Source organism: Scomber japonicus, chromosome 3, assembly GCF_027409825.1.
Source record: "Scomber japonicus isolate fScoJap1 chromosome 3, fScoJap1.pri, whole genome shotgun sequence".
In the NCBI taxonomy this organism is placed as follows: domain Eukaryota; kingdom Metazoa; phylum Chordata; class Actinopteri; order Scombriformes; family Scombridae; genus Scomber; species Scomber japonicus.
The window spans coordinates 24,356,133-24,500,311 of record NC_070580.1 but is presented as its reverse complement, the minus strand read 5'-3'; the positions used below and the strand labels follow the sequence as shown (position 1 = coordinate 24,500,311).

Sequence of the window (144,179 nt, the reverse complement as noted above, 5' to 3'; positions counted from 1 at the left end):
AATTCAACACATAATTATACAATCTAAAAAGCTTAAAATAGTGATTGTCTCTTCACCTTCAGCCTTTTTAAAGACAGGCTCCTGTACTCTTTATTAGACTTTAACTGAAGTACTATCATACAAAGATTCCAAAAGAGTCCTCATTTTAAATTGTATAAAAGATTGAAGTCTACATAACAAGTATGAAGCCACAGATATATCATTTCTGGGATTTTTCCAAAATTAACTTTCAACTATTCTACAGTTTTTACAGTTGACGGTGCAAGATGGGCTCCTCCTCAGTATCCGATCATCCCCAGAGGCAGAGTAATAAGTTAAAGGCTTCATAATACATTGACTTGATGAGTCACATGCCTACACAAACAGTTAGATGCTGGAACAACCACAGGGCAGTAAACAGGCAGAAGGACATGTACTGGTCACATTCAGAGATGTCAGACAGTCTTTGTGTTTCATGTAAAAATTATTGTTGTTAAATACTTGGACACTTAATTTATTGAGGAAGAGGCGACCAAAGTTTTATGATATACATGTAGGGCAAACAATCAAGGCTTCAAGGTTATCACATTTCATTTCAGGGCGGTTTAATGCTCTTGGCATTTTATGCTGATAAGACAGTTGGTGAGGACAGGGTGGTTTATGGATGGTTGTGATTGAGAGACACAATTGAGTGGTTTTGGCAAAGCAGTTGAAGTGGTGGTTATGGCACCAGATAATTTGTCAAAGTGGCAGCGGAGAGACTTTAGAGTGGACCACATGTTGGATTCTGTAGATGCTTGTGTCGTTCCCCTGCATAACAGAACCTCGTTTTTAAAAAAGTTGAAACAGACAAATTGTGTGTAGATAAATATGTGTATTTAAAACATTTTCCCCACCCGTTTGTCACAAAAAACGTTTTGATTTCAAGTTATACAGAAGTTAGCTAAATATTCTTATGTCTGAGAATCTGAAACTTTAGTTGAGGTGAGGAGAGATATTGAGTCCAAATATCTTTGGATAAAACAACGAAACAGTGAAGCATCTCCCTGAACCATGTAGTGCAAAATATAAGATAAATGTGGTAATAAAATAGAATATAATAGAATAAATAGTTTATCAGGAATACAATAAATATTGAAAATAATAGGGCCTAGGCTATTTACACACACAGTCAACCGTAATAGTTTACAGAGCAAATTATTTTGGGTGCAAAGCAACACATGTAGTATAAACATGATTCAGTGTTCAGTTCTTCTCTGGGGTAGAGTAGGAGGTTAGTAGGGGTTGGGGAGTACAGTAAGAGTTTTGTTTAGCATCCTGATTGCTTGAGGAAAACACTGTTCATCATTCTGGTAGTTCTTGCTCAGATATGAGATGTACAAAGCCAGCGTGAAGTTAGTGTATTTTTTATATGCCCTTGTTTCACCTACAAAGCACATTTTACATGCACAGAGCAATGACAGGCTAGAAATGGCCCCGATTACATGAAATAAAACTGCTTTACTACTATTAACTGACAGCTGACACAGTTTCCTGGATGAAGAAAAGAACATTCCTGAATATTTTATATGCATCCAATACCAATTTTCACCCTCTAGCAGTGATTTATTGGTTGCTATGGCAACTCTTGTCTTAATCAGGGAGCTAATCAGTGCTGTGTTATCTATGCTGACTGTCTTGTCGAAAAATTGAAGCTGTTACTGTTGTATAAAAGCTATAATATGCCTGACAGCATTTACTGTTTGTGGATAATTAATGAGGGAAAGTGTCTGCACTTTAAACTTATTGATCACTGTCTGGAGGACATGATGAATTGTTGATGGAAGTTACCAGAGAGCAATGATTTGGGGGCACATAAACGGGGTTATTTGTGATGACATTTTGTGTAGTTGATATTTAGCAGCGAATCAAAAAGATCACAGGTGATTTTGAGGATTGTGTTTTTACATGTGATGTTTGGAGGCTAAACCCTGAATATAACCAGGATTCTGCAATGTTGTAAGGGCCAGCAGTGAGTGATTTTGTATTGCTCTCACTCCAACAGAGTGAGCTGATAATGCAAAAGTAATGACCACTTCTCCCTCTTCTTTTTTTCAAGGCATTAAAAACAATAGCTTCTAAAAACTGTAGCATCTTGAGAGTGTCTTAACAGTCAACAGTCAGGCTGGCAACTGTGAGACACTACTTTGGAACAGCTGTGCTTTGAAGTGAAGTGTTAATTTCATCATGCTAACATGCTGATGTTTAGCAGGTATAGTATTTAACATGGTCCTCATCTAATTTTAATTTGCAAATTTCATCAAAATCCATCCAAAAGCTGTTGAGACATTTGTCAACAACTGTAAAATACAGTATTGAAGTTCTTTGAGAAATGAATAATGTAGCAGGCCTACAGCACAATAAGCTAGCAAAACTTTGACCTGCTGGTAGCACGAAGCAAAAGTCACAGAATAACCAAAATCATTGGGATTTGTCCTCTGGAGGCCATGAATGTCTAAACATATGTCCATGGCAGTGTAGTTGTTGAAATAAAAGTCTGGACCAGAGGGCTGGATCCTCCCATCCACCAACAGACTGACATATCGTCATCAATAGAGCCATGCCGCTAGCATGGATAAAATCTTGCTACCTTGAATTAATAAACAATATTAATGCAAGGGTTACATTTGTAAACGTTTAAAATTGAACAAAATGTAATTATTGGATGGCTTTCATGAAAAAAACAACATGCATAGTATACAGCATTGCATTTTCCAATATTAATGAACAGAGTACTGGTGCTGTGCAGTTTCCCTACTGATCTAGGACCCTCAACCCCTAAAACGCAGTGTGTTGAACTCCACACTGCAGAAAGCCTGCAGGTTTAACTGGGTTATTGACGGTCTTAAATGTCCTGCTGTGAGGCTCTTCTCTACAAGCAGATGCTGAGGTAACCGCTAACTGGCCGCTTAGATGAACATGTGTGCTAGGCAGACTCTAAAGCACCGCACTGATATCATAACACCACCTGTTCTCTCCAGATCCTAAAGAAGCAGAGTGAGCGTGTTTGTCATACCCTCTCTCACCTCTCTGACTCACTCACACTCCTTCACTCTTCCCACTCCAACCTTTGCAACTCACCACTTTCCTTTCTGTACTCAAAGGGAAACTGTTATTTTTTGACCTGGACTCTATTTTCTTGTTATTGTGTGTCTAAGTGACTAATGGGGACAGCAATTCTTGAAATCGGTCCAGTATTGAATCAGAGCATTGCAGCCAGCAGCCACAAACGTCCACTTAAAATGCTTGTTATTCCATTGAAAACATTATTGAAATGACCCTAGAGAAATACCTTCAAAAAAACTTTTTCAAATATTCTTCTCCGATGTGTGACAGCCCAGTCTCATTCCCAGGGAGTCCAATACCGATGCTTTGTCACGCACATACTGATACTGATGCACAAGGTAATTTTTGGTGTCTTTATGAGGCAAAACAGGCTTTAACTAACTCCAATGTAAAGCCACCTGCATCATTAATAGACACTATGAAACCAATGACGTAAATATAAAAAAAGTGGACCCTGCTGCAGGAGACCACTGTTCATCTCCCACTTCTAACCATGAGTGTCATGTTTCCAAATGCGTCACAGGACAGTTTTTGTGTCATTGCCTTTACTGTTGACATGATGACGTTTCAGGTGATCATTTTAACCCAAACATGCAACGTGCATATACCTAACCAAACCAAACCAGCTCTGAGCAGCAAATGATCGAGATTGGATTTAGTTGAAAAGCTGGTGCTCATGCAGAGGCCAACACAAGGCTCCTCTTGTCTTGGTATCAGACACCAAAGATTGTTGACAAAGCATCAGTATTTAATGACCAGGGATGAGAATGTGCTAAAAACAACATATAAAGATGTTGGCTTAAATAATAAGGAGGAAGAGAAGATAATAGCTCTCCATTTGTGTAATAAGTAAGTCTCCCTAAATGATTGCTGTTTGGTCTCTTCTGAAGGGGCCAAATGCTAGTTTCTTCTCTGTACTGGTTTAATGATTGGCAGCTTTCTAAATGGCAATAGCTTGGTTTCCATCCAAAAATAGAGCAAAATCTTAACTGAATTTTCTAGAAAATCTAAAGAAAATCTTGCCATTATGAGAATTTAAGGAGCTGGGTCATTGAGATAAACCACTGGTGACACTATTTTAAGAGACGGGGGCTATAAACCACTAGAAGAAAAGGACGCAACAAGATGACATAATTAAAAGTAACAGTGAAAACCTGTGTATGTAGAAAACATCATGGAAACATAGCATTTATATTGGTAATGTATTTATTTGAGGAGACTTACAGTCTCATCATTACTCCACAAAGAGTTGATATTTTTATCTGCTGCTATTTTTCGTGTCTTCAGTGGAACGCAGGCTTCAGAGGATGTTTTAGTCACATGCTTCATTACTATCATGATTTAATTGCATGATTTATTTGGCTGTTTCCACTGCACTTACACAATACAACTTTTTTTTTTACCTAAAAATGTCATTTCCACACAGATTTTTATGTGCAAATAAAAATGAAAAAAAAAACAGGTGGGAAAATGGAAATGCACCCACTCAGAAAAAGACCAACATGAACACAACCCAAAATCATAGTACCCTCATGTGGAGGAGCAATTGCAGCTGCCAGATGAGACCTGATACAATGAAGGCCTAGTCCATACATACATATATACATACAATGTATAATATTGACAAGAAGATTAGACACTTGCACACTTTTAAACACACTTTGACTTTGCACCACTTAGATAAACATTTCAAATATTCACTTTTTTGTATGTATTAGGTAAGCGTGTTAACTGTAAGCTTCTGCTTTAACTTTCTGTGATATTTAAGTGTGAATTTTAAAGAAAAAACAGAAAGGGGCACATATTAAAAAGTTTCACAGTGCACAGATATATTGTAGAGGTGGTATTGAAGTCACAAGGTGTTGTGGAAACTTGGGCTAATTAGGAATAAGTACCTGGAGTTTTACAGCCAACCATACTTTGGAGGTGCTGCACTGCTTTTCATACAGCTTTGATGTTACAGATTATCCAGGATGTATCTGTAAATCAGATGTTATCTTTGACCTCCTTCAACAGATTGTATTTCTTCTTTTAATACCAAAAAGATGACAGGATGCTAAATGTCTAAACTAGTACTAATTAGTGTGTGAAATTACATATTTAACTTAAAGATTAATATCCTCCAGCCTTACTGTTTGTTTGTTTTTTGTCTTTTTAAAAATGATGCCATTTTTCTGAGAGCTAGTTATTGCTCTGTGATGGTCTCGTGATTGAAACTGCTTGCATCCATTATGCACAATAGAGAAGAAACACTATTGTTATTTATTGGAGAATCTCCACATGCGCATTTTCAGTAGAAAGTAATAGCAAAGATGCTAAAAGAGGCTGGGAAAAAAAGTAATCAAAGAATGATTATGATGCACTGATGTACAGTATGATATTGTGGAGCTGCAGCATTGTTCATGCCAACTGATCCAAATGCCAAACATAGTTTTTTCTCTGTTGTTTACTGCTGTGTGAAAGGGATATTGAAGGTCACTGCATAAAATCTGGCACAATGTCTATGAACAGAACCTTAACGTTGTTTTTTTGTTTTTTGTTATGGTGTGAATTCCACTTAAAAGCTTTATGACCTTTGCTACTTGCAGATATTGTGTTGTGCAAATACAACAAAGACAGGAGCAAGCTCAGTCATTTATATTTACATATAGAATAGTGGTAATATAATTAAGTAGGTATGGTATTGCAGGAAAATTATGAGACAGAGCAGTCCTATTTAATATGACACAGGATATCAACCTGATGTCTTTTTCATTATGGTTCAAATGTGGCTGGTGAAAGTCTATCTTCCTCTTGCACAGTATGCATATCTGTGTTTATTTGTGTGGCAGCAACAATGACTAGTCAGCGATAGGGTGACAGATGGGAGTGTGCCCATCTGCGTTTTTTGTAAATGCACAGATGTGTGTGTATTTGTCTGAAGCAGTGCAGTGAAGTGCTAGGTGACCTTTCGGGTGGTGTAGAGGTGGCATCAGTGTGACAGTGTGACAGAGCGGGCCTCAGCCTTTCTGTAATGGATGAGCACTCTCAAGGTGAACACCTCTCCTTCCTCTCTTTTCTCTTCCCCCTTCATCCCACGTGTCCTCTTTTCCACTGAGACTGTGTGTGGCCCATCTCCTTTGGTTGTTTTTGACCCAGTGAAAGTGAGTTATTGTCTCCCCTTTCTTGGTTTTAGCTGTTATGGAGCGTGTTATTTTCAGAAATCATCAGGTAACTTTTTAAAATAAAGAAATGACTCAAAGTCTTTACTGTCTGACAAAAAACATTCATAGAGAATGAAAAAGAAGGTTCACACTTGGTGACTACTTCATTATCAGTTACACTCAACTAATACCTATCCTGTTATATCCCATTGTGCTCATCCTGTCAATTGAATTTCTGTAGTTCCAACAGTCTAGCTGACACTGCCCTTTCAAAGAGGGGATATATGATAATGATGTTGAAAAGGCACACACTAATCCCTCAGAGAGTGGAGGTGGGGATGGGGGTTTGAAGGGTGTACAATCTGTTCGTGTTATTGATCTGAGCAGAGGGGACACGCATGGCGGGTCACAGCAACATACTTGCATGATATTGATGGGTGGGCAAGCAGCCGGCCACCCACATCTCTGAGAGATGGACCCTGCTGTTCGTCCTTTAGAACCAACAGACTGCAGGGGACAGTATTCCTCTAGAGTGGAAACACAGGCAATGGGAGTGGGCAGTTGTGTTAAAAGGTATGATGACCGACAGTATGGCCTGACCTACCTCACACCTCAAAAAACCCTAAACCATGTTTCACCAAGCCCACCTACTTTGTAGCTTAAATGTTTCTAGTAAGTTTACTGCAGACAAGGTCAACAATCACACTATCAAAACTTTTTCAGTCAAGTCCAAGTCAAATACAAAAAAGTGTGCATTCTCTCATCAATGCTTAAAAGCATGTGTCCTTAAATATGTATACAAGTATACAATACTTCATCACAGGATATCTGCTTATACCAAACCAGAAATCCAGAAGTTTACAAATCTGTATACCTCTCGACACTCTTTTTTAAAAATGTAAAGTAACATGAGGCTTTGAGCATAGCATTAGTATACTGTACAGCCTGCACTGAATGAACAGACTGTATTGAATGTGGATCTGTCTCATCACCCAATCTGCTTGATAAAATCAGAATCAGCACTGATACTTATATGGCGGATTGTATCAGTGCATCCTTAGTTTAAACATGGGCATGATTTGGAGAAGCATTTGCCTGGCATAGATGCAGTACATATACTTTCATTTGCCTCAATAGTTGCAGTCCCAGGTGTAAAATAAAATATGCTTAAAGAAAAGAATTCCACTATTCCAGTAAATGACTAGATTCACTGGACTCATAAATCAGCCCGTAGAACTATAGTCCATACTGTATGTGAAACATCTCTTCCTGTCAATCTACAGTGCCTTTGACAGAAATCTGGTATTTTTACACTGCAAAATAACCAGAGATTTTAGTATCAATTGTGCTGCAAAGGTTAGAAGAAAATGTATCACTCCATCTCCATTTGACCATCAAGGCATTTTTGACTGAACTGATTTTGTTATTTGCTAGTGAGTTCACTCAGGCTGTGCTGTTCAGCACAAAATGACCATCATATAAGCTTTATGTCACTTCAGCTCCACAGCTACAGCACATCACTCAAAGGTAATTGAATATGCAGTGGCTTTGCCTTAATTGTCCAATATGTTACTGTAAACAAGTCTAACGAGATTAACATTTACACACACTGATATGAGAAATTTGTTATACATGTGCTCTGTAGTCATTGAGTTAATTGTTAGATCATTAAACGTTAATGACATGATTAGGGCAATGCTGTAGCTGGTTCAGCACAGCACATAAGCCCTTGGCCTGAACTGGGAAACAGCAGAGCGATTCAAAGAAGATTGCATTTGTGACAAACACCATTCCCGACTCATCCATCATGCTTGCCAAACTTAGACATTCATTATAAAGTTTGCCGATGGATGCAGCCCGTTCTGCTCGGCCATTCATTTTTAGACCCCCTCACTTTCTCTTTCCCCTCTTTCCATCTCCATCTTTTTACCTCTCACTCTCTTTTTTGCACTTTCTGTGCACAAGTTTATATTTACAACACTGTGTGAATGAGTTTCTCTTGTTCCTTGTTTCCTACTGCGGACTGAAAGACACTGAGCAGTAGTGTAACAAAGGAGGTAGTGTATTAATTAAATACAGCAATTTGCTTTCCTCTCCTTTTTGTGTTGTGGACAGCGCCACTAAGATTGATGAGGCACTGTCTGATACACAAGAGGCCCACTACATCTATATCTGAGGCTGATTGTGATGGAACACCCATTAAATGGCCTGTATGTATTAAGATGTCAACTTTTATATTATAAACTGTGTTGGTCCGTTAATTCATATTTTATTTTATTTATGAATCTCCTTTTTTTACTTTTGCATGTAAGCATCTTTGTTTGCCTAGCAGCAGTCACACTAACAGTAGCTTTGCAAGAAGAGCAACAGATCAAGTGTTGGCAGAGCAAGATCAAAAGGTGGGGTGAATGAGAGGGAGACAGACGAGAGAAATAAGAAATCAGTTAGAGATGCTTCAGTGAAAATACAACTAAAATGTCAGCTTGTGTGATGTGCATCTTCTCTGCCTCATTTCTTTGTTCTTCGAATCTTATGATTCAGTTTTGCAAATGCACAGATGCAGAAGTACAGTATGTTTTAAGTCTAAGCTGGGAGGAAAAGAGTAGAAAGGGAGTAAAGAACAAAGGAAAGGAGAACTGGTGTTCAAGTGCTAAGAACTGCCACTCAGGAGAAAAAGCAGCCCTTCAGGGTTCTCTAATTATCATACAACCCTGTACAGATTTCACATTGCAGGGTCATAATAACCATTTAACGAAGGGTTTCATTTGCCAAATTCACATCAATTACAGCATATTATTAAATGTTTCTGTTTCTGGTAGATGAGTTCATAGGCACAGAGGTAATGTACAAAGTCAACTCAATGTCCAAGAGTCTGGTGTCTGCCTAATACTGCGGTTTCTGAGGCTACTACTAGGCATGGGCCGGTATGAGATTCTGGTGGTATGATAACCATAAGAAAAAAATATCACGGTTTCACGGTATGGCGGTATTGCCATTACAGCTCTAAAATGTTCCTAAAAGGAAGAAAAATAAAGACAGACATGTTAATTTAACCTGAATATACACTGTAATGACAGTGTGAGGGGTCGTGATACTCTACGCTGCAGCTGCACCACCTGAGGGATTTCTGACCAGCACTTTCTGTCTTTGACCAGACAAAAAACAGCTCATACCTTAGCAACGGTAGGACAGAAAATTTGGCGGTTTCGGTTATCGTGGCTTTTCAAATCGCGGTATACCTTGAACACGGTTTTCATCCCATGCCTACTACTACCAATATTAATATTTGTTATGGTTGTTATTATTTGTTAGTTGATATTTTTAAAGAAGTTCGATAATGACAGAAATAAAGAAAAACTACTTTTTTATGCCCTCTATAGAGGACAAACAACACAATGCTGACAATGTTTCTAAACTAAATAAAACTCTACCTCATACATACATATATATACAAACATACATGTCATTTCTCTACTGAAACAACTGTATTGACTTTAAGCTAATATCTGCACATGTATTGGCCTGGATGATTCATCAGTCAGACTTGAACACTGACTTTATTTATAATACATAATAATGCAACAGAAGTGATTTTATGTATGATTCTAATAACTTGCAAGTGAATGTAGATCATAGTTTAATTATCATTTGTGCAGCTACACTGCCATTTTATACCATCATCCAAGTTACTGAAGCAACACTTTAATTCCAGTGTAGTTATCCGAGAGCTCTACTGAACAGCAGTGCTGTGCCGTGTCCCTTCATTCCCTCATTGTATTTCTCTTCTGTCCATCTCTCACCTCTGCCCTCCCCTTGGTGCCGCAGCCTCCTGCCTCTTCACTCTAATTGATATGAGCAGACTTAGTTAAGATGTCACCTGAACACATCCACAGCCCTCAGACATGGCGACAGCCCACCATTGACAGCCCACCCCATGCCACACATGGACTAACTGATGCTTAAATTGGTGTTGTAGGAGGGTCAGGAGTGCCTGCGGCCCTCAGGGAACATTTGACCCTTCCTGTCACACACTCACAAACTCGTGCACTCTCTCCACACTTGAGCTGGTGAAACTTAAGTGCTGCAATCCATTGACTCACACAGTAGCTCAATTAATACATACAGCTCAGCCATAAAGAAATGTAGGTACTGCAGGCTTTGAAGAATGCATGTAATTACACACATGCACATGCACACATGGTCCACTAGCAGCATGCATTGTGATTGGTAATTGCTTGCCTAGTTCTGACCCAGCTGTCATGATCAATGGGTGTGAACAGGTGATTAGACAAGACAAGCACCCAAAGTCATTGATTAGAGACATCCATTCCATAGGATATAGATTTATGAGCCCCTTCACTGCACAATGAGTCAACCCAATGGGATTTCTTGTGTAAAGGTTACAAAAGGGTAAAGAATCTTCTCCTAAAGGATTTTCATTTCTAACAGGATAGAAGTGACCTTTTCAAGAAACTTTGTCAGAATAGTGAGGGATGGAGTAATTGCAGAGAATGCGTCTTTAAAATTCAGAATATGGATTTCCTTGTTTTGACAGAGGGGTTGCACATACATTTTGTCTTGATCGACAATCAAGTGATTTTTCCTTTTTCTCTGATGACAAATGATCCTAAGTTGGCATAGCGTTATCTTTTATCGCTCTGATATACTGTATGACCACAGGAATATAAAATCAAACCATGAAGGTCCCACAACTGTGTCAATTTCAATTTTTTAAAACTTATAAATGTTATAGTAGAAAAATAAAACATTTCAATAACTTGATATTAGAGTTTGTTAAGTCATGATAATCCTGTTAATGTCTGTAATAAATACTCACAAAGCTCAACTGTTTGGAAAAGATGATTTTAAAGCATTTTCAGATCTTGTAATTGTCATTTCAAATAATGTATAGCTGAATTAGGTGAGATCAATACTCTACAGTTGTTATTGTTGCATGGGGCAAATCAATAGACTGTAATAGAATTGTTTTTTGTTGTGTGTGTAGATAATATTGTAGCTAGAGGTTCATTAAAATCTGTCTGTGTGAGTGTGTGTGAGTGTGTGTGTAGGTACGTACAATATACAGTACAGTAGAGAAACACTCAATAGGACCTGAATGCCAAATGAATGTAATTTTATTACTTTTTGAGTAGCCAGAGGACAAATTCATAAACATAAAAGTTGCAAGGTTGTATTTTTTAAAGAATGTCTAGCCTTCCAATAGCTTAATACTCAATAAGCTAAAACATGCACACGCACTTAAAGATCAACTTCCAAAGGATTAGCTTTTTTATGTATCCAACTTTTATATACAGGTTACTGCATATATTAACAAGGACGTCTAAAAAACACCATACAATATTAAATGTTCTCTCCCGATTATTTATTTACAATACAGACTTTTCAGTTTTGTTCACTACTCTATTGGGAGTTTATGTGGCAAGTTGGGATAAATTATATTTTAGAGTTGAAAACAACTCTGAGCTCAACTTATGCTTTGGGAGAAAAAAAATGCTCCCACTGTGCCTTGTGCACCCTGAAGCATTTCACTTGTGAAATAACTTCGATGAGACATGAAGCATTAACCCTATTCCCAAGGAGGATAGGCAAATTAAGAAAATAGAAAGCAAAGAAATAAAAGGTATTAAAATTTGGTTTATAGTTCTGGGGAAAGAGGTGTGGGTATTCCAATTTATCTCTTCTGAAGATCCACATTTCAAGCAATACGTTTGTGGGTAAAAGCTGGCCACAAGCCTGGCCTGTTGCGCCAGTGTAAACAACAAAAAGGAGACTTAGCATCTTCTCGCCTGCTGTTCACCTGGTGATCAGCAAAAGTGTATCTCCTGAAACTCGCTGTCAGGCAGAATGGATTGTACTTAATTTCCAATAAGGTGCTTAAGAGCGATCCCTAATCATGCCTTTAATTAGAATCCCTTGGTCATTAAGGGGAGATAATTCAGTGAAAAATACCTCTGCTCTCTGTGGGAGCAGCAAAGCAGCAGACGGGCTAACGGTCTACTCTGTACACGGGCCAATTCCTCTCCTCTGAGCAGAAAATGTCATAGAGACCCTATTTACAGAGGTGAAAAATCAGGTTTCATGTGTCTTTTGTAAGCTATTCAGCCAAAAATAATATTCTATTGAGCAAGGAGATGTTTTACAGATGTTACCTCTATAACCAACCACAAATAGTACTACCAGCAAATAAAAAAAGCAATAACCAGGAAATGGCTGAACAAAAAGTCACCAACAATCGATCCAAACAATGGATAGAAAAAGTTCAAGGAATTTTTGTTAAGGAATAACTGAGATTTTCTCTGAGGCATGCCATTGAAAAATATAAAAAATATAAAAAAAGAAATACTGGAAACAATGGATGTTATATTTCAATCAGAAGTGAGTTCTTTGCTATGTGTTTTTGTTTGGAGACCATGTTTAATTTATTTTTGTGGTAGAGTCGACAGGATGGACTTTAGATTGTAACTGAAGCGAAGATAGTACCTTCATCAAAAATATTTTAGCTTCATCTTCAGTCCAAGTCATAATTACCTTTATTACTTTAAAGGACAATCATGGGAAAGACCTACAGACCTTGACTCTGCAATATAACACATTTACTTTTCATTGGGTACCATTGTGGTAAGCATTTCACTTTACTGTACCAATGCTGACCCTGTGATGAGTCTGTTCTGTCTTTGTCAAAATAATAATAGGTAAAATAAAGTATAAAAAAGAAAAAAATCCAACTTTGACCTTCCTCTTATTGATATTGCCAACAGAAACCCTTCATTTAGAAATCATAGCAACCTTATAAAATATGCTGGGAGGAAGAGGTTTTCAACTGCAACAGAATACACTTCTGGATACACTCAGCCACACACATTCATCCAAAATTAGTGGAAAAATGTTCCTCTGTTAACATCATTTGTCTGTTTACTACTTACATATTTAATTGTTTTAGTAACCTGTTGAGCTGCAGTAGGAAGGTCCTGTAACAAACACACATTTTCTTGCATGGTATGAAAAACAGATCGTAGTGTAGCAAATGTATAACTTCCCCTCTATTGGTCTTGAAGAACATCTAGAATGATTGTGGGAGTCAGTGTGTGCTGTCGCTGTTATTTTTGTATTATCTTTATCGCTCGTGTGTCACTTGGTTGCTCTGTTTCATTGTACGTGTTTGTCTTGTTTTCTGTTTGTGTACATCTAAGATTCAGGCTGTGCCCACGTGTGTATGTGTGTGTGTGGACATAGTGGCGTTTGGTTAATAATCTCTTGACCATTTCATTACAGTAATCAGGGCTGGGATCGGCAGCGGTGGCAGGATGACTTAGAGCTCGGGGCCTCGCCTCATTAACTCTCTGTGACCAATGAGCAACACCCTCGCGACAAATTGGAATTGCCTCGGCTGCCCGACTCAGACTCTTCAGGCTCTTCTGCAGTGAGTCCAGTGAAAGTAAAGATTATATCCCCTCCCTTATAATCATTTCTCTCATGATCATACCTGCAATCATGTCCCAAATAGCTGCTTTTCCATCGCTTCCTGTTCTGCAAGTGGTACATGAAACCATTTCTACCTGGTGGCAACAAAAATAGGACTGATGTGCTTCATTAAAATTAAGTTTTCTCATATTTATTAAAAGTGTGCATACAGTGATATGCAGTCCATTCCCTACCACTGTACTTTTTATTATTACATATGTGCTTAGCATTTGAAACGAACCCCTTTCATTTCATCTGTAATCCTTTTTCACATTGTTAAGCCAAAGTTCACTTTTACTTTGTCTCTGCTCCTCTACTCAATGTTTTTAATTAATCTTCTCTAGTGTCAAGCACTAAATATATTATCTCCTTTAACGTGAATGGTCACCTGCCTCCAATGCTTTGCAGGTAGTTATTTTAAATAGAAAACAAGACAAATATAAGTGTAAATAAAAAACATAGCTGGTAATAACACTATGTAGCTGCTGGAAATCAGGCTTCCAGTTGAGTGCATTTTCAAACTCATTAGGCATCATTAACAACCACTTGTACATGTGAAGTGAGCAGCTTTTCAAAGGTTGACCCATGGTGACTGCAAATTCAAAGAGTAGACTAAGAGTAGGATGCAGTGAGAGTGTCACTGTATATTTTCTTTCCTGAATATGAGATATTTGTGGACATGTGTTGGACATGATCTAGTGTGATATTTATGTGTGTTTGGCCACATGGTTTCAAATTCACACATTTTAAACAATGAGTGCCTGAGGTTTAAACCTGACCTGACCTGCTGTCATGTCCATGTCTTTTGAATCCTCCTCTGTATCAGCCTCTATCCATGTGCAGTCATACAATTACTTTGCTGCCCATCAATGTTTTTATTAAAACTAATCAAAAATATCCCTCCTACACTCTGGTCAGATCAAGATGTTCATTTCATTTTGCTTTAGTGAAACCAGTAGATTCATTTTTAGTAAACACAAAAAGTGAATACAAAAAGAAAGATTTTTTTTTAATATAATTTAAGATTTGTGTCATCATCAAAGCTGGAATCCTGGAAGCATCCAGAGTCTACAAAGCAGGGGGCCTCTTAACCCCGACAGTTCAATGTTAAGATCCCAGCTCTGCATCCCCCTGTTGGAGTTAAATAACCTCCATATTTCCCTGTGTGGCTGACACTAATGGGAACCACGCTGTGTCGCACAACTCACTGTGCTGTCTGCATGTGCTCACTGATGCTCAACCTACTGATTGGGTTGGTGACTGAGGTCATCTTTTTCTGCGCTGACCACAAGTTGTGGAGCATAACTTCAATAACCTGCTGGGCTAATGCAATTAGTAGCCAACAACCATATTACTTACACAAGCAATGAGTGCTGCCCAGAGGGAACAGACGCTGTTCCGGTCTGTGCATGATGAACAACAGGGTCTTCACAAAAGGGGAAAAGGAAGCGGACGAGGGGAGGGGGGGGGGTAATATCATGATGCAGCCTCAGTGTTATCAAGTCATCAGTGTGAGGTTAGGGTAAGAGAGAGGAAGAAAGGTGAACAGTGTGCTATCAAAATAGGATAGGATGCTATCTCACCAGATTTTCGTCAGTTTTGCACTCAGTATCATTGCTCTCTATCTGATGAACACTGCATGTTATGAAGTGTTCACATTGCCAGAGATATGGAACCAGTAAAAGTGTTTTTCCTGCCATGCAAGCATACCAATGTAGATAAAAAAGCACAAAACTCTTTTTTTAGAAATAATTTTATATATTTAATATTTCTGTTGCACAGATATTTCACCCCAAGCTGCATTGTATGTTGTTTTGCATAATTAATTGGTTACAGATACCAAAAATCTGTGCAAATGTGTAAGCCTTCAAAAGATAGTAACTATAATACTGATTACTTACTGTATATATTTAATAGTAAACTGTTTGTTTATACAGTTCTGAATATGATATTTTCCAAAAGTTATCTGTATCTTGACATGGTGTATTGATGGTAATCAGCACCAGGAAAGAAATGTATCAGTATTATACGTATATTTTGGATTTTTGAAGAGTGATACAAGCTAGTTATCCTGAATCACAACACAGTGGTGGATATGATAAGTGCTTTATTACTGAAAATCTCCAAAACCAACTCTTTACAAAATAATTAAAAAAAAAAAAAAAACATTTTTGGGGTAAACCCAAAAAACTTTGACAACCACATCTTTAAAAGCATCATTTAGGTTGTATACTTTTGATCTCTAGTTGTAGTTTGACCTGATCACAATCAGCGCCTGATGTAATTAATGAGGTGATTAATTGCTGCATCGATCCAATGATCAATCAAAAGGCTCTCAGGTGGAAATTGGAATCCTAAACCCAGCGTAATTACTGGGAATATTAGAATTTTAATTGGATGCTAGGATCAATTTTTGATGAAATTGTGTTTTTAAAATATAGTATGTATGAACCTTTTGAGTACATGATTTTAGAATAAAAGTAATAGTACCAACAATTAAAGCAACTGCAGAGTAAATAAAATCTTAAAACATTAGAAAGCATGTACATTTTATTATTCTAAAAATTGGGAGTACGATGATGACAAAGGAAAAGAACGAGAGAAAGAGAGAGAGAAACAGAGCGCAAGAGAGTGAGAGTTAAGGGGTGAAAGGAGGTGGTGTTAGTGAATGCTCGTAGCTGGGGAAGGTGACCCTGAGATACGGGCAGGGTTGTGCATTTAGACAGGCAGAGAGCACAGCAGTGACAGCCAGCACCAGAGTGGTGCTGGACCCCTGGAGAGAGGCACCGTAGCAGATGGAATAAGAGAATTTAGATTAAACAATCCCACACCACACATTGTCGCCATGTTGGTGCTGTGCTCCTATTAGAGGTGATGTCAGCTCTGGTGCCTGAAGGATTTGGCAGGAAAGTGTTCAATTCAACTGATATGCAAACTTACGAAGAAAAGAACAGTATGTTTCATTACAGCTGCAATTAATGCTCATTTCCAATAATGTTCTCTTTATAGATTATCATTATTTCAGTACATAAAATATTAGAAAATGGTATCATACATGTATAAATATATATATGTATATTCAGAGTTTATGATGCCTAAATTGCTTGTTTTGTGCAACCAAATCAAAATTCAAATATATATAATATATAATGACATAAAACAGAAAATGCATTTTAGATGCTATTTGTAGTTTTTTTCTGATTAAAGTTGGAATATAATACTTTATTTGTGAATTTTGTTTACAAATGCTAGCTCGTCACAAACTTTGTGTGCCGTTGGGTAGTAGTGAAGGACAGTTAGTGTACAGTGGGGTTTTATTATGTGTTCGGACAGAATGTGAAGCAAATTTTAGAGGCAGCATGATTGCACGTGAAGGTGCAGACGAGACAAAATGATGTGAAGATGTGTAAAGGCGAGATGAAAATATTTTAATTTGAGTGAAATATTCATGCATATCAGGTTCTCCTTCATAGCTGAACAGAGATGGGAAAGAAGAGAAACTGGAGAGGAATAATACAAAGAACAGGATTATCTGGTTCACACACAAACACAATTCCACTGAGATGGTCAGTTGCTAGCTTATCATACAGCTAATGTAAAAATTGGCCAGTGCTCAAACTTTTGCAAATGATATGAGAGAATTCACTTTGCTTTCTGTCTGAACACACCATCACAGTCCCCCCCCCCCCTTGAAAACAACACTGTGAGTGAGTGAGAATGAACCAAAACTGTGAAGCTGCGGAGAGAACAGTGAGTCAAGAGAAACTAAACACTAAAACTGCAGAAATGCACACTTTTCAGATGCTTCTAATGATGTTGTTCATCTAAATATATTGACTATAGCCATTTTAAAGAATCTACAGCATGCAAACTTTAAGTCTCATGTACCGCACTGGCCGTTTGGGCGGTTATAGTGCAGGCCTTGAAGACTTTCCAAATGTTAGAGGACCAAGTGGATCAAATACTAAGATAAGCAATTTCCCAGGGATTGTGGGACACTCAAAACAATAGCTATGACCAAATCCTGGTGGGCCAGTGGACCATCAAAAAATATGTGTTTGGGCTGGTGGATCATGAAAACCTATTTGTTTTTACCAGCCCTCTCTGATCGACTGTCATTTAGGGTGCACATGAGAGCGTGCTGCATGCCTGTGTCAGGCAGTCACAGCTAAACGCCCCCCTTTACTCTCACTGCCAGAAGGGGGAGACAAAAATTCCAAACATTTCAGCCATTTCAGATGTTCAACTGTGAAGGCATACAGGCCTTAATGACCCCATGTGGAATCCAATTTGACCATAAAGAAAAAGGTGAAGTAAGAAAAAAAAAGAGTGACATCAGATTGGGTACAGACAGGGTTGGCCAAACTCATCATTATTGGGTGCTGGACTTCTAATTTTCCCACCTCAGTCTCATTTTCTATTTCAAGGACACATTGGCTGCTGAGAGTGTGGTGGCACTGTGGCTGCTGCAGTGACGCTCTCACCACTGTGGTAGGCTGGCCAGCTGCCTGATGTATTATATCTTCTGATTACCACCCACCACACACACTGATAAGATCCCAGCTGGAACAGGACTGGGGCCAGAGTGCCAGCAAACAGTCTGTATGTCTTTTGTAAGCAAGTATCAGTATGCTTGTGCATATGTGCATGTTTGTCTGACTACTTAAACATCAGCATGCCTGACTGTTGTTGTGAGGGACCACCAGATGTAAAGTCAGCACTTTACATCTGTGAAACAAAACAATAGGTGTACAATACGCACACACTAACACACAAGCATGAACATACAAACATGAACACATATCTAAAATTCATCTTTAAATGTCCCATTTCCTGTTGTCAGATGTATCAACATACATTTATTTCTTGTATATTTTAATTTTGTAGAACCTGATTATTTTTGATGATGCCTCCATGAACTCAACAATAACAATGTATGTATGCTAGTGTGCGTTAATAGATAAATATCATGCATGAGTGGAGATTTTCTCTTGAAATATGCATTTGTATTACTTCCTGTCATGTATAATATTTTATCGTTTCTTTTCATGTGACTTACATATTTCTTACATTTATGTATTTTTTTCATCCTCATACCGAAGAGCGGGGAACAGCGGCCTGCGGCAAGTTGCCATGTGATCTGTATGTAAACTCGCGGCAGCCGCACTTAGCCGCCACAGCTGCCACCACTACTGTCCACTGCGAGTTTACATAGAGATTGCATGGCAACTCGCCGCAGGCCGCTTCTTGCCACTCTTCGGTGTGTTCCCGGCGTTAGAGTCATTGCATTCTGAGACTATTCTTTAAAACAGACTTTTAAAACTTCTGCAGGTATCTCTCATATTACAGGATTGTGAACAGAAAAATAATGTGAACCCTTCATGTGAATCCTTGTCATAAAAGTGTAGCCTTATACATTGAGTGTTTTGCCATAACACAGTGAAATGGTAAAAATATGAATGTAATAATAGACACAAAGGAAAGACCAGCAGCTTCACTAGCCTCTTGAGCTGTTAACATGGGAAGTAACCATATGGCCTGTGTGTGTATATCCACAGTGTTTGCTGTTGTTGAGTACATTATGACTCCACACACTGCTAAGATCATTTTGCTTTATTATCGCCATTCCTTGTGCCTTCTCTCCATGACAGAGCCATTTCTCACCAAGACACTATCCTCTAACTAATTCATTTTCCTGAAACAAAATGTATCTTCCATTACTCACATACACATTACTGCATATACAGAAACGCAATCACATTTTCTCTCCAATGAAAAAGGTGGAAAGATCCCTTGTTGCCAGAGAATGCCTCATCTTTTTTTTTCGATGTCGGGTTCCTGTTGATCAGCTGTGTATGTAAACTGTCTGAATTTGTAATGTGGTACTGACGGGTGCATCAATTTTCACGGCCACTTGTCTGATTCAATATTATGTGTTTATCTGAGAGAACTGCCTCCTCATACTAGTGTTACTAAACTCCTCAGGGAAAAAATACTCTTCAAAAATAATTATAAATGATGAATGAAAATAGAGATAAACAGATACTGTTCTCTTTCTTAACCTTGATGTTGATATGACACATGTCTGTCTGCCTATCACTCAACTGTATTCTGCTTATCCCCCAGGGAAACATCTTTTGCTCTGCCACTGATGATCACATAAAAGGTTGGAACACACACACACACATACATTTGTGTATAGGCATTAATGCAAAATCCCACACAAACCCATATGACTGCATTCACAGCACAACATAAATGCCACATAGGTACAAATGGATTTTAAAAATCAACTGCCTGCAGCCGTTTTTTCCTCATTGTTCCGCTCCTCTCACCTCTCTCTCTTCTTTCCCCTCATCTCACTCCATCTTCTCCTTGTCCTTCTTTCTGTCTTACCCTCATCTCCTAAACCTCCAGAGGGTTCCTCCTGATTCATTATTTCCTGTCAACACGTGTCTCCTGAGGCTTGCCATGCACTGGAGCCCATTCTCTAACTTCACTTGAGCTGTTAAATGGGTACACATCCCCTCATCCTAACGACTAAACCCTATGTGGACACACTTGAACTTCTTTAGTGCCTCTTTAATATAGTTTGTTCTGTTTCACTGCCAAATTGATTGTTTAATTGTATTCCTATTTAAAATATTTCAATAATGTGTCTATGTTTGCAGCATGGAGGGGGCTACAAATGCATTTCATTGTGCAATCCTGAATTGTATAATGACAATTAAAATGAACCTTGAATCTTCATATAACCTTAACACATTCTGACAATGATCATATGACCACAAAGTAAAATTAAAACAAAAAACTTGAATAAAAATGTAATAAAACAAAGAAACATAAAAATGGCAGATGCTTCCATGCAGGGCACGGGGGGCTGGGGGGGGGGGGGTTACTGAATGGTTTGATGAGAATGAAAATGATGCGAGTCATATGCTGCCATATGGCCCCCACAGTGACAGGAGATTTTGGACCAAGTGCTCTCCGGCACCGTCATCAAAATGTTAAATATAGGAATATCTTTGGGAGAAAGATTTTCATCCCTCCAGTAGACATTTGTAGAATCGTGGTAACACAACACTTTACTAAGACACTGTTCTTGTGTACTTTTATACTGTATGTGTATGGCACGGAAACAAACACACAAATACCTTACTCTGCATCTTGTTTTTTTTCCCTGAAGGATCCATTGATTCTGTCAAGCCAGCATCGGTCCATGTCTCTGCCTGTAGTTGGTATTTGCAGGTCTTCTCTGGAGATCATTACTTGGGGACATGAGGAAAAGAGAGAGAGACAGAGAGAACAGATCAAATGATTGTGATCAAGTGATTTATCTGGTGTTGGACAGACAACCAGTAAACTATACATACAGAAAGGGATCAAAGGGTTACAGAGGGGAAGGTCACAACTGTATAAATACTGACATGGCAGTCCTGGACATGATTGGTGGGGAAAAGCAGAAGATGGGAAGTGTGGAAAATAGTACTTTTAAAAACTGAGCGTTAAATGCTGACTTACATCTCTATTACCCAGCTTGTTAACATACAGTATAGCCACCTGTTTCTGCCTTCTCATTATTCTGCACACTAATCTGAGAGATCACCATCATATCATGATGACAGAGGTTTTCTGTGTGGACTGTGACTTAACACTTTGCATTAATGTGGTGTTTGTGTGGTCTCTGTGAGTTATAGGCAGTTTCAAAGCAATCTGGCACCAGGTTGTTGGGGTTAGACTCTTATAATCTGACCTGAGACCTTGTACTGTCATGTTGGTAGGGATGAAAAAAAACAGTAACATGGTCAGTGCTGTTTGACAGGTCATCACATGGACTGGACAAATGTACTGCACTGTACGGTTTTTGGATATGACAAATTGTGTGCATTAAGGTGATTAATACAATTACTTTGGATGTGACTTTTCTGTCAATACATTTGATTAGTTTTACTCAGAGAATTCAAACATTTATTCAGATCACATTAAAAGTTCCCCAAATGATAACATACCTGGAGGCTAAATGAAATGCATCAAATTTTGAAAAAGAGAATGAAAATATCACTGTGGGACTGTGATCCTGATTGAGGTCTGGGTATCAGACAAACTTAACCACTAAAATGAGAGTGGGAACTGTCTTTGGTATATGGCAGGGAATATAACAAATGTAGTGATACTAAGCAGCAAGCCAGTGATATTTCTCAAAGAGCTGCCAACTTTTCCTTGCCAACTCCAAACTAGAGACCCCTGCCAATACAGACTAACTCATCACTGTTTCTCAGTTTACAACTGCTCCTCCTTGGCACAATTTAACTTAAACACCATTAAACTACTGCTCAGCATTTAATGTTTTTTATATTCTTTGACATCCAAACTATCTTTTCTCTCCCCTTTTCCTCCCTCCCTCCTTTCTTCTCTCCCACTGTGTCCTAGCAGTCCTGTGGCTGTGAAGGTCAGCCTGTCTCTCCCACATAAGACCCTGACTGATTGTGCTGCCTTTAGGGCAAGAACCAAAAAGCACTGCAGGTATGTGGGTGTGTGCGTGTGTATGCGCACATACTTAACACCTACCTGCATGTACTTGTGGGTGTTGATGCATGTGTGTAATATATAGATTGTATACAAGTAGTTATTGAATGAATGGGTTGAGCTGATTAACAACAGGCACATCCAAAACCTGACAAGATGCCAGACAAAATCAAAGGAATAATCCTCACTGGGGATGGGTCATAGTAATTGTTCTTTGTACTCTCGTACGAACAATGATATTTTAACCATTCTTGTATATTTAACATGAAAAATGGTAAATGCTATAACATTCAAATACCTTTGTATTAATTTATAAACTACCTATGATCAGACTTTTGATCTAACACCAACAATTACACGATACTGTCTTCAACAAATGCTCTTTACTTGTGCGTAGAACATGACATTAGACTTTCCAATGCATCTGTTTCACATTGTCTAACTGAAGGATTCAGAGATGTATTAACAGTCCAGTGCATCTCCACCAATATAGCTTCTCTTTAGAGGAAATTGTTGTCCTTGTGCATGAGGTGCAGAATTGCCACAAGCGAATGAACGGCATCTTAAATTAAATTAGCCTGGGAGAAGATAACATATTTGGTTACCATGCTGCTCTTGTCCCAGGAGACCCAATGCCCAATGAAACAAATGGTTCAGTGATATCAAGTAAAGAGACAAACTGAGCCAACAGCAGTCTGCAGGGACAGTGTGAATAGGAAGGCAACCACCAGCCAGATACAGCTCAAGAGGTTTTACATACAGTACTTGCTGCTTCAAGATACACACTGACGGCTGCATGTTAGTTTAATCCACATGTTTTTATAAGTAGAAAACTGCACATTTTAATCTGCAAAGTATTTCCAAGCAGTTTTAGTTAACCTGTGTAAAGCTATGCAAATACATCACACATATACTGTCTTCAACCATGTAGGCTATATGTAAACACAGATGTCAGTGATCTTTGTCATCAAAATTGCATTGCACTGCTAGACTATGAACCTTCTGTGTATCTTCCACTTCATTGTAGTCACATTCATGGAAAGGAACTAAAATATCAAACAGATGTGGAAAATGAGGGGAAAAAAGAAAACTATGCGGGTGAAAACTCTGAAGTACAATATTCAAGAGTGCTCTGCCCACATAATCCCTACAGTACTGTTAATAAATTCATCCACCTTGTTTGCAGTTTTTACAATGATGAATGTACTATTAATGGAGGTATAATTCCATGGAGAAAAAGACAGCAAACCAGATTTTAAAAAATGTTTCTCACTCCTGTAGCAAACATCAGTATGCTGGCAAATTGTGTAGACATGATTGTACAGTGGTGAATGTGGTATCACTCTTTTTTCCTTCTTGTTTTGAGACACTTGATCTTCTATTAATGCTACCATTATTACCACCAATATAAGCATGTTAGCAAAGGTTTGGTCACTTATTTTAAAAAGCATTTTGTCATAAAGTTAAGTGTTAGAAAAATAGGAATTTTGACTTGTTGGTAACACTAGATGAGAATTCACAAGCCATTATTCTCTGGCGACCACATTTCATGGCAATCCATCCATCACTTGTCAAAAATTGTCCTTCCTGACCTGACTTTGTCACAAATAGACCTAAAAGCTGACTGACTATCCATTAACACCCTAACCCTTGTTTATTGATGCTCTCCAATATTCAGTACTGGAATCTGATCTACAAGTTACTACAAAAAAACAACAACAAAAAAACAAAATTGTTTCCCTCAGGTATGATTTGACAGTCCATCATGCTCAGTTTATTCTCTAGAGAGTATGTGTTGATCACTGGCACCATTCTGTCATTCAACAATATCAGTTATTTACCTGAAGACAAAGACTTGAAACAATACAGTGAATGACCATCAATCCTCCCCTCTGTCATTTTCTGTGTCTTCAAAGAGCAATACCTACTGCCACCACTTAAAAATATTACAAAAAGATATCCAGATAGAAAAAAGCCCAATAGAGAGGGTTCGTAAAAGCAACTATTTAGATAGAGTAGAGGTTTCTTAAAGCAGTAAGAAAGTTTAGGAACACCTACAGTCTGAGAGACTGAATAAATGTTAAGCCGGTAAAAACTAACAAACTGTGTTTTGCAGAAAGGCAACATGATGTTTTTCCTGAAAGAGGAAGAAAACTGTTTATATTCTATTGATACCACTTTTTTTTTTTTACCCCATTTCCCTTCCCCATTCTGCACACTCGTCACTTTTTTTTGCCCATCTGTAAGTCCTGCATTTCCTGCCAGTAGATAATGGTTATCTGCCCAATTATTTGTAACGAAGTGATGATCAATAGAGCTAATATAAAATGGTTAAAGAACAAGCAGCCTGATACCCAAAACCTACATTAGCATAATTGGGTTTGAATGCAGAAGCCAGCAGGATGACTATTAAATGAAATGGGGGGTGAGAGACATGAAAATGTATTCTGAGTGTGGCTGGTGGCATTAACACCCCCACTACCACCTGTCAACACACACTGCACATGCACACAGTCCAACATAACCACATAAACACAGTCACATGACAGAAAAAAAAAGAGAAATCCCGGGAATAAAATGCATATGGCCTTACAGAAAATGCACATATTTACACACACGAGTCTAACCACACTGTTTCACTAACATTTACTTTACACTCTGAGCCACCAATGTGTGTCCAACCCATCTGGACGGGTACATGCTAAACAACTGAGAGAGGAGAGGAGAAAAATAGAAATAAAATGAAAGAATGACAGTAATGTGTTGCGCTGGTAACTCACTGCTGGGAAAGCATAAAGCATTTTAGTTGAGCAATGTCAGAAAACAAACAAACTGACACCGTTTATGTCACACAAGTACACGCGTTATGCTTTAAGCTTGCAGAACATACAGAGCCAAGCATGTGAAATACCGGCATGGTATCACACTAAAGCATGCAATAACCCACCAGTCCACCATGTCAGTGTCATGTTTTGTCTCATAGGCATGAAAAGTACACATGTGTATAAAGGTGGAGTACCAGCACAAGGCAACAGTTTTATGGTGTGATGATGCTGTGGTTAAGGTCTGGTTAGGTTTAGGCACAAACCTACTTAGTTAGGGAAAGGGAAAGGTCATGGTTTGGGTTAAAATGATGGTGACCATCCCAATTTCATGCTGGGTGTCCTGAGTCCTGACAAATATCTCTAAAACACTAAAATATCTCCATTCACTACAAAATCATCCCGGTTTTCAACATAACTGAAGTAATAATTATAATTTTAACATGAATTCAACACTGATTTGTCTGTATATGTGTCAATCAATGTGTCGTAGTTAAGGCTACTTTCTGACAGAACCTGTCAGTATGCTAATGGTTAGCTTAGCTATCATACCAAAGAGAGAGTCAGTCTTCTCTAAAGAGCTCCAGGACGCTTACTTCGTCCATCATAAAATGCTGCGCTCTACACACACTGCTGATGTCAATGTCGATGTCAGTAAGCGGTGACTTCCTAGAGAGCTCCAGGTATCTGTCAACTCTCTTAAAGGTAACTTTCTCGAAGGGCTTTTCTAAGTTTGTTATTGATGAGGTGAGATTTTGACATTTTAACCTCTGAATGCACGCTGTTCCGCCTGTGGGACGGGTCGGGAGGTAGGGAGGTAGCCACAAGTTCTTCTGAATGTTTTAAACACCAACCCTTAAACATATATATTCATGCCGTACTTTGTTAGAAAGCTTAGATTGCCCTGATTCATTCAAGACCACTCACGAATTATAGTTGCTCACAGCCGTAATAGTATTAGCGATTAGCTCGGCTAGCCACTCAGCTAAGTGAGAAAAGCTATAATGCTACATACCTTCAAAGTCTTCCCTTTATCCAGAACGATCATCTTATGACTCAGGACTTTCTGTACAGCTCGCCAAATATCCATTCTTGTGAAATATGAAATCCGTTTCCACAAAACCGAAATATTTTCCTCAATATGTCCATGTTTTTAGTCCAACACGTAACATAATACACACGGATACTATACGGTCCGTTTACGTCATTTCCTGACGTGCACGTCCAGCTCAGAGTACACGTGACTAGATGCTTACTTCTTTCTTTTTTTTTCAAAAACTTTATTGAAAAGTTCCAAGTACAGTCAGAACAATGACCATTGGATAATACAAAACGAAGTCTGGCAACTCCAACCAAGACAATAAATACATATATAGAGACCATAGACTGTATATAAGAATAGATAGAGACATAAAGCGCATGAAGTGCGTAAGTCAGGTGACTAGATGTTTACTTTTTTTTCTTTTTTTTTCTCCAACTTTATTTAAAGTCGTAATAACAATATTTCAGTCTTTCAGCTCACAATACAATACAACAAGTCACAATTTTTATGACAATACAACAACTGAAGTTCAAAGATTAACATTAAAGTACGTAAGAAAATAAATAAATAAATGGTGACAGACTTGTATCCCATAAAAAAATTAGATTTAGTGACAGATTATTTAAACATTTCTAAATATATATTCATCGTAGAAATACATTTCTTATTTGAAATTAAATCTAGAGACTTGAAATAAAAATCAAGTTCAATCAGAAATAATTTAAATAAAAGGTGCAGAATTTTGAAATTTACATTTATGAATATGAAACTTTCCTAATAAAATAAAAAGGTTTACTATAGTACATAGTTTATTTTCTTTGAAATCAAAATAAGTGATAATGTCCTTCCCCTCGATGTTGATTTTGTATTTTGTTTTGCATAATATATAATTCTCAAGTTCTTTGTGACTAGATGTTTACTACCGTGAGCCTCTCCTGTTTCTGACGACACCACACACCAGCCAATCGGTGCTTAGGATTAGGCAGCACATGACAACGTGGGTTTGATTGACAGCTGTTCCAGCCAATAGAAATATTCGGTGAGACACTTTTACAAGAATCCTGAGCGTGTTACCTTTCCAATGATACCAGACATCTCTGAGTCTCAAACTATGTGGGATCTGTGCTGCTCACAACTTGGGCATGTCGTTTAGGCTAACAACATAAAAAATAGGGGTGTGTATTAAGAGGTCTTGACTAGTTTGTAGCATAGCATTGTGAATATGTAAGTGGATTAAGGTTACCACTTCCTTAAAGTTAGGCAACCTTTATAGTCATGGCAACTGTAGACAACACAACAATTATAGTTGTGGTTTCTAAAAACAGTCCCCACACTCACAGTTGGAAGCGATAAGCGAACAACAGTCTCCTCCGGCAAACTCCAGTCCCAACTCAAGTCCCCTTTTTGCCAGTTAGGATCTATCAATCAACAATCATCATCTAGCCACTGCTAAACATGGAAATGTGTCATCTAATAGAGACATCATCTGAACTACACCACTTGACAGGCTCTTTTGAAATTGTACACACGTGTACTTTTCATGCCAAAGTGAGGCAAAACATGACTGACACAATATCCTCTAGTGGCTGGGTCTATTACATGCTTTTGTTATACTGGACTGAACATACACATGTGCGTTACACATGCAACCACAATTTGAATGAAGACATTTGCAGATATGCACACCCAAGTAGACAAACATATCTGTGTGTGAGAATAATAAGGTAGAACCAGGTACCAGCATGCATGACAGATGCATCACTTGTCCATGAAACTTATATTTACAAATGCGAAGACAAAGTTAAACCAACTGCAAAATAGAGGTGTTGCTTACAAGTAGATAAAATAAATAAATGCTTCCAAGAAAACTTAAACACAAAAGTACAGAGGATTGGTAAAAGAATAGGAGTTTTGCTATTTTTACACAGTCTTTTCCATTTTTTCCCCTCTTACTGTTTGAGCTTGTTTCCACTTTACAACATATGTAGTCCCTCAAAAAAATGTGGAAATGGAGTGCTGGGTACATGGGAAATGTTAGTACTGAGAGTGTGAGAGGGAGTGAGGATGCGCTGAGAGAGTTGTTTGTGAGTTTATTTTGAGCTCCATTACCCCTATTACAGATGAGTATCTGCTCTCCACCCTCTTCTAAATGCTGAGGATGCAGGTGGCCCACTGAGGAAAGCACCTATCAGTCTCTCTGTGGCCATCTACCTACTGTATCTGTCTACCCATTTATTCATCAGCTCATCTGATGACAATCCACCCATTCCACTATTCTTCTGCCTCCCCTCCATCTTTCAGATAATCAGTCCATCAACACATCCATCTGTGCACCCATCCAGCAATTCATCTATCCATCCATTTATCTCCCCATCATTCAGCTATTTGTCTATCATCTATCCATCCATCCATCCTTGCACACACACACAACGCTTACTTCCATCAGTTTCCAGCTGCTCTATCAAGACTGCAGCTCAGTTATTTAAAGTAGCTCACTAGCTCATATGAAAACAACAGACTGTATGTGAGACTTCCACACAGACCAATGGAAAATAAAACAATAGACAGGGTAAGCTGTAATCACTCCTGTAACTCAATAATTCTGGGAAAATGCAAAGTACAGCAACAGAGGAAGACAATTAAAAATACTGATAGAAAACAAGGTACTGTTGCTGTTTTAGAGGCGCTGCTGATAGCGTTGATTACCAAGAGAGACTCCAGTCTTTGGAATCAATTACTAGTTTACAGATATATCTTGTAATTGAAATGGATTAGTGTTCAAGGATTATTCTCCTGTGCCATGTACAGCAAGCTAGCGATTTTGTAAAACTGTCTAGATGCCGAATCTTTGTGGATTAAATTTATTCCTCAAAACAGTACAGACACATTTACTTTTTTTTCTTCTTTTTTTTAATGGTTATAAAGTTAGATTGGGCAGAAAAGGCTGCTGTTTTGAGGGAGCTCCCAATTAACCCATGCAGCGACAGGAATTAATAATTCCCAAAATATCTAGGATACAGTTTAAGATACAGAAATGCCTATGGATGTGAGTTTAGCAAAATAACAACAACAGGGAAGGAGGTCGGGCTGGGCAGCGTCATTATAACATCAACAGACTAATAGAGACAGTTTAAAAACGCTGCCTTGTATGAGCTGTATGAAAACACTTGTATGAGTATGATTGGATGATACGGGTCACCTGGTTGTAAACACACAATGCATCAGTGATCTGCCTGAAGTAACACTGTGCTTCATTACTGGTTTCAACAACAGATGAAGGCTTGTTAATATTTGTTTTCTTGCTCCCATAGACCATGTAATGTACTGTATAGTAAGCTGAATATGATGTTGTTTGCTCCCAAATTAATATTCTATAGACATTTTTTTCCCCCATGAGTCTGCAGTCGCGTAGAGAATAAACGACTACTGAATTTAAGAATGAGTGTTTTAATTACTGGAATGAAAGAATTACTTCAATCTGTTGACATCTACAAGTTTTAGACAAAATAACATAATAAACATAATAATTCATCTCCGAAGTAAGAATCACATTTATTTAAAGTGGTCTTAAATGGAACCCAGTGGAGCATAAAAATATATATAAAATAAAATAGTGCTGTAAAGTTGATCCTTAATCCATGAATATGAATGGCAAGCAGAAAAAATATGCCATAAACACTATTGTCATTTTTATTTACCTTTGACATTTTCTTAGTTTTCATTGTCAACTCTGAAGTCTTTTTTTTTTTTGTTTACATGGGAGGGCGAGCATTGTGCAGCCCTGTGCATATACTGTACTGTAGACCACCCAGCAAGTGAGTGACATTTTCTTTTTAATGCAGTCTGCAATGAGCTTAATTTGACACCATATGGGTCTGAATGCCAATTACCGCTATTAGCATTTGTCAGCTATAAAAGAGATCTGCCAATCAACGCTTGGCTATGTTTTCGAAGCAACGGGAGACCAACAAATCTCCAAACAGTCAAAATGATCTGTGCACAAACTCCATGTGCAACAGTAAAAAATTGGAAGGTGCAACAAGATTTTCTATGCCAACAGGAACAGAAATATGCTGAACAACTATACTGTTTAAACAGAAAGATATACACTATACAGCATATAGAGGGTTAATAAATGACTAAGTAGGAAGCTAATATGATACACGTTTATAGCTGTTTTTGTGAATAACTTGCATGAGAGAGCAGTTAATTTTGTACAATTGAGCACAGTATTAAAAAACTATCTTAAAAGGTAAAAAGAATAGGATTTTCTTAAGAATCAATAAAGTATACACATATACTCTGACTGTATATAAATAATACATATAGCCAATGTTCTGATGTCATTAGGGTGGAGAGGAGAGGACAACTTTGAATGTTGTGTTTACAACTGAGGTGGTTTTAAATGTGCTTTATAAGTAAAGCTTGATTTGACTTGACAAACCACAACCAACAATTCCTACTTATTATGCCTTTAAGATTTATGCACACAAAGAAAAGTAAATGACAATGACAAAGATGTTTATTTTCATATTTAAAAACTTATTTTAATGAATGAATTTAAATTTTAGGGGCTGAGAATTTTTTTTAAAGGAAATAATTTTCCCTGCGGTGAAGAACGGTGCAGCCGTCTGTGTGTGTCTGCCACACTGCCAGCTGCTGTTCAAATCAAATTAGTCTGGTTCTTTTAAATGTGTAGTTCTAGTCATATTAGTGGTAGATCAAACTAGGCACATAGACCTTGCATGGATTACAGCTTTGGTGTCAGTTTGGGGAATTCCCCATCACTTCCTGTGGTCCTTAGAGGTGAGTGAATGATCACTGCTGGAGGGCTGCATTTTGTTACTGTGAAGCAAATTTTCAAGACGAGGATAGATTTTAAAATACACATACAAGAAAATTAGAGGTGGTGCACAAGTTCAAGGTGCAACACAAATCAAAAAAATTGTGGAGCACTGCATCATTTGAATAATCTCCCAGAGCACAAACCAGACACATCATGTGTGTTATTTGAAGTAGTTCTTATTCTGTCTTGCTTGTTAGACTTGTATATGATGAAATGTTCAATAAAAAAAATGTCAGCAAAAAAACCCGGTTTGGTCTAAAGGAAAATGTATTTGTCTATGGGTCTCCAGAAAAAGAGGTAATGAAAATTGACAGTGAAAATACCGTTACTTGTTGTGTAAATCACTGCAGTAAGCTGTGACTCTGTATGACATCACCCTCAGGGTAATAAAAGCAAAGTATTTCTTACTTGCAAGCTTTGCTATTTCAGACAATTAATGAATTATTGAATTCTTATTGATTTATCCTTTGCTCCCTCAATGGAACATCTGCAATTGTCTGCAAAGGCGGTAATATTAGGACGAGGAGAAACAAATGCAGAGGGAAGAGCTTAGCTGCACATGTCATTCTCTGACACCCCTCCAGGCCAACCATTAGCAAGCAAGAGGCAATCACCATTTCATCAACGTTCACGGCACGGCCTCTCCCTCTCTCTCTTTTATTCATGTCTCCTTTCTTTTTTGTTTTGTTTTTCCCCCTCCATTTCTCATTTTCATTCTATTTTCATCACTCTTCTGCCTCTCTGAGCTCTTCTCCCATTCCCTTGGTTGACTGTGGTGGTGGTGGATACATCTATTCATCCGCCTCTGTATGCACTGATGAATGTTGATTTGAGTGAAGACTACAACCCCAGTATGAGAGATTTTGCTTGTGTGTGTCTGTGAATGTGTGTTGATGTACAGTATCAGTCAAAACTCTGGACACGCTTTCTCATTAGAGATAATGGGAATGTGTGCCCAAACTTTTGACTAGTACTGTATGTAAGCATGTGTGTGGCCCCACCTCAGGGTAACCTGTAGGCAACACAGCGGAGGACAGTGTGGCATCCAGCAGTGCCGCTATTATGGGATAATGGAGGATGTATCACTCGTTTTTTCATTATACTGTAGGTTTATATCGCTCACTTTCTCCGTCTAACACACACCTCTTATCAGTATCTTTCCTTACACACATATATAAACGCCATGCAAGCACACACATAGACACACACGCACAAACCTGTATATTTTCTCCTTCCACCCTCTCTGAGAAGTTTCACTCAACACCTTATCGGCTTAAACCAGCTCTGACAGTGCTGGCCCCACTCACACACACCTTGTCTCGGGGGCACACCACATTATGAAACAATTACTCCCTTAATTGACAGTTAATTAATCTAAAGTCAATTTGACCTTGCCAGCCTAACCTTGAGATTGAGCACCATGGTAGTCGTGACACTGAGGCCGATGGTGGAGGGGAAGGGGGGCGGGTGAAGAAGCAGGGAGGGATGGAGGGAAATGATAGGCTAATGTCGACTTATCTCTACACCGGCGGAGAAATCACTTGCTGTATCTTCTTGTCTGAGTTGGAGATAGACTGCAATAGCGTGGGATAGGTTACTCTGTGTGTGTGTGTGTGTGTGTGTGTGTGTGTTGTAGCCTGTTTGTGTGCATGTGTTTGTGCAACATTACACCTTATCAGACAATTGCCAGCTTATTGTGCTGAGTTGATCATTTAGGTGTTAATTACGCCTCTCATTTTGAAAACTCTGCAAAGTCCACGTTTTCCTTCTCTCTGGCAACCGTATTGGCTACAGTGTGAGTGTGAGAGAGAGTGTGTGTCCAGATGTCTTCATGGGTGAACATGTAATTACCAGGAAACTTTCTATTTTCAGTTTTCTTTTTTTCTTTCTGAGGGTCTAAGGTTGTAGATTAACAAATTTGGTGTCTTCTGCAATTAAGCTTCCTACAATGTACATGTACTGAAGGCCGGTTGAGTTCAATTATGAATGTTCCCAATGGATTAAGAAGGTATCATGAGATACAGTAGGGTACATAGGAAGATCTTTGCTTTGTTTTTGTGTATATAATGAGGTACTGTTGCAATACAATTGAGCCTAATCAAGCATTAAAGCCAATAAATTCCATGTTTGTAAAGCTTATAATGTGTTTTTATTCACACTGTGTAAGAAAGATGTTCATTCAACTGATTCTGATGCTATAATTGGTGCGGGTGAGACATTAGACTGCACTTGACTGTATATTAAAAAGTTGTTCGTTCTGTGCTCTCTACTCATATTTACATACATTACTGCTGAGTTTAATCAGTATTAGTTGTTTGAGCAAGTACTGAATATCATAAGCTTCATAAAGATTGGATTTTTTTTAAAAATGCACTCCGCATATAATGTCAAGCAACTCCAGCATCACAATGACAAGGCCAATTGCTTATCCTGCTTCATCCAACTTTACATCATCATAGCTGTCAAATTAAAAGTTCAACTTCTTGCCATGCAAGCAAACGGAAGTCAACACTCATCATAACAATATCAGAGCCGACCTCAACACGAGGACCCCCATTTACGTTTAGCCCCCTTTCTTCACAAATGCCTACACGTTTTCTGTATCAAAATCTATGGTGTGCTGGATAAATTTGTCTCCACTTTGTGTTGCTTTGACAAGACAGAGCTCCGGCTTCATGGCCGACTGAATTTGTGTGATTAAAGAGACGACAAGCAAAACCATCTGCTTGTCACATCCATCTGTCATCACCCAGCTTTCGCCATCAGCCGCACATCACTCAAAAACAACAGCAAGTTGTGGAGAGAGAGAGAGGGAGAAGGAGGGGGATGGGGGGGCATATGCCACGACGCCTCAGAGAGAGACAGAGGGAAGGAGGTGGGGAGAGGAGAGGGAGAGACAAGGAGGTGCAAGAATGAGGGTTGGAGGGTGTGAGTGAAAGTAAATGAGGGCATGGGGGTGAAAAGACAGAGTGCTGGGGTGATGGAGAGAGGGGTAAAAACAGCAAGAAAAAGGAAGAGACAGATGGAGGATTTATGCTGTCTTCTGCTGCCCATCAATGAGCCAACCTGTTGATGTTGCCCTGTTGTGCTCACAGATTGTCTTATAGTTACACAAAGAGTCCTGCCGGCTCACACCTGCCTACTATCATATCTCACCAGAGTTTTATTCTCTCTGCTTCCTCTACTTGTCATCCTCTCTCGTGTCCTGCTGTGTTTCTACAAAAAAAAAAATCAAAAGGCAAGTAGACTGCTCACGCTCAGCTCACTGCTGCTTTTCCTTTCACAAAAAAAGATTGACCTGTTGGCAGACCCAAGTCCCTCACAACGCTGAGAGGAAAAAGTAAATGTGTACAATATATATACATCATATATAAATTCAGTTAACTCTTGTTGATGACTTAACCGATTCTAGGTTGCAACCAGGTGGGCATGTATTATTAAGGCTGTACCTGACACTTGTATGTACACACACACACATATACAGGGGTTCTCAATGACTGTGGTTGATTAGACCTCTGCTCAAGTTTCAACAATGTTACTAAACTATTCAAACTAATATTAATGTTTAAGATATGTGTTGTCAACACTCCCACACAGTCCTGAAAAGACTAATCGCACGAAAATAATAATTATAAATAATTGTGTTTTAATTACCTTAGAATGAGCCCCTGTCATCCAGTAAGCATACAGTCCCTGTAGATTAGTTTGCGAAGTAAAAGTTGTATTTATACAGTTTTGGTGTCTGATCAGCTTTAAAAAAATAGCCTTAATCCATCAATCAAACTGGACTTCCTAGGTCACATTTCATTGTCTAATCTGTACCTTAAACCACAGGCCCCAACAATGCAGACGTTTTGCTGTTTCCTGTCTGAATCCCGGCTGAAGCATTATTGCTTTTCTTTTTCTTTATTCTTTAAAACTCCTACATTGCTGCTTACAGTCTGAAGTTGTGATCAAAACATCAAGAATACAATAAAATCATCTGAGTTTAGTGAGTTCCTAAATGAGAAACAACTAAAGCAACAGGATGAGCCATAAAATGACTGCATTTCTGAACCAGCTGAGTCATGATTCTATCAAATAAAGCAAGATCTCCAAAGGGGGCGTTTTTTTCGTACAGATGACATCTTGTTGGCATGATTTCAGTTATTCTCCTTTTCCTCCCTCTCTATTCTCTCTTTCTCCTCTCTCTTCTTCTCTCCTTTCACCTCAACAATGTCCTCTCATCCTCAGATAAAAACATATTCAGCAAAGGGGCCTTTGGGAGTTTGTGGGAAAGCCAGCCCTCATCTTTCATCTTCCCATCCTGGCCGTGTTCTCCCTCTCTCCCATCTCTCTACCCCTCCTCCTCTGGAGTTTCTGTCTCCTTTTCTCCTCGTCCTTCTCTTTTTCTCTCTCTCCTGCAGCCACTTTCTCTCCATCTTTTTCTCTCTCGCTCCCACCAACTATTTCCAGGATTATCGATCTAGCATAGGCTGTGATTGAGTCTCACTGGGTGTAATGCGGGCCCTAAGGTGTCTTCTGAATGGAGAGCATCATGAGTTATGGACTAACTATAGTCACTCTTCCACAACACCTGAATCACAGACAGACATAGCATACACTAACACACACACACACACACACACATTCACACAAACTGCTTTCCCAATGAAAACTATCCATGTGTGCAAAAAGAAGAACACACACATTGATCATACATACAATCGCTTATACACACACACACACACACACACACACACACACACACACACACACACACGCACACACACGTAATCCTTCATTGAACTTAATTTCAATGAAGGTGTAACTCAGGGTATGACATCTTGTGCTTTTGTTCATTTGCATTCAGTGATATTTCATAACAGTGACCTCTGACATTCTTTTTTACTACAACAAGGCTACATCACATCTGGGTTACATACACTTTCACGAATCAACGCCATGAAAAGCCACAGATGTATGTGATGTAGCAATTAATATACAGTACCAGTCACAAGTTTGGACACACTTTCCCATTCACATCAATGAGAAAGTGTGCCCAAATTTTTGGCTGGTACTGTACAAGACTCACAATGACAAAAAAAAGATAAAACTTTACTCACCATTAAAACATAAGAAGACAAAGATGAGAAGTGTTGGTGCTGAACCAGCTGAGCAGCAGTAACTGGGCCTTGCTTGTATGACACCTGACTCATTGATGTAAAGTGATCCTAAATGCAGGAAATAGCAGAGGAATTTACTCAACTTTGTATGAGTACAATTTTGAGCATTTCCATTTTATGCTACTTTATTCTTCTCCATTGCATTTCAGTGGCAAATATTGGGCATTTTACGCCACTAGAGTAGTTATATAGTTATATTATATACTGTAGTTTTATAGTTATATTCATGAGCTCCAACTCGACCAGCCACGATAATGAAATGCTCACACACTAATGTGTCAGTTATGGTATAATAATCGAATTATATCCACATTACTTTATCAACCAATCACTCATTCATGTGTCCATATAATGTAAAGGGAATAGTGAAAAATGCTCATCACAATGTTTGCTCATTCAAACAGTTTGCTTTGGTTGAGTAAATGTCCAGTCTCCAGCTTTGCAGGCCAGTACAATTCTGAATGCAGGACTTCAAGTTGTAAGGCAGTACACTTTTTGTTGCGTTGACAGTTTTCTCCACTGAGAAAACAAGTTTTGACATGTGGCAGTAAAGGAAGTGATAGCCAGAGACTTCAATGAAAGTTACCTGCCAGTTAATCTGGCATCCTTTTTTTTATTACTGAAACTTCACCATTAACCATTGTGAATTGGAGTTATAATTGAGTCTTGTAACTGGAAATACAAAATAGACAGACAAGGACACTGGAAATAGAATAAAATAATGATAATCATACAGTAAAAGATACTATAACAAATAAAGGCAATCCTATGTTTTCAAAATGTAATTATAATTATCGATTGTATATATGTATATATATATATATATATATATATATATATATATATATATATATACACAGTACTTTGTTTTGAAGAGATTATAGAGAGTTAAAAAATCTGAATGAAACAAACTTACCTTATAATCATCACATTAATGAAATCAATGTTGGGATCTTTACATTTAAAATATATTATAACATCTTGAAAAGAAAGTTTAAAATTATGTTTGATAGAAATGACAAGTTACAATTACAAGTACAGTAAGCATCTACTCAGCAAAACATGCAACATGTCATCCATTGATGCCTGGCGGACCAACGTTAAAGGACTATTTTGTGGATTTTCAACCTTATCTCAAAGTCAAAAAATGCCTTCAGTTGCTGCTGATGTTCTCTATTTCTCTGAGGCCCACCTACAAAATCTGTTGTTCTTCTGGCACCAGCACCATCAAGAACTATAAGGGGGGCCAGTGGCGTGATGGTTGGGGTGCATACCACATAGCTACAATGTCCATGGTTCAATACTTGAAAAACAAAACTTCCTTGTTCTCTTCACTTGTATTGCAAACTTGCTACACTATCAACAGCGGAAATATCATCCCAAAATATTAGTGCAGAGGATTTCATGGACGAGGATACACAGACTGACTTGGATATTCAGCTGTATTTATTGGAGTCAGAGTAGCTTCTTAAATACTGTTCAAAATTAGAAGTTTGAATATAGCACACTTAAATATGACACTACCACCACGTCTAGGAACACTTAGCCTGTGAGAGTCTCAGGAGTAGAAAGTATCAGTAAGAAACTGTTTACTCTGAGTACACATTTACAATGCAAAAACCAATCTGTCATTATAACCATTGCAATATGTCTGCCTAACAATCCCATTTTCAAAGCACAGATGCTCTCTGCAAATTGGTGGTATCATTTTTTTTATAAGAATGTTTTTTTCCCATATTGCATTTTAAGTGAAATGTTTTAAAGTCAAATTAAATGGGATTTCCTCTTGAATGACTACAGTGCTTTGTCAAACATATCAAAAGTGGAAATGGGATTTTCAAAAACTGTAAATATGTGATAAAGTTTAAAATGTATGACATCATATATATACTGTAGTAAGGTTCAGTATAAATGTATACTGTCAAGGAGGAAATGGCAATTACAAGATGAAGAGAAAGTTTCAACAGTTCATAAAAATATAAAAACACCACAGAGACAGTAACAGATGTGAGGATCAATCTGAAAATAATCAGTTTGCACAGAGAAGTTTGAATACAACATAAAAAAAGAATGAATCTCCTGTAAATAGCTTGTGCAACTTCAGTAGCACGCATCTGAATTGGCAGCATTGATTTCATGGGGGTCAGTTTAATCTGACTTCTTCGCATAACATACCAAACCGCTACAGGATATTATTGATGATAGTTGTGGAGCTTATAATAGGTCTCCATAATTGATTGAAAGGCATTTATTTTTTATTCGGTTGCGTTTGCAGCTGATGTTTCCAAATGTATGCATGCTTTTATCCATGCATTAACCCTCCCCCTCCTCCTCGAGCATCCTACCTGCCCCAAAAGCAAAACGCTCATTGTAATTCGTGAATCCTATTAGGATTGGCCCCAGAGTCGGCCTCTGCTTAGCAAATAAATAATGGTAATGATGATGATCCCTCATCTTGTCACTGGGGCTCTCCCCCGGGGGCCTCGCGGTGCAGGTGGAGGGAGCCTCTCCTGGCCTAATTGGTTCCAACCCTGCAGTCTTCTCTCCAGCCTTTTCTCCCTTTCCTCCCTCCCACCCTTCTTTCCTCTCTCCCTATCTCTCTCTCTCAGGAATCACTCAGTAAACTTGTCCCTTTACAATATGTGTGTGTGTGTGTGTGTCACCACCAACTTTAATGTGTTCTTGCACAAGCACCAAACCACACTATACACCACCACTTTCTGTCTTCCTCTCCTAACAGAGATGGATAGACAAACGAGCTGACAACACATCCACATATTTATGTATTGTACTGTGGTAACAGGCTGCCAATATCTTGCCACTGTCTTCCCCTCCGGTGTCTTTTTGGCAGCTGATGCAGATACTGTATACTGTACACCTGGAATTGTTTAATGGTGCCAGCCAGGAAACCGTTTCCATTTTCTACCTGTCTGTCTAGTCCATGACTCCGACCCTGCACCGAACCTCTAATCATCACCACACCTCATTCAATTTCCAATTTAAGAAAAAGAAGACAGTTATATAAAAGCAATTTTGAACGTATGGGTAATGGAGATTAATAATCGTAGAAATCAGATTAGATAATTGAATTTTGGTGCCTCAATGAAAAATGGAGGGAAATAAAAGAGGTGTTATTCCGCAACAGTTGTTAAAAGAATCATGTCAGGGCTTTAATCTAACGCTTCAGAGGTTCTGTCAGGAAATATGAGATTTGATACACATTCACGCTGTCACACGCACACTCACACGCAACTGTATGTCACAACAACAGACAGACAGAGAGCAAGAGAGTAAAATAACTTTCTAAAAATAAATCTGGTCCCTAAGCCTTGTAAAAGGCCTAAATATTGTTTTGTTGTTTTGAGGACTGGGAGAAGATGCAGCATTAGCATTGGCCTGTGGAGGAGACTTTTTGAAACATTTCTCTAAAAATCAATACCTTCTCTGCTAGGCAAAGAGGATCTCTAATATAGTTTTATGTTATTATTTTTCCTCACACATTGCTACATTTCTCACTGGCTGGCGGAGGGAAGATGGATTTTCTCTTCGACTGGATGCTAAATGTGATTGTGAATGTGGTGGGTCAATGAGATGATGCAGAGCTGCACTCTTAAGGGATGCATCACTTTCTGTACATCCATAAGTGCAGTTTGACGCCTCACAAAGTTGCATTACTTTCCAACTGTGCCAACATGTGTTGTAAATGACACTGAATGTTAGCCATTACTAGCCAATTTTCTTAAACTTAATATATTGAGAGCAAATATATTTGGCTGTCAGGTAACTGGTAAGTAACACAATGGTCAACTAATCATTTGAACTTAATATAAATATTCTAAGCATTAAGATACTGCAAACATAAATGAGCAAAGAACATAGGAACTCAATTTCACTCACATACATAATTGTTGCCAGCAGTGAGCCCAGAGTTCTGCTGCAGGTAAATGGAAAAGGTTCCCACCTGAACTCAGTCAGATCAAGCCAGAGTCCTCCTCCTTCCTGCTCCTCCTCAGACAGCTCCTCCTCCAGACCTGCTCCTCATAGCACAGCCTGTGGTGGCTCAATAGCGGCCAGCTACTAGCTTTACAACAAATGCTGCTCTGATAAACTGTGATCAGCAACTAACTATATAACTAGAATGTCTCTGGATCCTTATTATCGAATTATTATATATTGTTAGATATCTTGCAGATTAGTATGTCTGTGGTCATTTAGTCATGCTATAGCTGGTCACTGATTGTGCATGTATCTATATCATATTCCGATATTAATGATTTATGAAAGTTTCATTCATACATATTAATATATTAATGATATGAATATATCATTATTGTTTTTTATGTGTCACTAATTATTTAAATAACTAATATTAATGTATTTGAATATTTGGAATATATTTCATTTATTTACATACTGTTTTCATATGTTTATAAGTAGATTTCTGATGCATAGTTTTCATGTAATTATATTAAGAGAAGTATAACAATTGGCAAGTGACTTCTGAAAAAAAATACATAACATTATCCAACCAACAGGCCTGAGGAGAGAAGTATGAAGGGCCTCAGAGGGGAGCCTAGGGGGCCTTAGGGGGGCAGTTGGACCCACTTGGTCCTCTCTGCCATCTCACTAGCTGAGCTACACACACACACACTGACACAACCACTGGATTGGATACTTGTACAAAGCTACCTGCCAAGAAGCAGGAATAGGTGCAGAAAAGAAACAGTGCAATATGTCAAGGATTTCTTGTCACTTTTTTTTTCTTTGTGGCAATAAAAGAAACAGGGGAACATGGTAATATTGTAGTGTGTTGGGGATAGGTGGACAGGGCTTTCAAACATGTGCTATGAACACAAGTTTTAGGTAAATTGTGCTCTAAATCATCAACAATGTATTTATTTTTATTTTACCTTTATTTTACCAGGAATTCCCTTTTAGATCAAATATCTTTTTATACAAGAGAGACCTGACCAAGGTAGCAGCTGTTCAGAAAACACAACATATTAAAATACAACACATACAATATAATATACAAAGAAACACAATTAAACCAAGAGCAGCTAGATATTGCTTGGTACACAGTCATTAGTGTTACTGAAAGAGTTCATTTGATAGTGAAGCTGTGCATGGTTAATACCTTCCTTCCAGTATGGTTGCAAGAAGGTATTGCAGTGTTGATGGTAGGTAGATGCTGATTGGACAGGCCAGAGGAACAAACTCTCATAAGTGCCGTTAGGGTTAGGCTTAAGGTTATGGGTTAGATTAGGGTCATGGTTAAGAGTTTTGCAAATCATCCCTCCAGACCATCCAATGTAGCACCAGCCTTGATGCTAGTCTGTAGCTACCATTATAATCATGCTGTTTCATGTGAGATCATCTCTCTGCTTGAGTTCTTGCCACCGCCTCCAGTCTGCTATTATGCTTTAACAGTAATTGATTGCTTATTTGAAAATGTAACTCAATGACTGATTACTTAAATTGCAAAAATAATGCGTAATGTTACTTGTTACAATAAAAAGAGCAATGTGGTTACTCAAAGCTCTAACACTGCATATTACACATTCAGGGAGGCTTCCGTGGAAGTAACAAGCCGTGTTGTAAAGGCCGATGCAGCATCAAACTATACTCTTGTGTGTGATGTTTAACACCTCAGAATCACAGATGAGGAAGGGAGGAGTACAGCAGTTTACACTGTAATTCAATAATTTCATTTAGAAAGGAAATTACAAGAATACCATGGGAATATGTCAGCTATTATGATTATTATAGAGAATATCATTCCAGCAGATCTACTGTTATTTTAGATGATGGGATCATTATCATTACCATAAAATAACATTTCCTCTCACAAGACAGGTATTGTTTGGCCTTGAAAGACTTGCCAGACTGCACGTCAGCTTCTGCAACTGTTATTCACAGTAAACACACACTGGCTCCCTGTGGTGTGTGAAGTTGGTTAGGTGACAATCTCAGTTTGCTTTGCTCCATATCCAGTGCAACAGGGACCTCTGTTGGGTAAAATCATAATTACGTGTTAACAGTGTCTCAGTGCAACACATTGCAGTATGTAACATATTTACTGAAATATGTATTGATTTTACATACATGGAAATTCAGCTTCTTCTTTTTTACATTTTTCATTCAAATTTGAGAGAAGAAAATGTTTTCACTCTTTTTGTTTGACTACTTTTCTTTGCACCTATCTGGTTTAAACGCTTCAGAAATACACATTATGTTCCTGTTGCAATAGTTCAATCTTGTTAAAACAATACATTTTCCGATGCATTGAAACACTAGCAAAACATGCCAAAAGCTTTTTTTGTAGCACTTGGTACTGAAAGATAAAGTTTAAATCTTCATCTCCCCAACCTAAATTATGGGGCACATTTTATTGATTAAAATTATATCTTCCTTTAATCCTACCAAACATATCTTTTTAAAGACATTTTACAATTTTTCATAATTTTCTCATTACAGAATGCACTCTTGATATTATGAACACTCCTCTTGTGGCCTTTGGAAACAGCAGTTGACAAAAAATCTCAAGTTAAGGTGAAGTAACTCACTTGCTCTGGAGGTTTTGACCTTGCCAGCTGATTAAATTTGCTCCGTTGCCATGGAAATGCACACTTTCAAATTCTCAATCTGTTTATGAGGTTAAGAGTGAATTGTCAAGCCTAACTTTTAAGTTAACATGGAAAAGTCTTACAGAGATACTTAGAGTCATAGAAACGTTTAACAGATCTATTTCCATAGCAACTGGGCTAGCTCAGTACACTAAGGGGGACCAAGGACACAGTTGAAAGCCCCAGCTCAAGCAAGTAAGTGGTCTTTGAGTCGAGATTGTTTAATCCTTTGTGAATATTGTTTTATATTAATTAGGAAGAGGTGATGAATGAGCCATTCTGGGACCTTTTCCTTCACGTGTACATTTCTTTCCCTGTTTTTTCCTGAAGTTGGACTGTAAGTTGTTGTGGTATCCCCAAAAAATGAAATTCTCTTCATTGCCACAGCCTTATGCTGTCGCCCCGCCCTAGCCCTCTCACCAGCTCCCTCACACACACATATATATATATATATATATATATATATATATATATATATATAATAACATTTTGGCAACAATCCTCCATCCTGCTCGTCTGGAGTGGCAGGGTCAGGAGGTCAGGGATGAAAACATGGCAGCTGTGATATCTTCTGTGCGCTCCCTCAGTCCAGAGCGGCATGAAGCAGAGGCTGTTTCCCAGGAGGAAGTGACCCGTGTCTGAAGGGGTGCTCTGTTGTCCAATCCGAGGACTGCTGAAGCCTGGCGGCGCTACCTGCCCGGGCCACGCTGTTCCTCTCCTCTGACAGACAACAGAGGGAGAAGGAGGCGTGACCACGCAACTCATCATCTGCATCTGGACGTGGAGTGTATGAGGGAGAGGAAACCAAAGAGAGAGAGAAAGAGACAAATAAAAACAGAGAGGTTATGAATGAGAGAATCAAGCTCATATAGACAATAATGAAAGAGCAAATTAATGTGAAGTAAACGAAACATTCTTAAACACACTCAGAAGGCAAGATGAAAACATGGAAAGTAAAAAACAAATATGGAAAAAAGTGAACCTGTGTCTGTCTGTCTACGTGTTGCGTTAATCAGCCCTGTCGTCACCACTGGAATGTCTCTTTGGATTCACGAATGCCATTCCCCTCATTCCTCATCTCTGAGCTATCCCTTTACATAGCAAAGCATTCCCACACTGTTTCCTGTGACTAATTACACTGCACTCAGGGTATAGCCACAGAAAATAGCTCTGCATCCCTTTGAAGCTCTGTAAATGCCACCGTCTCATATGAATCTCTCATTTGTTCACTGACATTCCAACCTTTGAACAACACTACTAACCAAGTGATAACAAATTCTGCACCTTTTCACAAATCCACTCCTTGTTCTGTTTCTTTGACACGTCTTTTACACATGCACACGCACATGTGATGTCTGTATAATGAAACACACTCAATTAATGTAAGAAAGACGTGCTTCCCATCAATGCTGTGAGAATAACTGATGAAAGGAGCACGTGTGTCAGGTTTGATCATAATAACGTTGGATAGATAAATAGATAAATGGGAGTGACTAAGTCTGCAACATGTGTGACTTATTCACATGTGTAGATAGACAAAGGAAAAATACATTCTCCTTTCTCTTAACTTTGTACTTACAGAAGAGTCTACATGTCAAATAAGTAAGTTAAGTATCTTCCTTCCTTAGCCTTTAGTCTGTGACTAGTTTACAGAATACTTTAACACAGGAAATGAGAGACGATGTGATGAATATGAAAATACATATATAAATGTAGTGTCTGTTTATGGCAATACAAATTAAATAATGCTTGTCTGTGCAAAGAATTCAAAAGTAAAAACAGTTAAACTTTCATTTTACATTTACAGTAGAATGCCAAAAAATGTGAGAAATAACACTAGAAAGTAAACAGCAGCACATACATATATAAAAATGACTGTGGCTACATAGATGTTGGAGTGCTCAGTGATTCTACCACAAAACAGCAAAACAACTTTTTCTCTCTCTTTTTTTTTAACATTATCAGGGCACATTTTCACCAGAAATTAAAATTGTCCTAAATTCCCTGCTTATCTTTTATTGCAACTACTTTATATGCTCAACACACACATATTCATAAAAAATCTATGAAGGCAAAATGAGAAACCAGAGTTCCTAAAACTCAAGCAGGTCCTTTATTATTAAAAAAAGCTGCAAATCTAACTTGCAGTAATACAGTAGGACTACAGTACATACAAAAATAAAATCAGTTAATGTAACCAGTGTACAAAACACTTGTTTGAACTCTAACCTATTCATTTTACATAAACTATTTGGTGTATTTTGCAGGTTCATTTTAAAATATTTATTCCATAATTCAATTCCCTTTGCATGCTAAGTACATTCATCACAATGTCTTCTGCACACAGGCTTTGTGAGATGACGTGAAGATGACAAATGAACAAAATGCAATATCAATGTGTTCAAATTAAAATTCAAGTAAAAGTGTCATTGCTGCTTTAGATCACAAGCAGTCATGTCAGCTGCAGCAGATGATGAGACTGAGGTGGGAGCAGATGTCTGGTTCCTCTCGTCAGATCTCCTGCAGCAGGTCAGCAGGGAAGAAGCCGAGTTTCCGTCCTGTACTGACCTTCAGGTAGCCATTAACTTCCTCACCCTTCTTCACCACAATCTGAGAACACACACAACACACAAAAACAATATTTCAATAATGCTTTTTTATGCATTTATTGAACAGTGGGCAGAAAAGAGGCAGACAGGAAAGAAGGGGAAAGAGAGAGATGGGTATAACATGCAGCAAAGGTACCTGGTTTTAATCAAATCAGAGTGAGTCCAGAGACAGATTGAGGAAATCAGAACATCTCACACATAGAACATAGATGTGAGTGTAAAACATGTGAGAGGAATTGTATCACCACTTTTATAACATGTATCTCTCTATCTCTCTAAGCCAGGCAGAACAAAATCAATCAGATCTGACTAGAAAGTGAAGTATCATCTTTTCACTTTCTGAGTCACTTCATGATACTTGAACTGTGGTCCATTATCTTTTGTATTCAGATGATGAAAAGGATTTGCCACGTTTGAGTGTGTCAAGTGGAGGTATTTTCACAGTCTCATCACTCAAAATCTGCAAAAACAACTGGAGAACATACAGTATGTGAGCCGATTTTCAAGTGTTTTTGAATCTGCCTCTGATGATTTCCAGATTCATTAAATCCACTTATTTCAAAATGTCCAACTTTGGCACTAGTCAGTACCAACAGTCATATAGCTACAGAGTTTAACAGCAGGGTTTGATGTCAGTGAATGAATATGAATCACTGATATTGTAACTGTAATTAGTCTACTCTTGTCAACATGATGCATACGTGTGTGTTTTAGTGTGTTTATGTGGTCGTGTCTCTTTATGTGTATTCATGCATTTAATGACTGTATTCATGTGATCCACATTTAGTTTACTGAACTTTGATTTTAATTACTGAAACTTTCTCAGCATGTGAAAGCCAACGGATTAATTAAGACTTTAATTAAGCAAACAATCTAGAGAAGTAACATTAAAGGTAATAGGTCGTAACTGCGTTAGGCTGCATGTTTGTGTGTACTTCTCTTTCTTCTAATGGGTTGGTGATATAATCAAGTGTGTGTACCTGAGCATCTGTGTTTGTGTTTGTTTGTGTGTGTCTGTGTGTGTTAACCTGGTCTTTCTTCAAAGTGATTTGACCCATCTCTCTGTTGCCAACAAAGGAGCGTGTCACCTTGTAGACCCTCTCTCCTGATCGTACTCGGATGATGTAGTTGGCAGGAATGAAGCCTGTTCTCTCTCTGATCTTCCCCTGGTGGTGCAAAAGCTTTAACAGTGAGATGTTGCAGCCCCCAGTTTCTATGTTAGATTCCTTACATAGCTTTATGGAAACATGAACGTATGTATTGTCCATTAACCATCCACAGTGGAAAACAATACATCTCAAATGTTTTCATTCATTCTTGCAAAGCCAAACCAAATGTCATCATTTATTCATATCTTGCAGTGCACTGTAGCTAAACTGCAGTTTTTATTGTTGTGTTTGATCTGTCTTATCCTACTGTACTTAAGCTTTTTTTATATATCTTATTTATTTCCTTTAAATATGTGTTTTTATAATGCCTTGTGTTTCTTCTCTAAATGCCTTACATGTTTTATGTTAAGAACTTTGGACTGCATTGTTGTTAAAAGGTGTTATAGAAGTACATTTAGTGAGATTTGATTTAACTCCACCAGATACATATTGGACAAACCAGCCAAAAATGGAATTAGATACAGTAATTGCATGGCATGCTCCCTGTTAATACATAAAAACATGACCTTCTTACAACTATTTGAGAAAACTGTACATATAAAGCAGCATTCTGTGGTCTTTTTCTTGTTTTAAATATTCAGAAACTGTTTACTGGACTGTAATAGTTGAAGTATGACAGAGTTTCTAAACAGCTACCGCATTTTTTTCAGATTGTAAATTGTACAAACTAAACAACAAGCAAGCATGAAGTGGTACATTCAATTACTTTTAGGAAGGAAGGACTTGTGGAAGTGAAAATTGTCAATCATGGACATGCAGTCCACTTTAAATTATGTTCATCTCATGCAAATGCCTATGGAGCATTACCAGATCACCATGAGAGGGAGAGAAAGAGGCTATTTTGTATGCTAGTATTGTGATGCTATAAATGATGATTTTCTTAACCTGGAGCTCATCAATGTGAACTAGAAGCTCAACTCTGAACAATTATGCAACTTGCAAAGCAGCTGCTCATAGTCAGTAATAGTTTGTATTTATCATTTGTTGTCCAAGAATTTATTTCACAGCAAAGTAAATATTGGCCACAATGTTGATCTGATGAGCAGCAGACTTATGATACAGGAGATGGACATTCCCTCCAGCCTGAACGCAGTGCAATTGTTCTGGCTTGAAAAAAGATAATCATCTACTGAATGAAAGTCTGACCAAATCTAATTAATTGTGCCTCAGGCCATCTGGCTGCCTGTCCAGAAAAATTCAGAACTTTTGGAGAGGGGACAGGGTTGAAAACACCACTTTAATCATAGATACACAGACAAATGTGTAGTGATGTGAGAAAAAAAACAACTCATAGGGACTCACCCTCCACCACTCTTCGTTGGAGTCATCTATCACTGTGATGCGGTCGCCAGGACTAAGCAGCAAACAGTAAAATGGGTGTTTAATATTTAGACATGAAACAATGACACAAGCAAAAATGTTGGATCCAAGTGTGACAGTGAGGAAGAAAGACTGAGAGAGATTTAATGACAAACTGAGAGAGAGAGAGAGAGAGAGAGAGAGAGAGAGAGAGAGAGAGAGAGAGATCAGGCAAAGTGTGGAGAGGTGCTTACTGCACATCCAGGTCATCTTTCTCTATGGCCTTGAAGCGGTAGAGAGCCAGATAGTAATGAGACTGGCTGAACACACCGATCTTCCCTGGCTGAGGCTTTTTACTCTGAAGAACAAACAGCATCATCAGTCAGTCATGACAGCCTTTAAAAAGTAGCTTCATCACTCATTATCATTCCAGTTATCTTTACATAATTGTTACATCTTTACATCAGCACCATTACTGTATTGTATTGCATTGTTTTTATTGTCTCTCATCATCATCATCATCATCATCATCATCATCATCATCATCATCATCATCATCATCATGCCAACTTCATCTCCACATTGTCTGACCTTGTCATCTGTAGGAGGTTTGTCTCCCTTCTTGTCTCCCTCTGTGTTTGCTAGTTCATAAAACAAGAAACACAAGAAAACAAACTCAATTTTTCACTTAGTATGAAAACTGAACCTTTACTGTATCTCCATATTCTTATTGTATAAAGTATTTTGGTGATATGTGCAGCTTATTCTAACACTGACAGCCTGTTCAGCATCGACTCACCTCCTTCGTCTCTTTCCTCCTCCTGTTTGGGCTGTGACTCTTCTTCTTCCATCATCATCATCTGAACAAATTAGGAATTGTGATTTAAGAGTCACATAATAGCAAACACATAAATAGATTTAAAGAACAAAAAAGGAACAAGGCTACTCAATAGCAAGATAATTCCATTTTTAAAGTAAAATAAAGAAGATACTAATTCTTCTAATCAATCTAAAGACCTAAAGTCCACTACCAAATCTGCACCCTGGTTCATAGAGACTAAAATGGTTAGACATAAATACAACAAGCCATTGCAGAAACTGATGAATGCTTTAACATGTTAAATGATTTTCCTGTGTTTACAAGTGGCTGCGTGCTGTGCTATATGGCAGCTGGAGCTGTAAGTCTTATCAGTGCAGCCACACTCACATTCTTCTTGTCCTCCGAACCTTTTTTACGCTCCTTGTTGGCCATAATCACACCGATACGCAGCGTCTCAAACACAGGGTCAGTGCGGTTTGACTGTGCTGCCAATCAAACATCATCAGTCAATACACAGAAAAACCATCAGCGAAGAAGTTCAAAGTGTAGGACTCAAAAACAGAATTACTATTTGTTATTCTGACATTTTTGATGGCTACATTTACTTTTGATTTAATAAATCTCTTTTTCATGAGATTAAGCACTCAAGCTTTTTTATTTGTGACAGCATTTAGCAATCATTTTAATGACTGCTCTTTTACTAATGAAAAACACACTCAAGACTTTTGTACTTATACTACCAGCCATCAGCTTACAGATGCTGACGCTAACATAAAATAAGGTCTCCGTTTACAGCATTGCAAATGTTTAGGTAAGTTGATAAAGTGAAAAATAGACAAAATTCTTTTGCCCAACCTCACTACAAATAAAACAGGTTCCCTGAGTTTCTTTGATGCCAAAATGATATTCTGACAAATGTGTCAATATCTCACAATTCATAATTAATTAAGGTGGAATTTCTCTTTATGTAGAAATGTTCAAAAGTTGGACTCACAAAAGGGCAGCAGCTGTGAGACTGTGGCATTCTGCTGACTGCTATACAGAGGAGAGCTGTAGGCTCTTCTGAATCCAGGAGGCTAAAAGAGGAGAGGAGAGGAGAGGAGAGGAAAGGAGAGGAGAGGAGAGGAGAGGAGAGGAGAGGAGAGGAGAGGAGATCAATGTACACAATACATTTAAACCAAAAGGACTGCAGTGTATTTTTGACGTTCAAAGTAAAAAGAAAAATATGAAGCTCACAATTTTGCCAAAACACCTCTGGAACTCCACGTAGGACTGACACTGGTGGTGGATGCTGGTTTTGCAGTTCTTACATCGCAATGCAAACTTATTGTTCACTAAAAAGAAAAAAACAAAATGTAGCTAAATCACATCAAGTAAAAAAAAACTTGTTTTGACAGGCAGGAGACATAAACAGGACGTACAAACTATCATGCGTGCGCAGACGTCACAAAACTTTGGTTTCTTGCAGTAGTGGTCCTTGAACTTGTGAGGTCTGTCGTTGACCGGTTTGACTGGTTCTGGAGGAAGTGGTTCCTCTTTTTCTTCTTCTTCAACCTCCTCATCGTAGATGAAATAAACCTGGAGATGGAGGGTTCAAAATCACAAGAACAGAAAGAAAATGGCTCATAGACTCATAAACTGCTAGAAGACAATGATGGTAATTTAACATGAAACATGATGGTTTTAAATTACAAACAGATACAAGTTTTAATCTCATCCAACAGTTTTATCTCCCTATATGTCTCCTTATTTAACCCAAACAATCCTAATATCCTACACCACCCACAGCCTGACAGATTCATATGAGAAAATTTCTATTAATACAGAATCATCCAGCGGTCTGACTCATACAGAGTCTGTCCACTCTTCACATAAACTGTATCATATCAGCCAGAGCCAGAGCCATAAATAATGACTTCAAATGTCAAGGAATCTTGAGTCAAGATTCTTTGACATTTGAAGTCATAAGCAAAATAAAAATGTGAAGAGACATGATGTATGTTTGGGCTCTTTTTAAACACAACACACACACACACACACACACACACACACACACACACACACACACACACACACACACACACACACACACACACACACACATATAAACCACAGGTGGGACGGATTGAAAAGGTTTAAGATCTTAAAATAGCCTTCAGCGCCGATTGACAGAATTCCCAAATGATTGTAACAGAGCTTGACATCACCACTCCTAAATATACTACAGTCTAGTCAAACAGAGCCATAAAAACCACCACACACACACACACACACACACACACACACGCACACATGCACACTCAGAGGGACTGACAGACTGAACTGGCTCCAGCTCTCCATCACTGGCAGGATTAGAGGTGTCCTGTGGTCGGCAGGCTGCAGATTTACGCCACAATAACTGATAATACCAGGGACAGTTCACACATTACAGCATCATCACTCTGCAACTCTATTTTGCTGTCAGGATTCCTGAACAAACCAGCTACAATGCCTCAGTACTTAATATTCAAACCCACATTGGTAATCTTTTAAAAGTCAAGAGACCAGAAAAACAGGTGATGTGATATCTGAGCATGCTGGATCAACTACTACAATATGAAACATACGACATTGGACTTGGCAAATGCAAATCAGTGTTAAAGGGTTCATACATTATAATAATAAAAAAAAAAAAATAGACATTTCCTTCAGTTATTTCTAGTAGGCCTAATCTTTCACCATTCACAGTGGGCAGTGAAAACCATAAATGACCACAAAACCAAAACCTCTGCATGGCTAGATACCACCAGAGTGAGAAAATATGATATATGTTATTTGGCTGAATTGACGCTTTAACTGATTGATTCATGTGATCTTATGATGTTGATCACTGTCAGTCATAAATAATTCCTTGTGCTTTTGTAACACCTTTTTTCATGTGAGTTACTTGGCATGAAGAAATCTGTTTTCTGGGTTTCTGTTTCCTGATGTGCGTGTGCCACGTGGAAAGTGTTGGCTATCGGATGTCTCACCGTGTTGTCCTCCTCTTTCACCACGTTATCAGGGAGAGGTGGGTTGTCATGAATATCCACAGAGTCCTTGTCATCCAACCTGTCATCGTCGGGTAGCAAATGTCACATTGAGCAGCACATGTTGCAATGCAAAACACAAACTGTGATTTCCCAAGCTCATAGTGGTCTGTGTGTGTTACTGCCTGCTAAAAACATGTCATTTAAACATTTATAGTATGTGTTTTTCCTGTCTGTATATCAAAAAATGATTTTCTCTTTCCCTTTTATGTGGCAAATCAATCATTTGAAAAAGTCTGTTGTTGTGCATTTGTGTTTCTTTGTTTGATATTAAGAACTCTTACACATTACGAAAATTCAATCTTATAATTTGTTTTCAATTTGTGCAACAGTTGTCAACATATGTAGAAAGTTAATAAGGGTCAAGAGACAATTATTCCTTTACTGCTCCCATCTGCAGCCTGAACTCACGAGTCATAATGAGCCATGTTGTTTGGTCAGTTGAGGTTTAGTCCTTCCAGATTTTTATCATTTGGACCAGCAGATGGCGCTGTAAACAGAAAGCACATCAGCATCATTGCTGTTGCTGTAAAGGGAATCCCATAAAGTGTCCTCTGAAGTCCCTCAACCTACAACCTTAGAATTGTCAGAAAATGATATGTTCTCCCTCACCATGTTTGTTAATACTGAAGTTATCAGAGAACAAAGTGCAGTTATTTTAAAGATGCAGTGGACTCTGACATCTCTTCTGCTGAGGCAACTTGATCTTAACAAAGTTAAAACAGGACTCACTTGTAACCTGGTACAACTTATTATGACCAACACATAAACACAAGAGGCTTTCCCTGCTTCTCGGGTTGCTCTACATGTTGAAATACATGTTAAGGACACGGACACGTCAACATTAAGCGATACAGTGCTTTACTGAGACTGGAGAGTATTAAAAAAGGGTTAAAATGATGAGTGGAGGTCCGATTATTCATCTGGATGCACAAGCATGTATACATAATATTAACTGACCGTGAAACTTGAATTCCACCTCTTCTCCAAGTGATATGGTTCTCTCACATTCAGTGGCGTCAGAAGGGGTCCTCTCAGCTTGAAACTTCTCAGGACTCTTTCTAGCTTTTTCTACCGACCCCCGTTGTTCTATCTTTTACATGCTCAGCTTTCCAAATGAGGCTCCAACAGGTGGGAGATTGGGATGAGTAATGCCAGCAGGCCAAACCGGCCCAGCCCTGACTCTGAATGTGTGTGTGTTTGTGGGTGTATGTGTGTGGCTCTATGTGACTGTTTGGGACAGCTGAGAGGCTGAGGAGGTCTCTCAGCTGGTTGGTTAAAAACTACAGTGCTCTACTTTTGGTTGCTGACTGGGTATAGAGTAATGTAGACTATAATCACAGAAAATGCGTGGAATATTTCTCACAAGAAAAGGAAAGTTAATCTCAACCAATCAATACCAGTAACATACTGAACTACATCAACCTGTCTGGATCAAAAAAGTTCAAAAAGTATTTCGTATGCAACAGTTCTATCTACTGAACATAGCAGATGGAGTAATAATATTGTCACGTTAGATAAAACTAACAACCAGTAAAATGATCATCATTAATTGGGTTAAACACAATCCATCAATAACTAAATGGAAACTATTACAGTAATAATGTACTTCATGTGTTTTAATTTTAATATACGTCTGGTTACAAAGTATTTTGGTTTAGTAATGTTTTTGTCTAACCTTTTAGTAATATATGAGTGCAACTTTTTCCAAAGTAAAATGTGATTCTTATGGGGGAACTGAAATAGTCAGTTGCCCAAATGAACACTGAAACATGTTATTCTTGCTCTAATTATTTCCCCTGTTTATGCTGCCATGAATAATGCACTTTCTTCAAAATGCACTTTCAATGTAAATGATGGGGGGCAGAATCCAGAGTCAAACAAATCACTGACACATTTGAGCAGGTGGAGGTGTAATGACTGCTAGATGAAGATGTCACATCAGGAGACTGGAAACGTCTCGTCTCCATATTCCACTGGCCCATCGCTGACCAAGATACATATGTGATCATCAGTTTAATGTCTCTGGTGGACGGAGGTTTTCATAGCTGCTGCAGACACTGATGTCACTGATTTTCAAAAATAAAATGAAATTGATCATACCAGACTGAAACATAGAGAGTAGATTATACAAGCTAACAAATAATAACATTTCAGGGTTTACAGTTCAGTTACTCTGAATACACTAGCATAGCTGCTATGAAGGTTTCATGATGAGCTATTTCTGTATTTGTTCTTGAAGAGGCTTCCATCCTTTTTTTCTTGTCTAGAAACTAGAAACCATGAATCAGTCAATTGAAATAACTGAAGGACCTTCACTTTTTACTTTTCTAACAAAAGTATATTTTACTGATAAAGCAAATGTTTTTGTAAAAGTAATCAGTTTTAAGTGACAGATTTACCTCTATAGTCCTAAATTTGGTCAATTATTTAAGATCTGGGCACTTTCTCCACAAGTGATAGAATTGTGACTTTCAAGATTTAAAAAAAAATCAGCTTTTAAGATAAGAGGGCTTTCTCTTAAGATCAGACTGTCTTGACTAGAAGACCTTATCAGCTGAAGAGATGATGAAGAGTAACTGACCTCCCCAGACTACCCCCAAACATCCCCCCTTTTAAACATCTTGCTTTCCATCTCTCTACTGTCTATAACTTTGCTGCACAGTGTTTTGTCTGGTCATGGTAAATGAAGTCTTGCACAGTGATGATTGCTTCTGGATATGCAAAGAAATAAGACAGGCAATCAAATCTATAACGGCAGATGCAGTCATCACAGAATTGTAATGTGAACATTTATATTGTTTTCTGGGTATTTCATGAACTTCTTACTCATTAGCTCTAGAAAAAATAAAATAAAATCAGGAAAACATGGGAATTTAAACATATAGAAATACATAACTGGACAAACTCCTGCTGATGAAGATCACGTTATTTAATGGATTGAGTTTAAATGCTGTTTTGAGGTCCACAATGAACTTAAAACCATAACATACTGATGATTTTTAGCTTACCAGTAAACATGTCAAATTTGACCTGAGGGTGGCGCTGGAGGAAACTTCAGGGCATCAAAATCAGAAGGATTCTATCTCTAAAGATCATGAATGTGCTCAGTAGCTATAGACAGCTGACAAAAAGGAAAACCATGAATAAATGGGTGGAGAAACAGAGCTGATGCTTCCATGCAGTGTTAAACCCATGTGATTTGTGTGCCACGACATTCACAATCACCTAAACTCAACCCAACTGAACATCTTTAGACTTTAACTGAGGCAATGTCTTTGTTCATCCCTCCAGTAGCGTTCAAAGACTTGGATAATCTTTTCAAAAGAGCGCTGAGGTTGTTCTGGAGGCTTGTGGTGGCCCAACATCATACCAAGACACATTATGATGCTTTCTCATTGTCATCCAGCTTAGAGTTAGCCATACTGACACTAAAAATCAAATAATGAACCACATGACACAGAAGATGTTTTGATAGATTTTTTCTCGACTTTTATATTTTTAAAAACAAACAAAAAATAACAGATTAAATAAAATTTACAGTAGACATATGCAATCATTGTGCACTTTAACTACTTCTTCTGATACTTTCTGCACAGCTGTCAACGAAAAACGCAAACACAATGGGGCGTCAGGATGGAGCAAAGGAGGGAGGGCGGGCGGGCGGGCGGGAGGAGGATGAGGGACAGTTGTGGGAGAGAGGAGAGGACAGAAGAAGTGAGGTAGAGGGCAGTAAGGAGGAAACAAATGTTGGGAAGAGGAGAAGGGATGAAGAGGGAAGGAGTAAAGGATAAAGAAAGGCCTAAACGTTTTCACTCGGGGGGCGAGGGGAGGGAGAAAGAAAAATCACTGAATATATAGATTTCTTTTATTCCTTACATCACTTATATAAATATATTGAACCCCAAAAAACAAAAACAAAAAACTTCTGAGAAAAATAACAGCGCAATACAGAAACCCACAACAGCAGTAAGGCAAACGGAAAGCAAGAGAGGAGAGAGCAGTGAGAGCATACATGAGAGGGACAGAGGAGCAGAGAAAGATAGGAGGCAGTATGAGACATGGCAAGAAAAAGGGGAGAGAGAGGAGGGAGGGGGGGGGCAGCTTTGGGAAAAGCAGAGAGTGCGCAACTGTGCGTATGAAAATTTATAAATATGTGATATTAAGAGATGACTGGGTGACGGAGAGTTGAGGAAGGAGAAAAAGCGTCGGCAGAAAAAGGAGGAAGGGTTGGAGAGCGGAGGAGGAGAGGAGGAGGAAAAGGTTTGACTGAGGTCGACTGTCCAGTGTGTTTTTGTTATGTGCTACGTGATCCTGTTGCCTGCGTTTGTGTGTCTGTGTGAGTTAGTCTCTCCTGGTTTGTGTGTGTGTGTGTGTGTGTGTGTGTGTTTGTTTGTATAACGGCAGCACACATTCCACGGCAACAGTGAAACACATGCTTGCGTGTCTTGTGTGCTCTTCTGCTATATAAATACAAAACAAAAAACAATGAATAAAAACAAACAACAAAAATCATATTTGCAACCAAACACCAGCCACCTCATGATTCACACCTTCTTCCCTTTTATACATTTGACACATCATTTAACTCATCAAGTTTTTTTTTTGTTTTGTTTTTAAATTGTACACTAAGAGCAGTCCCCCTCAGTCCTCCTTCCTTTTCCACCACTCCAGTAAGAGTCTCTCTTTCTTTCTGTCTCTTTCACTTTCTTTCTTTCCTCCCCCTCTCTTTTCCTTTCACTGTGAACTGGCTCTCTCCAGCACGCGCAGGTCATAGTTCTTTTTTGCGGCCCTCAGTTTGAAGAGGCTGGCCGCGCTGTTGTTAAGTTTGAAGGAAGCACTCTGGGCGGCCATGGTGCTGGGGAACACTGCCACTACTGTGTAGAGGTGAGCTGGGTCGTTACCGTCACCCTTCATTACCCCAGCTCCCATGCTGAGCCCGGGCCCAGCTGTGGCTCCTGGCCCAGAAGGCCCCGGACCAGGGCAGGGGCCACAGCCTCCTGCTCCTCCTCGGCCTCCCTGGGGCTCCTTCAGCCATTGGATCTTGGCACCGCACAGCGACAGCTGGTTGAAGAGCTTTTCAGCCTCTGGACGTGAAATCCCTTCTGGCAGGTCTGTTACCTCGAGTACTCGACTCACCACTGGGCAAAGATGAAACAAGGAAATCCAAAGAGACATAAGATGTTAGCAGACTTCACTGCTCAAGCTGCATCTTTATAGACTTGAAGCACCTGTTTCACTGATATGCTCTGTGTTTGTCTGTTTCAGCCTAAGAGTGCGACAAGCACATCAGTATACTAATAATGACTCAAATTTATTTCATTAAATATTACGCACATTTTCAGGTCTATATTTTTAATCTGGGGCTCTACTGGAATATCTTTGCATGATGATGTCAAACAGGCTGATTTAGCTCCCATCACTTGAAGGCCCCCCTCCCAAAGACCCCACTCTGTTCTGATGGGTTACTTTCCAAAAGCTGGCTTCCAATATACTTCTGCACATGTTCGAGCCAAATCTGATTTGAGATATGAAGAAACCATATTTAATATAGATATCTGAAAGGATAATAGTATATAAATAACAAGAAACCAGAAAAAAATTAATGGTGTTTACATTAGATAAAAGGAGTTTGCAAGTGAAACAAAACAAAAAAAGTCCATCAGCAATATCGACAGAAAAAGACTAACTAGCCTGATACAGTGTAGACACACATTCTGCTGTCCTCTAGTATCTACTCTTGTAGACCTCTCCTTTAGCAAGATACTGAACCCCAGGTTGTGTCTGATGGTCAGGCCAGCACCTTGCATAGCAACTCCGCCACCATTGGTGTGTGAGAGTGTGTGTTTTTTTGTCTGGTAAGGTAATTAAGTAAGTAATAAGTGCAGTCCATATCTGTCACTCACTATTTGCCAGCCTTGTGATGCTAAGATGGGACAAGTATCGACCTTAAATGTTTTACATTAGGTTATCATAGAGAAATAATCAGTTAGAGTGAGTTGAGTGTCTATAATAATATCTACAGAGAAATATAGTAACAACACTGGTAGGTGTCACACAGCTCTGATGATGCATCTTTAACTTACCAACGTCAGTGGTGCCGAGATCCGTTGATGCAGATTTGAGTGTTTGTTTCTTCCCTCGTGCCCCATGTTTCATAACTCCTTGGCCCTGAACACGACAGCACAGATCACACATGGCTTATTATTAGACTGCAACAATATGTCAGGACACTAGATGGAGGTATAAGCAGTCAGTAAGAGGCTGAGACCTTGTAGTGACTGGAAACACAAACAATTGCACCATACTGGGCACAAGAGACAGGACGACTAACTCACTGTGTATTAATGTCTGTAACATTATCACGTTTTGGTTACACAACATGCAGCAATAAACAAACAAAAAAAAAAAAAATTCAAACATTTCCACACAACCAGATTGTATAATTGTGTGCAAATTTACTCAAGTACTGTACAAGTACACGGTGTACAAGTATCTCATTTTACTTATTTCCATTTTATGCTACTTTATACCTCCACTTCACTACATTTCAGAGACAAATGTTATACTTTTCACTCCAATACATTTATACCCCTCAGATTTATCTGGTGACCCTTTGGAGGGGCCCAAGCTGTAGGAGCAGCAACACTTGAAATGCTTTGACAATGATGGCATAACACCTTTTTTAAAATCTGTCAATCTCTTAATGTACATTGCCCACCTAGACCTCTACTGACCTGATGGGAGCTGTAGGAGGACTGGCCATGCATGAGGGGAGGAGGACACAGGCTGTACTGGAGAGGCTGCCCCAACAAAGAGTAGCGACCATCACCTAAACAACATACATCACAGGTTAGAGTTAAATTTATAAAACCTGAAAATACTTGTGTTTTATTTCTCCCATAGTAACTAGTTGAATAAATGTCTAAAACAGGAGAAGACTGATAATTTAATGAGATAATCTGCATGCCACCTACACAACTTGTAGGGTTTAAAAAAACTGCAAAGCAACTAAAGTCATTCAGATATGGGTCAAGGGGCATAATGTGCGTCACGTTTTAAGTACTGAAGACCTGTGTGTCACATTGATAATACACATGGATCGTACACTGATGCAAGACCTTATTTGTTTGCGTAATCTTAAACTCCAAATTGCAGGTGTATTTGTCAGTAGAGGTATTGTGTCCTTATGTGTAAATATAGGTCAGAGAACAGGGATGAGGTAAAGTCATGTGTTGGCGCAGAGAGTTTGACCGCGTGGCTCTTTGCCAGTCATGTGAATCTGCTAAGGTGAGGCAAGGTACTGTGATATAATGGCCTACTGGCTCAGGGCCAAAAACCACCTGACATTGTTTAAATGGTTGCTCTAGAAAATGGGTCAACAGCTAGAGTCTACGCAGTTACTTTAACATGTAGATACAATAGTTTTGGCCGTCATTTCTAATGTCAACATTTTACTAAACATGACTGATTTAGGGATACAGTGACATCACTACAATAGGACACTGAAGGAGAAAAGATATCACAAAAATCACATAAATCAACTTGAGGGGTTATATACAACTAACTTTATTCTAAACTAGGTATCAGAAGGTGATACTAAAAATAAGCATGCCTAAAATGCTTGTTGTAATTCCCTCAAAATTAAGCTACTGTAGTTGGTCACATAGAATAAGTTTATATTCGGTTTCTCATCTAAACACACTATGTTTGACAAAGCTAGCAATTTGCTTATAATTTGTCCGATTGTCTGACTGTTGGTGTCCTTATCTGAAGCACAGTTTTAGGGGTAAAGGCCAAAACTTTGAAAACAACTGTACTCTTTTGGTAGCAGTCATAACTAATGCAGTATCTACATAAGTGAAAAGTGTATTTAACATTGGGCACAACATTTGTTTCACAAGTGCATTTATGCATATCTGACTGCACGTGCTGTATGTGCACCTCCTCCTGTGTCACTGGTTACATGTCTAGTTTATCCGTACCTTGAGCTGGCCCGCCTGGCCGGGGAAACTGGGAAATGAGGGGTAATGGTCCCAGGCCTGGACAGACACTGCTGACGCTGCCGGAAGGAGACGGGGTGGGTGACTGAGTGGGGGAGGCCAGGGGACTCGTCAGCTGGGTACTGGCCTAGACACAAGGAAAAGAGAGAAGAAAAAAAAGAGGAAAAATAATAATTATAAAGACCTCATGCTCCTGATCATACGACAAACTTTCCAGCCCAGGTTTACTAAATTTAAACATACAAGAATATGTTTTGATTTAATGGGCAGGTGCATTATTTTAGCATTGCAGCACATTATGCCAGTGTGGGAAATTCACATGCTTCCTCATGACCACCAGAGGGCAGACCAAATAAATGATACATGAATAGAGGAATGTATGAGATATTATATTTTGCCCACTGATGGCTGGATCCGGCACATGTATGTGTGTACCTGTGGAGTGTTATCAGGTTTGTAGAGCTCTCCTGGCTTGTTGGGTCTCTGCTCTATGCTGTAGTACTTGCATGGGTTCCACTGGACCAGAGGAGGATTCTGGGAAGGCTGTGGTCCATTGGGGACACTGAGCTGCATGACCATCACTCCAGGCCCAGGAGGCGGTACTCCTGAGGGAGAGGCAAACATGTAGATTAGCAGCAAGTTTAATTTGTCACTGTAGACTTAACACAATTTAAATAGATCTCTAGAGCAGGATTGAACCAAGAAAGTCCTATTTTCCTTTTTGTGTGTTGTCAAAGAAAATATAAATTAAAAAAAAAAAAAATTGATTCAGCACGTTTCTAATAATAATAAAAATTGTAGTTTGAAATTACAGTATATGATCAGATTCCACCAGAAGTTTCCCTTAGGTGTGATGTACAGTTGTTTAGTAACTGAAAAGTATTACGATGATGATTTTTTTGCACTGGACTTTGAATATAAGTGCTAGGATTTGCTGAGATTTTACACTGTAGGTTAAGAATGACATGCAAGTGTAAAAGCAGTTGGTGAATCTGGTAAACAAGAGCAGTGTTCAAGTAAAGCAGTGTGTATTGTGTCAGGTTTGCTTTGCATTTAATCGATTTTCCATTTTTTCGGTTGAAACAACTGACAATTCAGACACAAACACATTCAAATTAAACTAATAATAATAATAATAATAACAACAATAATAATAATGATGGTTCAGGTTGAGACAGAATTTGTGAAACTGATATTAAGACATTTTAATGACCTGCAGATGACATGCAATATAAAACTATCATGTATAGTTTCCCAGTTCAAGATTACCATCTGGTTTGCCCGCTAGTACAACAGTTTAAGCTATCAAATAGAAACAGATGAACTATAGTTTATTTTTATTAATTTCAAACATGCAAAATCAAGTAGACTTAATCCTATTGTTTATTTCATCAGTCAAAAGTTTGGAAGAGAACAAATCACAATCTTGGATGGGTCTCGTCATTTGCGGGGTGAGAAACTCACCAATCAAATGACTCTTAGAACAAATAAACATACTGCTAAGTAAATAACATAAACAGAGCAGAGGTTGAAAGGATAAAGTGAATGGCATTTTGATTGACATTTACTCAAGGCCAAATAGGTGTACGAGGCCTTTTTGGGGTTCAAGCTTTAATGATTTCTTCAAACATTTACCCTTTAAGGACACTGATTTACAGGCTCATCACGTGAACCCTGTGTACCTCTGTCTGAACCTTTCCCTGGAAACCTTTCACCTGCTTTTGTTGCAAGTTACTCACTCCACTATGAGTCATTGTAGCGTTTACATTTACAGGTCACTGTTGGCATGTACTCTGACATCTACTCACACTGATCACAATGTGTAGCTGCAGTCCTTGGCAAATGAACATGAGAAAAACACAGTCAAGAAGGCAGTGGAAGGGCATATTTGACTCAGTGGTAAAAAGGTCTGGGAGCAACATTACAGTCACCTTTAAATTTCCTCATGAGGAGACTTTTAAAGAATAATAATAATAAAAATTCTATTGAAGGCATTAATTAAATGTAAAAACACTTCGGGTGTAAGTTTTGGGAGGATTTTGCCCACAATTTAATTAAAACAAAAATAAAAGTGATGTGTTTCGACACAACCTCCTGACACCAAGTCTTACCTGAATATTGCTGCTGCAACTGTTGAGGGTTGCAGGGGGACGGCGACTGTGTGATTTGATACTGCTCAGAGCTGGGAGGCTGCAGGTAACCTACTGACGGGCTAAAGCAGACACATATAAAACAGGGAGAAAATAATAACATGTTAATTCACACACATACAAGAGGAAACCCATATATGTTTCCCCAAAATAGGTAAAGTTAGGAAACTAAATGAATGTCTTAGTGTTTAATAATAATTGGTATGTGCAATAAATCACATCCATACACAACTCTGAAATTAAATTAAATTTTTAATGGTTTTCTTTGGCTGACATTAGTGAGAGGAATGCAGATGCACTCAAAGAAAGTAAAAATACTTTACATTCATGAGCATCTTTCTTTACAACTTAAAATCCCAGCCAAGTTCAACCATTTACAACCTCCTGTTTGAGATGATAATAACAGCAGAGCATTTAAGTGAAAACAACTGAAGTGAACACTTCACTGTGGCTGTCAGATTATCACAACACCGGATTCATAATGCATTATTCACAGTTTCAGTGATGGCTAGGTATCTTTTGACACGATAAGATTTGTATGAATACATTCGTACCTTGTGCTATTCTGCTGTGTGGGTGTGATAACACTGTAGTAAACAGGCATGGGGCCCTGGACAGACTGGCTGACTGGCACCATCACCTGCTGCTGGTACTGCTGCTGCACCACCTGCTGATTTTCGTTTCCCACTGGCACCTGGAGAAGTGTAAAGGGTCAAGAGAAAGACACTATTTAGAAAAAAAAAGTCAAGGTGGTTCAGGTGACTTCCTCCAAAGTTTGGAACCAAGAAGACAAAACTAACTGAGAAGAGTAAAATGAACTGAGCTGTTATGATGTTAGCTTTACATTTTAAACACTTGTTTCAATAAAGACTGTATCCATTTTATTTTTCCTTGTTCTCTTTGTGAGCATTTGGAAAGTTTTAAGGATATACATTTTTTCCATGCACTCACTACTGTTCCAGACCAATAAATGAAAACTTGGCTTTTTTCCTCCAAAACAAGGCACAGACAGAGGTGAATGTTGGCTCTTGTAACTTTGATACTTCCTCAATCCAGTTGATACAAATTTAACGACACAGTGGTTCAATCACTGATGCTCTGTCACATGGTATGTGGTGGAGGAAATTCCTGACTGTAAACACCAAATCATTGGTGCTGAGTTGCAGACATTTTATTGCATAATAAATTAACATCATGAGTGTAATGATGATGATTTTGACCTATTTTGTGAATGTGATGCTGTTCTGTGACCTTGCAAGGTTCAGATGTAAAGAGCTTCACATTACCCATAAACACTACAGACACACAACTCCACTAGCAGAAAAAATACAATTTGCTGAGTGTGTTTTTTTTGTTGTTTTATGACCCTAGAGTGATAATATTTACACTTGCTGAGTAAGAACACATTTTATTTTGGGTCATTTATCATTATCTGACTCTTTAGCATAAAATGTTTAAACTGTGCACCTTATGGAGCTGTTTAACCTGGCAAGATTAGCCACATGTATCACAGCTACAGTTCAATAAGCAATGAAAAGACTCATTGTCAATATCAGTCTGGGAAGTTATATTTACTCAAACCTGAAAATGAAGAACTTATTACCTGATATGATGGCATCTGTGGGTACTGAACCATTATGCTTTGCATTTGTCCTCCCATGCCTGCCCTCTGGGAGTTGAGCAGACCAGGGTTTTGGGGCTGCTGCACCCCCATCATGCCCTGGTAGCTCGGCTGCTGGCTGGGCATCATGGTCTGGAGACCTGATGACAACAGACCAGTATTGGGTGAGATTTGAGATTAAAGTCAAGTTGAAAAGAAGTACAGAGGAGAAAAACCAGATGAAGGTTGTAGAAGAAGGGCGGTTGGGGTTCAATGTCCAAAATTAAGGCTACTTAGGTGATGAAGCATATGCAAACAAAACAAAACAAAACAAAACAACTATCTTCTACAAATACCTTACACATTAGTACCAATTGTTTTTTGTTGAAAGATTAAAACTCAAATAAATGGAGAGGATGGAAGCTAAACATTTCAATCCAGCAGGTTCTTAGATCATATTGTTGATGTTATTTTAATTTTTATTATGATAGAAATATATTCTTATTATACAAGTATAAATCTTCAAGTAGTGGCCATGGATTTATGGAAGGTCTCGCTGACCATGACGGTTCACGATCCATGTGGATTTGGCAGGCCTCCACTATGAGCCAGAGTCCATTTAGGTTGTCAACAGTGTCTATCACTTACTGTATAAACACACCACCAACCTCCACAGATCCCAAATGAAAGAGATTGAAGGATAAAGTGGCTAGTTTTTTTCCATGAAAAAATAGAAGCAGCTCTATTTCAGTCCAAGCATATTTGACTTGGCAGGACAATGATGGGCCAAGGTTGTTTACAATCAACCTTTCACCTGGTGTACTGAAAAAATAAGCACGATTTAGCAGTTTTCTGCTGAGGGACTGTAAAATCCAGGTATACAATCAAGTGGAATGTATCTGTGTATTGACTTGTACTAAATGCATTTTGGACATTTTGGTTTATATTTTATGGCTCAATCTTTGATTCTCATTTCCAGTGATAACACCACAGATGGACATCAACAACACCTTGATGTGCAACATGAAATTATTACAGCATGTGTTTTACTAAACATTATACAAAAAATGTACAGAAACAGTCACACTGTATTTCGATATGTGGCCATCTATATCTATCCTTTCATCTACAGAGAAATCAAATAGAGTTTATGGCAGCACACCAAAGTGTCTCCTTGTAATATGTACTGACCTGACTGCTGTGTGGGCTGAGGCATGGGTTGTGTGCGCTGGGCAGGATAAGACACCTGGTGGGACATGGGCTGGGGGACACGGTACTGCTGGCCTGAGCTTGGATACTGACCAGGAGGGTAGTATGACACCTGTATCTGAGAAATAACAAGAAAACACATTGAGTGATGAATTCACTAACATGAGAGAAGAATAACTCTTCATGAATCACAGTGATTTGGATCAGCTCGACCTTTTTCACCTGTGGCACAGAGACAACACTGGAGATTTCCCAATATTCATGGCACAGAGATCACATTATTACTGTTCTATGTGTTATTTATGTTGTACATTATTTTACCACCCATTTCACAAGACCCAAGACTGTAATAGTTAATAAGGCAATAAATCATTATATACTGTACAGAAAACAAGAACTTTGAGTAGGAATCTTTTGTTTCTGCCAAAGGATCTTGTTCTTCAAACCATTTCAGTGCACATTTCCATTGGGCATTTCCACTGTAAGCTTTGCAACTAAGGAAACTTTATAAAGATACTTGTAAGCAACTTGAAGCAATGAGTTGAGCAATCAAACTGTTAAGATCTCACTACCAAAGCTCAATCCAAATCCTCTAATAACTGATGTTTTGACCACTTGGGGGCAACAAAAACAAGCTGTGAAAACAACAGTAACATATTATCATCTTTTAAGCCTTTATATAAAATGTGCTAGCAAACATTTACCTATTTACACTACTAGCAGATCCAGAGTAACATTATCCTTCATTTGGAGTTGTTTCTGACCACTTCATATACGCAAATCCAACATTCACTTTACTCAGTACAGCTGCCTCTGTTGACTGGAAACACTATGGGCCCCATTTTAAGGATCTATAGCGCATGGGGTGAAGCGCATGGCACAAGTGTCTTTGGGGCATGTCCAAATCCACTTTTGCTATTTTAACGGCGGAAAAATGGTCACTGCGCCAGACACATGGTCTAAAAAGGATGGACCCACATTAATCATAGGTGTGTTCTGGGCGTAACACGCAGTAAACCAATCAGAGTGTCATCTCCCATTTCCTTTAATATCCAGGAGCGCTGTCACTTTGGCGAGTTGCTATTATAATGGCGCATTTACCCAGCAATGCGTTTCAATAATAAAACATGAGTTACTTTTTCTGAAAAGAAAGTTGGCTGATGAGCTGCTAACCTCACATTTAATTCATATAAAAGGAAGAATATGGAGATATAACCAACCAATCTGATGAGTGTAGAGGTGTGCAGCAGCCTGGTGTCGTCAGCTGATTTAATAAACAGTGAGTGGCTGTGCATTATGGCACTGCGCTCTGTGCAGCATCTCAGAGGCTACAGACTTTCATAGGTTGTTAGGACTGTCTGCAGTGGCACTCTCCATTTTTTACAATTAATTAAATCTGATAAATATTATGACTAACTAATATAACATGTATTTTTAATATGTTGATGTACATCATAATACGAATTCACATCGTGGTCCCTTTATTTGTAATGTTTTGCATGTTTGTGTGCTGCTGCGCGCCCGTGTGTGCATAACAGGTACAGTGTCTGCGTGCAGCGCTACCGCCTCCTATATAGGAGCATATTGGACTCTTGATGATGCGCCACTTAAATAACAGTGACTTGTGCCAGTGACTTTAGACCTGATTTTTTTTGGTCAGTAGCGCAATCCTCTGCCTCAAAATAGCAACACGCCACCAATGCGCCTGACCACACCTCATTTTGAGACCAACACACCCATAGGCGCACAGACTGGTGCAAGTGCATTTGCTTTTTAGACAATGTGGGCGCAGGGCGAGAAAATGACAACTGCTCCAGGGGAAACTAACAAAGACACATGCGCCACGCCAGCCATCCACCGACCGCAAGATGGGGCCCTATGAGAATCGTGAGGGTGAATAAAAACAGTTAAGTTGTGGGCAAGAAAACCAAAACCATGAGCCAAAAGTCACTATTAAAAAGGTTTGAAAAACTGAAGGTAACTGCAAAGTCTGGTCATTTATACTTCTTTGATAGTTCATCACTACAGCTCATACAAGTTGTCTTGTGATTTTTTAAAATAGTAATAATAGCCATTTCAAAACAATGCCTAAAGAACTCCATTTTGTGTTCAAGATGTTAGGTGAAGGAGAAATCCATAGCAGCACAAGAGTTATAGAGGTATGAGTGTTGAAGTTTGAAACTTGTGCCTTATACAAGCAAGCTAAATGTAGCATACATAATTTCCTAACGAGACATCAAACAGACAGAGAGAGAGAAAGTGAATGTTCGGAGGATCGATATGTTCAGCCTCCACCTTCATCTGCATATATGATAACATTCAGTCCATTTACAGTCTGCAGCGGTGTCAATATTTGGACTCCTGTTACACTGTAAACCGCCCACAAGTTGAAAAACACAATGCATCTTCCCATCCAAGCCAATACTGTTTATACAAGTATGGAGATCTGAGGATAATATAGAGAGGTATGTAGGGTGATAAAAGGCATTAAAATAAACTATAAAAAGAAAGAAAATAAGAAATTGCCAAACAGTTTTTACAGTATGGTAACATAAAAACTTATTGTGAGATTGCAAATAGTACGTACTCCAACTTATGTCTGATCGCAGAGCAATTACATGTTGGACAATACATAAAATCACTACAATTATTAGTTTGCACTGCTTTTTATGTAAATCCTCTATTCTCTTTTGGATCTACTCTAAAATAGACACTCGGGTATTTTGCATGCTCTAATTCTACTGCCCCAAAGCTTAACGATGGACACAAAACTATTGTCAATTCTTTAAAGAAAAAAGAAAAAGAAAAGTGACTTCAGCTATTAAAACTATATTAAACAGACAATCTTCTTTTACAGCATAGTCCCAGAGTTGCATTACAGGACCTAATGTATCCCAAAGGATCTTTAATGGCCAGTTCTCTTTAGTTTAGTTCTCTTTCCTCAAATGAATTATAATAACTACTTTATGGATTCAAGTGAAAGCCTGAGGGAGGGAAGGAAGAGTGTGAGTGATGGAGAGTGAGAGAACTCATTATTGTCACCGCCTCTGCAATCGGAAGAATGTGACAGGCTAGCTGACTGATCGAGACCGAACTTGTGAAGGTGACGCACAGCGTAATGAACGTGAGGACCAAACTCCCCACTGGGTGAATCCTGCTACTTTACAGTAATCACATCCCTGACATGCCACACGCTTACAAAAGAAAGTTAATTTCTAAATATTTCCACCTTTCCTAGAACTTGATATTTTTCATTTGTGATAATTGAATTTATGCAACACAAAGTCAAATCTAAAGGTGTTGCAATCTAAATTATAAAATAGATCTGAAAAGGGGACATATCACATTGGTACGCTTGCAATTAACTAAGTCAAGGTAACCTAGACTATTTTCAGTCTTTTTAGCAGGCCAGCTGAGCCTGCAAAACATAACATTTGTCTTCAGGCAAGCATGCTATTCTACATATATGGAGAACATTTCCAATGATTAATTAATTATTAGTGAATTCATATTTTGTTGGGTTTAAATGGAACAGTTCTTTCATAGAAATCTATACCTAATTAAGTTGTTCTTTCCAGAAAATCCCCAATGAAATTATTAAGAGGAGTTCTGTGGTAGTTGAATGGTTAAAGCACATGCCTGCAGTGTCGAATAAAGGCAAAACAAAAAAACAACCTGAAATTATCTTTAAAAAAGATGGATTATTCAGGAAATATAGACCAGTCAAATAAAGCTTTACCGTTTTTATAGGGGACAGAAACTCTGCAGACAGAAGGGAACGATGTGACACCAATAGTGTCATTTCATTGGCCTGTATTTGAATCAAGATTCATGGGATTCTATTTTAGTCATTCAGTGACCCTCGCTAGAAAAGCAAAGGTGTTGATGACACATTTTTAGAAATTTCGTAGCTAGAGGTGAGTGCTGTACCTGTGCCACCATTGGAAATGGACAGAAACAATGTATTTACTGTCAGTAGAGCTGGATTCAGAAATCGTCAGTTAAATCAGTCACTTTATTGTAGGACAAAAAATATTATTCACTGGAAAACACTCTGATGTGTAGCTGTAACAGCTGGTAATTATTTTGTGAGGGAAAGAGCACCAGAAAACTTAGTTGTGATGTGATTTACTATTACAGCTTTACCACACTGTTGAGGGATAAATTCAAGAATGACTATCACATCAATCACAAAGTGTTACATAAAGAAAAGCTATCAACTTTAGTCTCTGTATGTCTATGTTAACCAGGTGCAGTAAGGATCACACTGTGTACCCTTTTCTTTCATCAACAAATCTTTACAATAACGCTCATTAATAGGTGAGGTGTAAGGAACATGATCCTCCTCAGTGGTGCTTATCTGAATGAAGCAGAAGCAGTCAGATATGAATGAGGATTGTGTTAGTGTGTTTAAAATTATTTAAAATTTAAAAATGAAGCTGAGCTGATTTTCACTCTTTAACAAGCAGTCCTTCACTGCTGAGATGTTTGTATCCTGACATTGTGAGCAGGAAGAGATTAAAAATGAGAACACCTAAGAAGACCTGGACAATTATTTAGTATCACTGCTTTTCATCCTCCTACAATTATAATGTTACAAAATTATATTGTGCTATATATACAGTGGGGAGAACAAGTACTTGATACACTGCTGATTTTGCAGGTTTTCCCACTTACAAAGTCTGTAATTTTTATCATAGGTACTCTTCAACTGTGAGTGACAGAATCTAAACAAAAATCCAGAAAATCATATTGTATTGTTTTGTTTTAAGTAATTAATTTGCATTTTATTGCATGACATAAGTATTTGATACATCAAGATTTTGTTGGCATCGACGCCTTTAGCAGTCGACAGACAGGAAACAGGGTTAGGGTTAGAGGGGGGGTGACATGCAGCAAAGGACCTCCGATTGGGATTCGAACTGGGGTCGGCTGCATATATGGCATGCGCTCTAACCACTCAACCACCTGCGTGCCTCCAAAGATTTTCTATTGGGTTCAGGTCTGGAGACTGGCTAGGCCACTCCAGGACCTTGAGATGCTTCTTACGGAGCCACTCCTTAGTTGCCCTGGCTGTGTGTTTCGGGTCGTTGTCATGCTGGAAGACCCAGCCACGACCCATCTTCAATGCTCTTACTGAGGGAAGGATGTTGCTGGCCAAGATCTTGCGATACATGGCCCCATCCACCCTCCCCTCAATACAGTGCAGTCGCCCTTTGCAGAAAAGCATCCCCAAAGAATGATGTTTCCACCTCCATGCTTCACGGTTGGGATGGCGTTCTTGGGGTTGTACTCATCCTTCTTCTTCCTCCAAACACGGCGAGTGGAGTTTAGACCAAAAAGCTCTATTTTTGTCTCATCAGACCACATGACCTTCTCCCATTCCTCCTCTGGATCATCCAGATGGTCATTGGCAAACTTCAGACGGGCCTGGACATGCGCTGGCTTGAGCAGGGGGACCTTGCGTGCGCTGCAGGATTTTAATCCATGACGGCGTTGTTTGTTACTAATGGTTTTCTTTGAGACTGTGGTCCCAGCTCTCTTCAGGTCATTGACCAGGTCCTGCCGTGTAGTTCTGGGCTAATCCCTCACCTTCCTCATGATCATTGATGCCCCACGAGGTGAGATCATGCATGGACCCCCAGACCAAAGGAGATTGACTGTCATCTTGAACTTCTTCCATTTTCTAATAATTGCGCAGTTACAGTTGTTGCCTTCTCACCAAGCTGCTTGTCTATTGTCCTGTAGCCCATCCCAGCCTTGTGCAGGTCTACAATTTTATCCCTGATATCCTTACACAGCTCTCTGGTCTTGGCCATGGTGGTTTATACAGGTAACGAGTTCAAACAGGTGCAGTTAATACAGGTAATGAGTGGAGAACAGGAGGGCTTCTTAAAGAAAAACTAACAGGTCTGTGAGAGCTGGAATTCTTACTGGTTGGTAGGTGATCGAATACTTACGTCATGCAATAAAATGCAAATTAATTATTTAAAAATCATACAATGTGATTTTCTGGATTTTTGTTTTAGATTCCGTCTCTCACAGTTGAAGAGTACCTATGATAAAAATTACAGACCTCTACATGCTTTGTAAGTGGGAAAACCTGCAAAATCGGCAGTCTATCAAATACTTGTTCTCCCCACTGTACATATAGCAACTTGAGATTATGTTCCCTAGCTGTCTTGTCTAAAGTTAGTAAAATTCAGCTGACACTGTAAAATCTGAAAAACCTAAATATATTCTTTAAAATGGCAGGATTTCATTTTAGGACAACACAAAAAAAAGTCTATAGTTAAAATACTGAAAGCAAATGTTAATTTTGTCTCCATGGTCTACTCCTATACCCCAGACACATACTCAACATAGATGAACGTTGGTACTGTGATTGCATTTACGTAGTAACGTACCAAATTACTTGCCATTACTGCAAGAAGTGTTCAAATGTGCGCTCCTGAGGGCACCATAAGTCAGGGATTTCCTCAAATGTGTTCTGACTAAGTTTGAAGAGGTCCACGAGCATTTACATTGATGATATTTAAATGGATAAGGCTTATACTAATTTCCCTTGGCACACATTTGGATTTCTTCAATAAAATGCAGCCACTTGTCATGAGTACATCAAACTCCCAAATAATTATTTAAACTCCCATATTTATTGTAACTATGGTGGAAGTGAGTGTGTTAGCTCTTTTCTCTGATGTGTCTCTTCTGAGGTTTATATTTAATGGTCTAATGTATTTCTTAGACTTTTTAAGCATTTGTGATGTCTTGTAACACAGGAAACCACTGCTCTAATCACGTGTATTATCAATTTACCACTTGCAATTTTTTGTTGAGTAAAGGTAAACATTTGAGAATTGAATTTCAACATTTAAATGTTTGACACATTTATCTCACAACCTGTGGAGAATGACATACCTGTTGAGGCGGAGGGGGCTGCATGTAGCCCTGTGGGGGTGGTGGGGCCTGCATGACAGGCTGGGATGGGGGCGGCGGTGGAGGTGGAGGATGGGGGTGTCCGGTGGCAGGCTGGTAGCCAGACGGAGGAGGCATAGGCTGACCTGTGGTAGCCATGATGTAACCGGTTTGAGGAGGGGGGTGCTGCGACAGCACGGGGGGAGGAGCCTGATACATAGGGGGTGGCTCAGGGTTCTCACTGGAGCCCTGCCGACTCAGCGTCATCTGGCTGAACTGGGGCGCCAGCTCTTCCCCCTGGGAGGAATGGGAATGATGTTACTGGTGGAGTTTGTCTTGCTCCTGCTATGTTTGTGTCAGTACCTCTTCTGTATTTTGAAGCGGTAGTGTAAGATCTAACTGAGGTCTGAGTGATTTAGACTGATCACAAAAGACACAACTACATTAACAATAGTCTAAGAGAACTGGATAAATGAGAATTAAAGGAACACTTTGACAATGTGGGAAACATCCCTGTCTGCCATCTTTCAAGGAGTCAAATGAGAGGATTGATCATTCATCTCTTTGCATCAAGTGCAATGATGGGTACGTGTTGTGTTTGGCCATCCTGAACAAAACCCAGGTGACTCCTGGATGTAATGGTGGTTAGATTGAGAGCTAAAAATGATACAAATTGTGAATTACACAGTTCTGCAGTTGTTGGATCTTTCTTTGATTAAAAACAAGTGTATACTCAACGTTATCATTGTTTCATAAAGGTTTGGGTCTATACTAACACTCATTCGGTTACTTCTCATGTGCAAGAACATGCTGACTTGGTTTTTTATGTCTACACAGCTCAAAGAATGTCAATGACTGAAACCTGTGACAACTAACACAAATTTACTTCCTAAAATAAGGTACACTTCAGTGTAAAGTGCTTGGTGGTCTAAACACATTTTCCCCCTTAAAAAGAAGTAACAAATAAAGTGCAGAGCACAAATGCAGTACACAAATGTTTGTTTCGTTTCACCTTTTTAAATTATAGCAAATTACGCTTAATAATGTACATACAGACACCCACTACAATTAACATCTTAAATTAGCAAACTGATTTTCTCGACCTAACTTCAGTTTCTCAGGCAGCCTGCGAAGAAGTACTGAATGGTTTGGAGCAGCAGATATAATTCTTCCATGACTGTGGTTAAATACTTAAATACTGTGAATGAGAGCAGGGTATGAGAGGGTAATGTGTCTAGTAGAATACAGCATGAGCTAACTGCAAAGTGTGAGAGTGTCAGTAAAGCAGTCTTTCATTAAGTTAGTATAAAAGAGATGAAGCTACAAGATGTGTCAGTACCATTGTGTACTGCTGGGGAGGAGAAACTGGCAGGAGAACCTGGGGGCAGGAAGGGCTGGAGTAGGAGACAGGCTGAGAGGGCTGCAGAGATGCCACCGGCTATACACACCACCAGAAAGAAGGAGGAAATAAAGAGGCAGAGCACAGAGAAATAGAAAGTGGAGCAAGCCAGTCAGAAGGAGGATGTCAGAAGCAGGCAGACAGAAGGACATAAACAGAAATGAAGACATAGGAAAGATGTGGGTCAGATTTCAGAGGAAAAGTTGTTAATGAACAGACGGATCGTGATGGAAATCACATTTAGTTTCTGAGAAAGAATTCAAAAGCAGTAAAGCATTGACATAAAACTATGTATTTACAAAATGAAATGCAATTGCTACAATTCACAAAGAGAGAGAATGGCTGCTATTAGACATGTTGTCACTGACTTATGTTCATTACACTGAAACCATCTCTTTTTCTTACAGTACATATGACCAGATTCAACCACAGGCAACTTAAATTTCATTATGGATCGTGTTAAAGGAGGAATGCTGACACAGGATCACTGTTACATTAACCAGCAGATTCAATTAAACCTAAAGTGTGTATTCATTTTTAGTTGACAGAAACACTGGTAATGGAAGTTCTTACCTGAGCAATCATGTGGTTGCCCATGGGGTGTTGCTGTGGAGTAGGCAGCAGGGCAGTCTGAGGCGGCGCCTGGGGCTGTGGCTGTTGTGGCTGTGATGGGCAGGGAAGCAGGCTACGGCTGGACTGGGAGGCTGCGGGTGGGGGACACACATCAGGACTGACTAGGGGCAGGCCTAGTGATACAGAAAAAGACATCATAGATACAGGAAATTGTGTTTCATATTCATTTTGGTTCTGATATATCTGAAATGATTGGCCTACAAAATGTTATGATAGGGGTTAAATTCATGTACCTGTAATTATTGAGGTATCATCCTCTATTTTACTGTATAAAGTCACTTTCCAGGACCACTGGAGGGTAAAGCTAAATTAACATCTCAGCGAGAGTCAAAGTCTCTCTGTAGTTCAAATATTTTGGATAAGAGTTCCAAAAGTTTCCTGATTGCCTTACAGTTCAATTCCAGCTGCAGAAGCTGATCATAGATACTACTAGCTCACAGCTCTGCTACGTTAAACATGCGCATCTAGTCTACTTTTGGCGGAAGCCGCGTCAAGCTCTACAGAGCAGATCGAGCCAAGCAGGACGTCAGACAGGAACAGCATAGAGCATCTGGTCAATTTTGAAAGTAAGACACTGTGAAGAGTCCCGATCATATACAGTATCACATCACTATGTCAACATTACATTTCCGAAGTCAACCAGTCAGAGGATATTTGTCACCATGGATGGCAAGAAGTTCATCTTGGAAGTAGAAAATCACAAGATTTTATGACACCACTGCTGCCATAACAGCTTGGTTTCCTCTCCAGGTAGAGGGGTGGCTCTCTTCTCTCTGGCACTGCTGGAGCAAACACTCTGCTTCTGAAACATTCTGGTGGCGTAAGAGGCCATGTGGAGGACGGAAGAAAATCGCATCGTAGATGGAAAGCGACGCAGCCTTGCCCAGTAAGATCAAACAGTTCACAAATAAATAAGACTATAAGTCCGTAGTCATTCCAATAACTGTTCTTTGGCACAGTGATGCTTTCAGCTAAACGCTAAGGAGAGCAGGTTAACATGCTCATCATGACAATGCTAACATAATGATATGAAAGAGTTTAATATCCAACATGTTCACCATCTTAGTTTAGCATGTTTGCACGCTAACAATTGCTAATAAGCAAAAAAACTAAAGTTCAGATGAGGCTGATGGGAATATCAGTATCAAGGGATCACCAAAGTCATTTGGAATTTATCATCTGTGAAACATAAAATAGGTAGTGCTACAGGAAGGTTCAGCAGATCACCAAAGTCAAACAAGCAACTGATTTTCTGTTTTTGGAGCTACACACTCTGCTCTCATGTTCTCTCCCAAACTGATGCAGATGAACTTGCGCCTACTTATCCATCCCCAATTACACACAAACATCCTCTTCTGAGCTTTTACCATGCTGTAATGTCACACCATCTACACTTGAAGGGCGTTGTTGTCTATCGCTTCTTAAAAACTTAAAGACTGATCATAGACTGTAAAAATAAGGGACTTCATGGTGCATTCAGGTGCACCTCATATACGGAATCTACATCACTTTGTATAGTAAAGAAGGCCCTGTTGGCACAGTTGCTTAAGTAGCTAGAACACTAGAAAACAACTAGTTGAACCTAAATGTCACCGTTTCCCACAAATGATCTCTTCAATCCTTACCGGAGCGAGAGCCTTTGCAGCTTCCCTGTGAGCCTTTGTTGCTGCCAAGGCTATCCCCTCTGGTAAGGATGGAGATGCCAGAGAAGCTGCTGGCCTTAGTGACGGGCGGCCGGAGGGTGCGGTTAGAACTGTCTGAATCGGTGCTGCTCCAGGGACGAGGCTCCAAGCACTTCATGTCACTGTCTGTGCTGCTTTGACGACTGCTGGACGCCCGGCTGGAGCTCTCACGGTTCCCTCTGTGAGAAGACAGAATGGGGAGGAAGAGAAGGGAGACATAGAGGTGAAATGAAGTGGATAAAAGAGGGATAGAGCCAGGAGGAACAGTAAAGATAAAATAGGGATTGGGGGGAGGGGGGGAGGCAGAAAAGGACAGAGGTCATAAACAGATAGAACATTTGGACAGGATTCAGTGTGGGGCATTCAACACAGATGCATATTGGCTTGGTCAGTGAAACCACAATACAAATCAGGCAACAAAGCACCAAACAATATTATCTCCAGTTTTAAACATACAACCATACACACATTCACACACACACACACACACACACACACACACACACACACACACACATCCACAGAGGAACACACACATGCAGGGAGAAAAGATGCTCCAGACAATCAACACTGGGGTATCAGAGGATATTAAAGTGACACTGGATGAGACGAAATTCAATGATGTCACAAACCATCTAAGACTGGAGACAACATTCACAGACAATTGGATACAGATAAACAATAACACATGCACTTCAAATGTATTGTATTATAGAAAAAAGATGACACAGAAACAGACACACATACACCTGCAAATGAATACCAGACGTACATAAACACTCAGACATTTAAGAGCAGATGTACATTAACACTCAGAATCACACACACTATCTACAAAATAACCACTTGCTACCACTGGTTCACCACTATGGTTCTTTAAACTGTTTTGCCATATACACACTCATTGCCTTTGTGGTTTGTTGTTGTGATGCTGTCACCCTGGATAAGGGTAGCTGCCAAAAAAACCAATGATCACACTGTAAGCGTAACCACCACTCTGAGAAACCCCTTCATCACAAGTGAATAGCTGGGTCTGTCATTGACATGTCAACATTAAAAATATTATTGTTCCAGTTGAAGATGACCAGAGAGTGGATGGTCTTGCTGTGCTTGTGCTCAGATATAAATAACTTCTACATAAAAGAGAAATTATAATGATGTGATGTGTTAGCTCCAATATATACTGTGATGTAGGATTACATTTAATGTTGCTAGCAAGCCTGCATTGAGCACAGCAGAGAAAAAAAAACCCTGACTAGCCAGCTGTAAACACCCTTTTTTTTCTTCATCTTAGAGAGATATGAACAGAGGATGTCCATGTAGAGATAACAAGGGTCAGATATAGTCAAAACATGTAATGCTGATTGTGGGAATCTCGATGACGAGAACGGGGATATGGTAAGGGTTGTAAAACCCTTGTGATAGTGAGCGATGTTTTAAGGTGGCTGCGGCTGATAAATATTTCAGAGACTGTAATTATTGGAGGATCTATTTTGAGTCTTCTCTACACAGCCCATTTTAAAAGGAAGGGTGGGTGCTCTGCCATTCTCTGTAAAAGGCAGACACACACTTGTTCGCTGCGTTCTGCAGACAAAGATGAGAGCAGAATGAGAGCAGGAGGAGGAGGGAATCTACTGCTGATCACATGATATTTCATCTCCACTCTCTCACGACAGCATTCCCTCATCACACGCACCAATCGTTCTGAGCCTCCATCGCAATCAACTCATCTTTATTTGCACGAATGTTGGTGTAACATTATTGCTCAGTTAAGCCACATCTCTCTAAAAAGCTTCTTCTTTTGCTTTATTTAAGTCTGTGTTTTTATGGTTTTTTCAGTTAACAGCATGTATTCTGGATGGTTAACGTCTAATATACGTTTTACAAATATATTTTGTGATCTATCTATATTCTCCATGTTGTATTTTACTAGTTTTATTTCTATGTCATTTGTGCACAATTAACATTTTCACACTGTTTGCATGTCTGTTAGTTCCAGAGGAGGAATCTCTCCTTTGTTGCTGTTCCTGAGATTTCCTTTTTTCCCCCGTTATAAAAGGGGGGCGGGGGTTCTTTTTCCAGAAGGTCCAAGGATAGAGGCTGTTGTCTGCTGTGCAGGGGGCCTCTTTGCAAGCACTGCTTATACGCACATTACGAATCGTGGCAGTGACCTGTTTCATAAATAACCATTAATGTTGTGTGTTGTTTTCCCTTTGGTTGCAAAATTTAATTAAATTAAGATAAAATGCTCAAATGTTGCACAATTGTTGAAAATGGCCTCACGAAAGGTCCTTTGGTGCATATGTGTGATTTTGGAATATATAAACAAAACTGCATTGACTGGACTGTTATATTAAGCTATTTTTAAGTGAAATGTTTTAAATTTTTTTTAAAAACCTCTTAGTTTTCTTTTTGTTTGTTTGTTTTCTTTTTCTTTTTTTCCTCCTTTACATTCTACAATGGATTTGGGCTCTGGGAAATTATGATGAAAAATGTTCACTATTTTTTAATACTTTGAAGCCCAAACAATTAATCAAAAATAATCAATAATATAAATTATGGTTTGCAGCAGCCCCAATGCACTGTAGGAGAAACACCAACACCACCTTTTCTTTACGTTTTTATCAGTTCTCCAACACTACTGCATGTATGTACTACATTTTTACGTGCAACTATGCAACAGGTGACATGTTAACAAGTCAACCACAAAACAAACAGGTTACTGTGGAAGAGATGCAGTTACTTTATATAAAAATGTAGTTGACAGTGGATGAGTGGAAGGGTAAGTAGGTCAATCAGTCCCCAGTGAAACCAAAAAGCAGCCATGCATGGGCCATGGGAAGCCCCACGGTGCAGTGCTGGAATAGCCATCAATCAGCCGACTACGCCAAGCAAAGATATAAAAACCACCACAAGTCACCACTATCATCACCAAACCACTTTCAAATATGGGCATGGCAACACACAAGTCAAAGTCAACAGCACCCCAATACCTAAAGATCTGCCTCCTCTTTTGAGAGCTAGAGCAGTAGCCCTCAGTGGAAAGTCTGTTGGGGTTAACATTAGGAGAAAATGCTGGGGTTACAGGACTGGATTGGAGAACAGGAGAGGGTTTTGGGGAGGGTGGGATAAGGAGGGATGGGAGGTAGAGGGATGCACAGTGTAGAACTTTTGCCCGTGAGGAGGAGGAGGGAACAAGAAAAAAAGAAAAAAGAAAAAGGAAAAAACGCACACAAAGCAGAAACTTTGACTGTTGAAAGGCCCACGCTTCCTCTTTCTCTCTCTCAGCATATTATGTTCTAATCTTTCAACCTCAACGGCCAAGGTGCTTAGGGATGGAGGCTGACTTAACTGCTGTTTGAGCTAATTACTTTCTAAAAAGCATCTTTCCCCTACCTAAAAATCTTTTTTCAAAGACAGTGTGTCCCTCATAGTTTGGGAGGGGGATTGGCATAAGAGGGGACAAAAAATTAATCAGAAAATGCAAATGAATTATTTGGCTGGCAATGATAATAATAAAACTAATGTAAAAACTACTTTTGTGAATTCTCTTTTTCCAGCAAATGTTGTATGAATTGTTAGATTTGTACACAGATTAAATATATACTCTGTTAAGTTTGTTTGTGGTTCTATAACACTCTACCTTCAATAACTAAAACCTGACAAGCAGAGTGTAACTTAAAGGGAAAAGGTGGCAAGGATGGAGTCTTATGAATTACACACATTAGTCACCAGGTGGATGCATCATCTTACCTGTTGTCGTTGATGTATCCATTTTGAGAGGACTGTAAAAAAAAGGACACCTACACATTATGAACAGCTTCATTCATCCAGGGGTACTTAGGCAAAGATTTAACAGCTGCAGATCAGTGTTTGAGAAGTTTTAAAGAAATATCACTTTGACTATAAAAATTGCCTTTTTTACGCGACAGTTCTTATACTTTTCTGATTAAGAAATACTGAAATCGGATTTAACGCTCTGAATGTGTAATCTGTCCTTCCCTGTGTTTGCTACTCTGTCCAGGTCCAATACTTACTTCTCGGGCAAAGATCCGGTCTCGTACCCGCTGATATTCTTCCTCTCGCTCTTCAATGGACTTGCTACGCCGCCCATCCTGCAGTGGCACACGGATCTAAAATTCGGGTAAAAAAACAAACAAAAAAAAACATACCAGAAAAAAAAACTTCAGTTACATTGTAATGTGCTGTATTGACAAATAACTACACTTTGTGACGCTGCAAAGATAAATAGCAACAAGTCACATGACAAAAACAGCAGCACGTGTGAGAGAGAGAGCAACTGCCAACAACATTGAAATGTGTGTGCAAAATGAATGTTTTGAGGGGCAGAACCAGTGGAGGAAGTTGTGACACCACAACAGTGATAGAGCACTTGCAGACTCACACAACATCAAACAAACACTGTATTAAGGACAAAAGAAATGTGACAGCATCAGAGCAAAGCTGACTAAAATAATCAAGACTTGAAATTCTCAGAAGTCTTCCATGTCTGTTCAACAAAGTTAAGACATTTATTTTGAAACATACAGAAAATATTAAAGCTACACATTTAGAGTTGATGCACAGAGTTTAAATGTGCGTCTTGTGTCATTACCAGGCCTGACAGCACACTAGGAAGCGCCCCGTTTTGCACTGCAAAGAGCGGTGCTTCAGGCTCAACAGTTTTGTAGCTCAGGGAATCCGTAGCTATGAAGATGATTTTAAAAACCTGCATGTAATTTTAAGAGACAGCACTGGGAAAATGCAAGTTACTGTACTGCATATGGTTGGTCTATTAATACTTAAACAGGCCACTTTCAAGTAATCTCTCTTGCAGTCAGACATAAGGTGATTTTTTGATTCATCGTCAGCAATTTTTTAAAAACTTTTCATTATCTGTAAACTCTTTCAGGTTGATGAATCTCTTCCTATGCCAATTTTCATCTCTGCTGGGATGGATGCAGTTTCTAACTTGCCAACTGTATAACTACAATCATATGCAGCAATCACTGTTCATGCCCTGCATCCTCTACACATAGCTACCATTGATAAAATAAAGACAAAAATCTAAAAGTCTAAAGTTCAATACCTGTATTTAAAATAATTAAAAGTTATTTTAATGATTAAAAACACAGTTGGGTCAAGGTGGTACTTCTGTGCTTGAAGCCACTCCGCCCCTCTTACTTCCAGGTGCTCAGATAGTCTGGGGGATCACCACTATGCGAGTATTTGTTTCACAGCATAGTTGTCATCACAAATAGATCCTGCCTCCTTTCATCTGATGTGGAAAATATAATAAACTGTTTTATTTCATCATATCCTGACAACTGTAAGTTCCTCTCCTCCAGTTGAAGAAAGAGCTGTAGGATCCATCTTTAACTGATGAAGCTGCAGCAAAACCTAACCAGAACTGGCACTTGCTGTGCCAGTGAATTCTTCTTTTTACAGCTTCAGTAAGAAGGTGAGAGAGGAAAGTAACGCATGATTTGACCATTTACATAATTTGGCATTTCAATTACAAACATACTGAAACGTAATAATGAAAAAATTGATATGAAAATGATAGTCAACAAATATTATAGGATAACGTTACCTGATTATCATCCTTATCCATGCTGGCATCATCTCTCTTAAGGATGAATTTCTTCTGGAAATCCATGTTACGTTCATCCTTGATGTGTTCAGAGAACCTTTGCTCTGGGCTGTAAAAGCAGCACAGGACAAATGACATGCATCTCAACATACTAAACATGAAATTCATTAAAAAATTAAACAAAACAAGACATGTACTGAGGGTTTCCATTTGTAGGGTATGATTTTAGCTGTTACTCAGAATGGTACAGTTAAAAAATAATTAAGGATCCACTGTTGGGAATATATAAACCCTTTACTGTGTCATATTTTTGTGAGTGCCCAATACTCCTTTGTATTTGATGGTTTGTATGCAACAGTTGCTTTTACGAAACTCAAAATCATTAATTTACAATGTAAAAAGTGTCATTTGTGTTGGTGGCCCTCCCATCAGCCCCTACAAGTTTTATTAATACTGTTTATTTACTTTCCTTACTGGTTTTTATTGCAAATTAACATCCTTATTTCCTGGCATTAGAAGTTGCAAATTCATTTTGAAACAAATCTGAAAGTTTCCAAATATTGAATGCATTACAAAATAATGTTTATTAGTTTGTGATTAATTGGTCATCAATTAGCTAGTCAGGAGTTGAGAGGATGATGACTTGCCAAAAAGCAAAGATTGTAAAAAGAATAATCCACCCATTTGGCAGGATTTATCACTGTGAAAATTCCAGGAAACTTTAAAAAAATATTTGTATGGATCACACACACTTCACCAAGGACAAACCAGCTGTTCCTTGGCAATGTAGTGCAGTGGGCAAACAGTTTTTCCCAAAATAACTGAATTACCTGAAATACTGTTATACCACATGTGCAACATACACATATTGTATTGATGATCTCTAGGTTTGGGCAAAAAAAAGAGCTTGCTTGCATCACTACATTGATGAGTTCCTCTCTTGTTGCCTTAATTGCACAAACAATGTGAAATACACACCTTTTAGGCATTCAGTGAGTGGTTGTGTTGAATTGATTAGGTACATGAGAAGCCTTAGATGGCCTCATTTCTCAGGTGTGTTAGCAGAAGCTAACTTTCCATTTCAATACATGTTGCCACTCTGTATAATTTTTGGTTCAGTTATTTGCTCATTTTGTTCAAATACATGTTTTATGGCTGCGGAATTCTTGCAATACCATTATCATGTAAGTTGCACTTCCTGTGTTGCCATAGCAACCTCCATTTCATGGATTTTGTTATTGTGTGGTCCCTTGAGATTGTTTACATTATTTATGTGGCCTTTATGATTTAATTTGCATATAAAGACCTTACCAAAGCCCCTATTGACAACCCAACTATCCTGACATCTGGACTATATGAGAAAATAAAAAGTATTTTGTTTCTTTAACTGTTGTTTTATGTTTTGAGCACTTCATGTGCTTTGCCTGAGTACAACCTATGCATACATATACATAGATTGGCAAAACACATAATCTTAGATCAAATTTCCTGTAGCTTTAGACTGCAGCTGCTAGAGCCCGGACCAAAGTCTGTAACTCACATGCGCGTGTTGCCCGTCTTGTTGATGATTACAGCCTTGCCTGTCTGATCCACATTGTGGTCCATGCCGAAGTAGGCAGCCACACGGTGCAGCAGCATGCGGTGATAAGAAGTCATCTGAGGAAACTTCTTATACTGGTTACTGCAGGGAACATAGAATACCAAGTTGTGAGTAAAATATGTTATTTCAATGCTGAATTGCAAAAGAGGTGCCAAGTGCTAATCTTTTAAGCTTTCCTTTTTGCTGAATGTTGTCATTTCTATTTCCATAATGTGTAGCTTCTTATTTTAAGCATTTAAAATAATGCAAGAAAGAGGCTTATGCTTGCTCTATGCACAAAGAAACTTAAACAGATATTTTACAAGGCTGTCTGATACAACATTAATTCTCAGAAAAACTGTATTCTGGGTATTTTCTGAACAACAGTGGTAAATACTGAATTATGCTGTTTTGTAATTCATGCAATACCTTCTGTTGTCTCAAGATTGAAAAAAAGAAAAAGAAAAAAAGAGTGTATTCTGAGTTTTTTGATGAGCAGGTTTTCCACTTTTGAGACAATCCTTTTGGCTCTGTTGTGTACAAGCTGATTTAATGCTCCGATCGTAACACTTATGTCAAATGAAACTATTCCTGCTACAGGGGAACACAGAGTTCTAGCCAGAAATACTGTCGGCCTAAACTTGCCACATAATATGAACTACAACCTGCCATATTTATCTTATTACCTCAGTAGTCTATAAATAAAAAGGAATGGATGTAGAGCAGCTAAATTTAAATACAAGTGAGTGGTTATGAAGAACGTGGCTTACTTGTCGTCATTAATGAACTCCAGGATATCTTGTTCTAGTTTGAGCAGCATCATTCGATCCCTGCTGGGCCAAAGGTAGAGAGAGAGGGGAAGAGAGAGAGAGAGATCAGAGGACAGAATGGGTCACTAAGTTAAATGCAGCAAGCACACAAAACAAAGTGCTGTAACAAAACCTTAATTGTATCAATGTCATTACAATGGTGATTCTTTTTTTGTCTGCAATTTGATCTGTCCTAATGTAAATAGCTGGAAACAATCACATTGCCATTTTTGAGGATAAGAAACACCTTATATCAACAATTCATCTAGAAAATTCATGCAAAGGAAGGACTTTTCAGGCAAGACTGGCCCCCTTCTCTATTGACAGCTAACAATAGAAAGTTACACACTTAACAGTTACGACAGACACAAACTTAAAATTATTAATTGTTACTCTTTTACAATTTGTAATACAAGGTGTTTCTTTTGGTTAATAAGACAGCAAACAGTTGTATCCTACTTAGTTCATTTTCTTTTTTCATGTGGATTTCAGTCATTATTTTGTGACAATCTCATACCTGGGATTGTTTTTCAGTGTGTTGACCAGAAACTCGTGAACATCGATGCCCGTGGAGTCAGTGTATTCCTGACTGGAGTCTAACAGAGAGAAAGGCAAAGTAAATATGCAGATACTTGAAAGAAAAGGCTAACAGACTGAGGAGGCAAAGAGAGAGAGTGACACTTTTGTAAAGCGCAGGACAGACAGAAGAAGCAAAGTCAGAATGATGCTTAGCATAACTCCGAAAATGGCACCCCACCACACCAGATTGTTCAAGGAGGATGAACATAAGGAACAGATAGCATGATACACCAGATAACTGTTCTTCTATGTACACACACACACACACACACACACACACACACACACACACACACACACACACACACACACACAGAAATCATTTTCCACTATTTTCCACAACACTAAACAGTTCTAGAGATAGGGAGGTAGGTAGGTCATTAAAAAAAGAAGAGGGAGGGATCCTATTATCTTTCAGAGAAATCAACTTGACTATTAATAATACAAGTGGACATCATATTTGCATGTAACAGTCATGAAGACTGCTGTTTAGCATTCATTGCATTTGAGCAGGGAAAAGTATATAGTTTTTAAACAAACTCTACTTATTATCACATGCAGACCATGTGCAGAACTTGTATTCTTGTCTTGGGCAGGACTATACATGGTAGCTAAAGTGATGCTATCACAGGTCTGATTAGCACTTGAGCTTTAGGGCTATGAACTTACCACGTGACAACATCTTTCGTGGAGTCTTGTCCTTCTTTTCCTTCTCTTCATTTTCATACTCGTCCTTTGAGGACTTCTCTTCTTCTTTGTCTGATGGACAGCTGATGTGAAGCTGGATGATTTCCTGGAGAGAAAAAAAACATTCACTGATGTGAAAAAAGATGGCAAAATTTTAAATGATTTTGTTATATTTTGTATACAGTTGATCCTACACAAACTGCTGTTGCACAGTAATGTAGCAAGCTAGGCTAGCTGCCGGGTATGGGCTGAGGTTATTGTTGGGGATTAGGGGTGAGGGTTAGAGACAGGAACGGTACCGATTCTGGAGGTCCATCATTGGAGAACGGACCAGAAGACTCCTCACACACTGCCAGACTCCGTACCAACTTCAGTTTAGCATTAGACTGAAACAGAATCAAACACATGTATTATCTATTATTATAAAAATGAAAATAACATGTTTAAGTCCTTCAAAGTAAAAATTATTAAAAATACTGGGCTTGAATGGCAAATTACATTTGCCATTATTCTCAACTCCAATGTTTGTGTTAAATTTTATGTATTGTGAAATTCTGATTTTCAGTGGGTTTTTTTTTTTATTTTAAAATGTGATAAATTCCAGGATTTGAGCTTAAAAAGTTTTTAAAAAAGAGGTAATGAGCTTTGAGATTATCTGTTTTATGTGTCTCAACACTGGAAGTTATCAAATAAAACAGCATGTGTGTTTCTTTCACCTGATGTTTGTGACAGGAAGCGAAAATCCTTAACTACCACACGATCTGCTTATACTTTGTGTATATATACACCATAAACCTACTAAAACGAGCTGAAACCCCTTTTTAGAGAGAAAATCTTACATAAAGCCCTAAATTACGACTAATAATAAAGAGCTCCCTGAGGAATGGAGGAGGGGCTGAAGTGAGACATGGAGAACACACAGCTTCAATACACAGCTGCTAAGGATGCTGTCCCAGATTATGTACTAATAAGGTGATTTATTGCTTATTTATTATGTTTCTATATGTTTGAAACATACGTTTCAAACAAACGTAACATTAAAAGTAGTTAAACATTGTTAAAAATGCACAATAGATATGGTACATTGATAATGATATGGTTAATCTTGCAGCAACCTTTGCCCATGCTCACAGTGCTACTTTGGGAACCACTGTGCAGGATATATGCTGCCATTCAGGTGCATTATACAAATTTAAGTGACTATAGAGGCCAATGGCAAGACAGGGACAGGTATAGAATCACATAAGGCAGCAGGAAGCAGGGTGGAAGTGCTTCCACTTAAATTAATAAAGGTTTTAAGCTGAATGAAAAGTTGTGTCTGCTTACCTTCTGAAGAGATTCTATAAGAGAAAAACTTCTCATAATAAAGTTGTTCTTGATACCACAAGTGTTGCTGGAGTTTTAAACTCTTAGTATTTCCTTCTCAATTGTCACTTCATTTAATTCATGATGTCTAATTAATTATTGGTATATTTTTAATATTAATAATTCATATTTAAATCATTTACTGTCATATATCCTTGTTTTCACATTGTTTGACTGATGAAGTCTTCTGTTCATTCTGTGTGCTTCTTATTGTCATGTATTTACTTTGTCTTTTCCTAAATCTGTTGCATTTATTAGTTAATTAATTTTTTCATTGTCTTTTTTTTGGTGCTTTGATTTTAGCCTCTTTCTCCTTGACTGCTCTTGTTACATCTGTTTTATTTCAGTTATCTGGATGTTATGCTGCTTCATATGTGTGTAAATGAAAAATAAAACATAAATGCACCTTGGAGGTAGGCGAAGTTGAACCAGCAATCCCTACTCTACTGTGTTACTGTATGACACAAAGACAACTATAGCTTTAGTTGCGAGGTCAAGGCAAGACACAAAATCTCTTCACGTTGTATCTGAACACAGCTAACTCAGCAGGATGGAGTCAAATCTTTTAAAATTAGCAAACAATCGTCTTATTATCAAATATTACTGGTATCAATGGTCTTAACTCCCTCACAGCCTCACTTGGGTCACTCTGACAACTACAACGCTCTAGAAAATTAAGATTTTAGACCAATGATAATGAGAGGGTGGTCCACCTTATTAGACTGTAGTTGAGAGGATTAGAGAGTTAATAATGGAAGGTCATGTTACAAAACCAACGAGCAGCGGGTTATTTTAAGGAGCAGGATTACAAAATTACTTGGGTGACTTTCAGAAAGATTACTATCTGACTGACTATCTTTTTTAGTGTCAAAAAAAGAAAAGAAAAGAAAACTCAGTGATCATAAACCACTTACCTTGGCCCTTTTCCTGCCATGGCTGTGGTTAGGAGCCCGTTTCTGCAACAGAAATTTGTCATTTTACTAATTTGAATTTATTGAATGACTTTAACTGGAAAGTGTATGTAAACAGAATTCAATGCATTATAATAGCATGCAATTTGCACTGTCTGATTTTATTTTGTGATTGTAGAGTCAAGTTAATTTTATTTTTTTTTAAATTTATTTTAAAAATGTTAATGTATTCAATTTGATTGGCCACAAAGCCAAGCAAATATTAAAGGTGACAGTAAACTTTTATATGCCATTAAATATACATTAAAAAACACTTTTTAGTTTAGCATTATGTTTACAGTACATACAAAGTAACAAATCTGATTTCTTAACCATATAATACATTGTGGTGGGCTGACAGGATTTTGTTCTAGTTGGCTTTGTCTCCAAAATATTTAAATTCAAAATCTGCATGAAACTGAAAAAAGGCTAAATAAGTATGTTGGCTTAACAGTAGGTTGTGTGTAAAATATGGTAGAGAGCAGGGGAGAAATACTCTAGACCAGCTGTATGAACACTTGTTCTTGCAGAACAAGCTCTTTCACTTCCTGTCTTGATTTGTTTTATTCAATTATTCGACAAATCCATCACTGTAATATACAACATAATGGTCCACATAATAGTCATACTTTTCCATTTCCTCCCACCTGTGCATCCTGCGAGGAGCTATCCTCAGGCTCCAGGCCCTCTCCTGTACCTTCCTTGGTGCCCTGTGGTTGAGGGGAGGTCTTGCCTCGACTGCAGGGCTCGATGAGTGGCCCACTCTCTCCCTCCTGCTGGATGTCTGTTGTCAGGCTCACTGACATCTTCGACGGGGAGGGGGGAGGGTGGGAGATGGGGAGGGGGTTGGGTGGAGGACCCAGGAGTGGCTGAGAGTAGAAGGGGCAACAAAAAAGAGGAGGGGGGGCATTTTAAGCTCCAACAGTTTTAAACACCAAAACTCTGCAAATATTTGACAATGAAAGAGCCAAGAGAAAGACAAACAGAAAGACTGAGCACATACAGAGTGTGTGAGAGTGTACAGCAATACAATCTACCTCTAGGTGGTATCAGATCTGTGCTCGACTCTGTAGAGTGAGTCTGGATGGGAACCACCACACACAGGAAGATGAGGGGAACCCACTAAGGTAGTATACTGGGCTGGGCTGCAGCAGGGGGCGAAGCGCAGTCCATAGCAAGCCTTAGCCTTCAGGGTGGGGCTATGAGGAAGAATGAGGAAGAAAAATGTCACGAGTTGTATGTTTCATGAGTTAAACAATTGCTTTTTACAGCATAACTTGCAATTCATTCTGAGACAAAATCAATATTTAAAAAGAAACAGATTCATCTAAAAAAGATACTGTAAATAGTGTACATCTCTGCCACTTAGAAAACTTTGCTGCTCCTAGTGACAATTCAACTCAGCAATGAATGAAACTGACTGGTCCTTCTTAGCCAGGTTGATACATTAACAGCAGGTTGATACCAGTAAAGAAAAGTTAACTGAAAAAAGAATAGAAATCCAACAAGATTGTTACATCGACTTTCCTTTTTTAAGTATGAAGATGTTCTGTTTACAATATTCAGTTGCAATTCTTTATTTCTATTAACAAATAAACAAATATTAAATGCATTTAGAGGCCTATCTTTTGTAGGAGTACAAATTAGCTCCAAAATAACCCTTATTCAATAGAACAATATTACTAGCAAATTAACATGCATATGTGAAAAACAAAAAAGGCAGCAATATTTACAGCAATCAGGTGAACTGAAGGGGTAAACGTAAGCCAGCCAAGGGGGAGGGGCACACCAACAGACCAGCCACCACCTCAGCGGTCCTCTGGGGCCTTTCTCTTTTCTCTCCCTCCAGCTCAATGTAGCAGCATGGTCTGTCTTCCAGTCAGGAGTCCTGTACACCAAGAGCAAAAGAGGAAGACACGGATGACGTCATGTTTCACACACTGAGTGACTCATCGCTGCTGCTGCCGTTGCTGCCTCTAGAAGGGAGGGGGATGAAGCAGCTGAAAGCTCAGAGCCTGCTGGCACACACTGCTTACCAATCAAGCAAGTCAGGTTTATTCTCCCCAAATTTCCTAAATTGTTAATTACTTGACTTTGTCACTTTGTAAAATGAAGGTACTCTATTAGCCCCACTCTTTATGAATGGGAATGTCTGCATCCAATCAAAAATGGGTTGACCACATTTCTAGCAACTACTAACAGCATGTCAGACATGAAATATTCATTAAGAAAAGCTGTGAAGTGCAGTAAAGGTTATTTACAGCTTGAGGTTCTTTTTGTGCCAACTGGTTCCTTTTTCTTATCTTAAGAAAAGTACAACTGATAGTTAACAATATAGTGTTTTTATGTAATCCATCTGCTTCTACAACAAGTCACTGAAATAAGCTTATAAAATAAACTCATGTCATGTTTTCAGGTTAACATGCAATTAAGAAGGGCTACAAGTCAGCTTTACTTATATGATCCAAAATCAAAAATTTGCTAAAAGGGTTTTCTGTCAATAGTCATGTAAACTGGTCAGCTGTAATTGAACACACAACATGAAAACTCAGCAGCTTTTCTGATGTGAACCGTCTAAAACAACATTTGTGATGATTGTATGATGAGCCTTGTCATGACGAGTATCATCCATCACTCTCACTTACATCATTAAACTCATTTACCAAGCAAGGAAAACATGACAGAATCACAAACCAACCTCGGGGTGAATTCTGGCTCCAAAGCAGTAACTGTGATGTCTTAGGCATGACACCCGTTAACATACACAGAAAGACAACACAGATGAATAGCAATCCGTCTGTCCCACAAGCCTATTTCCTCTGCTAGCACCAGGTCAACAGCAGCATTAGTCATGTGTGCTTATGGAAAGAAAAATGACAAGTATGCATATAATCCCACACACACTATTGTGCATGCAATAGTGTGACAGGGTGAAAGCGAGCATAAAATTCAAGCAACAGAAGCACGACTACCAGCATGTATGCATGCAGCACGGATGAGTGCCATTCATGCATGCCTCTCCCTGCCTGCACCGTTTTGCTGCACTGTGCTGCAGGACAGATAAAATGAGCGAAGAAACGAGGCAGGGAATCCCAGTGTGGGGAAGACCCAGGCAATGCAACAGCAAAGGCGTCATCAGTAGCGGCAGCAGTATCAGCAGCATTACACCACATCATTGACCAGGACACCCACATGCCCCAACCCCACTCTGCTTATACAATCCGACCACACCGCAGCCCAGAATACAGCAACACCATCCGGGCAGATACAAACGATACAGATACATCTCTTCTTTTTCACACACACACACACACACACACACAGACACACAGACACACACAGAGGCTACTGAACGAAAAAAGAATGAATGGTTCTGGATTAGAAAGCAATAACAATGCTTAATCTTGAGTGTCAATCTTCTGGCTGAGCAGACTGCGCTCTCCTGATGGCAGGGAGGGGCTGCGGGCCAAATAGTGAATCAGAGGCAGAAATGTTGTGCTTATGAATAAAACCAGCTTCACCTATTCTCTACTCCTCCTCCACCCATTTCTCTCCCATGTTTCCTCAGTTCTCTTCTCAACACTCCCCCCTGCTTCCCTCAACACACTCGCACAAAACCGGCCCACGGGGTTGCCAAGGAGATGGTAACGTCATTCTCAACTGCTGCCATTTGTGTTGAGCGGGTACCAGTAAGAAGGGCAAGGGGAAGAATGATATTAAAAATAAATACATGGATTGCAGTGAGCATACACACTAACAGCGATGGAAAGACAGAAGCAGAACGAACAGGGGAAAGTGAAAAAAAAGAAAAGAGAGAGACCAGATAGGCCGTTGCTGATGTTCCAGTTGCTCCAGAGTTCAAGCAATCTTTGTCGGTGATACAATTAAATGTGGGTTTTCAGTCATTTAGGTCATAAGATATCAAGCAGTCCAATCAGTGCTGCTTAACTGAAAAAAACCAGATGAATAGTGAAGCATCTTAAAAAACAGACTCCAAATGTGCTTGCCCCACTGTTATTAGACAAACACCACAGACACCAGAAAACACAAATATACATGCCCTTTCATGCCTCATAGAGAAAAGATGGCATCATCTAAAAATACAAGGGACAATATCTTGAAATAAATGTTCACATTGAGCCACTCCAACAAATTATTGGAAGTCAATTTGTTCTGTATCATCTGATGAATGGTTACTGCAAACAATGTTGAATGACTGCTTAACCCACAAATCCGATAACTCTAAAGATAAAGATGTTTGGGAAAACATCAAGCCTCGTGATAAAAAGCATGATGGTTGGGTGGTAAAAAAGTTGAATTGTAAAGCAGTGACCAAATGTGTTATATTTATGACAACAACAGAAAAGGTAAGTGGATAAGGAAACATGATATATTGCTGATGGAGAAATAATGACAATGGTAATTTGCTCTTCATGTTTTATACTGCCACAGCATTGTGTTAAACATTTACAATAAAATACTGCTACTAATGATATAAAAGCAACCTCATTCTTACACTATAGAAACACATTTGAAATCGCTGTACCCGAATGTCAAAATACAGGGGGACTCCTTCTGACATTTACTGTAATTTTCCAAAACTGACAATCCTACACAGTTCACATTTATTGTGCCTCCCCCGCCCATAAATGGAGACTTTTCAGTCTGACATCAAGTGTGGCTGCTCAGAACAGCTGTAAACACTTAAGCCTTTGGACGTGGTAGAATGACACTTTGTGAGAACTAGTTCATTTGGAGCATACCCCGCCCCCGTCCACCTGTCTTAAGATGATTCAAGCTAAAGAAGTAAACTACAATGTGTCAATAGACTGTTCATTTCAGTCTCAACAACTACAAAACCAGCAGCAGCACAGATCTCTGAGCTTGTTGTGTCCCAGTTAAGTCAGTGTGTCGGTGGGTCTGATGTTGACATCTCTCTGCCAACTGTGTGCATCATCACATGTGGCTGCAGACATGCAGCAGGGTGGCTGATTCACATGGGACTCGGGCCAGTTACATCATAGTACAAGAGGTTATCCATATCCATAACACGCTGACCTCATAGAACCACTTTTACAAAGTGGTGTAACTCTGTAGCGCAGGGGTGCCCTCTTTGTGCCCAACATTGATCACTCTTTCAAGCTGGACTATAGTATATAGATATCAATTTACTCCTCTATATAGCTAGTACCAAACGTTTTTGTTGAGGCAACATTTGAAGCAATATTTTAAATCTTTTCTTCCTTTAGATACAACAGCAAATTATTCATACACTTCTGGATAGTGTAAAATTAAATGTAATCACATTTATATAAACACAGCAGCAATTTAACACTTTTTTTAGAAGGCTGCTCTGACAAAATGATGATGTTTCACAAAATCCAGTGACACCACAGTGGTAAGCACAATCGATGGGTCACTAAGGGGGTCATTCACCCACAGAAAGTCACCATCATCCTCATCAGCTGTCATAATGCAGTGCAGGACACACTGACCTGCTCCTGATGACAGGCAACCAGCTGAGGCATACAGGTCAAACACTGCCCTGCCCACTGTGTCAAGTTACCACACCAAAGACCACCAATGGCAGGGAACCCTGAGTGAAACATTGGATTTATATGGGTGTGTGTGTGTGTATGAGTGAGTGAAATAGACAGGGAGAGCTATCTGTCTGGTCTACAGTATGTGTATGTGGTGAGGCACAAAGAATGTATAGGACAACTTCAGACAGTAGGCTCGACAGTCTAAATATTTTGTGCAGGTATGAGCTCACTGACAGATTTAGCCTCTCCGGGTCAAACTAGGTCAGGGTCTCAGCAATAGTTAGCAGCGGGGCGAGCCAGAGAAATGAGAGGAATTCTACTGTATGCTGGCTGGTCAGAGCAGCGGCCTTGTCTATAAAAGGTCTAAGTGATCCGCTAATCAGAGAACTAGTTAATGTCTCATTAACTTACGGACATCATGCACTGGTTTAATCCAAGCTGTTGTAGCTGAGCACCAGCGCATTTAAAAAAAAGACTGACAACAATTATTTTGATTATCAATTGATCTATTTCATATGTTTTTAATCATCTATAATCTCTACAATACATTGGAAAACTTTTAAAAACCAAAAAAAAAATGCTGTACCTCAAGGTAAAGTTTTCAAATACCAACATTTTAAATCCAGTTTTTTTAAATTAATGTTCTTAATTAAAAAAGGTAAAAATGCTGTTCAGCAGCAGAAGCAATTGAAAGATGGCACCTTAGACTCAGGGAAATCAAATGAGACTCTCTTTTTCAAAACATGTTGCAGATTAATCAATGAAATTATTTTGCCAGGAGCAAACTACTGCATTGTTTTATGAGTATGCAGTGTACAGTACAGATATAGTACAGTGCAGCTGAGTATACAGTAGCTATCTATTCTCTTTGATTGACAGCCAGTATGCATGTTAACTGGGAACGAGCACTATGTATTCCAACAACTGTGTATCTATAATGATTCAGAGCCGCTATTATCAGTTATTTATCTCCATTCATTATGCATTTGATGTATTATTTACATATTATGCATTATTTCAAATTTCATAATGGCAGCGCGCAGCAGACATGCCTCTCCATTTTCTCTGCAGAGGCTGAATGAAAGATGAAGGTGAATGGAGGCGCAGCGCAAACAGGAGTGAGCGAGCTCGTACAAACCCACAGACAGCAGTGAGAGAGACGTACACAGGCAGCTCGACCCAATTCAGCTCCTCTGTATTCAGAGGGTGCACCTCGCCCATTTGACGTCAGAGAGAACCCATTTCACAAAAGGCAGCAAGGTTATGTCTTCACAGAGTGGAGGCTGTTGTGTGTGTGTGTGCGTGTGTGTGTGTATGTGCAGTAATGGCAGAGTGTGTGCAAGCTCAGTGCGTGCACATATACATCAGCAGCGCTCCCAGTGTGTGTGCACCAGTGTTTGTTTGTGTCAGAGAGGATTCCCCTTTGCATCGGTTGCACAATCCCACACGGGGGGGGGGGGTTTGGCAAAGCACTGGGGGCTGTAGAGAACAGCCCATCAACAATTACACTAAAACAGAGTCTGAGAGTCACACAGAAGCATATCTTTACATGCATTATTGAACAATACACACTTTAGAATACATACTTACTGATATAAGCTATGTATAAGTGATTAAAGTGACTTTAGTGACTTTTTCTGATAAACAGAGCCGGGAAACGTAGAAGACAACAGAGACAAAAGACATGGAGAGAAAAACATCACTGCACTGAAGGCAGACTAACAAGAACAGAGCACAGATGAGGGGGACACGATTGGTCAAATGTGGCAGAAGAGAGTTTCTCTTTTTTCCATCTATGTCTGTCTGTCCTTCTTCCTGCCACCCCCTCTCTCCATTCTCTCTCATTGCAATGAGGATACCCCTTCCTGCTTTCCGCCTCCTCCACGTCAACCCCTCCCATCGATATCGCTCTCTCCATCCACCTACTAGTAAGTGTTAGCTCTCTGTCTCTTTCTCTCTCTCTTCTTCCTCTTTTAATGTGTCTTCTTAAATTGTCAGGCCTGCTGCTGACGCCATCCTCCTCCACTCAGCCAGCCCACTCAGTCCTGTGGGACGAGCTATGACTCATTCTCTCCCTCCTTCCCTCCCCTCCTTCACTAGTTACCTACTTACCTACCTCTCTCTCTCACTAGTTTTAACCTGTGTATAGTTCCCTGCTGCATGTGGCAAAACATACAGAGGAGGCATAGACAGCCTAAGGAATGACCGAGAGAGAGCGAGAGAGAGAAAGAGAGCGTGAGAGAGAGAGGGGATCCTGGTCTTGTATGCATTATTGATGAAAACACAACGTGCATGCTACAATGTGGTGAAGGAGAAAAATATGGAATTAAATAAATAAATAAGAATTATGAAATGATCATTAATGTTCAAAACAATGAACCAAACTAAATGTGAATTAAATTAGAAAAAACTCACTATTAATCATTTAATTCTTCTTCTTCTCTTACTGTAAAATGCTCTCTTTTAAAAGTAATTAATATTTTATGGTGCGATCCAGAAGTGTTATTTGCCATTTAACATGATCAAATAGTATCTTTACTTAAATATGATGAATTTCCACGTACAACTGTTACAACAGATGTTGTGAGAGAACATACGTTTATTCTAAAATGCAAACCAATAAAATATCAGCTAGAGAGAAAAAAGGGTTTTTATCCACACCTGTTTGTTCAGTGTGAGGTAGAAAGAACAAGTTTGACAATTTTGGCTTATTTGCGTCAGCTCCTAATTTCTCCCAAAGTTGCATCAATGAACGACAAGACCGTATGCGTATCATGTGACAAACTATGCACAGTCAAGATGACGACTGAGCAGACCTAATGTGTGAGCTAGCAGCCAAAGGAAACGGTTCAGAGGAACAACAAAAGAGAAAAAATGAGTCAGAATCAAGAAAACCCCCCATCAGTGATGGTGAAGACAAGGAACCATTCATCATCCAGGAACTGTTGTCTGATGCCACAGTCGAAATAAAAACCCAGTGTGCACCAAATGAAGGGTTACATGATAATGACAGATAAGCGATTTGGTCTGGCATTTGGTTATGGTTGTAGCATTTCATACAACCTCTTGAAATGTCTCCACAAAACATGCAGTTATCAGAGCCACAAAAATCCACACCTTTGACCCATTTTTTTAACCTAAGCCACTAAAGTAAGCAGGCCATCCTGATGTTTTCCTGATGCACTTCTATTCTCTGATACAAGAAGCATGCAGGGCCTAGAAGGCATCCTCATCAGTCCACAATCAAGAGTTACCCTTAGAGAGCGAGTTAATAACACCACCAGAGCACATTACAGAGTTTCATCTTGCAAAATGAAGGATAATGCCAAGCTGTTTTAATAGCACATGACACATAATATAAACGTGTCAAATATCTTAACGTTTAACATTTATTTCTTGAACTTAAAAACATAGTCAATCCTGAGCCTTCAGCAACTAATAAAAAAAAGTCTGTCTGTCCACGAGATGTTTTTGGTGAGACTCTTATTGTCAAACAGCATTTTGGAGTCTTTAAACCTGTCTGGCCACTCAGGAGCATGATTCAAACATATCTCAGTGTCCGGTATGCAACAATGGGATGGCTGCGGGATTACGAGGTTATCTTGTCTTCTCAGGCACAGTAAGGAGATCCTGCCTGCTTAACTTGAGCTGCTGATGTAAAATGAACAACTGTGTCAAAATGAAATTGGGTGGCAGCTCCTGCACTCATTATAAACCTTATGTAATGTATCTGCTTCTTTTACTGGGGAGAAGATTTGTGTGTGTGTGTGTGTGTGGGGGGGGGGGGGGGGCAGCAGAGGAGACCGTAGGAGAGATTGGAGGGGGGAAAAAAACAGAGAAGAGAGGAAGATGGAGGAGCAAGGGCTGACTAGTGAGACAGGAAGAGAGGAAAAACTTCTCAATGATGAAACAATCTGTGCTGTTAAGCGATTGGACCAGACCTCAACCAATGAGAGGACCAGCTCCATGGCAACAGGCTCTGTCACCAAGAGAAAAGCAGCCATATCCCTCAACACCCCCATATTTTTCTCTCCCTTTCTCTCTCATGACCCCCCTCCTTTCCCCAATTAGAAGGCCCGGTGTACATATCACTGGGTACTCGCATAACACAAATAAAACAACACAGAGATGTACACACAAAAAACACACACACACACCATCATGTGTTACAGCTTTAAGAACACAGCTCAATGGCATAGACTCAACAAATACACACACATGCAACCAAATAAGGCTTGCAGATGTACACACAGGCATGCAGACATAATGGGGCTTAGAAAGTGATCAGAATGTGAGTCATTCACACACAGTTATTTAAATGTGCAGATTGGTGATGACTCCCTTTTTACACAATGTCTGACTGCAGACAGATCTGCTCCACTCTGTGCTGATGAGAGCAGTGACTAACTATGAGGTCTGGTGGAGTTAAACCTTGAACTAAACAGATTGAGCTCTGATACACAAGAACAGACCTCCAGAATGAGGAAGTGGGCCTTAGAAGACAGAATGTTTTCCCTCACAAACAAACACATATGCATGAGGTAAAGTCAGCATTCTTCACTGGGTATCATTCCTAAGTAGCCACTCAGCTTTACTCAGCTCAAACTAGCTTTACAGGCCAGCTGATATAAGGGGGTAAACATTTGAGGTTATCCCTAAAACCTTCACTGGAAGCATAATAATAATGGAATAGTGCTCAACCACTGCACATTAATGGACTGAAGCTGGTACGCCAGCAGGGCCTGCTAAGAGGTGAGGAGTCCCAGAAGCGGTGACACACACACACAGCTAAAAGATTATTGCCTCAACAAAGGAGCAGAAAACAAGCTCCAGGGTGAGAGCAGAACACTTGCTTTGTCTGCTGGTACTCCAAAAGGTGGTGAAACACAATGTTAGAGATCTTAGTGGTTAGAGTGTAAGCGACGACAAAGACATCACCTGCAATAGTCTCATACTCTGGGAACTAGCAACAGGATGTTGACTGCAGCTAACTTTACAGCCACAGGTGTCACTAATGAGAAGAAATGTCTGATTCTCACACATAAGACCTTTAACTTGTAAACGTAGCTGTAAATACATCTAGTGAACACTGTAAGCTTATTGTAAGCAATAATGATAATCATGTAGGGCTGGGCGATATAGATAAACTCAAAGATCACGATATATTTGACCAAATAACTCAATATCGATATCACAATATTCTCTATTGGTGCTTTCACAACATATTTACACAATGAGATTTTTGATGAATAATCATCAGTAATTTGGATATAATGACAAAGTGGATAAAGGTAAATAATAAAACACCTACAACAGCCTGGTGAGTTCGGAAAATTACATCATTTTACTGTAATGCAGCCTTTAAAACCAGGAAAAAAACAACACTTGTGCGGTATCACAATATTACGATATCCAAATTCTATATCTGGTCTCATATCACAATATCGATATAATATATATACATGTAATTTTATTGACATTTTTTAAGTGTCTTTGCCATGATCAATGATATCATTTTAATCTCCAAACGCGTGTGTGCCAAGTGCCAACATTCAATAAAAGGAGGACAGATGAAATGCAGGGACCCTGATGAGTGCATTTGCATTTCATCTGTCCATTTCTCAAGTGATTCTTGGGTACGCACCAAAACTGTTTGGACAAAGTGCAGGTTCAGGGTGGTTGGGTGTTGTTTCCAACCCATTTCATTTCTTTACAAAAAAACATGAAATCCAAAAACACCACCCGAAACTCGCTCGTTGTAAATGGTGAAATTTAAGTTTACTGCAGCATCTCACTATTTGTTTGTTAATAACAGCAGTAGCAGGACAGCCTGCCATGTAATATGCCTACCAGTCAGAACTCTGACATACTTTCCCCATATGAACAGTCTCCATAGTTGATATATTAATAAGTCCTGTCCACTCAGTGGGCTTTCCTGGAATGCTTCACCCAGCCAGGTACGCAGGGACTCCAGGCCTACGGGGGAAGCACCAATGACTGGTGGAGCATAAATCAAGCTTGAACCACCACACAACTTTATTATCACTATCCCGCCTCTGCACTCAGTGCCTGGGTGTCTCGAGCTGTCTGTCTCGGTTTGTAACCGTCTCTCGGTTTAGCTGGTGGTGGACTGGCTCTGCCTCTAAGCTTGTGATGCATATCTTATCACGCCGTTAGGCAGCTTCCTCCAGGTCACACGTAAATCGGGCCAAAAACTTGGCCCCAGATATGACACAGAAAATACCACTTACTATACAATTTCAAAATGTTTTTTTCAAAATGTTCGGGGGGGTGCAGTTTGATGGTTGGTGGTCCTAGGGTTAGTGTCAAACAAACCGTAGCACCACTTCATACCGTGGCAAAAAAATTAAAATAAGAAAGGAAAACCAATCTAAAAACAACACAACACACTATGACGTTCCCTGGTTTGTCCCAATATGGTATCTTAGATCCACAGAGAGAGGAATAAAAAATTACAATTAGACATGATAAAATGCCCATTTCACTCACTTCACCTAATGTTACCTGCAGTTAAAGCAGAGTTACCTATAAAGGTAATATGCTTAAAAAGAGACACCACCATGTATATTTTAGTTATTGTGTCTTCAGTCCTGATTTCACTGTAATCTGTTAGTTGCTGCGATATCTATACAGGACAATAGATACACTTGTTTAACTTCTTGTTTTAATAATGAAATGTATCTGAATCTAGTTCCTCTTGTGAAGCTTGGCATAGAGGAGGTCCACATGTGACCAGATGTGGCCAGCTGCAGAAAGAGCTCAGCAATGCTAAGCCTGCTAAAAAACTTTGTGTTTGCATTTTTCAGAGAGATGTTTTAAGTCTCATTCCCCCGTCATTATCCACGACGTTTCAATGCTGACACTTTAAATCAGCAAACAGATAAAGCAATAAAAGGAACAACTCACACCACATCCAGCTAGCCAGCTCCGTTTATAACAGCAGTGGGAGAAGCCCCACCTGCTGCTGCTAAAGCCTGTCAGGTCCAAACTGCTTTATCCTCTTTTTCTCTTAAAGTCTTGTGAAATGATGTTTTTGTAGAGAAATTATCAAATAATCGTCTTTTTTTCTCATGGCTCCACTTTAATGTCATCTCCTGAAACTACTGTCAGCAGGAGTTTGAGTGACAGCAGCTGATGGTAGGGCGTGAATCACAGCCAGAATCGTCCAATTACAGTAGATTAAAAAAACATAAAACATCAACAATTCACTGCCAATAAATGTGGGCGTGTCCAGGGCGCACTGAGCTGCGCCCTATGGGAAGACTGAAGGAAGCCAATCAGAGAGCAGCTTCAGGTCATGTGCTTGTCAAAAGTTTGAGGGCTTACATTGACTCCCATTAGGCTGGCACCCGCACACAGGAAGTACATATAAAAATGAATAAAATACCATTTGGAATCGATTTATAATGACTGCCGACAGGTGCTGAGAGACTAACAGGAGCATTTTACAAGCAAATACATTTTACTTAATAATTATTATTAAGCATTATCTAATTAATTTATATTTACTATAAAGATTTTCTCTAGATATTTGGAGGGGGCGGCACCTAACCCTAACCCCAGTGCCCCGCATTAACCAGCCGCCACTGCCTCCCAGTCTATATCTATCGGTTTCCAGATGTTGCCCACTGTAGCTGTGTCTTTCTGGTTGCCTCTCTCTCTCCCAATTTCTATTATTTTCTGTCCTAGCCGATTTGTGAGCTAAGTGAAGCAGCTGTAGTTTCCGCTCCCCCTCAAAACCTTTCATAATCACTCCACTCCCAGTCTCCTGTTGGTGCTTTCCTCAAATCATGTGACACACATCTCCATTGGCAATATGGCGAGTCGTGTTTTTCTGTTGCACAACTAAAATGCACTCCAAGCATCATGGATCAGTAGCTTGGAGTGAGGAAGACAACCAACTCCCTAAGATGCTTTGCATTCCAGGTAAAATCATGTCACTGTGCTCCCACATTGTGGTCCTATAATTTCTTGTGTCTTAATCTCGCTTACACTGTTTTGCAGCTTCATGTTGGACTGAGAACTTTTATATTTTGTCTGGTGGTGGGCATGGTAATTTGGGAAAGGCACAATGAGATGTTTTCTTGAATACGTTACAACACACAGGTCATGCAGGGACGTACATCCCACATACACAAAGTCAAGGTAATCAGGGTTTTCACTACCATTATAAGTGGAGCTACTTCTCTGTCGTCCCCACTGCTATCTTTGTTACACACACACACACACACACACACACACACACACACACACACACACACACACACACACACACACACACACACACACACACACACACACACACACACACACACACACACACACACACACACACACACACACACACACACACACACAGAGGCTGGTGGACACAGTGAAGTGAAGATAACTCTAGGATTACTGAAGTTGACAACAACTACGCCTTCACGAGTAAAAGTACCAAGTACTTTGTCAACAAGTAAAAACATTTAGAAAAGACATATTTTCACCTGCTGTGTCCACAGTCTCCCGGTATGTTTTACACAACCACAGCACAATTGTTGAACAAGCTTAAATGAAAATTGTATGTTTGTACTCAAACTTTTTATCTTTGCAGCGAATCTTAAAATTTGAAAAATTCTTGAAACTCAGCTACTGTCTGACACAAACCTGTCCTCTCTGTCAAAACCAGAGGGAGGGAGACAGAGGACAGGGGGGATGATTGATAGTCACTCATGTGTCTGTTGTTCATTCTTTCTAAACTTTCTAAAACACTCATGGTTTTCTTGTCAGAAATATATTTTACATTTGTTTCCAGTGAGATATTGAGTTCATATAGTGACTTTGCTGTTGTGGCTTGTTGTTGCTTCTTTTGAGAGAGCCTTTATCTGTGTTTAAAATATAAATCAATTATAATCCTGTTCTCAACGTATTAAACGTATTAAACGTTAAAAAAAAAACAACGAAAACCCAATACTTTAGTCATTAAAATAGTATGGATAAGATAAATATTAAATGCCTACAGTGAACCAGTTTCTAAATCAAGTCAAAGATTGTTCATTTCCGATGGTGTTGATTTTTTTCACAGTGGGTGGGAGGCTGGTGTCGGTCAATTACTCAGCTATCCATCCTCTAAACTTTCACTTTATCAGCCTTTTCAAATCCACTGTTGATCAACCTCAGGTATATTCCTAAATAAAGCTATATTCTATATAGCTATATCCCTAAAATGTTAATCATTAAGTGTGAGTTGCTATTTATTCAAGTGCTGTCTTTTTTTCTTTTTGTTTTAAACAAAACCAGGTCTTTTTGGTGCTTCATCCTCAACCTCCTTTCAGAACTGGGTGTAAAATAAACATTTTGCTGTTGTACAAAAAAACATACATTTCAAAGTTCTGTTAATGAAATGTTTAGCCACACTATGACACTGTTGTGAACTGCCCACTCTTCAATACTGTAGATTGTAGATCAATACGGGCTCAATCAATTGCCATGATTGACACACATGCTCTGGTGTAGTAAAGTGTGATGGATGACCTACTGGGGGTGACCAAAAAGAAAAACAAGAAGCGTCAATTACATGACGACAGCACTTGTAGAACTGACTGATGTATCAGTGGACTCTTAACCATTAAATAGTCTAAAATGCAAGAAGCAAGAGGAAGCTACATAACCTGTTATCATTGTACCATCCCCATCTGACTGAACACATTTTTACACTGAATGCAGTTTCTCTGTTGGTTTCTCTAGTGAAATAAGTGCTGTCAAGTTTGGGTTTTTTTTTTTACAGCAAAAACAAATGCGTAATTAGTCATTTTTTAAGCAAAGATTACAAAACATTACTTAGGTAATTTGCGCTTGAACGAAGCATAAGTAAGCTTCTCAATTGTGAGGATTGTCTCCATCAAATCCAGTAACAAAAAGTTGGCTTCATTCTCTCCGCCGTGGCTTCTGCTCTGAAGTTACACACTGCTGTTCACTGTGTGTGTGTGGGGGGGGGGGGGAGCTCAGGTCCGCAGTTGCGTAAACAGGCACTGACAGAGAGCAGAGCAGAGCAAGACAGAGGTAAAAATACCCATTCAAAAGTATGGGGTGCAACAATTAGTCGACGTCATCGACAATAATGTTTCTATTCCTTGTATTTATGATTGTATATCATTTTGGTATTTATGGTTGTTATTTCTATCTATTGATCTATATATAAGGAGGGCACTGAAGGGGAATTCATACGGGCGCCTTACAAGCTAGAACCACTGATCCGATTGGTCGATTAATCGTTTTAATAAATCGATGACTCCTCCAGAAGCTACAACAGTAACATGCTGCTTACACACTGATGCGTATTAATAATCTAATAATGTCACATATAATCATTTATCAGTCAGAGGAAGCAAACCATTACTTTCACTGCAATACTTTAACTACATTTTTCTGTCTCAGAACTGCTTCTTACGATGTGCTGTCTGACCACGATCAAATCCAATAATTTTATTGTTGTTCTGAATTGCTTTACTGAAAGGCAAAGTGACGAGTCAACCTGCACAGAGAGGAGGGGAGGGGCTGAAGAAACACGGTATTGTTGCACTCGTCTGTCATTCTGACGGCAGCGACACTCCAAGGTAACCAGGTTTCCTTTGCTAAGCAAGCAAGCAAGCATCCATAAGCATACTACAGCTAAATGGTGCGCTGCCAAAATGTTCCAGGTGAAAGTTGTTCTCTAGAACAATTGTTCCAGGCATGGATTATAAACCTGTTTTGACATTTAAATAGTTTGTTTCACAGAGCATATTCTATTGCATGGACAAATACTCGCACTGTTTTATCCCTAAAAAGGTCCCATATTATCAGAAGCAATCACTGTGCATTATCAGAACAATAACATTAATTTTCTTACTTAAATCAGTCATTAATATATTGGCCACAGATATATCGGGCATCCCTACTAAGTATATGTTAAATAATGCACTGGCTAAGAGTTAGATGGGTCCAGATGGTGGTCAATGTCCTCTATGATCTGCACAAACACCTCCATTTGCCATAGCCACACTTAATAACAGCTGGCTGGCTGGGCTGCCATACCAAAACAGCGATGCAGGCTTCAGTGCTGCCAACCAGCCGGCCTAACCCACAAGTCAGGCATCAAGCCAGTCAAACAGCCAGGCTGTCTGTACTGGGCCAGCAGAAGGTGTGGTCTCTTACAATGTGGCTTGTGCACTTCAGAATAGCCAGCAGGAAGGCAGTATGCCAGTCCTTCAGATATCCATCCAGCCAACATACAGCTCAATCTTGCACCCAACATCCCCCCTTCAACTTAGGTGCCAGGGGTACAAAGGAGGAGGAGAAACCCTAGTCAGCTATATATAGTTCCCCTCAAATCTCACAGCCTGAAAACCCACAGGTCAGGGTCTGCAAACCAAACACAGACCCAAGAAAAGATCTCAGTATCAAACACAACACATACAATCTCTAATATCTATCAACTTGTGGTTTGAACAGCCAAAACAGCAGCAATCACGTAAAAACATGGCATCTATCCAGAGGTGAACAATTTGTAAAATATCTAATTGCTATTTTTTTGAATGATATTGTAATTGCGATATGATTAGAAATATTAGAGAGAATGATCACTTTTACATAATTATTCTCATTTTCATTCCAAAGCATAATAAAATGGTGACTGTGTGATTTTTGTAGGGATCTATGCAGAAGACGTTTTTTAGAATTTTAAGTGTAGGCCAGCACATCTCTGCAGTATGACAGTATTTCATTTAAAACACATTTCGCCTCTAATAAACACTATACTTCCAGAAATTTGAAAATTGTAGTATGTTATTTTATGACTTCAATTAAAATGTCCATTAACTGTTTAGCACTACCTCTGTCCTTTTCACATTATCGTTACACCAGGCATTGGACTACTGCAATGTTCCTGCAATGACAACGCAACGCTAAAATAGAAAAATAGGAGGGGGGGGGGGGGGGGTGATGACAGGCCTGCTGTTGACTGTAAGAGTTGTAGACACAAAGTGACACGCATACTGTGCAGATCATTTGATAGACGTGTGAGGGCTAAGACAATCTTTTGTATCCAGCTGTGCAGATCAAACTCTAGTCATCCTCAGATTTTGCCATCCTCCTACTTGAAATGTTTGGAACAACATTTCAAAAAGCATCTTAAGTTAAGAAAGTATTTGAAGTTTGTTGCCATCGCTTAATACATTTAATTCTTTGCTCTCTACTTATCAATCCCATGTGTGTGAGGGAATGAGTTTGTGTGGTTTACTGGCAACACTGCAGCCCCAGCGCAGATTAGGAGGTAGTGTTAATTAGAGAAACTGCACACTGCAGCGAGTAGCTAGATCACGTAGCTGACCTGACAGCAGTGGCAGGTCAGCGTCGCGCTGTGCTATGCCATCTGTTTACCTGTAAAAGCCAACCACTCCCAATACCTCCGTCTGCTTAAGGATAGCAATTTATCTGACTCCACCTTCTTCCAAGTTTTCTTGCCTCTCTGTCCCTCAATCTCTTCATCCATCACTGTCTTATAATTACGTCAGAAACAACCACTCCTAAACTGGTCCTGGTTTTCTCCACGTTTCTCTCTAATCTCAATTATTCATCATTTACTCTGTCATTTCTGTTTGAAAATGTCATCTATTGGCTTTAGAGGACTCTTGTGGCCACTTTTTTTTTTCTTTCTCTCACTTGCTCCCTCTGTCCGTCTCTGTAGAAACATCAACAAGTGGGTATGTCTCTCTCAGCATCAGGCAGATATTAGGCTGGCCTAGTTTGCACCACAATGTCATCTTTCCTTTATCATGTTGGCCCTAAAGCAGACTCCAAACTTAAAGTTTATTCTACCATTTTAAATTAGCGCCATAATGACTGTACTCAAGTGAAAAAACAAACTATTACTTTTCATTATTTATTATCATCATCATATTTTTTCATATCGTTCTTGGATAGCATTGGATGACAGGAAATGTGGGGGAGCACAAAAACATCTACAAATATTTGCTGCTAGAATCAAACTATGAATGTTGCGGTTATGTAGCATGTATGTAAACCCACAGGCTACTGGACCAGTCTTATTCTGAAGAAACTAAACTAATAAACCTATTAATAATAAAAACAAATACATGAGGATAAATAAGACAGTTGAACAGACACAAACATGAGTAAACACCATAAGACTTCATAGTGGAAACCAGCAGAGAAAAATAAAGGAGAGACACTAAGGAAGCAATCGTAACAGATGATACGGAAATTGTGGAAATTTCTTCTTTTTTTTTTAAAGATTTCTTTTTTTGTCATTGTTGATCAAAACAAAAAGAGTGTGAGGATTGTTTTAAAGATCCAAGAGAGAAAGTGTGAACCTTCTGACTTTAAGGCAATTACAGTAGTCGTTACTCCAGGGGTTGCTATTGATTTTTTTTCCCCCCTTCCTCCTCTCCCACTCGAGCGTCCTCTCTTTCATACTCTGTCTTTTTCCCACACATTTCCAATTAGTATGCAGGAGTGCGGCTGCAGGAGAACCATCTACCTGGGGAGCAGCAATCCAAAGTCACAAACAAACAACAAAAGTAATGGTCATAAGACAGTACAACCCATCATGCAACCAGACAGCCCAAAACCTGTCAAGAGCTGTAGATGCACATTTTATGAAATTTGCTTTAACCAATAAAGAATTACATTTACATTTTTTCTAGCATAAGAAAACTTACTTTAATGTTATCATATTTATCCTTGATTAGTGTCAATGTAAAGGACTAATAGTAGCCTAATATATTTATAAAATAGTACAGTCGGCTATACTACTTTTGAACGAGATGTTGCTACAACCTCCTCTGCCATCCAGTGTGTGTGACTCTTCATCCGGTAGCGCTGCCAACAGCCGGGCAGGAGAAACACTGTGTGGTGCAGTCAGATCTTATAACTGAACTAATAGCACTGAACTATTTCTCGGACTGCTCTGTTGTTTTCAAATCATACATGTTGAACAACAGCTTTAAAGTCCAGTGAAATGGAAATTAGAGCATCTTTGGCTTCTCAACTTTGTCATTTTTACCTGGACAAGTCACTTCATGCCTAGATAAGTGAAAGGCAAAGTGCCTCAAAATATAATGAATATAATGTAATGATAGATCATGGCATTATTCTTATTTTATGAGCCACATCAAGCTAGTTGAATAAGGGTGCATCACTTTACACACTGATGCATCTTGATTTATTACAATGCGGAGAGGTACACACACACAGAAAGAGGCAGTCATTATATAAAACAGCCATATCCAGCACACAGACGGAAATATAGGATGTCAATTAAAAACAAATGTTAAAAAGAAGAAAGAAAAGGATGTGATGAGGACGACTACAAGGCTATAACCATCTGAACAGAGGAGGAGATGGAAAAGCCAGGTCTTGTAAACCTGAAACAGTGCTGAGGCCATGAGGACTGCTTGCTATTTATAGCGACAGATTTTTTATTCAAGAGCTAGCTCAATCTCTCTCTCTCTCTCTCTCTCTCTCTCTTTCTCTCTCCCTCTCTCTCTCTCAACAACAAAAAAAGGAGGAGAAAACAGTGACGTAAATGCATATTGTCGAAAGAGATTTCCTATTTCTGATGCATTTATAAACTGTCGTCATCGCAATCCGTGACTGCACCTTCAAGCCAAGATGATCATTGTGGGGAAAAAAATTTCAGGGTCCTCTTAACACAGGACTTCCTACGTGTAGCCTTATGCAAGTCCATAGGTCGCCCCTTTTCCCTGCACCCCTCCCTCACTCCCTCCACCCCTGCCCTGTATGACAGTATTGCAGAGTGACGCCTACCTCTCCGTGACTCTCCACCCCCACCAGGCCACCTCCACCCTCCTCCCACACAGGGACACAGTGGAAGGGAATTCCTCATTACCTCAGCAATTGCCTCCCCGAACAGGTTTTTCTGTGTGTCTGTACATATACACAGACGCACACACATAAACTGACCACTGTGTGACCATACTAAAACATGATTAAAGTCACCACAATTAGAAAGCACTGCCCAGCCTATAATGTGTAAAAATCAATTTACCTCAAACCAATCATGTCTTTCCTTCCAGCTCTGCACACTGAATGAAATAAAATGAAATGCACTCACACAAGTAGAAACAGTATGTATAGAATATGAAACTATCTTCCAGCAAGCCTCATTATAGGATTCTTTTTTTTTGCACTGTTATTAAGGCATAATTAAATAAATTGCTGCAGGAACTTTACAAAGAGCAACAATGAAAAGTGCCAAGATAAGAGGCAATTACACAGCGGCGACGGCTGCAGGTTGAACCACATTTTAAGAACTAGCACATGAACAGGCTCCATCTCAGCAACAAATTATTAACACCCACTGACAAAGACACAGAGACACACATGGCACATGCTTACTGTATTTAGAGTTCAGCTTTGTGGATCCCCGGCCAAGTCGGATCAGGTGTCTCACAGATAAAAGCACATTATCGCAGGAGAAGCAGCAGCAGCGCTGGACCAACACAATGCTGACATTAGTTTTATCTTGCTAAACAGTACAGCTGAATAAATCCCATTTCCTGCAGTGTGTAAATCAGCTGAGGTGTTCATCACTATCACTCACTTCAGCTCATTCCACTTTCTTCCTCCTCACGTTTCCCTTCCTGTCTGGGAGGAATCAACACCTCTGTTTTGTTAATGGGTTTCATGAAAATGGACAGAAAACTCAATTTTGACTGCCCCCTTTCTTTTTCTGAATGAAGCACAAGCACTACAGGGAACAGAAAGCCTCGCTTTTCGACTGGCTCCCTCTCTCCCTACTGCTCTTATGCTATCATGCGCACTGTTTGCACCGCTCCCTTCTCCTCCAACCCTCCCTTTCGCTCTCTCTCTCTATGACAGTCAACCCAGGGCTTGCAAGAAGCCCAGCTGTTCAAAGGACTGCTTAAATAAGCCAGTCTGTCACTTAATACAACAATAGGATGCTTATATGAGACGTAAATTGAATAGAAATATTTTTCCGCAACTACAATTGAAAGTTTGGTCATTTTTTTGCAATAAGGACTAAAGCCTACATCTGCAGGCATGGAGCAAACACCCTCTAGTCACCATTCATCACTCTCCATTTCATGGGAAGATATGAAGTCAATATCTGTAGACTGGGAATGGACTGTGAATACTGAAGTACTGACAGCTGCTGGCGAAACAGAGCACTGCTGCAATGGTCAAAAATAAATAATGAAGCAAGGGGGTGTGAAGATAAGTGTGTGGTTGGGGTGGGGGGGAAATGAAAACTGCCTCATTAGCTGGGAAAAACCTTAATCCCACAAGGCGACATATTTGCATCTCCTCCCTGCAGCCCCCTCACTGCAAACAGTGGCTGAAAGGCACAGTGAAAAGGAGGCAGTCAAAAGTTCAGCATCAAAGGAAACGTCAGCAGGGAACTCTCGATAAGGTGGCATAAGTCCAGGGATGTCTGCCTTATAGATGGCTGAGTTCCTGAGCTGTCAGTACGTGAACAGGCTTCACCGGGCTTAGTTTAAAGTCTGTGTAAAGTCAATTCATTGATTTACTTCTCAACATATTATACATGTTGGAAAATGGTTACAGAAAACATGTGAAAAGGCTGATAACTATGCAGTACTGAATTGTGGAGATAGAGCCTTAAACTGTTTCTCACCATCTCATTTTTCCTGATTTTCTGAGCCTGCAAAAAAGGGCTAATCCGTGACGTAGTGGCATGCCCACGTGACCTTGGCCCCTCCAGCACTAAAAGAGAGTCCGCTCTCCTCAGTGGTTAACCTGCCTAGTGGCGAGTTATTGTTACAACATCTAACACTACTACTACTACTACTACTACAACAACAGTTAGCCAGTTAGCTGAGTTAGCTGCCGAGCGAGCAGCAGAAAGCTCTCAGACATAGTGTCCATGTTTCGGGTAGAGGTGGTGACTTTGATTGACAGGTGACACTTGGTAGGGGGCGGGGTTTCAGCGAACTCAGCGGGCACGCCCACAGCGTTTGGTAGCAGAGACAGAGGCTGATTTTTACACAACTTTGAAGCCGAATTTCATATGGAGATTTTTTTTAATCATTCAAATTTGGCAGGGTGGTTATGACACACTTTTCTGTGGTATGTCAAACTCAGAGGACATACTTGTTCTTACTTTACACAGACTTTAAGATTGAACAAAACAGTATGTGGCCAAGTGCGGCAGTGATCTAACATCGCATTACATTCAAGTAGCAGTAAACTGGTCTCTGATAGTTCAATCAAGATCAAGATGATCAATAACCCATGCCAACTGCACAGCTGGACAAACCACAGCAGCATTAAACAAAAGAATAACAAGAATAATAAATAAAATAATAAAAAAGCAATAACAAGTGCTCACTGCAGTCTGAGTGAACATTAAAAACATGTCTACAAGGTAAGCGATACAATTTACTGTTTCAGTTGTATGGATGTGCTGTGAGGTATGAACTACAGTACAACTCCAGTGTAACATAATGTAAACGTGTGCAAACATATACATGAAATGTCAACATAGAACAAGGAAGAGGAGTGTGTCTAAACTTGACTTTTAAGAATCACCAAGAAGAGTGTTGAGACTTTATTTGTTGGACAGACATTATTTCAGATGAATCCAGTTCACATGTTGAATAGGTTATAGACTGCATTTCATTTTATTTGGGAGTTACACTAAAGACTTCATTTCCCATGATGCTCTAGGAGCAAGAAGGTGGCCTAGCGTGATTACGTCAGGGGTTTTGTTTATGTTAGTCAGCCATGTTTGAACCTGAAAACTCGCACACGCTGTATGATTTCTCTTTTTCTTTATTTTACTATTACCAACTAAAGTACCTTAAAATGGAAGACAAACGTCTCGCTTCGTCATTCTTAGTTTGAAGATTAATTCTACATCATTTTGGTGCCGAAACCCGGGAAGCAGGAGATAATGGCCGACGAAGCTAGAGACACCGAGGAGCAGCAGTTACTGGACGATGTGGAACAACTTATTGAAAGGTCGAAAAGGAAGCGTCGAACAATACGGAGTTCCACAACAAGACTGTTGAATCAGATTGACGGTGAAGTATCAAAGAGAGACCCGGACATCGGCCGTGTGCGAGAGATGTTGGCCGTGTTGTCAGCAAAGGAGGACAGTTTGCGCGAGCTGGACCGCATAGCGGAGGAACACACTTCGCTGGAGGACGTGGAGGCGGAGATCGAAATCGCAGAGGATTACAGAGACCGCATTATCGGGATGAAGACGCGAGCTCACCAAGTGATCCGAGCACGTGAGACTGTGAATAAAGACGATCCCCGGCCTGCTCGGCTAAGTGATGTTAGCGCAAACACCGCTGGCTCTCAGCGCAGCAACCCGACCGTGAGACTGCCGAAGCTAATGATCGAGAAATTCAATGGAGACGTAAGTTTATGGCAGGAGTTTTGGAGTCAGTATGAGACTGCTATTCATAGCAATGATGCCCTTTGCAACAGAGAAAAGTTTACCTACCTGAAAACTTACCTTGCTGGAACAGCTGCAAAGGCAGTAGCAGGACTCACTCTGACAGACAGTAACTATGATGCTGCAGTTGATATACTTCGAAGCAGATTTGGAAGGAAAGATCTTATTGTAAATGCCCACATGTCGAAGCTTCTGAATCTCACTCCTGTAAAGAAATCATCTGATGTCAGTGCACTGAGGCAGTTATATGATGACTGTGAAATTCAAATCAGAAGCCTAGAGTCACTGGGAGTGGTATCAGACACCTACGGAGGCATGTTATGCCCAATACTGCTCCAGATGTTACCAGAGGACATGGCTCTTGAGTACAGCCGTCAGAGAGGAGATCAGGATGAGTGGAAGGTGCCTGACGTGCTTAAATTTCTGCAAAAGGAGGTTCAGAGCAGAGAGAGAGCTTCGCAAATGATGAGATCATACAACCAGAGAGAGAACCAGTCTGCTCACAAAACATACAGCAAATCATATTCAACCAGTGACATGAAACTAAAGAAACCAAGCATGACATCTGCAGCTACACTACACACTGCCAACCAGAAGATACAAAACTGCCTGTTCTGTGATAGTGCTGAACATAAGTCTGAAATCTGTCCAGACCACCACGTGTCAGCACGTAAGGAAAAGCTGAAGAAGCTTGGCAGGTGCTTTGTGTGTTTGGGACCTAAACACATCGCAAGGTTCTGCAGGTCAAAGAGCATGTCATGTGCCACATGTGGAGGCAAGCATCATGTGGCCATTTGTGAAAAAACCGACGCATCCCCACCTGCTGTATCTGCCAACATGGACACTGTCATTTCCTCTGTAATTCCCCAAGCAGAAGAAGGCAAACCTGATATTGAGAACACTGTGCTGCTACAAACCGCCAAGGCATGGGTTGTAGGGCCCACCGGCAGGAAGGTGGTTCGCTGCTTGCTAGATGGAGGCAGCCAGGGGAGTTTTGTGCATGAGAATGTAGTGAGGGCGCTGCAGCTACCTGTTATTAGACAAGGGACACTTACCCTTCACACATTCGGCTCCTCTGCTCCTACAACGGTGAAGCGCAGCATAGTGAAGCTCAGCTTGGAGAATATCTGGGATAAACAGCAGAGAACTGAAATAGAAGCGGTTGTGACCCCCAAAGTTTGTACTGCACTGATGAAAGTCCCTGGTGAACATATACAGAGAGAAATGAATAAGAGAGGTCTCCAACTCGCAGACTTCGTTGGAGATGATGAACCTGAACTTTCTGTGCTAATTGGCTCAGATTACTACTGGCAGATAGTATCAGGCCGAGTAGAAAGACTGACAGAGAGCCTGGTAGCACTGGAGAGCACCTTTGGATGGACAGTGCAGGGCCCAGTAGCAGTGTCCAGCATGACAGAGACAACATGCATGCACATTCAGCTCAGCGAGGATGCACAGATTGACAAGCAGCTGCATGCATTCTGGGAGCTTGAGTCCCTGGGAATCACAAGTGAGAAGTCTGAGAGCTCAGATGATGTGGAAGCGTTGCAGCGGTTCGAGGAAACTTCCATCTTCAAGGATGGGCGTTACCAAGTGGAGTTGCCATGGAGACAAAACCACCCTCCACTTCAAGACAATTACCGCATCGCAAAAAAGAGACTGGAGAGTTTGAAAAGGAAACTACGAAAGGATGTCACACTCTACAGCAGATACAATGATGTTGTGGAGGACTACTTAAAACAAGGAATGGCTGAGGATGTGACAAGGGAGCGCACATCCCCACCAAGCAGTCAGACATACTACTTACCTCATCACGCTGTACTGAGGGAGGATAAGGTGACAACAAAATTGCGGGTTGTCTTTGATGCTTCATCCCACGAAGATGGAAGTCCCTCACTTAATGACTGTCTCTTAACAGGTCCTAATCTGAATCCAGATCTGATGAGTGTTTTGATTAAGTTTAGACTGCATGAAATTGCATACATGGCAGACATTAAGAAAGCATTTCTGCAGATTTCACTCTCAGAAAGAGACCGGGATGCTGTAAGATTTCTGTGGTTCACAGGCCCACCAACAGAGGAGAGGGACGAGAAGCTGCGCATTCTTAGGATGACACGAGTGGTGTTTGGAGCTTCATCAAGCCCATTCTTACTCGCAGCCACCATCAGGAAGCATTTGAGACAATATGAGCTTGAACACCCACAAGTGATAGACACCATCAGCTCCTCACTTTATGTGGATGACTTTATTTCAAGTGCGAGTGAGGTGACAGAGGCACATGCAGTGACGACCACAGCCAAGAACATCATGTCTGCTGCAGGCATGGAGCTATGCAAATGGATGACGAACTCTCCTGAGCTGAAAGAAAAATGGCAGGAGAGCTCACTGGATTGCGCTGCACAGCTAGAAACACACGGGTCAGTGCTGAAGGTTCTGGGCTTGGTCTGGAGACCTGTCACCGATGATTTTGTGTTCGACCTCAGGGGGCTGCTTGATATTCTGAAAGAAAGAGAAAACACAAAACGAAGTGTTCTGCAGTCTTCTGCTCGCATTTTTGACCCTCTAGGATTTTTGACCCCTTTCACTATCAGGATAAAATGCTTGTTCCAGGAGATGTGGGAAAGAGGGCTTAGGTGGGATGAGGAACTGCCGCCTGATTTGACAAAGAAATGGCAACAGTGGTGCTCAGAGCTCCCCCAACTGCACCAGCTGTCAATCCCACGTTGGTACAAAACACACATGCAGCAGCAGGACAGTCAAAATTTAAGGCTACATGTGTTTTGTGACGCAAGTGAGAGGGCTTACAGTGCAGTTGCTTATCTCCAAGGAGAAACAAAGGATGGAAAGGTGACCATAAGCCTGGTTGCATCCAAGTCCAGAGTGGCTCCACTCAAAAGAATGACACTGCCACGCCTGGAGCTGATGGGAGCTGTAATAGCAGCGAGGCTTGGGAGCACCCTCATGAAAGCACTGCAGCTGGACAAGATACAACTCAGACTATGGACAGACTCAATGATAGTGCTACACTGGATTCGCAGTTCCGCTCATAGGTGGAAACAGTTTGTAGCAAATAGGGTGACAGAAATCCAGACTCTAACTGACCCACAGTCATGGTCTCACTGTAAAGGAAAAATGAATCCAGCTGACCTTCCCACCAGAGGACTAACGGTGCAGGACTTGAAGCAGAGCGCACTGTGGTGGAAAGGGCCTTGTGTTCTGATATCACCTGATCAGTCAGAGAGCACTCAGGAAGATGTTCAAGAAGATGAGGTAAAGTCTGAACTCAGATCCAAACACCAGATTGTTGTACAGTTTGTTAATCAAGACATAGACCTTTTAAAACCTGTTCTATGTCTGGAGAAGTACAGTAAACTAAAAACAGTGCTCCGAGTGACAGCCTGGATAAAGAGGTTCATCACCAACACTCGCTCAAGCACAAAAATGAGTGGTGAACTGACAGCAGAAGAGCTGAATGAAGCAGGAAAACACTGGATAAAGGTGATTCAGAACCAGAGGTTCAGCTCAGAAATTGACCTGCTCAAGGCAGGAAAAGGCCCAAATTCTGACTCCAGAATCCGAGAGCTAAAACCATTTCTGGATGAAGATGAGCTGCTCAGTGTGGGAGGAAGGCTCCAGCATTCAGATCTCTCTTACAGAGAAAAGCACCCATGGATTTTGCCCAGCGATCACAGATTTACAGAAATGTTAGTGCAATATCAACATGAGAAGATAATGCATGCAGGGGTACGAGACACTTTAGTGCAGACGAGAGAGAAGTATTGGATTTTGAGAGCACGACAAGTAGTCAAGAAAGTGTTGTCAAGATGTGTGCTTTGTAAAAAATTCAAGGCAACGGCGGGACAACAGACTACTGCACCGCTACCGAAGGACAGAATAACAGAGTCACCGCCATTTGAGATCACGGGTGTGGACTTCGCAGGGCCACTCTATGTGAAGGCGCAGAACTCCATGACAAAATCCTACATAGCGCTGTTTACTTGCGCTGTAACCAGAGCAGTGCACTTGGAGCTGGTCTCAGACCTATCTACAGAGAACTTCCTGTTAGCACTAAAAAGATTCATCTCAAGAAGAGGATTATGCAAGGTGATCTACTCAGATAACGCTAAGACATTCAAGAGAGCTGATCAGGATCTAAAGGAGCTCTGGAAAGGCATCAAAGACCCACAGCTACGAGAGTTCTTCTCAGAGAAGGGCATCGTCTGGCGGTTCATCGCTGAAAGAGCAGCCTGGTGGGGGGGATTCTGGGAAAGGCTTGTAAGGTCAGTCAAAATTATTCTCAGGAAGGTGCTTGGCAGAGCTAGACTCAAATTTGAAGAAATGTGCACCATTCTGACTGAGGCAGAAGCCATCATAAACTCGAGGCCGCTCACTTATGTGCACAATGATGTGGATGAACCACAGCCGTTGACACCTGCCCACTTCTTGGTGGGTCAGAGACTGACTTGCTTACCTCCTAAGCCCTTTCCAGCTGATACTAACCATCCAACAGCAAACAAGGAGGAGATGACACGGAGGTGGCGTTACAGACAAAGACTTATGACTAACTTCTGGAACAGATGGCGGAGAGAATATTTATTGGACTTGAAGTCGGCCCATCGCTGTGACATCCCGCAGCCTTCTCTGCTGAAGGTGGGAGATGTTGTACTCATTGGAGAGGATAACACACCAAGGCAGAGCTGGAGGCTGGGAAGAATTCAAGAACTCTTTCCAGGGCGTGATGGCCTAGTAAGGTCATGTACAGTTCGAACCAGCTCAGGCACCCTTCTGAGGAGACCAATACAACTGTTATATTCTTTAGAAATTTAGATAAACTGTAGTTTATCGGGGGGGAGGATGTTGAGACTTTATTTGTTGGACAGACATTATTTCAGATGAATCCAGTTCACATGTTGAATAGGTTATAGACTGCATTTCATTTTATTTGGGAGTTACACTAAAGACTTCATTTCCCATGATGCTCTAGGAGCAAGAAGGTGGCCTAGCGTGATTACGTCAGGGGTTTTGTTTATGTTAGTCAGCCATGTTTGAACCTGAAAACTCGCACACGCTGTATGATTTCTCTTTTTCTTTATTTTACTATTACCAACTAAAGTACCTTAAAATGGAAGACAAACGTCTCGCTTCGTCATTCTTAGTTTGAAGATTAATTCTACAACAAAGAGAGGAGCATGTTGTCTTAATGTCCCAGATCTTGCATGTTTGGAACTGGTTCTCAAAATCCAATCCTAATTGCAGTCCATGTTGGACGCCCACCTAGCATCCAGGGCTGTCACTTACCAATGCAAATAATTTCTTTATCATTCTTTACTTTAATTTTATTGGGGGGTTTTTTCATTGTTTTAAATCCATTTTACATGATACACATATCTGGTATGAAAGCAGCTGTCTGCAAACTGTTTTACTGCACCACAATTTGAAAATGGACCAACATCCCTATGAAAGAGTCTTGGGTGCTGGCATCTCATGCTAAGATTATTTGAACCTGATCCTTAACAATACGAGAGATCATGTTTTGGCCGCTTTGGGATACAGTTGTTCATATTTAAATATCTGTCCAGGCTCATATGAATGCTCTACATTCATTCTGTTTTTTAATATACTGTATTTTTCAGTTTTGGGACATCATGATGACAAGATGTTTGATTCAAATCGACAGACAGAAACCCAGTTGAAGCACGTGTGCTAGGATAACTCTGCGATCCTAGCACAAGCCTGGGAAAAAAGTTGGTCTCAGGTTGACCACATGACTGGGATAAAGGGGATGGCACTAATGCCATTTAATGCCTCAAACCAAGTCGAGCAGGTTCTTCTGCCTTTGGGCAGCCAGGTAACCTCTCTCCCAGGACGATAAGAGAAGGCAGCAAAGGGCTTAGGAAGAAGGAAGGAGAGGTGGGTGGAGCTGAGTAAGGATCAGTAGCCAAAGATACCACAGATAAACTGTTCAGAATACGATCACCTAACAAGGTGTTGCAGTCTCTGCACACAGTGCGTGACGGAGGTAAAGCAAAGTATTAAGAAGTACTGTGAAAATAGTTACTATTTACACTGGACACTTACTAACAGACCAACACTACCTTTAATAAATACAACTTTGTGGAAACATGACCAGTTTTTTATTGACTTACGATTAAGCATGAGCTGAATGAAGCCTTTTCTCCACAAAACCACAAAGTAAAGCTAACCATATATTGAGTCAATAGATATTCATTCTAAAAGTCTGTTTTTCAATCAGTTTTACTAACAAAGCAGACACTTAAAGCTCTGCTTGGATCCTACAATCCAAAGTTTAATTGCAACATGTGACACATTTTCTGTTTTCTTTCCCTTTGAACTATCATGTGAAAACCCTCCAGCTTTGCAGCAATGACACTGAAGTCAGGCAGCTATACTGAATCTGAGACCCGACTTACATCCATGCAACCAGTCACCTCCCTTCTACGCCGATCAATAATTTACATCAAAGCAAGCAATGAGGGATAGGTACGGAAACACAGGGTTGGAAATTAGTGAGACAAGAAGATATCAAGAGAAGAGGAGCACAGAAAACAAAAAGAAATAGAACAGGAAAAGCAGAGGGAACAAATAAAGATGGAGAGAGACAGTGAAACAGAAGCAGGAGCGGTTAAGAGAAGAGAGAGAGATAGGAGCAACAGCAACAGCACCACGCATGGTGCTCTGGCAGAGATCTATAAATAGCTCTTCAAATCTCTCTAGAAAAAGCCACTCTTCTGCTTCTGCAAACAGAGATTCAGAGACAGAAGCAGATATGGATACCAAGCAGTCAAATAAACACAGAGACCATGTCCTATTGGATAGCGGCTACCTATGTGAATTAAATCTGCTTTGAAATACAGTGTTAAAAACCAGTTTTACATCAACCAGAAATAACAAATATTTGATTATGGGTAGTGACTACAGTTAAAGCAAACAGATTACCTTCAACACATTTTTTTTACTTGTGCACAAACAAAGAATTGTTTATAGTCATGCATTCTGAAAACCACAACAATTAAAAAGCACACATTTTTCATTCTTAAGATCTCAATTCCCGCATTCCCACAAACCACCAAACAATTAATCAATTATTTTGAATAGGATAATGTTACTGCCAGATGTGCAACTTGCAGGGTGTGCGGGGGAAAACATGTTGACAGGCAGGCAGGATACTCAATCTTTCTCAAAGCTGGCCTTAGCAACAGCAGACTGTTGATTCAATGACTCACCTCCATCAGCTCCTACTATAGATAAGCCCTTTCTCAATGATACTACAATCACACTCAATATTTTTCAGGAAAGACAGATGCAGAAAGTACAGATGGAAAGGCAAAAGTGCCAACGGGGGTCACATTTATTACATAGAAGAACCACCATGTTCACCACAGAAATAAAGAAAATGCACAGTAGGGTACCTGCTTAATCTGTCCTTGATCTCACTCAGAATAGTCATATAAACACATAAATTATGATATTTTTCAAGATAATCTGAACATCAAATGTGACTGTTTTAGCAGTCCTTGACTGCCTATCACTTGCCACTTCTCAACATCACATGGCTTGCCATTGCCAACTGATATGAATAAAAAAAAAAAATTCGGACACACATGCTGTTTTCCCAGAGCAGATGTTTGAATCACAGCTCAGGCAGTCTGTGCTGTGATCCCACCTTGTTCAACACAACAGTCTTGCTATCTATTTTCAGCTCAAGTGTTAAAACACAAACCTAAAGCCAAGGCACAGAAAGCAAATGCTGTTCTACAAGTATTTCTTGATAAACTGCATTTCTTGTTTGAATCCTCATTAAATCAATGTGACTTTAAACAGTAAAAAATGAATGACATGTCTGTTTCTGTCCCATCCCAAAAAAAGAGTGTGGTTAAAAAAATGCTTGGAAAAGCCTTGATCACAACATACACATTCATGCCATGGTGCTATGAACATCTCCTCAGATCACATTTTTAGGCAAACATCTAAATCAGCTCACTTCAGGCTTCAGATGCTACTACCACTCAATCATTAATACAAACTACAGTTTGGGTTTGACTTCACCTTCTTCTCTGTAGTTTCTGACCATCAATGGCAATTTTACATATATATTAAGATGCATATATATATATAGTCTCAGGGTACACTGGTATAAATACCCCCCTTGTTGTCAACAGCTAAGGTGGAACTGTTACAATGAACCAGTCCCACTCATTTCAATTTCATTCAATCAAAAAAATGAAATCGCTTCATTGCAAAGTCTCTTCCACTGAGTTTCACATTCGTCTTTCAAACTAAGATTAAACTCAGACTAAAATTAAATGTTAACAAGGCCATCTCGTGTCAAGCATGGAGACCCCCTCCCCTCCTGGGACTTTTAAAGAGGTGCTTCACGTTAACATATCTGACTGAGAATCATGGACAACATCGATTTCTTAACTTCTGAAGTCATGTCGGAGGGTTGAGCTCACCGTTTTTGCTGTCTGTGTGTCTCGGGTCCGTGTGGAGAATCCTTCAAGTTGTGTCTGTAGAGAACAGATGGCAGTATGAGCAGAGCCAAGGGCTGTGTAGTTGACTGAAAATATTAGCTTGCCCACACGCTAACAATAGCTAGCACACGGCGTTTTAGCTTGCGAGTATAATTAGCCACCTAGCTAACGTTAGCCTGCTAGCTAGCCTTTTCTTTTCACTGTACGCTGCGTTAACGACACACTGCGTTAAGAGCACAACTGCTTAAACAAACAAGTAGCGGGTGTTTACAGCGAGGCGAGCCTTGTTATTAAACTCTACCAGCGCTGTCAGGTCTAAAAAAAAAAGAGTAGCCAGCTTTGCGAATGACTTACCGGTGCTAATATAATGGTGCTGCTAGCTTGAGTTGGTTCACTGCGATCCCCCCGACTGTCAAAATAGCGCCGCGTGAGGGAAGAGTGGCATGAACGGTACCGATAACAAGCCAGCGAAGCAGCGGAGCAGGCGAGGCAGTCGACTCCGCTACAAGGAATACAACGTTATGACAACAAAACGCCCAAAGAATAAAAGGACACAAAAATGAAATAAAAAAGAAACAAAACGCTATTCCCCCTGCTTGGCTCAGGCTTGTGTGTGTATGTGTGTGTCAGCGTCACTTCCCCCCCCACCCCCCTTCTTCACTCAGAGTTTACGTCAGCGGCGTCCTTCTCAGTGGCAGGGAGACGTTTCACTTACTGCTTTACAAATTATTCTAGTGGAATAAAAACAACAACAACAAACACATCTATGAGAGCTCTGTTCCAAAAGATATATTTGTACATTAACATATGTGATCAGTTTGTGGATGACACGGTGTGCAAGAAGGCCTGCTTCTACCTAATCGATACTTAATCACCAATAAAGTTAAGGACATTTCCTTTAAACTCATTCATAAAGTCTATCTCAGATAAAAGATTATCTTAGAAAGAGATTTAAAAGAGACATTGATGTGAGTTGTAGGCTAGTTGTTGTTATGAATGTCCAGTTAGCCTACGTTTATTTTGGCGTTTGGCCAATTTGTGAAGAAATGTTGGCAAAGCCTTTGTGATTTTATTGAGAATATTGATGAAAGTTTTGATTTAATTTGGAAGAATGTATTGTTTGGTCTCAAGGAAAATAGCACACAGAAGAATTCTCATTTATATAATAACATTGTAACATGTACATTTTCTTTACATATACATTTACTTTTCTTTGTATTTGTTACACGTACCCAGAATGTATTTGGTTTTGTATGTTGTGTATAAAATGTTTGTTTTATCAATAAAAATTAAAAAGAGACGTTTCACATACAGTAATTTTGTTTAGTACCATTAACATTGGTGGCCACAAAATGTTAAAACTGTCAAATTTATGTATATATTTATTTATTCATTTTGTCTATGAATATTTGTCCTTAAGCCATATTTTTTGTAATCTGTTATGAGTCAGTTTTGGTTAGATGGTTTGCTGTTTAGACCACTGCAGCATTTCATGAAGGCACATCATGTTTCACTTGTCTAATCCAGTCCTTAAATATATGTCAATTTATGAAGACCTTATAGTAACCATTATCAGGATGTTATTGAATGACTGAGAGTTTCCCCTCTGTTTTTGATCACTTGCCTTAGTGGGATGCAAATTATCCCAAAATGTATTAATGCATATAGGCTAATCCTGATTGACTAGGGATCAGAAGGTATATAAATGTTTATTTACTTTTAATTTACATATTAATCCCATGGCCCTATACCTGAGAAAAAGTTAGTTGTAATGGCTAAATGTCCCCACATGTTGGCAGGCAAGTACTGCAATGCTGTGGTAAGGCCTTGTAGCTCAACTTCATATTCAACCTTAAGGCACAAAAGAAATAAAAGGGAGAAACAAGCACATTCACAGTAAGAACTACTTGTGTAACAAACACTTATACAGTTCAGAAAATGTTCTGAGTAGACTTGATCTGATTGTCAATGCAGCTTGTCTAAAATGTGTCCTGCTGAACCCAAAATGTGACCTGTTTGAGGACAACACACATGGTAGGTCATTAAAGTCATCTCTTTTCATGGATTGCAGCCATATTTCTCTTGTGTGCATTAGTCTCAGTTTTCGTCTTTTAATTTGTTATTTGTTTTTGTTCTCTCATCATATTTATTCCTGTTCCTTATTTTATCACTTGTTCTGTCTTATTATCTGCTTGTCAGTCAACTGTAAAGCACTTTGAACTACACCAGCCTGTATGGAAAGTGTATTTAAATAAAGTTTGATTGATTGATTGATTGATTGATTGACATTGATGTTGAACCCTTTACCCAAGTCCATAAAGTGTAGTCTACAGAAGTAGCTTTCTTGACACTTGACAAGATATTAACCTTTAAAGATAGCCCAATTTACCCATATCCTAGCATATTGCTCGATCACCCTTCTCAATTAAAAAAAAAGTATGAGACAAAATGGGAAATATATGTTAATCTTAAGTCAACTGGCTGATGAGGACGGATAATGGATTGTGTGTGTGTGTGTGTGTGTGTGTGTGTGTGTGTGCATTATATCAATTAGGTCATTGTATGCCAGTATCTACTGTGGGCCTCAGCTTCCAGAACAGCTTCAATGCACCTTGACATTGACATCTACAGTTTCTGGACTCTACTGGAGGGATGAACACCATTCTTCCAAAAGATATCCCCCCATTGAGTGTTTTGATTAAATGTTTTATCACAGGATAAAGGTGATCAATCAGAACAACTTTGTATTGATTTTCAGTGACCCTTCCTTCTAATGGGATAATTGGACCCAACCCTGCCAGCAAAATGCAGTATAACAGAGCCACCAGATCCCCTCACTCTAGATGTCAATCATTTAGACATGTACCAGCTTTGTCTTTGTCACCAATCTGAATATTTTCCTCATATCAAAAGTGACAGTGCAGTAATATTTTAAAAGCCCATCAAAAACTATAGGCAAACATTCATGCCAGCATGAAATGAAATAAACTGTCTTCCATCACAGTTTTGGTGGACTGGTCTAGCCTACCTAGGATTTTATTCCAATACTGTGAGGACTGATACAGAAAAGACAAGCTTATAAGGGCAATAACATGACAGAAAGACACATGGAGTCATAACATACACACAAACGCACTTACTTACGCAAATGAGACGTAATTTTGTAGTCATATATTATGCCACCTTGCAGAAAACGTGATAGAACGTGTTTCAAATACCGTGCTGAGGTCTCCACCTCATAGCCTCGAGCATTTGCACATTTTAAACTACAATTCAATTGTTTGGTGCTTGCCAGCTCGTGAGGGTTTTCTGTAACTGGGTTAAAGGGCACTGAATTTCAACTTTGATCGGCAGGAGTGATGGCTGCTCAGTCACCCTGGAGAGGACAACGTGGCACTGTGGTGACAGTCTACAAGTAGGCTACGACCATATTATATTACATCTATCTCACAATTTTACAACATTTTAAACTGATATCACTACGACACCACAATAAAACGCACAGATTGAGTATGACTATGCTTCAGGTGTTTCCTTGACACCGGTGTTACTTTTCTTGTGTGCCACTAGTCGTCACTTGCCTGTGTTGGCGATTGTGAGTCAGTAGCCTACGTGTGAGTGCGTGTTTTGTGTGTGTGTTGTGAGTGCATGTGTTGTGTGAGAGAGAAGGACACACAGATGCTTTCCTGTAATTTCCTCTGTGCCCCGATGCGCTCATTGGTGCGTCCCTCCAACGTGTCACCAGTTTTGGTGGATTACCCCAGATATCTTCACCATTAGTAGGGTGTAACACCACTCCTTTCTCTCAACTTCTGTGTGCACGGTGTCCAGCTGCCAAGAAGGACCTGTGATAACACTTTGGAAACTTTAGACATTCAAGAACAACTCCGGAGAAAGCATTCGAGTATTTTTATTAGTTCTTTTACGCACGCCGAGCACAAAAATGCATCTATTTGTTTCAGAGTCAAGGATGACTTCGTCATTTTCATTCCTAGCGCTCCTGTTTCTGGTGTCCTGGCTGTTGAAGGGTTCCTGTGTTAGTGGCTCCCCAGGCTGCGCGTCCTGTGGCTTGCCGGCGATGGAGAAAGACGCAGAGGAGCTGTTGATGATAGAGATCGCCAAACAGCAACTTTTGGAAAAGCTGCACCTGAAAGAAAGACCAAACATCACTCACACGGTGCCTCGGGCGGCGCTCCTCACTGCTCTGCGCAAACTGCATTCGGGGCGCGTCAGACAGGATGGTACTCTTGAACTAGAAAACAGTATACCTTCAAAAGATCAAGGCTATGAAATAGTGAGCTTTGCAGATATAAGTAAGTGTGGTATTAATCTTTTACATTGTCAAGCTGTTTTTTTCCCGTGTTATGGCACTGAAACGTCATGACCGCATTTTATGTGCCTTTTACGCAAGTCAGTGCGTAAAAGGCTCACCAAATGAGATCAGGTACTCCGCGTGCCTTGTTAAATACTGTTCCGGAAATGTGGTAAAAGTTTAAGGTTACAGTTTCTGTCATCGGGTTTATTACATGTCTACGGCTAGTGCTGAGCTACTATTAAAAGGTCATTAATGCATATTCATAGGGTAAAATGGATGTAAGAGATTGACCATTCCTTTATTTCATATTAATCTGTAGATTTACATTACAAGTATGGTTATACATTATGTACCCCCTTGCTTGTGTGAAACACCTCACAATCTCTAAAATAACCAAAATACTCACAATCTGTTTTCTTTTGTTGTTTTTTTTTACTATCATTGATTCATAGATGAAACAGTGAGCAATGATGAGGCCAGCCTGAGTCTTGCATTTCAGTTTCTGCAGGAACAAGGCAAGAGTGTCCAGGTCCTCCAGTCTTCTCTCTGGATCTATGTCCGCTCCTCCAAGGACCCTCACCGGAACTCACGCCTCTCTGCCAGGGTCTTCTTTTCAGTAGATGGCAGGGTATCATCCTCTAACCGCACCCTGGTGATAGAAAAGATGCTTGAGGTCCAGGACAGTAACTGGCACACTTTCCCCATCACCCGCACCCTGCAGTCCTTCCTGGATGGTGGCCAACACCAACTGCGCCTGGAAGTTAGCTGTGAGGAGGACGGGAAGAACCTTTGCTCCCTGGATAACTCTGCTGATACCCCAAACCAACCCTTTCTGGTGGCCCAGGTGCGTCTCCGTGACAACCACTCCAAACACACAGTCAGAAAGCGCTCTCTGCGTTGTGGTGAAGATGTAACTGTGTGCTGCAAGAGAGACTTCTACATCAAGTTCAAGGATATCCAGTGGCATGACTGGATCATTGCACCTGAAGGCTACCATATGAACTACTGCATGGGTCAGTGCCTCCAACATCTGTCTGGTTCCCCGGGTATAGCATCGTCATTCCATGCCACTGTCTTCAGCCAGCTGAAAGTCAACGGCATTAACACAGGTGCCTCTTCATGTTGTGTTCCCACTGAGCGCAGGCCACTTTCCATGGTTTACTTCAACTCTCAGCACAGCATTGTCAAAACGGACGTTCCTGATATGATAGTAGAGTCCTGTGGATGTACATAAAAGACAATATGAGAGAAATGTTGCAATTAATATGAATTTACCTAAAACAAGTGTGTAATGTACACAGAGAAAATGTAAGCATTTCTCTGAACAGGAACTCATTGAATTCAGCACATCACTTTAGTATTTCAGTGACATAAAAGATGATGCTGAAATCACAAACTTTTTTTCAAATTCAAGACTCAGGCTATTCTAATGCACAGACTAATTCCATCATCAATAAGTCAGAGGCATACATTAAAGAGAAGAAAAAAACTATACAAATCAGACGTCACACCAAAAGACACAATAAGAATTCAAAGAGATTAATATGAAGCCTTCACTCTAGAGTAAAATGTATAGCTTTAAACTTTGTCTTTGTATATATGAGGTATTTATTTAGTCTTAGACAATTGCTGCTCGGACCAGTGAAAATATGCTGTAAAATATTTTATGAATTTGGGACCAGAACTGATGCCACCCAAACTCTTTCGAAGCACATTGGCTAAGTTTCCAGTATATTTCATAATATAGTAATGTTTGTCCACATACAAATAATAAATGCTTTTTTTACTTTTTATTTTTACAGAACTGTTATAATATTGCACCTTCTCTTAGTCTACTTAAAGGCTTCCATTGTTAGTGAGTTAAGAGACCCTTGATTTAAAGTGTGCCTTCTTTATTATCTTGTGATGACAAAGCGCAACGTATACATTGAGTATCAAGTCGTCTTGGGTAAAAGGGGTCTAAAAACCAAAGAGAATCAGTTCTGCACTTCTGCTTGAATCTTATTTTATGTATGCAGCATCATTTTCATTTTTCCCTTTAATATCGAATGTGGACCTGTGACACAAAGTTTATAAGGACAATTATTTGTATTCTTATCATTTCATTTTTTCTTATATTACATCCAACAACTATTTTCATTTTGGTGCAAAGTTGTGATGAAAATAATTTAGTGAAGTGGAAACTGAAAGGGTTTGAACTGGAAAAATCTTGTCTGAAATCTGCACCTGATGATGCAGGCAGAAATATGTTTGATCAGCATCTCCACTGTATTATTTGCACAGGACGGCTAATCAGTTGGGTAACTGTGGCACTGACAGCATTTGAACTCAAGGTCATTTCTCAGCTGCATGAGCAAACATTTGGCTATTGCTTCAGTGTCTGTTAATGTGAAGGTCTGCGCAGCAGGTGGGTCAATGGGCATGTGCTGTTGCACGTTGGCATTTATAGCTCTCAAAGTCTAAAGTTTTCTGGGATGATGTTAATTTAGAAGCTTTCCAGCTAAAGGTAAAAAGGCCACTATGCATACTGAAATCATTTGACTTAAAGAGTGGTGTTGATGGACACTATTACCCCACAATACAACAAATAACACAAATGGAGGACCTACTCACTGCTGAACACTTTAAGCCTTTTTTTGCATGTGAAATTAGTATTACAAAGCTGACATCTGTCAGCACATGATTTGTATAATTTCATGCTAGTAAAAAATATAATGTACAATACTTGGTTAACTACAAAAGTATTACACTGCTAGCAGTAGTAGATGTTAGCTCATGGTATGGAAATGGTGCAAATCCTTGTTTACTTTTTTTTTTTTTGCCTACTTGGTTTACACCAAGCAGTGTAGAAGTCAAAGATCTTTTTCTGCTTTCTGGATGGTGTCTCAAGGGTGGTGATTCTCCTCACTGGATTGGTAAACTGCATGGTTTAAGTACCTGTAATGTACAGCCATGAGGCAACAAGCAAAACTTTGAGCAAATGAAGATGGAGCATTTTGATCAACGCAAAACATGAGAGCAAGAATGTTTAGACTGTTTTGATCCTTTTTGTCATTCCTCATCAACAATTAATATCACCTCTCTTTGTTGCCTCTAAAAGCTGCACTTGTATTATTACTTTATTGTTTAATGCTTTAGTTTATTGTTTGTTTTATTTTACAAGTACCTCCTGTTCCAGGAAGGGGTAACATCATAACATAACTTACTAGGCACTTTAATCCTATACTGTATTTTTGGAGCAAATTTTGCTTGAATGGTCTACTACTTACAACTTGGATAGGCACTACCAAGAAATGTAAATTGGCCTACAGAAAGCAAATTTCAATCCATTTCTTAAGCTCTAGTTGTTTTAAATATGTAGTTTTGTATATGAGCACACCATTGATGCAAGAATTTCTTTACTGTTTAAGTGCTGGATTTGAATTCTGTTTTAATTTAATGTTATACTATAATTCTGTCTTTATTTTTTATATCATATTATATTTTATGCATAAAGTGATTTATCAAAGCAATTGTTAAAGTTTTGTCATAATGTGCTGAAATGGCATTTTGTGATTTCAGTGAAACTATATTTTTAATAAATAAATATTTTCAATCAACCCATTTGTTTCTGTTATATTTTTTAATTGTTATATATCTTCTCTTTAGCCACAACAAGAACACATAGTAACTGAGAACAGAAAGAGTAATGGTCATTAGAAAATATAAAAAATATATACGAATTGAACCAACCACACACACAAAATAGAATCTATAAACACACATAGTTCTTACTCTCCTTCTTGTCTATGTTCTGTGAGATGTGTTGGGCATTTATCAGCAGGAATATGTTTTGGTTTAGAAAATGTTTTTAAAAAATGACAGTGTTTTCTTTTTTCAAAGCAATGCATTTTACTACCAAGTACAGAAAGATTAAAAACAAAATCAAAAGTCAGAAATACTCATATGGATAATTAAAGTACTAACACGGTGATGGCTGAGATTCAACATAATTCAAAAAAGTTTTTAAAAAGTCATAACATTTCCCATTTCAACCACCATGAAAAACAAGGACTGTGTCATGTATTCACAGTGGGACTGTCTGTAGAGCTATTACATGGGGGCCAAGCATGTGAATCCCTGTCCAGACACACAGAGGAAGTTAGATAGGGACATGAAGATATTTATTAGAGCAGGCAAGGGGAAACTAGTACTGGTAGCTTGGAAACTGGGCTTGGGCTGGTAGCTCAGAACTTGGGGCTGAGGCTTGAACAGCTAGCTGAGAACCTGGGGTTGAGGACTAGGCTGGAAACTGAAACCAGGAACTGAGGCGGCAGGAGCAATGAAAGAGTCGGGGTTCAGGGTAGGGAAGCAGGGCTGACAACACGAGGGACAGGAGAAAGGGACAAGAGACAGAGGAGACCGAGAAAACCAAGGCCATGTATGATCACTGGAGATGAGCAGGGCAGGGGAGTTCAGGTGGACAGCTTGAGGACAGGATAGCATTAGAGCAAAGACCCTCAGAGAGATGACCAAGGGGCTGCTCGAAACCATGACGGAAAGACACAGTAGATGGGCAGAGTCACTTAGGAGGTTGATTGGAAGACGGGAAAGGTGGGGTTGCTCTGGCAGGCAACTGAAAGCAGATGACTTGGACCCCTTGGGAGGGTGACTGGAAGGCGGAAAAGACAGGCGGGGTCACTTGGGAGGGCAACTGGACAGCAGGAAAGATGGGTGGAGTCACTCTTGATTGTGACCTGGGGGTTGGATAAAAAGGTGGAGTCACTCTGGAGGTTGACAAAATGGGTGGGAACACTCTGTAGGTGGATGACATAGGCATACCTGCTCTGGATGTTGACAAGGGCACTTAGAAGAGCAGCCAAGGAGCTCAAGGTCAGCAGAGAAGGCCGACTGCTAGGGGTCTGGCAGGACACCTGCAGTGAAGACCAAAGGCTCGGGACTCTGCTGGGCATTGGTAAGGGTGGCCAACAACCTGGGACCAGGCTGAGAAGCAAGAGTGGCTGATGGCTAGGGATCTGGCTGGACATTGGCAAAAGCAGTCGAGAGCTTGGTAACAGGCAGGGCAGGTAGTAGAACGGGCTAGGTGATGGCCAATGACTCAGGAACTGGAGTAAGTTGAGTGTTGGTGGGGCAGCCGACAGCACAGGAACAAGCTGGGCCTTGGTAGTGATGCTGGACAGTAGAGACTTTGTGGCACTGCGCAGCAGAGACTCCATGGTGCTGGGCAGCATAGAGGAGCTGGGCAAGAGAGAAAGCCAACAACCTTGGGAAAATTCTTCCATAGGCTCCTAAACAAGGGTACCCTAGGAAAAAGGCAAGATGAGACCCATAGAAAGGGACTTACTGGTATTTTTCAGGCTGTAAAGCAGACTTTACAGCCTGAAGACTAGCAGGGCCAAAGCTAACAGACTTGGTAGCAAACTGATGGCCCAGCAGGCCCAAAGCTAGCTATGGAGAGAAGTTGATGGCAAGAAAGCTAGACACCCCCAAGCTGGAGGACACACTGCACACAGGCTTGGAGCTGGTTGGGGAATTGCCAAGCTGTTCCACGGAGATGGCAATGAGGAGCCTAAAAAAATTCCCGCTCTTCATCAGGGGGAATGTCTCTCGGCACACCAAAAGCTTCCCAAGTATTCGGCAAGCTGAGCTGGTGAATGTCTGCTGGGATGTCTCTGGCCAGATCATACTGCAATGTGGGAACAGAGCAGGTGGCCCCAAGTGCAGACAAACAAAGGCAAGGTGACAGGGACATGGCAGGACAAGGTATTTATTAAGGCAGGCCATGGGAAACTTCTACTGGTAGCTGGGAACCTGGGGTGAGGCTAGAACTGAGAACCTGGGGATGAAGCTTGGGCTGGAAGCTGGGAACAGGGTACAGGAGACAGGAGAGGAACAGAAGACAGGGCCAGAGCAGATGGGACTGCAGGGAACAGGAAGCAGGGGCTGGAGCCATAAGCAAGAAAGAGGAGAAATGTCAGGCTACGGAAAATCAACAAGAAGAACACTGACAGATGCAGGAGAAGTGGCTACAAATGCAGTAGGCTGACTGAGCAGAGGTTATGTTCTGGCAGTGTGGAACTGCCAGGGCTGAGAGGTCTTGATGATGGAATGGGTTGCATTCACAATCACACACACAGGAAGAGAGAGGGAGAGAGACATTCGCGAAATGGCAACAGGTAGGGAGACACAGAACTAAGGCGGGAATTGTGACAACAGCGAAGGACGTGTTTGCTCATACAAATAGAGGAAGTGGCTTTATGGACTGTCTCTGTTTGGTGTGTAAACAGTTCCCCTTGGCATCTTATCATTTTTACATCATGCATGTGCATCTGGAATTGATTGCAATCTAAATCTGAGACAACAGTGTACATGTAAATTTATATTTTATGTGCAAATAAACAATAATATATATAGTATAGATTCCATTTTGGCAAGCTTATGTGCTATACCAAATTGCCAAATGATTTATTGGCAATATGACACCAAATTCTGAATCTCTGACTAGATAATAAACAAGGTAAATAACCAGTGTTCTGTTTTAAGTCACGGTTAATGTCCTTAAGATCAAAATCCCTGACTGACATATTCAATAACCGTTGGTGATAACATATTGCCCCTTCCTGCCAAAATTTGGAAACTCCCCCTGTACAGCCAACGGTGGTGCTGATGTTACACCACCCAAAATGGACTATAATCTGTATCTGAGGCTAGGTTGGCACTAAAAATGTTTTTCATATTATACTACAATAGTTGTTTATGCTTATTACCAATAAAGGGAATATTTCTGGTGTGTGATAGGCTTGAGTTATTTGCACATTAGAAGGCAGACCTGTACTCTGGACATTTTTAAATTTTATTTCACATGTGTCTCTATAATGCTACTTGCCTAAGGTACTGACAGTGTTTCATTTCATAAGTAATAATTCTGCAGTTATGTACTAACATAGCAGCAATGCTAATAACTGTAAGTACAACACACAGACTCTGGGTTAATGCTGTTGCTGTGAATCACATAGTTCAAAACATTGTCAGTGGCAGTTGGATTAAAACCCTGCGAAGATAGTTACGTATGTCCATACAAGGATATTCAGGAGTCAAGAAGGCTGAAATTCAAACAGAGCAACACCCCGACTGTTAGACTTACCATGTACATCTGACCAGTCCTCTTAGCACAAATAAATATTTAGGGAGGCCTGAAATACAAATGCAGGTGTCATGTGTATCATGCTGTTGTCACATGCTTGATTTGATATCAAGCTGTAATGACATTACATGTAAGTAACGTGCAAACTTGTGTAACACCTTCATCACACCTACTTAACATTACAGGACTGTACTGTGAGGGCACGTACCTCTGCCTCATACATTACAGATGTACTCCATCTACATTAGACATATTAATCTCTCTGGACAGTATCTCCTTTCTTGTATATTACAGCCATTCACCAAAATAGATTTGTCATTCAGCAGTACAACACATTTTGCAAACTCACTACAAAATACATGAGTACAAAAAACTAACTTTTTTAGAGGTGATTATCATGACGGTCCGTTAAGTATTTCGGGTTTCCTAAACCTAAGGTTGTTGTTCATACGGAGTCTGTAAATATTAGATTATGACTAACTAACTTTATTGATGCCTCCATCAATACCTTGATGTAATTAAGGTATTGGGCACCCCCTGCTGGGATGACAGTGAACTGTTCTTGAAATGTGAATTAGTATTAATACAGCTTTGCTTTTTTTAATGGAATAAGATCGGTGGCAGTCATAGGGAATGGTAAAACTTCTCTCTTGAATTAGCAAGGAACATCTATAAATAAGTACAAAAGCTAATTCACAAATAGCTAACAAGTTCCCGAATAACAAGAATGGCACCAAGAGTAGTCTAGCACTAAAAATTCACTGTGTCCAAATTCAGTGGCCACCTCCTTTGAGTACAAGGCTTGCAATTGTCTATATGTTTCTTATTTTCCACAAATGCATAGACCAACAATGAATTCATCTTACTTACAAGTATTGTGTATGTATCAAACACTTTATATATCTTATTCCTCTGTGCCGTAGACCTTCATCTTTGTCCAAAGCCCTACCATTGCACTGGGTGACATGTTCCTTTGTCTGTGAAGAGTGTGATTAGTGTAATTTATTTAGAAATGCTCCAAAGAACAATGATCACATTTTAGTCTCTTACAGAGCATTTCCTGTCAGGCAGATGTCACGTGTAACGCTAGCTTTTTGTGCTAGATATCACACAACAAGTGATTTGCAGCACAAAGATCACAACCTCATGATTTTGTGCTACATTGTAAATGTCCCTAATTACTGTAGTACAGTAAGTTAAGAGACTGTCATATGTAGCACGACAATCTAGCAAAGTACCGTAAATTGATCCACATAGCGGCATCTGTGTTACAGGAAATGCTCTCTGAGGAATAAAAAACGTATTTGCTGTTATTTGTCTTTGGAGCTGTTTCTTAACAAACTACTATAATCATCTTCATCTGGCTACATTTGCAGACACTAGATCAGAAACAGATAGATAATAAATAAAATAGATAATAAATATGTTTGTTAACAGTTGCGGAATCTACAAAAGTCAGACTGATTGATGATTGATGTCCATCACGTGTTGGGATGTACAGCAACTCATATTAATCAGTGTCAAACCACAGAAAATGTAGCCAGTGAGAATTCACTTCTCCTGCAGAAAACATTAAGGACCATCATATTTATGTTACATGGAGAACATGGGTTATGTCTGCGTCTCTGACTGCACGTGTGATGGTTTTAGAACATGAGCCTGAGGACAGTTCCATGTTCATCATGTGCGAAGGTGAGTACTCTTTGACACCAGGAAGTAATTACATTGGAAAGTAGATAGCTGACCTACTATTGGAAAAATAAAAGCCTACTGACTCACTGATACACTGACACACTAACCCACAGACCTAGTGTTTGCTATGTACCGCTAATATCCTAATCCTTCACTCGACACAATCCCACAAATCCCCTGGGGAGGGTTAAGGTGTCTGTCAGACTCGTTCCCCGCAATGTCATGACAGGCCACCGTTTACAGGAACTGCTTTCACACTCTCTCCTTTCAGGCCTCAGGTAAACAGTAAACAACAATATTATGCATTATGTAGTACACAAGTAGACGTAGGAACAGTTATCATATATCATTCATGCTATGAGATATGTTAAAGGGTTTGCGGTATTCAAATGTAAAGTATATTGAGGAAACATGTGAAAAATGAGCTGATCTTATCTGTTAATGCACCATCAGACTTGCTGTTGACTCGGTCAAATCAAATCCTCAAAAAGAGCACAGATCAATTATTCAATTTATTAGCTAGCTTAATCTTAGATTTAGGCTAGCCAACTGTGAATTAGTATAATGCATTCAATACAAACAAATGTCAACTGCACTGTAGCGGACTGAGATGTCTTTGTGGCCATCTCCTAGAAGTGAAATTTAATGGTGTTATTTAGCTTTATTGTATATTTTTCTTCCAGAATTTTTCCCAATATCAATCAACAGTGTAATGCTAAAGCTATATATATCCTATGATGGTATTCAGGTGTCCAACTTAAAATGGTATAATAAACAGAATCCACATGATGTAAAGGTGTTGTTAACTTGTTATATTTAAAGTAAGCCTACATTACCTAAGCAGTGACTAATCAGTGAAGTGTCACAGTATGCTTTTGTCATCCAAAAATGTCAATAACAGTCTAAGATATAAAGTTTAGCCTCCCTTGTATGTTGAGAACTGTTTTAAGAAGGGCCATGATGTTGTTGGTGAATGTTGTTTGCATTCTTGCTCCAATGTACCAGTACTTCAAGTAACCTTTAAATCCACAGGATCCCATTAAGAAGACCCAATTACCTTTTTTATCTCTGTGTTACATCAGACCTACCTTGTTATAGACCAATATCCTGCGTCGTCAATGTCAACTCACTTAGAGCTTTACTGTTAACTCAGTGTCCACTGTAAAATAGGTCATTTACTTTCAGTTTCAGTTTTTGATTTCCTTTTCTGGATAAATTAACAAGAAATATTTTACTTTCAGTCCTTCTATTTAGCAGTTGTTAATAGCAGATTAACATTTATTAATGGTTTATAGCACATTGTAATTTAGGTGTAAGCAGATGAAGTATTTACTTACATATTTATCAACAACTATAACTCCTCCTTTTGGTATCCATGAGTGGATACTGGTCTATAAACAAGTAATTAATACCAGTAAAGTAAAACTCAATTGTAATAATTTAAAATGTCTTTATAGGAGAAGTTATAATTGTTGACCAATACCCAGAAACACGAGATCCACAAGATCCATATATTATTATTATTGTTGTTGTTGTTGTTGTTGTTGTTGTTGTTGTTGTTGTTGTTGTTGTTATCACTAATAACTAATACCTAAATACTACTACTACTACTACTACTACTACTACTACCACTAATAATAATAATACCAATAATAATAATAATAATAACATAGTATTATATTGTGGAAAATGTCACATATGTAGATCACATTGTCAAATTAAGATTGTAGCAACTACTGGAACACCTGTCAGATCTAATCATCCAAGTATGCTGACTGTCAAGTATAAAATACCTTCACATAACTCTAACTTAAAAATATGCAAAATACTTTTTTTTAAATTTATGATTTCAACTTTGGCAATATCCTCAAATCTAATTTCAGTCAGACTTTGACAACTACTACTGCTGGTCATTAGCTGACAGAGAAAACTACACATTTAAATGACCTGGTGTTACTGTGGTATTTATTATACATCAGATTACTGCTAAAACTCAGAAAGAATATTGGTACTTTTCATAATCTATAAAATGTATTACTTTGCCTGCCAACCAGTGAGTGTTTATCAAGCAATTAGCACTACATTTGCTGGTGTACTGCTAATATTTACCAAACTAATCAGCATCAGACTTTCCACTTGGTGGCGTTGTTAAAGTAATAAGCTTGAGTGTCTGTAATTCAGATTTACTACACGGTAAAAAATCCAATTAAATCAACTCCTGCTTTACCGTGATCATGCTGTTTGCTCCGTCATGTTTACCTCCAAGAATTTGTGTATAAGTTATGAATATGAAGAGAAGAAAACTTGCCCATTATATTTCCTCTTATATCAAGAATAGTCAGACCATGTCATATCTGGGCAATCATTTGTCTGAGATAGCATAAAAGCCAATCAGTTGAGATGAGCAAAGACGGGGTAAATATAGAAATAATTAATGTTGGTATGGTTATTTACAGTTTGATCAGCAGAGGGCATTTGACTTGGTTTGGATGTTGGGAGTTATGCATCAGTGAAAACTGCTTGTGATGAAGCTGAAGATTACAGCTGTAATTGTGGACATGAAGTACCACATGACATCTACCACCTCTCACATACTGTAAGAATTGCAATGTAGACTGAACTCTGACATCATAGAACATCTAAAACCACAAACCAGAATAGACTACAATTACCATGTAACAGGAGGCTAAACAGCCCTGTTACTCAGTATCTATTTCACAGGCAGTCCCTCCTACTTATGAGCAGAGTGATGTTCAAGAATACTGATCATACAGACAGACCTTTATGAATTGCACTTTTGTGTATGCAAAAGCAATGTTGTGTGTAGAACACAATAAAAGACAAACTGAATTCAACATGACTTGTCTATACTTCTTCATTTACTTGTTTCTGAAGATGTGTGTATCTAGTATGTCTGGGCATGCCAAACTGGGATTTTCTATAAAAACCTGTTGACTTTGTTCTACTTCTGATACAGCAATGGCAAGCCTCTGCTTGTTGCTACTAGGTTTAATTGAACAGTGTTTCTGCTGTGATATGTAGTTATAATTTAAAAAAGAGAGAGAAAGAACTCTCCTCGATCAACAATCAAGAGATTGTGATGGCATCAAAACACTGCTGTTCTGCAACAAAGTCTTGCAAGTATGCCTACATTGAAGTCCTCAGAATCTTGCAAGAAAAGGTACTGTCCTTTCTGCATTTTCAGTTTGAAGCTATTTAGGCGCCACTGTGGTGTGGGACCTGCTAACAAGTATAAGCCCTGTTGTGAGACTAACAAAAACACATCTTTTGCCTTGTCAGAACGGTCCCAAACAATCCATACCAATTTGCACAGTTTGATGAGACAAGAAGATTCCTATATGAGCAGATTTGGAAATACTCTCTGAAGAATGAAACCGCATCTTCTATCCAGCCTGGACAAAAGCAGGATACTAGGATCTTGGTAAGCCCTCTGCCTTGACAGAGTTGGTGCCTGAGTCTCTAGTGCAAACATATGAACATGCAGATTTTAAATGCCAAACAGCAATATCACACAGCTATATATTATTACTTGCAACGAACAGTCCTTATAGGTTAGGCTTTTGAATACAAACGGACACCAGATGTTCAAGGACTGTACCACACTGAAGATTGTCTTTGGCAACATATGGGTCTGATAAATATGAAGTGAAAATAGATACATTGCTGCAAACTAGACAGATTTATTATTAAAAAGAAACAGATTTATACTTAATTTTCCCAAACAATCCATTGCTGCCATTTGAAGACACAACAAGAGGGAGACACGGTTTGGATAAGGTGTCCAAAGAAAGGGATATGCTTGATGAGTTGGACTGATGTACCAATAGGAACAGTGTTCTGTTATGATCACACTTGGTGTTGGCATGGAGGATCTCTTAACAATTAAAATGTTCAGTTTGTAGACCAGGTTTCAAAAAATACAACAGAATAAATAATAAAACATTGCACATTGTCCTTGCTTGTTTCGTGTGTTTCTTCAATAACAGTTTAGAAACAGCTATGAATCTTGGACATGTTTGCCAAAGAACAGTTTTACCATTAATACTGCTCATGTTAGGTTTGTTCATCAGCGGTTTGTTTCTGTGACGTGTTGACCAATTCTGACAATTTGATGGACATACAGTACATACCTTGTTTGAGTGCCTCTCTGAGAAGTTCCAACTTGTCTTCTCAACATGCAAATAACAGGACTGGAAGTTCAGGTAGTTAGAATCCTGGACAAGGGCTCAAGACACATCCACCAAGATGTTCTTGATTAAGTTTGAAGCACTGTGACAATCAAAAACAAGAAAGACATAAACGTGCATGTTCAAAACCAGTATTGGATGTTTAAAACAACCCAGACAGCTGAACGGATTGGTCCAATGATGGCGGAGTGATGACATGTCCAAATCATCCCAAGTTCACAGCTTTTTTTCCGAGTGGCATTGCTTTCCACTCAGTCAACTCAGTCAAATGTACCAGCAACCATCCTGAGTTAACTACTTTGTGGGGAATATATGATTTTAGTCAAAAATCTTTATTGGTAAGGCAAATTGTGGGTAGAAAATACATAAATTCTACTTTCCACATAGGGCACATGTCAAGCTAACATAGGGTTGATAGCTATGATTTGCTGTGGCCGTCATTGATGTCCAATGCTACAATACCATTATCTCAATGTAATTTGCAATTGTGTATGCAAATCTGAAAAAAAAAATGACATGAAATCTGATTCTCACTATTGTGACTTCAAAAGTAGCACAAAAGTCATATTACAATATAAAAAACAATATTACATAAAACATGGAAAGGTGTAGACAAAGTGCCTCCTTTATTGCAGAGGGAGTTGTCAGGTGCTTCTCCTTAACAGACAGCAAGGAGCAGCAAAAAAACAGCATTAATGCTCACACATACACCCTCAACAACATGCTAGAGTCAGTGGCGGACATGCTTCGTCACTAGCTTCCCAACAGTGAACACTACTGTTTGTGTCTATCGGAGCACAAGCTAGAGGCGCTGCTGCCCAGGACTAAACTGCTGCAGTGGTGGGCAAATGCTTTGTTTCTACGGCAACTGGGTGTCTCCCCTACTGATTATGACCAACGTCTTGTCAACTGCATTATTAAAGAGCTGAAGCTGGACAGGTCAGGACACAGGTAATGTATACCTTTTATGAGTCACTATAGAATGATTTATTTGTTGGAAAAAAAATCACGTGCTTGGGTTGCTTTTAGGATTTCTGTTTTTTGGAGTAGCCATTGACTTGCTCTAGCTCTGCTTGAGACGTGTGGCTGAAAACTGTACCCATTTAATCAGACACATCAGCTTTTAGCTACAGCTCACAGTTCATCATTTGGGGATCTTTTTGGTAGGTTTGGGGAGGGTTTGGTCACCACCAGGGAGGAGGTGGGGCATAGAGGTCTTATGATATGGGTTATAAGCAGTAATTAAGAATGGTACATAGTCATGGTAAATGCACTTTACTTATACAGCTCTTTTGTAGTCCTTCGATCACTCAAAATGCTGTTACACGACACGTCACATTCACACTCACGGTCATACACAGATGGCAAGGGCTGCCATGCAGGGTACCAACCTGCTCATCAGAGGGAAAGTAACATTTACACACACATACATACATGGTTGGTGCAGCCATGGGGAGCAATTTCGGGTTAAGTATCTTGCCCAAGGACACATTAACATGTGGACTGGAATCCAAAGAAATTGATCACAAAAAAGCTTTCTGCTACAGGTGAGTGGGATATCCAGCTCACTAAGCTGTTGGCATGGCAGAGATCCAGAAAGGACATCAACCAAAAATATATAAATCTGCACAAAATATACAATACACAATTCCCCTAAAAATTTACATCCTTGCAAAAAAAAAGTTGTGTTGCTTTCAGTCCAACTATTTCAGTGTCCCTAAGTCAACTCTGTGGGTGGGTTGAGGTGGGTATTGATGTTTTTGCTGTGGACCATTGTGTATTTATTGTTCTGCCTCTGGAGTCAGACGTTTTTCAAATTCTACGCAAGGTGAATTAAATCCTACTCTGATCTGAAAAAAATCCCAAATTGTAGATGGTGGAATGCAATTATATAATAAGTGTTTTATTTGAGATGAAGAATTTTTCTGTTGGACACCTGAAAGTTTAAACCCAGTATCATTAAAATCAGGTGGTATATGAAGAAGAGTTCCAATGAGGACAGGGTCTGCTGGAGTTAAGTGCATGATCCAGTAGGAGCTTGCATCAGCACAGCTCAGGGAATTAATGTCACAGTCTTTACTGTTCCCTTTAACCCTCACTTAGATCTTACAGCACAGAATTTCCTGTGGGGACCTAATTCTGTCAAGGAAGACTAAACAGAATCAATCCAATCAGATTATTGTATGCCAGCATCTAATGTGACGGCTCACCGATGTAACAGCCATAACATGCTACTGAGTTTTTATAGTAATTTAAACTGTGTATGGCAAATAGGATTAAATAAGTGAATTACTAATTAAGTTTATTATTTGCTTAGCAATGTATGTTGCTTCAGCCTGCGGGATCCAATTATTTATTATTGATCATCATAAATATTAATGACAGTGATTTGAGTAATTTGTAAGAGTAGATTCTGATGTAAAAAAACAAACTTATTACAGCCATTATTAAAGTTATTTTCTGTAAAGTTAAATTAGGTTATACATGTTCACTTTTTGGTTTAAAACAGTTTAGAATAGATAAAGGTTTTTATTTTCAACTATGATAGTGGAGACACCAAACAGGACATAGAATTAAGGAGGGCTCTTCTTATTTAGTTACTTTAATTGATTAATCTGATGTGAAGTATATGATCCATCATTCATATTCTAACCGTAGCCAACACAAAAATATACCCTATTTACTGCAATATTTGACCAGAAAAAAGGAAAAAACTCAGTTTTAATATAAGTTTACACTTCACATTTTATTACACACATACTACTGTATATATACATACATGTGCCTCTCCTGGCTTGTAGAAAAATGATGGAAGTTGCAAGTCTGCAATGGACACTTGACAGACATGATAGACATGCAGGACACATCTGAAAATATAAGGTATATTTACATATGTTTGGACACACCTTCCAATTCACCTGAATGAGGAGGAGTGTCCAAAATAAAGACGTGTGACTCTCAAATGATGGTTAATCCAGATCATGTGTGCGCAGTAAAAGTTTTATATTAAAGAGCAGATTCACAATAAGTCTGTCTTAAAACAACAGCTAATCACAATCTTTGTTTTGTGCATGAAATGAATTTAAAAGTTTATATGAAACTAATATAAGGGTTCAGTGGTCCAAGTTAGTCAAATTGAGTGGATACCTTCAAACTGTATAGTCTTTTCAGTATAAAATTATCCTCTTGTGTTTTCGTTTTAAAGCAGCAGTGGAAAGATAGTAACAAATAGAAGGAATTTAGAACCAATGATATACACTTTATTTAATATCATAAGGCTGTTGGGGAGAGACAAAGAACAAAACCATATGAATGCTTCAAGAGGTCACGAAACCATCCTATACAAGCATATAGTTTCTATCACAGATTATAAATATACTATTAACAGGGGATCATAGCACTTTAAGTAGTCTATACACAGTGAACTAGCTCTCCAATAGTTAATACACTGGACTGTGTCTCATGGTATTCTGGTTGGCTCTGTTTTTATGCTTGGATGTGCTGCCATCTGGTGACGGTGAGTCAAATAAAAAATGTTCCCCCCATTTTTTTAAATAACATGATTAGGCATACATGATCAATTGTATTGACAAGCAGATGAAGTGTAATTAATTGTTGTATTATTATTATATGCTAAATAACCCAAATAAGCTGACTTGGGTCATAATCACAAGAATCCACACAGTATTTTCTTAAGAGTAGGCTGAAACACTTAGGCATCCAAAATACCTACACTTACAGCTGCATGCATATCTGTACGATAGCGTAACATGATTAATAATAACTTATCTTTATTTTACCCATACTCAACTGTGCATATTCAAATATCACATTTTTCTACTGGGGGATTGCTTAAAATTACAATGAAAATGTATAATTAAAAACCAATAAAGATGTATTAAAATGCTTATATTTTCTATTTTAAATATTCTGTAGATAAATATTCAATCCGCATTTTGTTTTTGTCTTTAATTCATCAATAAATCAGTACAGAGAAAATAATGTAAATAGTAAAATGTCCTTACTCAGCCTATCTCATTAGTCTTCCAGCCGGCCAGTGTACATAATCCATTCAAACCAGTACAGTGGATTACAATGACTCATGAATAGCCAGCATGTACTACTACTATCAGATAATGCTGTAAAATATTTAACATACCATAAGATTTTTCCTGATTTCAAGAAAATCACTGCAATGTCCATGATTATAGATCCAGGTCATTACAACACTGTGTCTATTATAATGAAACCATATTAAATTCAAGGAAAAGGGATGATTGTAAAAGTAAACTAGTGTGGAGCTGTAACTTTACATTAGGGAATATCTTCTTGAGATGGACTAATTTACAGTGTTAACTTTTAGTACTGTACTGTACTGCAAACATAACGTACATTAAACACATTTTTATATTTATACTATATATGTGTATGCATTCTTGTTATATATTTGTCTTACATTCAGTACTTAAATAATACTATAATGGTAATATAAATGACAATAATAATATAAAGTATGTTCAATGCATCATTAGAATGATCACAATCTCAGTCATTTCTAGTTCAATTCCCAATAAAATAAAAATTCACATAAATGTCTCAATTCTCTTATATTGACTTACCTAGTATATACATGAAGCACATGGCTTGATATTTAACTAGAGACTTAAAAATACAAAGGAGTTAGAACATATTTGTCTACCAAGCAATGAACAGGTAATGTCTTTTTATGGGTTGGTTTCTTATTTTGGTAAAAAAAAATCTTCAAATGCAATATTGTCACAATTCTGCTGAACAAAATGCTTGGTAGCAATATTACAAAACTGACTGCGGCAGCATGCTGAAATCACCCTGTGTAACCCTACCATACTAAACAGGCATCACAAACCCATGCTTCAAAGTTCCATCTATGCAAATAAAATACATTCAATTTAGAGCATGCATTGCAAACATAGTTGCACAAAATGCACAGTGCATTCAATTCCTTGATAAACTAAAGTACTATCTCTGTGCAACTCTCACCTGTAGACCCAGCAGTGACCGAAGGTAACGAGCGCACATGCTGGCCTGCATCTCTTGCACGGTTTATCCTCTGCAGTGTCCTCTCCAGTTTCCTTTCTGCAGTTTGCAAGGGCCTGAGGTGAAACCTAATGCAGGCAGAGAGCACCCTTATATGTAGTACCTGCAGAGCTGCACCACTGTCAGCCTGGGACCCCGGACCAATGAGAAGAAAACATGTGCAAAGGACCATCTGCAATGGAAAAACAAATCCTGTAAAAGAGTTTGTGGATTTTGCTGCATGGTGGAAGGGTGCCCAGCTGCCCCATGTCTTAGTAACAGATGCTTTCTCTCCTTCTTACTGGGCACGTTTCTCTGTATCCTCTGGTGGCCTTAAATACCTAACCCTAACCCTAACCCTTCTATAACTTTCATTAGACAACACATAATATTTCCAAGCACAAAAAAATGACTTTTTGTCTTAGCAAACTCACAACCTGTTTATGGGTTACTGTGCATGAATATTCCAGCTATGTAATTTCAGTAATAGCAGTGCATTGTCTTTTCATATCAGGGTATAATGCACAGTAGAATATACAGAGTAACCAACTTGCTGTACATGTAAGCCAATTACTACCTGATGGTGTCTATAGATTAAAGAAACAGTGAAAGGTTTTGTGATAACATGCTTAGGCAAGGTTTCAAGACAAAAAAGTGACAAGCAGTGAAACAGTATCTCATTTACAGCTCTAGGCTCTCATGTTCACTTGAACTGAATGGCTTGCTCTAACTTACAACAACATACAACAACTTACCCTGTCTCTAATCCGGCTAGTACTGTAAGCTCTCTATGAGCTTTGGAGGGAGACATCTGTAAATTTCAGCACCATTCACCTTTCCCCCCATTGAGACATTTTAATCTTTTTGTTTTAAATATATTTTCTCCAAATATAAAGAATAGCGAAGTTATAAAGAGATACCACTGGGTACCTATTCACAAAAGCATTGCTCAAGTTACGCTTTGACTGTTGTTTCTGTGTTAGATTGGATGAGGCCACTCATACAATACTTTAAAGATGCACTAATCAATATTGTTTTTAGTTTATCAACTGCATGAGTGTAATGTAAAAATGAACTTCTCCTACTATCACTGAGAATTAACACCTGACTATGCAGTTCCCTTAAATTAGAGCTAAAAGGAGAATGAATGTTTACATTTCGCATGTGTCTGCTGGATGTATTCAGGTACCTGTTTGCTAGGCTTTGTAACTGAGGTAAAAAAAAACACAAAACAAAACAACACAAAAAAACCTGTATGTCGAAGTGTGGTTTCAGCTTATTCTGCTTTCCTCAAGTGGCCAAATGCAGCTTTAATAAATCATCACCTGTCAAAAAACAGTGCGAATCATCTTTGTCTGCATTACTCTTAAAGAGATTTGACATCTTTTTCTGTCACACTACTTTTTATATTCATATTATAGTATTACTTTAAAATACTCTAAGATTCTGTGTCTTTGTATAATCTAAATAATTCACGTTTGTTTATTTAGCTTATAAAAGTGTGATGATGAGTAATGAATGTTCCGATAATGATTTCATTAATGTAATTCCAGGATAATTCAAATGAATGTATTGGAATGCCAAAAATGCCTGTATTACACTATCCAGTAAGACCAGTTGTACCAGCTATATATATGCTCATTGGATTTGCTTCTTCACCTTTAATCCCCGTCCATTGATTATCTAGAGTGAAGCCTGTGTTGACTCCTCTCTGCAGTCAGATGAAGCATATGGCCATGGCATCTGTCAGCCGATTTACATCCAAGAATTCCCGTCTTGGAAGCCACGGCAGCAGCTCAAGACTAAAGCCTACAACTCTCATTGACAAAATCTGATTTAACCACTGGCTGTATCCTCTCAATGGGCTCTTGTCCTAGCTCAGGTCACCAACTGTTCATTCTTTTACTCAGCTTTCACTGCTGCTTTTAAGCAAAACAGCTTCATGCCTGTATATTTTATGTTTTTTGAGCAACACATGGCTTGTGCTTCAAGAAGAAGAAATAGCCTTTACCTGGCTAAAATACATTATATTATTAAGATTTTCATCTTCCTTCCTATGATTTGTGTTGTTAAAATAGGTTTGTGTTGTTAAAATAGATACACTAACATCTTTGAAAATGAATGTAAATTGCACCCATTATGCCTAATTGCTTACTTTTTGTAATGCCACTTGTGGTTTATGTGGATATAAATACTGAATATACACCTTCAAATGGATACTTCACCCAAATTACATCTTTTTCTCTGAAAAATGTGAAATATGTTGAGATATTTGTCAGAACATTCTACTTAAGAAACTGTCCTCATGAAAACTGTGACCAGCGACTAGTCTGCGGATTATCCTCAATAACTAAAATTGTTGTTGTTGTCCTTGTTGCGCATTTCACATTTCATTTTTTGTGAT

At 39.3% G+C, this 144,179-nt stretch overlaps 3 protein-coding genes across 7 annotated transcripts; 1 reads left to right on the top strand and 2 right to left on the bottom strand.

Moving 5' to 3' along the window:
• Window positions 1-45,247: 45,247 nt before the first annotated feature.
• LOC128355908 (SH3 and cysteine-rich domain-containing protein 3-like) lies at window positions 45,248-52,129 on the bottom strand. The gene is made up of 12 exons (XM_053316293.1): window positions 52,113-52,129; window positions 51,645-51,723; window positions 50,055-50,211; window positions 49,870-49,967; window positions 49,628-49,709; window positions 49,012-49,118; window positions 48,613-48,673; window positions 48,405-48,454; window positions 48,068-48,171; window positions 47,817-47,868; window positions 46,374-46,511; window positions 45,248-45,346 (listed from the first exon to the last, which is right to left on the bottom strand). Exons 1-12 carry the CDS (start codon window positions 52,127-52,129, stop codon window positions 45,248-45,250), a joined length of 1,044 nt encoding a protein of 347 aa, XP_053172268.1.
• A 3,047-nt stretch (window positions 52,130-55,176) lies between these two features.
• On the bottom strand, window positions 55,177-119,982 carry LOC128355152 (R3H domain-containing protein 2). Of its 5 annotated transcripts, XM_053315387.1 has the most exons (27): window positions 119,716-119,982; window positions 119,344-119,397; window positions 88,588-88,742; window positions 87,892-88,053; window positions 87,502-87,723; window positions 86,819-86,860; window positions 84,839-84,925; window positions 84,522-84,645; window positions 83,791-83,869; window positions 83,235-83,294; window positions 82,426-82,566; window positions 80,886-80,994; window positions 79,330-79,425; window positions 79,046-79,077; window positions 75,236-75,471; window positions 73,551-73,723; window positions 72,918-73,016; window positions 71,582-71,875; window positions 64,646-64,781; window positions 63,458-63,615; window positions 62,409-62,548; window positions 61,816-61,916; window positions 60,140-60,309; window positions 59,687-59,831; window positions 58,439-58,533; window positions 57,788-57,872; window positions 55,177-56,842 (listed from the first exon to the last, which is right to left on the bottom strand). In XM_053315387.1, exons 5-27 carry the CDS (start codon window positions 87,658-87,660, stop codon window positions 56,439-56,441), a joined length of 3,165 nt encoding a protein of 1,054 aa, XP_053171362.1. In that variant the 5' UTR covers window positions 87,661-87,723; window positions 87,892-88,053; window positions 88,588-88,742; window positions 119,344-119,397; window positions 119,716-119,982; the 3' UTR covers window positions 55,177-56,438. The 5 variants fall into 5 exon arrangements, with proteins under 5 accessions (XP_053171362.1, XP_053171357.1, XP_053171361.1 ...); XM_053315382.1 differs by lacking the exon at window positions 72,918-73,016 and having other exon boundaries at window positions 79,046-79,095; XM_053315386.1 differs by lacking the exon at window positions 72,918-73,016 and having other exon boundaries at window positions 73,551-73,681; window positions 79,046-79,095.
• A 3,322-nt stretch (window positions 119,983-123,304) lies between these two features.
• Window positions 123,305-127,275, top strand: LOC128355466 (inhibin beta B chain). Its single transcript, XM_053315721.1, has 2 exons — window positions 123,305-123,674; window positions 124,129-127,275. Exons 1-2 carry the CDS (start codon window positions 123,305-123,307, stop codon window positions 124,908-124,910), a joined length of 1,152 nt encoding a protein of 383 aa, XP_053171696.1. The 3' UTR covers window positions 124,911-127,275.
• Window positions 127,276-144,179: the final 16,904 nt, after the last annotated feature.

Excerpts from the sequence above, each read along its gene's own strand:
- LOC128355466 (XM_053315721.1), top strand. The coding sequence starts at position 123,305 with ATGCATCTATTTGTTTCAGAGTCAAGGATGACTTCGTCATTTTCATTC. Across the intron at positions 123,675-124,128 it reads AGTGAGCTTTGCAGATATAA|ATGAAACAGTGAGCAATGAT; the intron begins GTAAGTGTGGTA and ends ATTGATTCATAG.
- LOC128355152 (XM_053315387.1), bottom strand. The coding sequence starts at position 87,660 with ATGTCAGTGAGCCTGACAACAGACATCCAGCAGGAGGGAGAGAGTGGG. Across the intron at positions 84,646-84,838 it reads ATGATGGACCTCCAGAATCG|GAAATCATCCAGCTTCACAT; the intron begins GTACCGTTCCTG and ends TTTTCTCTCCAG. Across the intron at positions 73,017-73,550 it reads GCAACCACATGATTGCTCAG|CCGGTGGCATCTCTGCAGCC; the intron begins GTAAGAACTTCC and ends TGGTGTGTATAG.
- LOC128355908 (XM_053316293.1), bottom strand. Across the intron at positions 50,212-51,644 it reads TGAAAGAGGAGGACAACACG|GTTTATTTCATCTACGATGA; the intron begins GTGAGACATCCG and ends CTCCATCTCCAG. Across the intron at positions 49,710-49,869 it reads AGAGGTGTTTTGGCAAAATT|CCTCCTGGATTCAGAAGAGC; the intron begins GTGAGCTTCATA and ends CTCCTCTTTTAG.